At 45.1% G+C, this 144179-nt stretch overlaps 1 long non-coding RNA gene across 1 annotated transcript; it reads right to left on the bottom strand.

Annotated features, from left to right (window-relative positions):
- Positions 1 to 26394: 26394 nt before the first annotated feature.
- LOC144753736 (uncharacterized) lies at positions 26395 to 135411 on the bottom strand. The gene is made up of 3 exons (XR_013594504.1): positions 135326 to 135411; positions 135126 to 135206; positions 26395 to 26598 (listed from the first exon to the last, which is right to left on the bottom strand). It is a non-coding gene; the product is annotated as an uncharacterized LOC144753736 (long non-coding RNA).
- Between the last annotated feature and the right edge of the window lie 8768 nt (positions 135412 to 144179).

The following is a 144179-nucleotide window of genomic DNA, read 5'->3' as shown; positions in this document are numbered from 1 at the left end:
AAAACCTGTGGTTCCCCTACTGCTGCTACACGTGAATCTATTTTAAATTCCCCCATTGGGTACAACTCATTGATTCTACTCAACAACAGACCCATTTTTGGGCCTTCTTGGAGAATAAAGGGCATCATGTGGGTTAACCAATTTTTTGATGGAGTTTCGCCTTGTTCCTTTCCCCAATTTCAACTCTTATTTCATTGTCCACGATCCGTTTTACAGAAATTCACTGCTCTCATGGCAATCATTCTTGATCTTTACTATTCTCTTCCATCCTCCTCGTCACCTATTTCTTATTCTCCTCTTTTTAACATTCTACACACCCTTCCTAAAGCATCTCTTATTTATAAATTGTTCACCTCTCCTAATCCGGATTGTATTAAAACTAAACTGGAACTTTCCTGGGAAGCGAACTTTAATTGCACTTGGTCTGTTGCTCTCTGGGATAAGCTATGGTCCATATCCTTAAAAATTTCTCGTTCTGCTTCTCTTACTCAATCTTTATTTTACCTATATCACTGACTTTATCTTTCTCCTCTTTCTTTGTCACATTTTTCAACCTCTTCTGATTCTAAATGTAGGACATGAAGTACTCCTAATGCTGATCTTCTCCACCTCTTCTTTCTCTTTCCTGTTATATCTAGATTCTGGGACAAACGTTGGTCATATCTTAAACAAATATTTACACTTACTGTTCCTTATTCTATGCCCCTTCTCTTCTTGGATAGTCTTTCTGATTATTTGGCCCTTCCTGCACATCCACATGGCCTTTTTGATTTCATGATTGCTCTTGCATTACAACATATCTCTTCCAATTGGAAATCTTTCACAAACATTTCCATTCAAGGTTCGTGGAACACACTATGTAATTTTCACAGACTGGATGTTGCCTTTGCCTCCTCCTGTAAACCAATCCGTAACGTTGATCTCTTCTGGTTACCTTTTACCTCCTATTTGGATCGTCTGGCCTTAAGGAAATCCCTATGTATCAATTCAGAAAATTTTAAACCCCCTTGAAGAGCTTGACTCTCTTCCTTCTTGTCATCTTTTACAGGCTTCTTTATTACATTATTTTTAGATTGAGTTTTTGTATTCAATGTTTACTTCATTTATACATATGCCGCTATTCCTAGCTTTACTATTTAATGTTTATATATTATTGGATTAATCTCTAAAACCCTCCCTTCCCCTATTCCCCCTTTCCTCATTCTCTCCCCCTTTCCTTTCCCTTTCAAACTCCACAAAATGCTGTTTGTTTCTTAATATTGATATCAGCATTGCTTGTATTTTATATAGTACTTGAACATATTTTCTGTTCCTTCTCGCTGTTATCTACGTTAGTTAACAATTTTCTCAATAAAGCTTTTCAAACTTAAAAAAATAACATTTCCGTGCATTTGTTTGGGGGAAACCTGTAGTCATTCTCACGGATCATCGACCTTTGGTACGTATTTTAACCACTGAAGGAAGTGTGGGAGCCTCTGCTAGGTTAGCCAGAATTTCAATGCGGATGAAGGAATACATTCATAAGATCAGTTATGTACCTGGCTGAGATAATGAAGTTGCTGACTGCTTGTCTAGATTACCGGTTCCATTGGAAGAGTGTGTTGATGACCCTTGGGGTAATTACAGCATAGCCCTTATTTATGATTCAGGTATACCGGCCATCAACAAAACAGAATGGGTGGAAGAGCTAAACAAGGATAATAATTTAAGGCTTGTTTCTGATTTCATCTGTAAAGGGTGGCCTACGAAAGACAACATTTCTGCTGAGTTGAAGTTCTTTTGGGATGTATGTATGGAGTTATCTTGTGACAAGGATTTATTAATGAGAGGTGACCATATCATTCCCCCTAGAAAGTTATGCAAAAGGGTTCTACAGTTATGCCATGAAGGTCATTTTGGTATTGTCAGAATAAAGTTGATTGTCAAAGGCGTCTTTTGGTGGCCCGGTGTTAACAGTAACGTTGAAAACTTTGTCAAGGTGTGTTCTGTGTGCTGCTCGGCTGCCAAGTCTTTAAAAACCTTGATACCTCCAATGTGTGAGGGTTTAATTCCCAGTCTTCCATGGGAGACTGTTGCAACTGACCAGTTGGTGATTTAAAGGAGCATGGGTTGGTTTTAATTGACTTTTTCTCTAAATGGCCCATTGTCAATATTGTAGATAGAGTTGACACCCAAGTTGTTTTAGAATTTTTGGATAGTATTTTTGTGTTGGAAAGACTACCTGTTTGTATCCTTAGTGACAATGGTATGCAGTTTGTGTCAAAGTTGGCTAAAGATTATTTTGACAGGTGTGGTATGAAACACAACACTACATCACAGTACAATCCGAGTGGTAATGGCACCGAGGAGCTCTTCAATAGAGTAATTAAGGGTATGATTCAAGCAGCCATGAATAGACAGTTGGATTGGAAGTTAAAAATACAGAAAGCTATTTGGGCTTATAGGATTACCACTCAAACCACTACTGGATTATCGCCTTTTGTTATGATGAGAGGGAGGAAAACTAGGTGTAAAATTAACCCTAGTTGGCTTTTGAAGGGAAGGTGCAACAATGGTCCCCTGTTGAAGTCAAAAAGGATTTAGAGTCCATTCATGTGAAGAGTCGGGTGTATTATGATTCTCATCATGGTACTAAACTGGTTCCTATTAATGTGGATGACTGGTTTCGCATCAGAAAAAAATTATTAAACCTATTAAACTCTAAAAAGGGAGAGTAGATTTGACACAACGCAGCAAGTCATTGATGTTGTACGCAATTCCATTAGACTTGCTGATGAAAAGGTGTGGAATCTTAAAAATGTTGCCCTGGATGTTCATCATCAAGATGTACAACTTACTCAAGAATCTGTATGTTCATCCAATTCTGATTGGGTAGAGGACTATTTTAGTAATAGTAGTCCACAATCTCATTTGGCTTCAGAAGATTACATTCATGATGAAGTCAATCCTAGACAAGAGAATCTGGATTCTACATGTTCCATGAGTAATGACACTCTGGTCATTGCTTCTGCTGTAACATGAGGGGAAGAGTCTTCTGCTACTTCTGAACTTGTTCACAACTCGCATCATTCAAATGTTGATAATAACAATCTTTGTAAAAGGAGGAGAGTTCTTCCTGCTTGGTTAAAAGAGTATGCAATGTGATTAAATTTCCTCTTCTTTCTTGTAGCCTTCCCTTTTTGTTTCTGGTTCCTTTTGTTCCATTTTTCCTTTTCTCCCCCTTACCTTAATTGTTTTTTTTTTAGTTTTAGAAGGGAGTGAGTGGGATGTGTAGTGTATTATTTACTTCTGTTCTTTCTGCATTTCCCTTTAATGACTCGTGCTTGCGCGAGACATAGAGCTTAGCACTATGTCATCGGACTTAGGTCTTCCTCATTATGGTTCTAGATCAGGGCTTCATTTTGTACTGGCTGTTTAGATGATAAGTCGGGTTCCCTGGCACTCGCTTGTTCCCCTTTTTAGTATGTTACTTATATAATAAACCTTTGAAATACTACCGTCTCCTCGCCTTACTACAAGTACCATACCTGTGGGGATGGAAAATATTGTCAGCCAACAAGGCAATTGCAGAGACCCTCGCTCCACTTAGAGAACATCGATCGATAGGGGCTTCTCTTTGGGGGCGATGACAGAGAAGACTAATTTCAATACTTAAAATTGTGATTCCTGCCATTCCCTACCTCAGGCTTCCGCAAGAATTCATTTGTCCCGCACCAATAAATTGAAGCTGCTTTCATGGGCCCAGTGAAGCTCACCTGTACCCATTCATTTTCTTAGTGACCAGCTCCAACCAATCATTTCAGGGGGTTGGGGCACATCCGTAGAAATTATAGCTAGTTAGAAAAATAATAGGAGCATTGTGTGCAATGGGCAAACACAGCAGCAGCACTGGCAATGCCTGAGCTGCACCAATGGCAGTCGGACTCAGAGTGACCAAAGCAGGACTATAAACAGACTGCAGAAGCAATCATGAGAGACATGGGAGAAATGAGAGAGTGAAAGTGGCCTCTATGAGGTGTGTGGTTCACATGACAGCACTAATGTAACACCGACCCTGTACAGAGCCACAGCTGAATGTTTTTGAAGAGACAATAGGAAAGGAATCCTTTATGCTGGGCCCTCTGTCTCTAAGCTTGGGCTTGAGTCAGCTTTCACAGGCAGCACGTGCAGCACTTTCGTGCGGTGCACCCTACCTTGGACAGATGTAAAAACATGTTTCAGGGGCTGCTCTCTGGGTTCAGCCATTGCAAATATGTACACGGCCTTAACGTGCATGGAAAACAATGTATTGACCAACAAGTTACCACTGTAATAGTATCTCAAAGAGACTATATTATTGACCTGATATTGCAAACATCAACGATCCCAGGGGTGTGATTCCCTGGAGTTAACTCAGGAAATAAATATGGCTCGTGCTGCATAGGAGTCAGGGCACAATCGGCGTGGTAATACCAGTGGATTTGCTGGCACGTGTTAGTTGGTGGTGACTGCTTTCAGAATTCTTTGGTGAGTCAATAGCTGTTCGCAAGACCGGGAAAGGTGGGGTTCATATTATTGGAATATTGTCTGACATTAATGTTGTGTCCTAAATATTGATTACAAAGTATCTGCTCATCTGCGTTAAATATGCGATTAATAGGTTGATATGTTTGAAACAATGTTAAGGATAGATAATATTTTTGTAGCCAAAGATTGAGAGGACGGAGGAGAAAACAACTAACACACTTATGACTGGGTCAAACTCCTACGATGAGTTTTTGCAAACAGGTAAATTCCTTCCAACCTTCTTTTGTAATGTCGTGTTCATACAAATGTACCACCTTGTTGTTTAAAATGCTGAACATTGATAGTTCATTCATATATTATTCAACCTAATCTCATAACCTGTACCTCACCCACACGTCCAAATATTGTCCACAACCCACTAATGTACATCAGAACATCAACCCTGCATCATCCCATATATGTATGTCATTACTGACTAAAAGGTTTTCTGAGCTAATTATTAACAGCTTATTCTCAGGATCAATTAAAATGAATATTTCTGATTAATCATAGCGAGTTCCACAGCAGAAATACGTTACAATGCCGCGATATACCTCACAAGGAATTAAACGTTTTTCATTCGACCATGTGCTCCAGTAGCTGTATTTGCTTTCAGCTCATAAAAGCTGATATTTTTCTCAGCGAAAAAAGCCTATGTAAATAATAAACAATGCCACTATTTTGCTATAAATATATTAGTAGTGTATGGCTGATAGAGTTAAGTTTGTTTATTTTTGTCATTTGTCTAATGCACGCGCACGTGTGCTGACACAACTATGTTTAGGACTGACGGAGACAGAATTAGCTGTCCAGTAAAACCTTTGAAACTCATGTATAATAAAAAAAATGATAAAACACCGAGAGCGTCTTTGAGTCAGCGCCCGTCACACATTGCTATATTTTTTAGTCCCTATTTACTTTTTACGCTCCCATGTGGACTACAAACAGAATGGGCCTGTCTTTTTTTTGTTGCAAAAAATGGCATCAATCAGTTTGCTGTGCTAAAGCCACCATCTTCTCAGTTTTCAGGAACATGCAGAGCTGATTAAACAACACTTTTTTACCACAGTTTTGGAACTTTTATAATGAGGTGCCCACTTGTCTTCATTTTCGTGCTTTGAATCTATTTCCAGATTGTGGTGGAAACTGGTCTGAACCCCATGGGTGATCCCAGATAGCTATAAATTTATGAAAAATAGGCATAATTCTGAATTCAGCAAAGGGTCATTTATAAAACTCTCTCATGGTTTTCCTGAGGAAACTTGAGCGTTGAAATAAAACAATATTGAAAATCAGTAGGTATAAATCTGTAATTTATGACAATTTTTTCAACTGTATCTTCTTGTCACAATGACTGATTTTTAAAAGTAATATATATATAGGATTTGTAGGATTTTAAAAAAACCCTAGGTGCCCAGAAACAAACCTAAGCTGCACCTTATAATGTTTTTTTCATTTGTATACCAGGTATAGAGCAATTCATGTGGTAAAATATAAAGAGAAAAAAAACGGGTATCAAGAAAACCTATGTATTTCTGAAATGGACACCAGATACAGAGGTTGGAATTAGTGGTTATTTGTTAATCAAAAACAAAGGAGGAAGGAGGATTGGGCTAGGTTCACCCTCCTATGTGTTCAAAGTGTAGCAAAAAGGATCTGTGGATGATGGATCAAAAGAACCTAGCCAAGGACATTCAGGTGGTTCACCAATTGGGTGGAAACCAACCTCTGTTAGCCGAAAACAAACATTTATTTTATTGAGTCCCCTTACTCACCCAAGGTTGCCCCTAGGTGACATGCTTCTTCATTGAGGTCATTCCAAGCATCCACTGCTTGGGGCGTGCTGCGACTTACGGAGTTACATAGGAGCACTTATTTTGTGAGGATATGTGAAGTGCAGTGTAGGGGGAGTGGTGTAAGTGATATTTAAAAATGTACCTAACTAGTGAGCCAAAGTTTTATTCCTGCTCCCAGTTGGCAAGGATAAAAAGGGTTAATAAAAGGGAAAAATAACTGTTATGTAATTATAATCCCTAGTATTGTGTCAACATGTTTTGAGGCATCCTCTAAACCTCTTCTTCAGTACAACAAAGGAACCAGCCCCTTGTATACCACTCCGTGCAGGACCTATAGTTAAGTGAAAATAAAGTTAATGAATCCACACCTATTGTGTGAGCATTTCGAAAAAATACATACGTTGATTCTGAACACGTAGTATCTGTCATGGAGAAGAAAAAGCAAAAGGCAAGTTAATATATACTGCCTGCCCATCACTCCTGTGGGCAGGTTATGGTATTCAGCTGCGCGCAAATAAAGGTACTTCATAAAATGATGTAAGTGCCCTTGAAAGTAACAGTAATTAGTGTTTGGTTCCTGTGTGTATTAATATACAACACTTGACATCACTATTGTGAGAAAGCAAGGTTAAAAAATATGTTAAAAACACTTGTGATCATGGACAAAACAAAACGCACACAACATGAAACATTATAACAATTTCTTTTTGCAACGTACTTATTTTATGGCCAAATTGCGCCTCATGGTCTGGCTGAGTAGAGGGGCCTGTAGAACCCTATATTGTAATAAGAAGAATACAAAAATAAGTGCAAGTGTAGGGATTTGTTTCAAGCCATTCCTCTCTTTTAAGCATCCCTTGCACTTATCCTAAAAATTGGTAAGAAATGCAGTGAGAATACGGGAAAAAGAGTTTCTGGATTTCCTGTAGGGAGAAAATGTCTTACTGTTCTCAGCAACCCTCTGTCAATACGACCTACTCGTTCCCAGAGTGGACTGCATCTTAGCGTGTCCGTGCCTCGGTACCAGTAGAACTAGTTTTTCAAAACACCCAAGTCATGTTCTTATGCTGTTAAAGACTAGCGCGTGCCTCGTTTTGCTTGGAAATGGTCCACCATGTTGCTAGTGTTTTTGTGTCTCTTCTTGTCTTACTGCAAAAACGGAGTCGCCTCTGAATGTCTAAATTATTTATTTATGTACAGTAGTCCCTTTTTCGAATTATAGAGCGACGCCAGGTAACATTATGGAAAAATAGGGGGGTTGGTATCGAACCCTGGTCTTAGGGACACTGTGAGGCTCTACAATGACGGCCATATTGGAGTGATCATAACTAGCAAGAGGCTGTTCCTCATACAGCTTCCAGTTTAAAAGAATGTTGTGTACATATCAAAGTTCCTTATTTTTTGATTCTTGTAGAGCGGTTCCCGTTTAACAGACACATGTCTGAGGTATAGGAACATTGCAGGTAGGGTTTTCTTTACGAGAGGAAAACAAATTTGGGTCTCAAATACACTGGCTGCTTTAGGGTGGTTGTACATCAATAGAGAGCCTGGGGATGTTTTCTCACACAGTATATTGGTTATTACAAAACGACCTACTTTCAAAAAAACATCTGTTACTTAGGTCTGTTATTCTTAAGATAGGTGTTATATTGTGCCATAGTCCTATGGTGGTACGCTTGCTGGGTAAAAGTTTTGTTAATTGATGAGGTTTCATCTTAAATTTGAGATTGCCATCTGTCTGAGGTATCGGGGTTCATTTATCTAGTGAATTGGCCCCATGGTATACTCTTGTTCAAGCCAGTGATGTTGGTGAGTAACTTAAAAAACCATCTTTGCTCCTTCTCTAGGAGCATCTGTTACACAGGCTTTAATGTGTTCCAACACTACCCACCGCATGTCATTTTGGGTATCTTGCTTTTTATTGAAATGTGCTGTCATTCTGGTACTTGCCTTATGGCATCGGATGTTAGTCCGATGTTCGCAAATTCATGTGCTCACATTCCTGGTGGTCATACCCACATAGTGTAGGTCACAGCAGCATGTAATCAGATATACAACTCCTATAGTGTTGCAAGTGGTACATCTTCACAACTCCCATGATTTCCCTGTATTGAAAGTGACCCTCTTGGTAGTTGTGGTGAGATGGCATAAACTACAGTTATCATATGGGTGGGGGCCTGTTGGTAAAGTACTGATTACCTGTTGGTTACTTTTGTATTGTGGCTTCTGGCATGTGTGTACCAATATATCCTTCAGATTTTTGCCAAACACCAATGTGAGAACATTGGTGTTTGCATGTTCAAGTTACCACTGGTTAGAATTCGCCAATGTTTTTTTTATCAGCTTGGAGACTTTATCTGACGCTATACTGGAGGTAGTAATACAGATGGGTCTTTGGTCTTCTTCATTCTCTTGTTTATCATACGTTTCCAGAAGGGCATGCCTATGATTATTTTGTGCCCTTTTCCTTGCCTCTGCAATGATTTTGGAAGCGTATTTTCATTTTTTTTGTTTTTCTGCTAGGTCTTTTGCCTGCTTATCATAATCCGATGTTTCTATGCAGTTTCTCCTAAGTCTTTGGAACTCTTTTTCAGCTGTTACTAGCAGGTAGTTCAGATGGCTTTTATAAAAAAAAATCTTCTTTCTTTCACACTGGCTTACATTTGGAAGGCACAAATGCAAAGAAATACAATTGTTAATAACAAATATTTTACTGTTCTGTGTTCCCACATGTCGCCTCATAAAATGATCACTTTACTTGTGTGAGTAGGCCTAGTAACTGTAGCAGGAAAGGATCAAAAACACAACATTAATTCAGCAAATATTCCCACTGAAAACTGAGTGTTACTTTTAATAGGGAAGATGTGAATTTTAGACCCTATCTCAGTGGCCACCCAGGGAAACCTAGCAAACCTACACATTTATTAAAGTATGTGCCTTGGAGAATGAAGCGTGATTTGACTTGAATGACTTTCAGTAGGGTTTCTTACCCAGAAACCTTTGAAATCCTCAAACGTTGACTAAAATCACACAGTTCCTTGACATTTATGTGAGGAATACTTCTAGATTTCCTATCACCAAGCATTCTCCCAGGTCGCCCTGTAAAAATGCTACCTTACTTGTGGGGGTAGGCCTGCTGGATGCAACAGGAAAGGGTCCAGAGTTCAAAATAGATACATCACATATTTTCACTGAAACCTGACCCTCTTTTTGCAATATGGGTAGATGTGGATTTTGGTCTCTATCTCAGCCGGATCCTAGGAAATCCTAGCAAACAAATGGGGGAATTTAGGGTGTGGTGAATGGCGCGGCTCTCACCAAATGTTCCTACCCAGAAGCCTTTGTAATTCTCAAACTTTGACTAAGAACACACATTTTCCTCACACTTTTGTAGGGAATGTCCTACCAATCAGTATCCCCCCTAGTGTCCCAATAAAAATGATACCTCACTTGTGTACGTAGGCCTCGTGCCTGCGACAGGCATAGATTACAATAGGCTCACTGGGTGTACCCTTGTGAGGTCCCCCAGTAACTCTGGTTTAATCCACTCCTGTTGCGGACAGTGTGCCCAGCCATAGACGTTTGGCTGTATTTTTATGAGGACAAGTGAGGGAATGCTGGGTGGTAAGAATTCTGTTGATTCTTGCTGATTTGGGAAGTTTACATCACAGAAATGCAAGGACAAATGTGAAATTGTAGTAAAAGTTAAAAGTTTACTGGGCATTGCATTTAAAAAAAACTGGAATCGACCCACACGTCACACCACTATGGACTTCACTCGGTGTCTACTTTTCAGAAATGTCCAGGTATGTTTTTTTCCCTGGGTGGCTGCTGTGCCTGGGTCCAAAAGCTATGAAAGGCATTGCTCTGTCCCTTTCAAGTTTTTTACATGCACGCCTTTTTAGGGTAACCTTTAATGTTAGAGAGGACTGTGCCACTTGTTACAGTGCCCACTTTGAACAATATCTTAAATAATTGCAAATCTGTGTAGACATTGTCCACTTATAATAGTGACATTTATTAAAATGTCCTCTAGAAAGTTCGTACACAATTTTTTCACTGACTTCAAATTTAAAAGGGCAACCAGGGGTGTAGACTGAAGAACCTTACCACTGTACTCCCTGAAATTATCCACATATCCTGTGACACTTTCACATAGCATATACAATATAATACCATGTTGTGCTCTTTTGCTGGGAATGTATTATCTGAAATCCAGACGGCCCTTGAACAAGACCAGAGCCTCATTCACAAATATATCTTTCTCTGGAACATAGATCTCTGAGAAATGATCTACTAAATAGTCAAGGACAGACAGAATTTAAAGAAGATGGTCACAAACAATTAAGATGGTGTTGTGGTAATGCTGTAGCATTATCTAAAAAATGCAGCATCTATTACAAAGAGCAGTTGTCATCAGGGGACTAGTAGACAAATACAAATACAATATTGACTTCCCTACAAATCCCATTAGCAAGTTTAAACACAGAACTGCTTAATTTCATGGGTATTTGTGGGAATCCACAGGGTAACTTGACAGTGGGTTTTAAGTGAGGCACTTTGGTCCCTCAAAATCTGTTATACGACAGATTAGTCTGTAATACCACAGCTATCCCTTTTGTTGATTTTACCACATTGCGTCTTGGACCTCTTCCTGTCTGTGGGCTCTATACCCATGCAGGGATACCATTTCTATCCTGAGACATGTGGGAATGCTGGAAAATAGGACGTCTGTGAATCCCTACAGATTCAGCACTTTTCCTCACAAAAATATTATGAATACAATTTGTGCTTTCTGCCAATGTTATAGGTTTGCAAGTGCTTCTTGGTAAGAAACCTTTGTGTGATTCACATGAGACATACCACTCCCTTAGCGTCTAGTTTAAAGAAATATCCTGGGGTGGTAGGTTTGTCCTAAAGACAATATAAACCCTGGCAGTGAAAGTCAATATAGAGAAATATTACTGCAACAACATTTACTGCGTAAGTATTCACATTTATTGGTTGGATTTGGCACAAGGGTGAGTGGGAAGTTCAAAATGTAAATTATTTTAATAGAAAATTCCAGGAAAATAAATGAAAACAGAAAACTCTGTAAATAAGATAATTGAAAGTTCAGATTACTAAATGAATGACTCACAGCTCATTAGCTGTGAAGTCATAACAAGGTTTCAACAGCTGTACAGCCCATTCATCAACCTTTCATGTGTCACACACAGAACGATTCATACTGCCAGCCATGGGCTCAACACTCACGTTAACAAATTGTGCCATTAAAGAGCCCATCACTTTCATACTCCCACAGGACTTGCACACCAATTAGACCACCTGGCACCTCTCAGAAAGTGTGGACTGGCGTTAGACTCATTGTGTGTGTTGATTCACATTTTGGCCGGCAGTGTGTGTAGTGACCAGCAGCAAATCACTACACACACACATACACCACCAGCCGGACACCAGCCAGACTCAATGACAGCGAGACGCCAGTCTATACACGCCTTCAGTCAAACAACAGCCACATGCTAGTGCACACACTTGTTCAACCAAACTCCTGTCCACATACTCTCTCAGTCAGACACCAGTCCACACACACTTCCAACCAACCACAACCCACAACACCACAAGGCCAGATATCAGTCTACACACACCACCAACCCGATGCCACTCCACACACACTGCCAGCGAAATACCATTTAACACAGACCCACATCCAATAGTAATTGAGAGGTGTGCCAGGATAAATAAGAGTATTCGCTCAACCATAGCCTAACTCAAAACAGAATGATTAGTTTTGGTCAAACTGGAGATAAGGTTCTGAGTCCAAATCTTGGGAAGATCAATCTTTCCACCCATCTTTTAGACACCCCCTTATTCTCCAACCCCCAACAACCGAGGGTTTACATCTTCATATTCTTAATATTATCATTCGATTATTACTGCAAACAACATTACAAGATGGCGCGTCCCTTTTCCTAGGACGCGCCATGACCCGAAGTCCTAGTGCTTATGGAAGGTTATACTTCCTCCATGAGCCCACTAAGGGGGACATCTTCTCCCTTTTGGCCTCCCGCGCTGACTGAAAACAAGAAACCTGAAAGCAAATGCAGGTAAGGCTTTCCACAAGCGCCGGACACACCAGCTTTCCCATACTGGCAACTGGAGATTTAAATAACTTTATATTCCCCCAGAGCCTTCCCTGGATTCTCAAGTGTGAAGGATGACTGTCTTCATTGTTGAGATTCTACGGGCAGGGAACCCACGTGCCTCCCTACACACGGAATGTAACTCTTTTATTAAATTTGCTATACCAATCAATAAATCATTGGTGCTCTCCCCATACTATTTTCCTTTCCCATAGCCACCTTAAATCAAAAGAAAGTAGTTGAAACATTTAGGGCAGGCTCCCTCACCACCATTTCAGGGTGATGGACCACACCGAATAATACAATATAAACAAAACATTCACCTTGCATGAGCCTTTTCTATACCTAGTAAATTAACATTTCTTTTTGGCCAACGGATCATGCCATAATAGGCAAGACTTTTAAAATGCGGCACACTTTCCAAAGCACTATAATAGGGAACAAGGATTCCATCACGTTAACACACAATTTAAAAGAGGTAGAGCTAGAACCAGTTTTTCACACAAAGGCATGAAATCTCAATACCACACAGGAGTGTTTGTCTCCTTTTTATATTTAAAATGATGGAAGCTATACAGGATATATATATATATATATACTAATGTTTGCACACTTTGGTACAAGCTCTTTTGTCTCCATACATGGAATTATGATCACCGTTCTCACCATTACCGCAACATAAACATATGTATATGTCTACTTATATTTTTCTCTTCCATGATGGGACAACACGTGATATAATCTAATCTAATCCTTTCATTTTCCCTTCCCCTTGCGGAATGACTATTACTGTGAAATGAATGCACTTAATGAATATGATATTAATTCTTTTTCTTTTTACTCTTTTAATTCTCTTATTGTGGTATAACCTTTTGGACCCGGTTTGCATGGTAATCGACTTTTCCTGTTCATTTTACTTTCTCTCTCCCTCGCTCTCTTGCCTGGTAACATATGGTTCTTTTGGGATATTTAACTATCAATTTTTCTTTTTTCATAATCACTTGTTTCCTTTCTTTTCCTTCTCTTTAGCAGGACAAAAAAACTTCTTACTTGTACAAATTGCCCTTGATGTACCATGTACCTGAGTTGTTTCTGTATATATTAATATCTACCTTGGTATTTGAATACATTGATTTGGCAGCCCTGAGTAAGCCCCAGGCTGATAGGTCAATAATAGGGGGTGAAGCACGTGTTGGCCTCAACCACAAACTTTTCTGTACCTGTTCTATTGTGTCCTGAAAGTCAAAGAATCTCCTTTCAAATAAATTCTGTATTCAATACAAGTATTTTTTCTAGTGATTACGAATACTCCTATTTGTCCTGGCACACCTCTCAGTTACTAAATTGCTGGGGACAAGCAGTTTTATAAATATTCTCATTAACACACAGGAGCCCATAATAACTTGACCCAGTCCACCTTCAATCTTCAGTCTTGTTTGGGTGTTGGGGGAATGTATTCAGGTAAGTGGAAACCTTTCAATTTACCCCCATCCCCAACACTACGATTCTAGGAATACTTGCCTGCTCAACTACCACAAGGCTGCTTATTATAGAGTGCTGCAACTGTACAAAAGACACTGTGTGTTCACTGATGTCATCTGATCATTGGGGGAGGGGAAGGGGCAGCAGCGGAAGGATTTCTGCTGCCATCCGTGTTGGGGGCATATGGTAGGGAGTCTGTGGGAGAGCACCTTATTTCCCTCATGGGTAGGTGCTAGGATATGCTGGAGCCTTCCATAGCACACAAACTCTGCTGCTGTGGATGGCTCCAGCATGCTCTCAGCACCAAAGTGGTTAGTTGATTTAGAACTGGAGACACCACAGAACCTTGACGAAGTCTAAATATACTTGTTGATTTCTCAGGTTGTCCTCTTATTTGGGATAGCAAATAGTCTGATTTACTAAGGTAAGGACTATCCGTGGCAATACTACTATGATGAAAAATTACCAAAATATCCTGATTATGCCAAATTGAGTAATTACGGCAGGAGCACAGGAACAATTAACTAGGAGAGAGTTAGAGGCTCCTGGTTACTGTTGTTCACGTCCTGTAGCATATAGTTCTCTTTCCGTAGTGCAAAGTGCATCCTCTGGTGCAATTTAGATACAAAAGTGCATTTTGCACTAAAAATAAAAGCTTAGTGGATTATGCTTTTGAAGTAATTATGAATAATTGCGAGTAATTTTGAAAAGTGTCTGTACCTGTAAAAATTATGAAAAGTCCTACCGGTAAGTAACCAAACACAGCTTTATCCACGATACACCACATTCAGGCCAACCATGAAGGAACTGTCACTCTCAGAACCACAGTATGCCGAACCACCATTGCAAGAAAACACTTGAGTGTATCAGATTCACAGGCTGACATGTCCTAAAATGGGGTAGAAGCTTTTGGGTGAAAGATGACATGCATCTGCTTTTGTAACAGAGAACAAGTCCAAAACATAAAATATTAAGAGAAACCAAAGTCAACTAAACATAATTGAAAACAATTTAAATAAAATTCAAATTATTAACATAACTCTATACGTACAACATGAGATAGCAACATAAAAAACACATAGCCAAGAATGAGTCCAAAGGAATAATCAAGACCTGCAACATTTTAATGTATACTCATCAAAACGGATTAGTTCTTCAGATAGTCAGACCCTCTTCCTAATTTCAACCCTACTATCTCACATTGCTTGCACCACCAACAATATCCTCATACTTCTAATGAGTATGCTTAAAGAATATAGATATGTCAGTTCCACCCACTACTCCTTCCTATCCTCCTTGCTTCTTACTTCTTATTCTTCCTACTTCCATAAAAGACTGTGACTCTGCTGAAAGTTCTGATGTTCCCATCATCAGAATTCATGACGAGCATCACCACTCTCAACAGTCTGGTTTGTTTTTACCAAAGTACCCACCAGCAGCCTTGTCTTAACAAAATCACCCTAAGTTGTAATGGAGTAGTAGCCTTTGTCTAGAAGTTGCCACACAAACCCAACTTCACTTTGGACTATAAGTTTTGGACCTGACATCTGTGATGTGGTTTTTACTCAGACATTTTGCCTTCACTCCTCTTGTTTTGCTGATTTCTTTTTTAGTGGCATAGCACTCTGCACATTCTTGCACTCTCTCCTTTAAACATGGTAACATTAGCTTGTACCCAATCGGCTCATTTAATATACTTATAAGTCCTTACTAAAGTAGTACTAAGTGTATCCAGGGTCTGGAAATTAAAAGCTATTAGTGGGCCTGCAGCATTTAGTGTGCCTAACCCTTAAATTGCCCTTTAAAACTGTCTCAGGCCTGCATTGCAGCACATTTGCATTGTTATAATGACATTTCCACCTGACAACATAAAACTTTTTCCAGGCCTAAACCTTATTTAATAATAAAAGTCGCCCCTAGGTTAGGACCTAAACATTACATAGGCCAGGGTGCTTTCTCCATTTAAAATTTTGAACATGTACTCAGTTTCACATTTCCTGGTAGTGAAAAAGTCTTAAATTCATTGCTTTCTATTGGGTTAACTTTATTTTCTTACATATAATAAGTGATAGCATTTGTTTGGTAACATGTGGAAATCTAATATTTAGGGCCCCATTAGGATGGCGGACGGATCGCCCCGGCCGGGCCGGAGGTAGTCACCGCCGGCAAGCTACATGTTTTTTGGGGGGAATAATGGAGAAAAAGTGCTGCTGAAGAAAGTGTCTGTTTTTTCCCCAAGCAAAAGGTATTAACAAAAGGTTTGTGGTGCTGAAATTACCATCTTCCCGGCTTTCAGGTAAAGGCAGACTTTTGTCAGAAAACCAACATTTTCTACACAGTTTTGGCATTTTACTGGGACATAGCGTATTTTTGCTACTTTTGGTACTTTCAACCTCCTTCCAGTTAGTGGTAGAAATGGGTGTGAAAGCAATTATTGATACTAGAAAGCTATATATTTCTGATAAGTAGACACAATTCAGCAAGAGGTATTTGTGTGGATCCTTCAAAGTTTTCTTTTATAAAAACTAACGGTTGAAAATAAGAAATAATGAATATGAGTTGAAAAAAACAGCCATTTGTGCCAACATGTTCACCTGTAAAGCATTTCAAGTATAACAGGTTTTTTAAAGCAATATACTGTTACATCTGCTGGATCCTTCTGATTGCGGGGATACATAGGACTTGTAGGTTCACCTAGAACCTGAGGAACCCAAGCTGATAACTGAGCTGCATCCTGCAATGGTTTTTCACTGTGTACAGGGTATATAGCAATCCTTTGGTAAAATATAAAGAGTGAACAATAGGTATCAAGGAAACCTATATATTTCTAAAATGGGAACACAATATAGAGTTTAGAAGCAGTGGTTATTTGCACATCTCAGAAATTGCGGCCACCCATCACAGCATGTGAATTAGAGGACATTTTTTAAAATGACTACTTTTTTACACATTGTCTTGCATTATGAAAACAGAAATGCAATGGAAGTGAATAGGAAATAACACTTGTTCTACTATTCTGTGTTTTCCTAAGGCCCCTGAATAAAATGGTACCTCACTTGTGTGGGTAGGCCTAGTGCCTGCAAATCGAAATGGCCCGAAACAGAACATGGACATATCAAATTTTTGTACTGAAAACTGACCCTTTTTCGTAATGTGTACATTTCCGAAAGCTAGACACCCGCAGGAATACAGGATGGGGTGACTAGAGTGGCTCTCTCCATGTTCTGTTACCCAGTATCTCTTGCAAACCTCAATCATTGTAAAGATAAAAACACATTTTCTTCACATTTCTGTGATGGAACGTTCTGGAATCTGCATGGATCCACGAATTGCCATGCACCCCGCATTCCACAAAGTCTCTTGATAAAAATGGTATCTCACTTGTGTGGGTAGGCCTAGAGTCCACGACAGGAAATGTCTCAAAACGCAAGATGGGCATATCACATTTGTCCAGTAAAAACGGACCCTTTTTTTTACAATGTGCCTCGCTTTGGATTTTGAACCCTAGCTCAACTTGCACCTAGGGAAACCTAGCAAACCTATATATCTTAGAACACTAGACACTCAAAGGAAGCCGGGATGGGGTGACCTATGAGGCTCTCACCAGGTTCTGTTACACAGAATCCCTTGTATACCTCAAACGTTGTAAAAAAGCAACAACATTTTCCTGACATTTCTGTGATGGAAAGTTCTGGAATCTGCGTGGATCTATAAATTCTTAAAAACTAGACACCAAGGGAAATCTAGGATGGAGTGACTTATGTGTCTCTCACCAGGTTAGATTACCCAGAATCCCTTGCAAATCTCAAACTTTGTCCAAAACAACACATTTTCCTCAGATTTCTGTGATGGAAACTTCTGGAATCTGAGTGGATCCACAAACTTCCACCCACACTGCCATACCCAAATTCTTCCAATAAAAATGAAACCTCACTTATGTGGTTGAGCTAAGTGGCCGCAGCAGCAAAGCTTATTGTGGAGACATCAAAATTACCTATCACTAAACTACCTGGTTTTGCAAGGGGGTTACTTGGATTTTTGGCCCTGGGCTCGGCGGCCATCTAGGAAAACCTACTAAACCCAGGCATTTATGAAATGTAGACACCCAGGGGAGTCCAGGAAGTTATGGCTATCATGGATCCCCCAATATTTTCCTACCCAGAATCCCCAGCAAACCTCAAATTTAGCTGAAAAAAATCATATTTTCCTCACTTTTCTGTGATGCAAAGTTCTGGAATTTGCATGCATCCACAAACGTGCACCCTCTCAGGGTTTCTCCAGGTCTTTCGATAAATATGGTACCTCGCTGGTGTGGGGGGCCAAGTACCTGCGACACGCAAGGGCCCAAAACTATTGTGGAAACATCAAAATTACCTATCACAAAATGACCTGATTTTGCAAGGGGGGGGACCCGCGGTTTTGGTCCTGGACTTAGTGGCCATCTAGGGAAACCTACCAAACCCAGAAAATTCTGAAAACTAGACACCCGAGGGACTCAATATGCCCGGGGAGAGAAAAGGCAGTTGCCCAGGGGGCTGCTCCCCCCTCCCAAGCAGGGATCCACTAGGGAGGAGTATCATTGGAAAGTGGAGATTTTCCCTTTTCCAATGATACCTTCCCTGTCTGTTGTATGTGCTTGAGGGAATGAGAGAGCCCCACAAGCATGTAGAAAGTGAAACTAAAATAAGCCTATTGGCTCATTTCAGTTCCGGTTTCAGTGAAATGACATCAGCATGACGTGCGCGCTGATCATCATTTCAAGAAAACCAACTAAACAGCCTCAGAGGGATTTCCTGTGCCATAGTGTCAGACACGTGGGAGCCATCCGTCTCACGTGAGCACTTTTGCATCACACGTCTTCTGCTTGTCCGAAGCATGGAAAGGGTTCAATTCTGCCCTATGCTTCGAATATTGGTGTAGCAGTTTCTTATGTTGTGTTTTTACTTTATAACTGTTACTGTGCTGCACAAATACTTTTCACTTTGCATCTAAGTTAAGCTTGATTGCTTTTGTGCCAAGCTACCATCCTTTGCAAACTCAGCAACACATACTGGTGAACACGCTGCTGCCACGCATCACCCAGCACCACGGCAGGACATTTCTCCTGCACCCATTTCATTTTTAACTGGTGCACCTCTGATGCCGACACCACCACCTCCAACCAACTGATGCATGCCACCACCACCCCCGAACCATACCAACTGTCCACCATGCTCTTCAACGTTCATATCCTCGAGAAACACTCCACCCAAATTTGTGACCTCCTCAACAGCAGCACATTTTGTTTCTCTTCCTGACCTAAACATGTCTCAACCTAGCCTACAACCTCGACATCGCTCCAGCCATCCCACCTACCTAAAGAATGAGATGCCAGGACCAAACCCACAAACTAGGCAGAGGACTTGTGAGCATCTACAAAAGCACGATTTACCTCCACGGACTCAGACATTAATCTAATGGAACACCTTCACTACAATATAAGAATGGACTACCACACACCCTTAAGGAAACCCTCAACATCCACCCTGTGGGACTTGGAGTGAAATTATTCAATAACATTGCAAACATCATCGCTCCTTTCTCCATTAGATCAAACAAATACATCCTCCTGAGGGACCTCAATTTCTACCTGGAAGACACCACAGACCCTAACTCCACAGCCCTCCAAGACAGCCCCAGCAACCTTGGACTCCCCCAACTCATCAAAGAACCAACCCACACAGCAGGCCACACCCTCAACATTATTTTCTCTTCCAACAGGATCGCCACCACCCACATGACCCCACTCACATGATCCAATCACTAAATCACACATTTCAAGATACCTACCAACCAAGCGACCCTACCAGAAAATCTCATAGCAATATGAAGAACCGGGCAAAAGTGCTGAAGAAAATTAGACCAACCCCCCTACAGGAATGTTTACCCAAACACTGAAAACCTCAATGTTAACTCCAAGCTCTTCAATAAATGGCTCACCCACTACACCAACTAAAAACAAGACCTTCAAAAACAAATAAAACACCCAGTTGGTGCACGAACAACCTCAGGGAGTCCAGTTGCCACTGCAAATAACTTTGACAGAAAATGGAGACTCTGGAAAAACACCACTGCAAGATCCACATACAAAGCTGCCCTCAACCTCTACCACCAACAACTATGAGACACAGATAAAAATGCCCTAACACTGAGACTCAATGCCATCTCCAACAATGGCAAATAACTCTACACCATCATCAAGGAGTTCTCCAAATCATGCAGCTGCCAGCAACTACATCATCCCATCCCAAGCACCAGGCAATGACCCCTCAAGTTTCTTCAAACTTCTTTAGAGCAGTTCAACTATCTACTTGCCAGATACAGCTCTCTACAGCATGTGCCGAAGGAAGCCAACCCCCCAGCTGACGCACTGATCGAGAGGCTGCATTTCTCTCGGCGAGAATCCAGCTCCAGTGCTTTTAAGCTCCCCTTACGGGGTGTTGGGAAATCGAGTCCCGAAACTGAGATACCAGACCTCCTTCCTTCTAAACTAAAGGTATGGAGCTGATTAGAACCTAGAGAAACCTTGGATAGATTCTTGGCAAATAAAAACTAAACCTATACTACACTACACTTACTCCTTCCCGTGTACTAGGCTTAAGTTAATTACATTGGGGTAGGCGTATTTTAGAAGCACCAGTTGAGTACTTTTAGCCCTTGTTATTTATGTATGTATTTATATATGGTTTAGAAACTTCCAGTATTATTTTATAATATTGTTCTCGCTGTACACATTATACTTTGCAGTCTGTATTACGATTGTAGCAGTTCACTTTATTTGCATGAGAAAGAAGACTGTTCAATAAAACCTTTTATTGAAAACGCCTGTCTCTCTATTTCTCTGCACCTCTGTAGAAACGAAGCATGCACGAGTGACTGAGGGAAATACCTATCTATTGCTTCCATGACTCTAGAGATATGTTTCTTATTATTGGGAAACAAAGTTTTCATGTTTATGCGGTTGTCAGAAACTAATCCCTTCTTGTGTATTCGAGAACGTTTCTAGTGACCTCAGAGCTAGCTGGCATTCACTATTAAGTTTAATATATTCGATAGAGACCTCGTCGACCTCAGTCCTACGTCTAATCTGTAGGACATATTATTCCAATACGCAGAGCCTATTGGGAACATAGGAACCACACTACAGTAAGCTGGATAACTATCAATACAAATGCAGCCCTGTATGTTATGTTATGTTATGTTATTGAGTTTTATATAGCGCACAGCTGCCCCAGTAAAGGGGCGTCCCGGCGCTTGAAGCTAAGAGGAATAACACACACAACAGCCTAGAACCGTAACAGCCGTCTAGCAACCAGAAAGTACACTAAAGGAAAGATAAACGTTTTAATAGCTTTCCTAAAGGAAAACAGGCAGTCTATGCCACCAATCTGTTCAGGCAAAGAGTTCCACAGCCTAGCAGCAAGGTAGCGGAAAGAACGCCCACCTGCATGGCAGAGCTTAACCCGTGGGATGACAACCAGATGTTTCCCCGCCGAACGAAGCCGGCGGGAAGGAACATAAGGTGTGAGCAGGTTGCTCAATAGGTCAGGACTAGCAGATTTCATTGTCTTAAATGATAGACACAATGTCTTAAAATTAATCTGCTTCTCCATTGGAAGCCAATGCAGCCCGTGGATGGTGCCAGCAACGGGGCAAGAACGCGGGAGACCCACCAGGATTCTGGCTGCAACATTTTGAACACGTTGCATCTGAAGGATTTAAGCCTTATTTGCCCCCAAAAGAAGGGAGCTGGCATAATCCAGGCCAGATAGAATGGTGAGCTGAACAATCAGCTGACGTAATGGCGCATCAAAAAACTTCAGAAGGGGCCTAAGACCCCGCAGAAGGCCAAAGCACGTGGCCGCTACTTTCCTTGTATGGGTCTGAAAACTAAGAGATGAATCCATCCAGAACCCGAGATTTTTAGCCACTGCCTTAGGCGTGGGGATATCACCCAGAGCAGTCGGCCACCAATGCTCGCTCCACAGGCTAGCGGTCTTCCCAACCATTTGCATTTAGTTGCAAGCAATTGGTAGCCATCCATTCGGCTACAGCCTTCATCCCTTCTCTGAATCTAGAGGCATTCGGAGAGGACCCTTCATCCAAGGTAACAACAAGCTGCGTGTTGTCCGCATATGAGACCATAGTAAGGTCCCACTCTTTGGCGACAGCAGCCAAAGGCTGAACGTAAAGATTAAACAACGAGGGGCTCAACGCCGAGCCCTGGTGTACCCCCTGGTCGACAGTGATAGAGGGACGTTATGTGGTAGACCATCATGACTGTGGGATGAGTTGCCATTTCACACATTGGCATGTTTACAAAAATTAGACTCAATTATACCTCTAATCTGTATACATGCCCACAAAGATTACATTTGACATGTGAGTAAGTACATACCAATGCATTTAATCATGTGTACTGACATGACATCTTTGGGCATCATTGAGTTAAATGTCACACTCTCATTTCACTTTACAACCAGGTGCAACAATATTGTGTAAATGTATAGTGATCAGTGATGCAATTTGCAAAGTGACAATGCTATAGCACAATAGGTCCTTAGGTGAGGTAGGTGTGCACCGCGACTGTGGTCACAGGCATTGGACACATTTGAAAGATGCCGGACTGCCGTAGAGACCACCTGGCCCCAGCGGTGTGACACCGCCTATGCGAATGTCTTTGCAGCCAATTGGAAAGGCCTTTGTGGTTGTGCAATACATTATTTAAACTTGCGGTAGGCGTGCACTGCCACTGCGGTCACAGGCATTGGACACAATTTAAAGATTCCAATTCTGGTTGAGACCACCTGGCCCCGCGGTGTGACACCACCTAGGCGAATGTGATTGCATCCAATAGGAGCCAACATCGCGGTAGTGGAATACATTTTTTAAACTCGCAGTAGGCGTGCACCGCGACTGCGGTCACAGGCATTGTCCACAATTGAAAGATGCCGTATTGCTGCAGAGACCACAGGGCCCCCGCGGTGTGACACCGCCTATGCGAATGTCATTGCAGATAATAGGAGCTGCCATTGCAGTAGTGCAATACTTTTTTTTAACTTGTGGTTGACGTGCACCGCCACTGCGGACACAGGCATTAGACACAATTGAAAGATTCAAACCAGTCAGACCAATTGCATCAGCAGAGTACCACTGAAGCAACCCTAGGGGCCTATAAATGTCTGTGAGATAGGCGCATTTAGACACTGCTGCCTGCAATTCATCAACACCAACTGCTGCTGTACCTGTAGTCTGGACCCAGTCATGGCTAGTACAGAGAACCTCATGACCCATACCTTCACCACAGAGGAGCTGAAGGTCCTGGTGGATGAAGTTCTTGGCCAGTATGGACGGCTATATAGTGCTCCAGAGGTACTGGTAAGTGTATGAGTAAACGTTTGAGAGTGCTCACAATGCTCACATGGTGCTACTGTACAGTAGTATGTGTCTGTGAGTGCAAGCCAATGTTTATACGTTAATATTTTGCTAACAGCATGGTCCATACATGACCTAGAACTTATTACCCGTAAATATGTGGGGAGGATGGCAACATAGACTCTGGTGCGGCTCATTTGAAGTAAAATAATCACACATGTTGTTCTGAGACTGGGTAATTAAATGTGTCAAACACTGCCTATCATGACGACTTCAGGTCAATGGGATGTATAGCTTTAGTCCCATAGATCCTTGACTGCATGCAATGAAGTAAAGGACATACTGTGGTTTAGCAGTTATACAGTTACACTGCTGATTTGAGACACTCGATCTCTGAAAACACATTCTCTGTGCCATGTAATGTCATATTTCATTAAGTGTTCATATGCTCATTTGTGACATGTCAAATGTAGATTGGCCAGAGGGTAGTGAATAATGTGTGTACGGTTTTCAAATTAACCCTATGGAGATGTGTATGTCCTGCACAGGAGTACAAGGCCTGGATCTATCACTATTTGTGGTTAATCACCTCTGACACATCTGCCAAATGTTCGATGAACATGTCATCCTTCTTTGTGTTCGATAATGTGTAGAGTCTTGCATGTGTATGCACTGGTCCACCATTCTCATTGTACATGCTTGTGATTCCTGTGATGGTCCACGTTTTTCCGCAGTGATAATCCCTCAGGCCTGCCCAGTAAATGTACAATGTTTCAAGGCCCAATCACTAAAATGACATAAAAAACATATGTGTTGTCCACCATCCTCTTTTTGAAGGAGATGTCATAGGCCTGAGGAGTACACAAGACAGGCCTACACTTTGTGACAAGAGTGTGAATGTAAGATCAGTTACCTAATTGTGACCTCCATGACATGTGTAGCTGTGCAATGTTCAAGGACGTTGAGGGGTGTGTACTGTAAGACACAGTGAGTATGACCACTACCCATCATTCGCAGTGTATCGTAGGTCATGCTCACTCACATAGTGCATCACAGATGAGGCCCATTTTCACATTGCTTTCTCTGCTGGCATTCTGCATGTGTATGACATGGTTCATGTAGTGTATCCATCATCATATATGTATACATTGCAATGATATGGCTTGCTCAATGTGTACTATGTGACATGGAGTTTAGGTTCTGCTGTCCATTGATGTTTGTGTGTTATGTGTTTACATGCTCCTGTACTGTCACACATTGGTACACAACACAGTCTTACAGCTATTCCTCTTCTTGTCTCACATGTGTACAGCTCAAGGTTCATCAGCATAAGGCCATATGGCCATATGGTGAGCCATTGCCCACAAGGTGCGGTCCCTGGGTGTCTCAAACCGACGCCATACACACTGTCACAAGAGATGGGATGACATCTGCAGAAATTATGCTGGGGCTGGTCCCTCGAAGTGGCAGGTTGGTGTGCAGGAGCGTGACACCACAAACGGCCCGCATACTGGCATTGACACAGCCAGAGCTGGATCGATATTTAAGGGCCCACCAGCAGCAAGTTGGTGGTGAGTATTGTGCTAAGTGTGACTTTGTGCATGAGTGACTGCCTGAATGCCAGCCCAGAGCAAGTGCAGACCTCTGTTATGTCTGTGGTGTGATGCAATGGCTCCTAAGTCTCCTCAGTGTTGAGTGCAGAGGTTCTGCATGTGTACAACATGTTGTTGCTCATGTGAGAAATCCATGAACAGTGTCATTGCAAGTCAGCTTGATGTTTTCATCCCACATTTTGTGAATGTTGTCTGAAATGATACCTTACTACACATGAAAAGATCTTTGTGTGCAGTGTGTAGCCCACTACACTTGTCAGGCTTATGTGTGATATGTGGCTATGACAATAGTGTGCTCATGTGATGATGTATAAGTGGCTAGATTAATGTACACTTGTGAGCAGTGAGTTGGTAGAGGTCACACCGGTCCCCTGGGTTGTGTTTTTCACAATGATTGAGATGAAAGCATAACTGCAAAAAATATTAGCCACATATCAACAGCAAGGCATCACAAGATGTAATATCCTGCCACAGTGACAGCAAGTGAACACAGGTGCTGATGGGGTAGGTGGTGATGATTGCAGTGATGCATTGGCCGATTTGCATTTGCCAACTGTACACATGGCAACATGACTGGGACGGTTAGACTCTGGACTTTAAATGCAATGTTGTAGAACCAGGCTATTGTGAGACTGTTTAGTTACTATGGCTTAATATTGTTGGATTTGATCAGTGGGTATGCCAAATATTGATGTGACTGAGGTGCTGTACTGTAATTTGATTGATGAACAGAAGCACATGTTACTGAGTGTCAGTCCTCAGTATGTGTGCACTATGGAGGGTGTCCATGTGCATCAGTGCATGGTTACGTTGCGGCTACTGCTTTTAATCAGTGAGTGATTCTTTGGCACATTGGTGTGTCATATGCCAGACCTTAGGTATTGTCACACATTAGCTGTCCTAATGGAGGCCATTTACTACTTCATCTATAGAAGGCACTATCATGACTTGGATCAATGAAGGCCTCTGAGGCAATTGTAAAGATGTTGGTATTTGACATGCCACAACACATGAAGGCCATTCATTACATTGCCATTCGCATGCTATTGTGCATTGTCTATGTGACTACATTGGTACATGGGGCTTATTTGCACTTCATCACCAAAAAGGATGTGTCCATGTGACATATGCTGCAGTTTGAGTGTTAGAGACATCAAATGGCAGTGAACAGCAGTTAGCATCACATTAGTGTGGATTTAGAGATGTGTGCTGTGTACTCCAAAGAACTTGGAATAATAAACAAGGACCCCCTGAGAAGGATACAATTCCTGGGACAGGGTAAAGCAATTTAAAATGAAAATAAAAACCCAGGCAAAATATAATGTCTAGCACAAATACATTAAAGAGAAAAACCACAAAGTACTACGATAGCATGATTGATTTAATTTGAGTCATTAAAAGTTGGCATGAACATATTCATTAACACATTTTCTTAAAATAATAAAAAAAATGTTTAAAAATAGTTTTTCTTTCTGATTGATACATGAAATTCAAAAAATATATTGGAACATCAATTATTCTTAGAGATGTCACGGAAGAGATGGCTTTCGTCTACACGTTTCGACACGTGCTTTGTGTCTTCATCAGGACGATACCAATATTTTTCTAAAAATGAACAGATAATATTTTTTAAAAAATGCCATCCTTGTGTTACATAGTACAATGTGTTTAATACTTCATACTTGTATTAAACTCTTTCGCTAGACGTCTGGTAAACATAACATGATACACCGCCATAGTTCAACATATTATCTAGTTAACCGACAGTTCTTCAGGACATAATATTGACATAATACATTAGAAGTGCAGATACCAATGAATATATAAAAAGGAAGAAGTGACACAACAGAATCAATAGAAAAGAAATAATAATGAATTCAGGTAGTCCTGGTGCTGTATTTCTTAAATTCCTAAATTATGATATACCTATGTTGTAACCAATGTTTTTGTTATGGCCTATTTAGATACTATGAATCAAGGAATTCCTGTATTGTATGTCAGTGCCTAGAATAGAAATTTGTTTCATGAATTTTATTAACTACCTAGGCAATATTATGGTGTAAAAAAACAAACATATCCCAAGTTAGTCCATTACCTATAATGCTATTGCTTAACTCTGACTAGGCAAGGGAGTGTGAGGTTGTTAATCCGGACACGAAGTAAAAGAAGTTCCTATCATTATCCATGGACTAAATAAGGTAACCAGCACCGTTCAAAATTACGGATATGTTTATGTTTGTCTTCAAATTGCTAGCTATAGGTTGGTAGTCTGATATAGTCATTAGTATATAATACAGACCCTCATTCCTCAATATATAGCCTTATAGAATGGAGCTTCATTGTTTATCATTATCAAAATTACCTCATATTAGGCGATAGAAAGGTCTCCCACTGGGGACAAACAACCACGTCAAGGGCTTTCAGAGGATAGACTGTAGTCCTATTCACAAAGAAACTAACAATTAAGACATCCTATGGTTTTTTTTAAACAGAATTTCTGAAACACGCTAAGTAAGGTTTTAGAATGTGTCTGAAGACGAAACTCAATGATACCTACTCGATTACGATTATTTTTCTCAGAACGCCTTTCAGATTAAAAGAAAATGCTGCCTGAAAAGCCTTCAAGATCATTCAGCTTTTCGTCAAGGTTTTCGAAAATGAAAATGGAGAGCTTCCGCAGCTAAATAGTATACATTTGTATAATGTCACGGGATTTACCTGAATCAGAACAGACAAAAGAAACATCCCGCGTGTGGCTGTAGTTTGTCTATAAGGCGTAACTCTAGATTTAAAAACAAATCCGTATTCCCAATTGTCTGAAAAAGATAGTCATAAGGGAATGATATTAATATGCGAATGATAGTCAGAAAGCACTCATTTGCATAATGTCGTAAAGCTTTCCCTAAAAGAGCATCAAACGGAAAGCATTATCAGTACCGATTTATCGTTTGCTTCTGTGGTGGGGCAATAACCTTAAAGGCAACTTGAATGCTCTTGACTTTCTAAGGAACACAATAGTGACCGAGTCTTGCCGCCCAAGATTAAGGCAATGACGTATAAACATTGTGTGTTTATTATTACGAGAATTTACCTGGAAATGTATCAAGCAGGATACGTAACCGACGTATAACTTGTTTTTGTATGTGTAGTATATCGCCAGACACCGAGACCGATATACCATTCCAACTGTGTATGATATTCTAAAAAGAGGGGGCAAGTTAAGGATATGCAGTTAGAAACTGATGTAGTAGGTTCCCTTAATGGAAACGGGCACATAATCTAGCCATCATTCACGTACCTGTTTGAAAGTTCCTGAAAATGGCGGGAATGGTGTCTGGTCGCTCGGCTATCACGAAAAATTTTGAAAGGGCGATTCTGATTTGCTTATATATGCAGTTTGTTGAATGGATGTGAAAATAGGGCACTCCCTCTCTTAAAGGGGAAGATGTTTATTCAACCATCGGATATGTGTGTTCTACCTGACACCTATATCAGTTGGAATCACGGACAATGTGCATTGTCGAATATCAGCAAACTTTTCTATGTATGTAACTAATAATAACAAAAGATCAAACAGAGTTTCTGAGTGATATTGCTGGGCACACGCAGTCATGTGGGGGGAGGAGAGGAGAAAAGAGACAGACTGTTCATGGGCAAAAGGACTTGGTACATCTACACAGTTGCCACCAATGTACAACTGTAGTTGTGCTTCAGTGCCAAACATAGTGGATTTAAAGAGGTAATATCACTTGCAAATGGATATATTTTACTATGTATCTGTGGTGTTCAGTGAAATATACTTCAAATGGGACTGAGGCAACATATTTGGATGTGAAGCTATCATACCTACAGGCAAGTAGGTGTGCCTATAGACAATTGAACGTGATGTTCAAATGTAGGTACATGCGCATCTATTTGGCTGTGTCAACGCAACATGGAACATGGCTATCAACTAAGAATGTTTCCATGCATTAGCTGATGATTGCACAGATTTGGAATATGCTGAAAGTACATTGAGTAGTTAAATGTGAGATTTTCAGTCAAAGTATTCGTGTTTGAATTGCATATAATGTTTATGAGTATGGCACCATGCTAAACCTATGTCTCTGTCTCTTGCAGCATCTACAGAGGGCAGGGAAGTACAGGGGCCCGACAACATTGGGGAAGCTACTTGCATGACTGGTACGCAGGAGTTCAGTGACACTGAGGGGACCAACGCCTCAGAGGAGGACAGGAGTACCCTGGGGAATTCACGCCCGGAAGCACCAACCTCCACATCTTCCCAGTGCATCGGTGACTCCTTGGTGTTGACAGGCACAGGAAGTTCAAGATCTGCATCTTCTTCTACCACATCTTGTCCTGTGTCCACCCTCTCGAATGCTCTCCAAAGTGCTATCCGTGCCTGTAGCCCCAAGAAGAGTAGAGTCTCCTTCCCGCCAGGCACTGCTGCCCCTGTCTCCCCTGCTACCCTCAGTGTGGAGGCCATAGACATTTTGCGTCAGCTGTGTGTGGGTCAGACTGTACTTCTGAATGCCCTGCAGGATCATGGAAACAAGTTGTCACAGGTTGTTGCATTCTTGGAGGGCATTCCTTCGGACATGGTTGGTCTACACCAGACTGTCCAGTGTTTGTCCTCCACAGTGACAGCAGCCATTCAGCAGTCCCAAGCTCCCAGTCCAGCTCCTATGCCTTCTGCCACCACACTCCCAGTGTCCCTACCTGACCAGAGTACACACACACCAGAGCCCTCAGGCACCCAGTCATCTACATGCAGCACACAACAGCAGAACTCTAAGGGAACCAGACACCATCCACCATCACCACAGCACACTAAGAGCACACATGATCGCACCGCAAAAAATCCATCACAGGACACTCAGGGATAAAAGGCCAAAAAAAGGCATCCTTATTGCATTCCTCAGATTCATCACCATACAAGGGCACGCCCATCCCCACACCTGATACCAAAGACACACAAACACTTGCCCTGTCTGCAGTGAACCTGCTGCCTGTCACAGCTACCCCCAAACATATTCAGAAGGCAGTTTCACTCAAAACTTCGACTCCCACCCACACCCCTGTCAAGTGTGGACAAGAGAGCAAAGTGGGGAGTGTAGCTCCACAACAGGGGATGCAGGGGAAAAGGCAATCCCGACCCCAGCATATCACCAGGTACAGCAAATCCACCACCACCTGCTACACCTTTGAGGAAGAGGGAAGCTGTTGGGGCCACCTCACTCTTCACTTGTGGCAAGAAACTTGTGGGACATCGTATACTAAAACAATTGCGACCCAGCCCTCCACATTCACCATCAGCCACTAAGCCCCCACACAGCATGTCTCCACCTCCCTGTGCCACCACTACACCCAGTCCTAGCAGCCCTCAGGCTCCGACATCCATGGATCCCTCTTCCTCAGCCAGTTCTCTCCCTCCCAGGTCCACTCCTCTGACTAACCCAGACAATCAGCCCCCTCCCAGTTCAACTTCTATCAAATTTCAAAGCCAAATCCCTCTCCCACCCCATTCCTCCCTGAGAGGTGCTTGGACTGCCCATTTGAGGCCCCTATTCTGTGGTGATGCCCATGGCAGTGGACTGTGTTACATGTTCGTTGTGCAAGTTTTCATGTACACATGTGCGGACTTGAAATTTGGACTGCCCAATGGCCTTAATGTTTTGCACTTTTGAGGCCGAGAGTTTATATAATAAAGACTGAGATTTATGTTCTGAGCTTTGTTGCTGCCCTTGCTAATGATGCAGTGCAATGTATGTGTATATGTTCATCTGTTACATGCTCTGTAGGCCACATTCACCTTGGCAACGTCTTGATTTTCTTTTCCAGAGGCTGCCAGAGCTTCCAGCCACTTTTGTGCTTCTTGACTCAGAGGCTTGAGGGTGCAATGATGCTTGTCTGTGATGGTCTACTCTTGTCCTAATCATTCTATTGTCGGGTAATGTGGCAGGCTCCATGGGGTGCCTGCCACAGGGTGCAAGGTTTTTACCAACCCCAGCTTTTTCAATGCGAGCCTGTGCTCTTGTTCAGGACAAAGGCTCCTATTGAAGTCAATGCGAGCCTGACCAAAACAATGTTGGGAAGCATTGTAATTGGTTGTCGGGACTCACAGGACCTGATTCATTTGGAAACTAGTCTGGAACCGATTAGTTCGGGACAGTTTCCTAACAACATCATAATCTGGCCCTAAGAGGGCAGTATTTAGTATTCTCACTACACTCCAAACTGAGGGGCTGATTACGATGGTGGTCGTAGGCACCTTCGCAGTATTGGTGGTGGCAGAAATCGTCCATTTAGTTACTCCTGCGGCGGTCCTTGCGACAGCCATATTACAATAGGCAATGGTAGCCCTTTTTCAAACCGTCGGGAAGTTTCCGGATCTGCCAGATATTTAGTTCTGCAACGGTGCCAGAGGGAGCCAATAGAGAAAGACCGCCATGCGGAATGACGTCACAACCGCCGGACAGATCACGATGTGTAAAACAGCGCATCAGAATGTAGCAGAGAAACCACCTATTCGGAGATGGTAGAAGTACAACTGTGGGGATAGAAACCCGAGTCCAAGACACCTCCACCCGTTCCTGGCCGCCATGGATCCTGCTCTACAAGCCCTTCTGCTGCTGTACTCGATCCACTACCAGCAGATAAGATGCAGGCGCTGCATAAGACCCTAGCAAAACAACAACATCACACAACTGTTGCAGTGAAATACGTGTCATGTCAACAACAAACACCCTGGTGGACACAGGAACATATCCCATAGTCCAATTACACATGTCTTGCATGTAACATCTTGTCACATCTGCATCGGCATCACCCATCTCCATAAAAATGTTTGCAACTAGCCCGGTCATGCCTATCATGTCACCACCATGTTTGGATGAGGGGTCCCTTGGGTACCCCCACTGGCTACAGTTGTATGTCTCCGGATAACGGTGATGGATCAAGCCCTGATCTTTGGACTGGGTAAGAGTGGTCTGCTTAATTCAGACACTCTGTTCATCACCACCCCCTTTTCTGTATCGTTTTTGGCCACTATAGGTGTGGCAGGGTATACTCAGACATGAGTCCCTTTCTCACTGCTCCATCAGGATTCAAGCAAGCCGGGCCGAAGAGGCTGAAATGCCAGAAACCGGTCCCCGGTAGCTTGTCTCCTTTCTGGTGAAGAATTGGCTTGGTAGTTTGGTCTGCCCTGTTCCCATGATGCACTGGGCCAGGGACAGACTAATTTGCATATAGCCAGGTTCTGAGCTGGGATGGGGCAGTGAGATAAATAACGGTGATGGATCAAGCCCTGATCTTTGGACTGGGTAAGAGTGGTCTGCTTAATTCAGACACTCTGTTCATCACCACCCCCTTTTCTGTATCGTCCGGATAAAGGAGGGCCTGCAGTGGGCCCCCAAAGACTGATTCCGGGGCTCTTCAGTGTCGGGCAAACTGAATCGGAGCGGCTGTCTGAATCGGTCATTGTAATCGCTCTTTTGTAAACTGTGTCCACAGAGCTGTACAAATCAGCTTTGAGAGACTCGGGCAATCCAGTTGCCTTCTGGATCCGATTCAGACTGCTCAAATGGTTTTCGGGCATTGTAATCGGTTGTTAGGAATCCGTATGATTCGGTCAGAACAAAGGGTTTCGAATCAATCAATCAATCAATCAATCAATCAATCAATCAATCAATCAAAGCATTTATATAGCGCACTACTCACCCGGAGGGTCTCAAGGCGCTGGGGGGTGGGGGGTCCGCTACCGCTCGAACAGCCAGGTCTTGAGCTGCTTCCTGAAGGCGAGGTGGTCTTGGGTCAGGCGGAGGTGGGCCGGGAGGGAATTCCAAGTCTTGGCGGCCAGGTAGGAGAAGGACCTTCCTCCTGTGGTGGCTCTTCGGATGCGGGGGACGGCGGCGAAGGCGTGGCTGGTCGATCGGAGCTGGCGTTTGGGAGCGTAGAAGTTGAGGCGGCTGTTTAGGTATCCTGGGCCTTGGTTGTGTAGGGCTTTGTGTGCGTGGGTGAGGAGCCGGAAGGTGATTCTTTTGTTGACCGGGAGCCAGTGCAGATCTCTCAGGTGTCCGGATATGTGGCTGCGGCGGGGGATGTCCAGGATGAGTCGTGCTGAGGTGTTCTGGATCCGCTGGAGTCTCTTCTGGAGTTTGGCGGTGGTTCCGGCGTAGAGGGAGTTGCCGTAGTCCAGTCGGCTGGTGACGAGGGCCTGGGTGACCGTCTTCCTGGTCTCGGTGGGGATCCACCGGAAGATCTTACGTAGCATGCGCAGGATGTTGAAGCACGACGAGGAGACGGCGTTGACTTGTCTGGTCATGGAGAGGGAGGAGTCCAGGATGAAGCCCAGGTTGCGTGCGTGGTCTGTTGGTTTGAGTGCGCTGCCCAGGGCGGGGGCCACCAGGAGTCGTCCCAGGCGGAGGGTGAGGATCCCAGGATGAGGACTTCCGTCTTGTCCGAGTTCAGTTTCAGGCGGCTGTTCGACATCCATTTGGCTACGTCTGTCATTCCTTCGTGCAGGTTGGCTCTGGCGGTGGCGGGGTCGTTGGTGAGGGAGAGGATCAGCTGGGTGTCGTCGGCGTAGGAGATGATGTTGAGGTTGTGCTGGCGTGCGATGGCTGCGAGGGGGCTCATGTAGACGTTGAAGAGTGTTGGGCTGAGCGAGGAGCCTTGGGGAACGCCGCAGATGACTTCGGTGGCCTCCGATCTGAACGGGGGGAGGCGGACTCTCTGTGTCCTTCCGGCGAGGAAGGAGATGATCCAGTCCCATGCCTTCTCCTGGATGCCGACGTTGCTGAGGCGCTGTACTAGGGTACGGTGGCAGACAGTGTCGAAGGCCGCGGAGAGGTCCAGGAGGATGAGGGCCTCTGTTTCTCCGTTGTCGAGCAGGGCTCGGATGTCATCGGTAGCTGCGATCAGGGCGGTCTCGGTGCTGTGGTTGGCCCGGAAGCTGGACTGCGAGAGGTCGAGGGAACCATTTGTCTCGAGGAAGGCGGCCAGCTGCTTGTTGACGGTCTTCTCGATGACTTTTGCCGGAAACGGGAGCAGCGAGATGGGGCGGTAGTTCTTGAGGTCGGTGGGGTCGGCTGATGGTTTCTTAAGTAGAGCGCTGAGTTCGGCATGCTTCCAGCTCTCCGGGAAGGTAGCGGTGTCGAAGGAGGTGTAGACGATGTCCCGCAGGTGGGGTGCGATGACAGCGTCGGCCTTGTTGAAGACGTGGTGAGGGCAGGGGTCGGTCGGAGATCCGGAGTGGATGGAGTTCATCGTGCGGATGGTGTCTTCGGTGCTGATCGGGGTCCATGCGCGGAGGGTGGTGGTGGGGGGCGATGGTTCGGTCGTGGCGTGCGTCGGTTGAGTGCTGAAGCTGTTGTGTATGTCCACGATCTTGTTGTGGAAGTAGGAGGCGAGGGAGTTGCAGAGGTCTTGTGAAGGGGTGATGTCGTTGTTTCCGGCGTTGGGGTGGGAGAGCTCTTTCACGATGTTGAAGAGTTGCTTGCTGTTGTGTGCGTTGTTGTCCAGTCGTTCCTTGAATGCAGTTTTCTTGGTGGTGCGGATCAGTTGGTGGTGTTTTCGGGTGGCGAGCTTGAGGGCAGTCATGTTGTCCGGTGTTGGGTCTCTGCGCCAGGTTTTCTCGAGTGCTCTGCAGTTCTTCTTGGAGCTCTTGAGTTCGTCGTTAAACCATGGGGCTTTCTTGCTGCCGGGTCTGCTCGGCGGGGTCTTCAGAGGGGCGAGATTGTCTGCGCAGTCGCTGATCCACTTCGTGAGGTTGGTGGCCGCTTGGCTGGGGTTCGTTGAGCTGGCGGGAGGGTTCTTGCTCAGGGAAGTAGCGAGCTGGTCTGCAGTGATCTTGTTCCAGCTTCTGCGGGGAACCTGTTGCTGGTGATGGTGGAGCGTGGTCCTCCTGAAGCTGAAGTGGACGAAGCTGTGGTCCGTCCAGTGGAGTCCCGTGGCGTGACTGAAGGTGATGTCCTTGCTGGAAGAGAAGACCGGGTCGAGTGTGTGTCCGGCGTAGTGGGTGGGGGTGGTCACCAGTTGCTTGAGTCCGAGGTTGGCGAGGTTGTCCAGCAGGGTGGTGGTGTTGCGGTCGTTGTTGTTCTCCAGGTGGAAGTTGAGGTCCCCGAGGAGGATGTAGTCGGCGGAGGGGAGGGCGTGTGGGCTGATGAAGTCGGCGATGTCTTCGCTGAATTGGATGCGTGGTCCCGGGGGTCTGTAGATGAGGGTGCCTCAGAGGGTGGTCTTGGGGTTGACGTGGATCTGGAAGTGCAGGTGTTCGGCGGGTGCGAGGGTGTCGTCGTGTTGGTCGTGATGCGGATGGTGTTCCTGTGGATGATTGCGATGCGTCCTCCGGTCTGGTTGATGCAGTCTCTCCGGATGATCTTGTAGCCATCCGGGGTGGTGATGGCGATGTCGGGCGCTGAGGAGGCGTTCATCCAGGTTTCCGTGAGGAAGGCGACGTCTGGGGCTGTGGTGTCGAGCAGGTTCCAGAGCTCGATGGCGTGTCTGTGGATGGAGCGGGTGTTGAGCAGGATGCACTTCAGGTGGGTGCTGCTGGAGGTCGGCTTGGTGGGTGCTGGTGAGGCGTGAGTCCGGTTGCAGGTGAACTTGCAGGCATTGCAGCAGAAGGGTCCGTGGGTGCGTCTCGGGGTGGCTCGGTAGCATCCCGGGGATCGGCGGGAGTTGAGTGTGTTGAGGGTGGCGGCGTCGTACGTCCGGCGGGTGGGCTGGGGTCTGCGGGGTCTGCGAGGGCCAGGGGTCCTGGCGCTGGGCGCGGTCCAGGCGCTGACGGGCGTAGACGGGCTTACCTTTGGCGCACCTTCGGCGCTCATTCGGTGCTCCCGCTGCGCGCGTCCGCTGCGCGGTCGCTCTGGGGGCGTAATAAGAAGGGGGACGTGAGGGCGGGTCAGCTGGGCGGCGGCGGGAGCGGCTCAGCCAATGGGCCGGTGGTGGGCGGGGCCTGGGCGAGCAGCAGCGGGAACTGGCGAGCGGCCGGCTCTGCAGTGGCTGGGCCGCTCGTGGGACCAGGGGGGCGTCTGTGGCGGCGGGAAGAAAATGCGGGAAAAGATGCGGCAGGTAGGCTGGAGCAGGGGGCGGCAGGAGGAGCAAGGGGGTGACCCAGCCTGGTGAGAGGCGCAGCGGTCACTCCCGAGCACTCCTAGCTGTCCCCTTAAGAAGGGGGACCTGAGGGCGGGTCAGCTGGGTGGCGGCGGGAGCGGCTCGGCCAATGGGCCGGTGGTGGGCGGGGCCTGGGCGAGCAGCGGCGGGAACTGGCGAGCGGCCGGCTCTGCAGTGGCTGGGCCGCTCGTGGGACCAGGGGGGCGTCTGTGGCAGCGGGAAGAAAATGCGGGAAAAGATGCGGCAGGTAGGCTGGAGCAGGGGGCGGCAGGAGGAGCAAGGGGGTGACCCGGCCTGGTGAGAGGCGCAGCGGTCACTCAGAATCAGATTCTGCAATACCGAAACCCATCGGAGCCTTTTCTAACGACATCGTAATTGGGCCCTTAGTGTGTAACACCTCCCATGACTTATTTTGTAGTGGAGGAGGAATAATAAATATCACCACTTTGGTGTCCAAAACCTTCCTTCAATTAGAGCTTATGATAGTGGTGGTCAGGCCTCCAACAGGCCACCAACTGGCCATCAGACAGCCCTTCGGTCCAACTACTGTATTATTATACTGGAGGTTTGACCCACAGCTGTTGGATGCAAGACCTCCACCTCCATCAGGATCATAGATCCTTACAGTGTGGCATACAGAGAAGCATCCAAGAATGGTGGCTTTTCCGAGGCAAGCACCACGCTTTGGATTTCAATATTAAGCCTGTGAGAAGTTCACAGAGTTACTCAGAACTCAACGAAGTGTCAAAAAAACTAACAGAAACTCGCACAGTGCAACAGGTCACTGGTTCTTTTTGTGACTCAACGTGAGCGGTAGCAACCATCCGCAACCTCCCATGTTGAGAAATGTAATTGGGAAGGGGTCTAGAGTTGGATTTTCCTTGCTCGTGCTCCCCATCTTACCATTGGTGAGCAGCAGCCAGGAAAAAACTCCGCTCCGCTAATTAGAGCAGAGTTTTTCGAAACTCCGTAAGCTTGTTTTGAGTGCAAAAAACTTGGAAAACTCCGTGAACGGGACGGAACTCAATACCCAGGCTTACTCAATATCCCTTTCTGACAGATTTTTTAATGGGGAAATTCGCCATGAAATGTTTGTCGGAAAGAAATTGTGGCCCAAAATAGGGCTCCTGGCCAAAGGAACCCAGAGTAAAATGTGTATGGGGGCACATTTGGTGCCCCCTCTTCTTAAACTGGTGTGTATGCACTGTGTGCCATAAATGACATTGTGCATGGCACACAGTGCACAGATATGTTAGAGGCACTGCACAGCAGCGGCATTTGCTGCTTCCCTTTTCTGTGGCTGCAGCATGCCCTTCCATGGTGCCAACAGATGAGGCTGCCTAAAAGGGATATTTAAATCCCGACAGAGGTGCCTGCCTCCGCACCACCACCATTCTAGGTCACTCCTATTACTGCAGTGCCATTGGGATCTATTATCCTGGCAGAGGCAGCACTCTTGTGGCCGACAGCTGTCCATCTGGCCACCAGTATCATATATAATATGGCAGTCAGACCAAAGGTTTGTCAGCGGTCGGACTGCCACTGACAGCCTTTTGGCGGTCCTACCATCACTATTATAATCGGCCCTTAGTTTGGAGTGGAGTGGGAAAAGTAAATGTTACCCCTTTAATGTAACAACTTCCTTGAATTTGGTTCTTAGTGTAGTGGAAATAGTAAATGTCATTCCTTTAGTGTCTACCACTTTCGCTGAGTTTGTTTGGAGTGTATTGGGAATAGTAAATGTTACCCCTTTATTAAGCAGGTAAGTTACTTTTTAGCATTTTTTAAAGTGTTCTAATGTACAGGGATATAGTACAGCTGTGTAAGGATGTGAATGTTTTTATTAACAAGTGTTTTGTGTATTTTATTGCTTTTTAATTTTATTTTGTATTGTGTTGATTTATCATGTTTTTTTAACTTATGTTTAAGATATCATGATGAAAAATTGACGAGTGTCTGACCGCCATCGCCATGAGCAGGTTACCGGTTCACAATGTGTTGCCGGTCCCACCCACCCTATCATGATGAGACCATTGTGTAGGTGTCAGAAACTGCCTTTTACTGCTGCAGCTGCAGCCAGGAAAAGGGCTGCAGCACAAGCCACAGTGGAAATATTCACCTTGTGCTAGGGACCATGTGGTGCCTGGAACACAGTGAATGGATGTGTGGGGAGGGCCCCAAATGTGCCTCCCTGGCCACTTAGCAGAAATCAGTATGTTTAGTAGGAATAAAAATCAATCCTAATTTAAGCACCAAATCTTTGTCTTTCATTAGAACTTTGGGTGAAAAATTCACAATGGATTTTTTTTTTGTTGAGAATTGGCATCCAGTGACAATTTCCCATGACTGATTCTTGTATCATCCTCTGTTTTTTTTTGGCTTCTGGCTCAAAAAGAATTCTGCCTTTGTGTGGTCTGATTAGAATATCCTACCCATGGATCAGATTCTCCGGTAGATTCTGATGATGAAGTTTCAGAAAGAAAGACACCTATTTTTAGATCTCCCTTTGTCGTATCGGGCCTCAGCCAGACCTGCTAGTGCAAGGGGTTCGCCCTTATCTGCACCAAGTCCTCAGACCAATAGAAAGAAGTTGGCACAGAAACTGGAAATAGAAAACGTAACATTTATTACACCTCATGAGGTGGTGCTATGGTTCAAACAGTACCCTTCGGTATTGCAAGAAGTAGCACCACGAGCCAAGAAAGCATGATTGATTTATACCCGCAATGGGGCTCAAAAGAAGGCGGTACAAAGCACAAGAGCATGTTTTATGTACATATACGGTAATATCGAGAGGCACAATTGATCAGTGGGAGGAGCTAACAGTCTTGGGGGCTTGACAAGCACATTCCTATCTGGGACTAATCACTAACAGATGTGAACCCTAACGGACAGTGGTCAAAGTGGGGGATGATAAATATAGCTTGTTGCCGGGGCCGATTCAAGCACCATGAACAGGAAGATAGGACAAAGCACATGGTCGACACGAGGAACACGTAGCAAGCAAAATGGCCGCCATGAATACAAAATGGAGTCCGCTAAATGTCAAGTTAACGGCCAGAACTAAGATGTCTTCCGCTAATGCTCAATCTAATCACTGTTAAATTACAACACCTTGGTATTCAGATAACACTTTCCATGACTTGACACTGGTGCAAAAAATTTCTTTCAAATATGGATAGTCTGTTTTGCTGTTAAATGCTTTCTTAGCCTTTTCAAATTTATTGAGCTTAAAATTGATTGTGTTGCCCTTGAATGTGTTGATTTCTTTATCAACTTTCTCCAGTAGGGCCTTTGCTTCAGTTGCTGTTTGATTATCTTTAGTGGCGTGTTCTAAAACCAGAATTTCCTCTGCTTGCTTTTTGCCAATCCTTTCTACTGTCTCCATCGAATGGACCATCCTGTCTCTACTACATTTTGTACTACATTTTGTACTTATGTAGCTGAAGCCTTTTTTATACTCAGAATCTTCAGTGAAAATAAATAGTGTATTCTTTTCTTGAAGGGGATTGAACCTGCTTTTAAATGTCGCAATAAAAAGTGGCCGTGTAGCTCTATTCGTATATGCTTTTTCCTCAGTCTTGTAAGTTTGTCCATTTCATTCTGTTGCTTAGAAGTTGTGATTATACAAATGGAGGAGCAGAGAGCAGGGTACCTGGAATTTGGGTTGGCGTCTGTCTCCTGACCTATGTAGTCTGCCAATACACATGTCCTCAAAATAGACCATTAGAGGAGAAAGTTTGTCTTCATGTCTTTGATAATGGAGGCTTTCTATTAGGATATTGTGGTGGTTGGGTACTTCTGTGACAGAGAGGTAGGCTAGTGTGACAATTTTTTTAACCTCAGATACAAATTGGCTTTTGGTGGCGTATTCCGTTCTTTGCAGCTGTCAGGAGAATGCCACCAAGCATGTGGCTTCCTGACCTCTGTATTCCGAGTTGACCGCCACCCTGGTGATGTGCTGGCAGCAGTCTTGCTATAACAGCATGCTTCGGCTCACGGAGGAAGCCTGAAGGCAATGCCGCTGAACTGCAGTGCCTGCACTGTTGGGCACGCACTGTTACCATGCATCATGTTGTGCATGGCACACACTGCACAACACAGCAGTGGAGGCATAGGGGGATACAACATGTGCCCCAAAACGCAATGCCAAATTGTTGAAAATGCACAATGACCCTATTTGGGGCCCTCTCCCTGCATTTCAGCCAACCATTTTGAGGTGAGATCCCTGCCCAGAAAAGGCTGTCAGAAACCCAACTCCGTCATTGTGACCAGCATCCTCGTCTACCGCTAGATCCAGGATCCTGGTGGTGGTGGCAGGCTTGTGTCATTATGGTTGTGGTCCAACGCTGCACTTATAATTGGGTGGTCGGACCACCATGGTTGCAGCTGTCGAATTGCCGCCGCGAGCCCGGCGAACTTGGGATCAGCATACTAATTTCAGGCCCTTAGTGCAGATATTTTAATAGGTGACGCCATATACTTTGGTTAAAGTACTGATAGAAGCCTATGTAGCAGTGTGAGGGTGCATGTTTCATATAGAATGAATCATAGCTTGTTCAAAGTCCAATTAATTTTTGGGGGGTAATAGTTGTTTGTTTGTTGTTTTACACGGATCAGTAGTTTATGTAGGTACTGCCTTGTATATTAGGAAGTAGCACATAGTGAAAAAGTATATTGGTGGTCTGAAGTTCACCTCGTATGCTCCATCTTCCAGGTTTGGCATTGGGATAGTTTAATTAAGCTATTTGCAGTGGAGAATATTAGCATTGGTTTCTCATTATTATTATTGTCATATAGGCAGAAGGGTTCCTCTGTGTTATTGTTAGATGTGCTGGTATGTCTATATCTCTGTGGTAGGGGCAGGTGGGTGTTGTAGGTGGCCTTTTTAGTGTGTGTTTTTTGGCATTTTGAGGAGGGTATTGATGGTAATTGGCTGTTATATGTTTTGGGACTTTGGGTAGCCTATCACTTAGTATTTGGGTATTTGGGTTGTGTTCTCAATCTTTTATCTCTCTGATATTTGAGGGTGATTATGCCCCCTTGCGTTAATTGCAATATTATGTTTAGTAGCTGCCCTCCCATGACATGCAATGGAATAAGATTTAGTACATTTCCAGTTAACATTTTCAGTATAAGCATTTCCTTGGCAGTAGGTGTACCCCATATAACTCAATACCTGTTTTCCTATTTGTGTAGTGATGAATTTTACGCCCTCTGTATTATATCTTTAATTACTGTAATAAAATGTATTTAAAATATGGTTATATTTTACCTGTTGCTTATTCATATACAGGTAAACATGCATTTACTCTTTATTTCATTTACCTACCTGTATGTGATTTAGAAAAGTTTGATGTTCTTTGGCGAATTTTCTGCCGGCAACCTTGATCAAAAAACATGTGATTCTTTTCTGTTGGTAGAGAGAAAGTAACTATGTTTATTATATTTGGTATATTTCTTTGTTTGACAAAGTTTAGGGGTTAGAAATATGTTGGCGTTTCTGTTTGGATCAGTTTAAAATGATTACTTAAATATACATACTTTAGTTTGTAATGTTCAGTGAGTTGTTGTAGATGGTATTTCGTAACAGTTTGGATGATCTGAGTAAAACAAGAAAAGTTAAACAGTACGTTGGCTATCGTTTGCTAATTAATTGTTTTTCAGTTTAGCATTAGTTTACATTTTAGTTTAAATACAATTGTTTCTTACTTGGATATGAGGTTTTGGAGTTGTATATTTTGCAGCCCTATCTTTTGGAGGGAAAATGTAGCAGGGTTTTTTTTCTTTGAATGTTTGTCATCTTGTGAGTTATTATTTACGTTAATTAGTGTGTTTTTTATATAGTTTGCTTAATTGTTTCAAAATTTTTATTTTATAAAGTTGTTTATAGTTTAATTTGATTAGTTGCTTTAGTATAATACTATTTTTTTGGAAGGTAGATCTGTATTTGGGTGAACACTAATTTAAGTGGCTCTATATATTTGTATTATATGTCATTGTATTTACTTAAGAATGCAATTATTAGTGTTGATAAAAGTATTGATATTTTTTGTGTATTTAAATGTTTATGGTTTCTAAATTTGTTTTAAATATGTTAAGTGTTTATTTTATAGGAGTACAATTTAGATTGTGTTTATATTTTATTATTGGGTGAAGAGAAATATTTAAATATAGTTATATATTTGCTGTAATTGTAGGATATATTTATTGTTGTTTGTGTAACAAAATAGTTTTTGGTGTGTTTTAAACATATTTACTAGTGGTTTTGACAATCATTTGGTTGTGAATTATATTTATGACATAGTAGATACTTATTTATCAGTCACAATATTTTCATTTTTGATATTTTGGAACTCGATATATGTAAAATTTGATATTTTTGTCAGCGTTATTTATGTGTTCATATAAGTGTGTTTTATAGTTATCTATAAGGACTCAATCTTATTGTCATCAATATTAAATGTTCGATAATTCTATGAGATGAAATTTGTTATCTCAATATTATCAATGTAGAAATAAGAACCCCCTGCTAATAATGGAAGATCCAAGGATACGAAAAATACTATTGTATAGGAAAATTACTAGGCAACCACATATTTACCTAAAAATATATGATGTACATATATTGAGGTCAATATGAACATACTTCATTATCACAATTGGCTTCTTAAACCAATAATATAGGCCAACATGATATTCACAATGTTGTTAAAGACTAAATAAAAACAACATACTGATCAAAGTGATATTAGTGCATGAAGCTTATTTTCCTTAAAGACTATATTGTATTTAGTCTATAACATTATACAAATCAACTATGTCTTATAGGATTATATCAAATAATACACAACAATTATAAGTTTGAAATGGAAAGTTGGTTTTCTTAGATTAGTGATAAGTCTTCATAGGACTCTATATATACGATATAGTCTATTTGTTTGATGTAACATTATCTACAAATATTGAAATTAAGATTTGTATAATGGCCCCAGAGGAGAAAGGAGGGCCCACAGGAGTGGAACCCCCTGCTAGGTCAGGAGCAGGCAGCAACATCTCAATTGCAATCTGTCCCCAGAAGAACTGATGGGCAGGATAAAGAAAGGGAGTTTAGGCTGCGGATTCCCAAATTAAAAATAGTAGAGACAGGATGTCAGTGGGCTTTGGAGGAGGAGAGGAGAATTGCTCCTGAAAAGAGTCTTAAGGAACTGATGTCAACGCAAGACAAACATCACAGTCAGCCAACAATGGTGCCAGTATCCAGTGGGGAGAGAAGGGTCCCCTTTCCAATGGATGCACTGCTTAATTTTGTAATGCTAGATGACATGTATCAGTGGTTTGAGGCCTATGAGGTTGCCTAAGAGATGCTCTTGGTCCCGGAGCAAAACTGGGAGCCTGTCTCTGGAGGCACATACTCAATGAAGGGAGGCATGCACTGTCAGCCCTAAGGAAAGGGGACAGGAAGAAGTATATACTCAAGAAGGACACTCTTACCCGAATATATGGTATTACTCCAGAGAAGTTGCCCCAACAGTTCAGTGTGGATTTATGGATTACTTTTGTAAGGCATTGGATGGTTGGGTAAAGGGCAGTGATGTCAGCAATTACCAAGGGCTGTTAGATTTATTTGCCTGGGAACACATGTTCAGTGATTGTTTTCCAGAGCTGTACCAACACCTAGTGAATAGTAGGCTCACTGACACCAGGGAGCTTGCTAAGGAGGCTGACAGCTGTCTCAACATCATGGTCCACAAGAAGGTATTTAGAGGGGATTCTCAAAAGTGTCCCCAACAAAAGAAAGATGAGGGAGAGGAAGAAGGTGTTCTCTACCGATCCCCAAAGCAGCTCCAAATGGAAACTGATCAGAAGAATACCTGACCAGAAGAAAAAAGGATTCTTCGATAAGAAGACAGGGAGGCTCACCCCCAGTGTGGTGAATGCTACAAGAACATGCATATGAAGTGAAATGCCAAATGCCTCAAGAGGGTACAGCTCCCAGTTGTGGGCGGACACAGGGGTTGCTCTGCGTAGTACTTGGGAGGAAGTGATCTCAATTAGCATGGAGGGACAACAGCAGTTACCTTAGTGTCCCTGGCTGATAAGGAAGTGGCGCCCAAAGCCCACATGCCTTTAAATACTTCTAAGTACAGGCATTGGGCTATCATCAATGTACATATTGTAGAGGCTATAAGTGACAGAGGAGGCAATATGACTGCTGTAAGGTGGCATCTGGTGGCATCAGAACAAGTGATCCCAAATACATCCCATCATATTATAATAGCAGATAACTGTGAGAGTCACTATCCAGTGGCTCTGGTTTATTTTTAGTGTAGGGATCTCATTTTCTTTAAAAGTAGCTGTGAGACCTGCCATGCCTGTGTATTGTCTGTTAGATAATGATCTAGAGCATATTGTCTGTAAAGAAGTGGAGCTCAGTTCACACTTGGAGATGTTAGGGCTCCCTGAGTGGGTATACATAACTACAAAGTCCATGGCTAACAAAGATGGGAGTACAAGAGGCATATAGTCTGGGAAAATGTCCCAGGCCACTGAAAGGAGGCAGGCCAAGAGGCATGGGAGGCCAGCCCTGATTACTCCCAAAATCCAGAAGAAAGTGGAGCCTTAGAGTGCTGCCCTGGAACCTACCAGGAATTACATTGCTGCCCTGGGAATCCCGACTGAGCTTGCTGGATGGCAGGTTGAGGATTGGCAAATCTGGTCAAAGTTGCCGTGCACACCTAATTTCACTTTTTAAACCGTTGTACTCCATTTTTTCATTTGAGGCGTTTTTGCGTGCACCCTGGATATACGTGGTCCACCCGTTAGCCACGTAGAAGTTAAACATTAATCAAGATAGATGGGGCGTGATGGCGCCCCAAATCCAGACGCACTGCTGTAATCATTACATTCCGCACTTATTATGATTTAATCCATTATTCCATTATTTTGCTCCAAAGAATCCAAAATACTCCGTGGATTAGAATGGTATTATTTCCTTTATTTCCGATGTACTGTCAACACATGATTAGCCATGCGGAATGTAATGATTACAGCAGTGCGTCTGGATTTGGGGCGCCATCACGCCCCATCTATCTTGATTAAGGTTGAGGATTGGACCATCAGGGAAGAATTCTATAAAGCACAGAAGAAGGCCCTAGTTCTTGAGGGCTTGAGGAGGCTAGTTGAGGCCCAGGCGGCTGGTTACACCTCTGGGAGTACCTCATATATTGGCAGAATGACCTCCTATATAGTGTGCCTATGGATCCTGAGCCTGGGGAAACTTATGGGTTCATTGTCCCTAACGGCTACAGAGCCTTCCTACTTGGTCTGGCTCTGATATAACCCTGGCTGGACATCTGGGGCAGTGGGATACCTTAGCCAGACTTGTTACTCACTTTTATTTGCCTTGGATGAAGACAGCCTCAGATACATTCTGCAGGTCTTGTTCCAACTGCTAAGCCAATGGAAAACTAGGGAAAAAAGCTCAGGGCTCCCCTGGCACACTTGCCTGTCACTGGCACCATTTGAAAGGGTATGCATTAACATTGTTGGCCCTATGGACCCCAAAACTCCTCTCAGCAACAGGTTTATCCAGGTGTTTGGAGTCCATGCTACTAGATACTCCAAGGATATAACTCATAATTGCACCCGTAGTGTCTAGGGCCTTGCGCCGATGACACCCAGGTCATCCTCTCGCTCACCAAAGACCCACACACCACCAAACCCAACCTCCACGAGGGAATAAAGGCTGTCGCCGACTGGATGAGGAACAGCCGTCTGAAGCTAAACTCAGGCAAGACAGAGGTCCTCATCCTTGGACCCACCCCCTCGGCCTGGAACGACACCCGGTGGCCGACCATGATGGGAACAGCACCAACACCCACCGACCACGCACGCAACCTAGGGTTCGTCCTCGACTCCTCCCTCTCCATGGCAAAGCAGGTCAGCGCCGTCTCCTCCTCCTGCTAAAACACCCTCTGCATGCTCCACAGGATCTACAAATGGATCCCGACCGAAACAAGAAGAACAGTGACACAGGCCCTCGTCAGCAACAGGTTGGACTACGGCAACGCTCTCTACGCAGTAATGACAGCCAAACACCTGCGTCAACTACAACACATCCAAAACGCCTCCGCCCGACTGATCCTCAACATCCTCCGCCGCAGCCACATCACCCCCCACCTAGGAGACCTACACTGGCTCCCCGTAGACAAGAGGATCACCTTCAAGCTCCTCACCCACGCACACAAAGCTCTCCACAACGCTGGGCCAGCCTACCTGAATAGCAGAGTCAACTTCTACACTCCCACCCGCCAGCTCCCCTCCGCCAGACTCGCCACGCCACTGTCCCCCCATCCAACGAAAGACCTTCGCCGGAAGATCCTTCTCCTACCTAACTGCCTAGACCTGAAACACCCTCCCGAACCACCTACGGCAGATCCAGGACCTACTCACCTTTAGAAGGCTCCTCAAGACCTGGCTCTTCGAACAGTAGCAGCTCCCCCCTCCCCTCAGCGCTTTGAGACCCTCACGGGTAAGTAGTGCGCTTTACAAGTACTTTGATTGATTGATTGATTAAAGTGGAATTTTTCCAAGCCTGGGCGGAGTTCACGTAGCGGGGCTTAAACGGAGTTCCACGGAGTTGGCAACAAACTCAGTGGAAATTCGCATAGCTCCGCTACGCCACCCGCCTCCTCCCCCTATTGATATATAACTTAAAAGTACATAAAAGCAAGTTAAAAAGACTTACCTTTTAACAACGGCGACCCCGGACTGCCCTTCTCCTCTTCTTCGCCATTAGAAATACTGATAAGAAAACTACGCATGCATGCACGCCCACGCATTTCTTACGAGAAATGCGCATGCATAGCTCTAATCTTGTGATGCTATCTAGACAAAGCTCATTTATAAGCATCTTTGTCCTGCAAAGTTTTAGTTCTGTGCATTTTTTTCTCTAAGTGTTACAAGCCGATATTTCAGTTTTTAGTCGTATACCAAGGTGCAGAGGTTCGAACTTTACTGATACTCATCTTTCTAAGGGCCGCACTTTTGTCAAAAGCCTCTGTTAGAGCTATGTTGAGGTTTTCTAAGGGAACTATTGATGTCAGTGACCCCTGATGGTAAGACCGGATGAATCAAATGGCTGAAACAGTCTGGAGAGAGTGAGTGCCAGACCCTTCTTAAGGTTTTATCCGTTCTCCTGCTATCCTGCAATTTGGTTAGTAAGGGAAGATGAGTTTGAAAGGGGATTATATAACAGTCAGTCCAAGTTATAGGCAGAGGTACTGTGCAAGTAGCTGTTTCATTGTTAGTGAGCAGCAAATCCAGTGAATGGCCCGCTTGGTGAGTAGGTCTAGTTATTTTGTTGTGGGTGGCCTAAAGTTTCAACATCAACCATAAGCTGCGCTACCTCTGGGTTGACAAGACCTTCTACTAGTTATATGCAGAAAAGCTGAACGTGTATGGACAACTGAATATAGTAGGGAGCATAAGATAGCTTTCAATAGAGTGCTACAATGGTATAAAGAAGCCATTATACTTTCTAAAAAGAGTTATTGCTCAACAAAAATAAAGGAGTCCTACAACTCCGCTAAGGAATTTTTCAAAAACATTCAAGTGTTATCACGACCACGTCAGAACACACTCTTTATCCCTGACTCAACTTTTGCACGAAAATGGCAAATCTCTTTCAAACTAAGATACAACCGATCTATGGGGACCTTCGGATTATTAGGCAGACAAATGACACTGCCCAAACCACTATAATAGAGGTCAAGCTGCAGCATTGTCAATTAAATACGTTTAGCACACTGTCCCCTTCTGAAGTAAATAAACCCCTGCTATCTACTAAATCAGGATCCCCAAGGGATCCCTGTCCACCTATGGTCATGCATGTGGTGTCGGGGACTGTTAGTAGCCACTTAACCCCCATCCTAAATCAAGTGATACAATTGGGAATCTATCCGCTAGTCTGGAAAAAAGCCTGTATTAGACCAATTCTCAAGAAACCCCAGCTTGATATACTGGAGCCCTAGAATTATCGGCCTATTTCTTGTCTGCCGATTGCAGCCAAGATTCTTGAGAGGTCAATAAAGTAGGAGTTGTTGCCCTATCTAGACACCAACATTCTGTTGGATGTAAGTCAGCACGGATTTCAGTCAGGCCATTTGACCGAGACTGTGCTAGTCATGGCAACAGAGGATATTCAGAGAGAACCTCATCCTCCTCGACCTATTGGCGGCATTTGACACCGTGAATCACACGGTGTTAGTGCAACGGATGAAGGCAGTGGGTATTGGGGAGGTGGCTCTCTCCCTCCTATTATCTTTTCTAGAGGACAGGGAACAGACTTTGTACTGGGAAAATCTACAATCTGAAACATTCCTCCTGCCTTGCGGGTCCCACCGGGATCAGCATTGACTCCACCTCTATTCAACATCTATGTCACCCCTCTTGCCAGTCTCATCAGACAGCATGGGTTCTCGTTTGTATCTGACGCAGACGACACACAGATCATCTTCTCTGTATCACATCAGGTGGTGCCTGCAGCTGCGAGTTTCCATGCATGTCTGACTCACATAATGAGCTGAATGAGTAACTATCTGAAAATAAATATGGATAAGACAGAGGTGATGGAGTTTGGTGGCGGGCCGTCCCTGTGGCCAAGTTAGCGAAGTTGGCGATCATAGTCCACAAACAACTGGGCTTTGCAGCCCAGATTAACCGCGTTACTTCCACCTGCTTCTACAACTTGACATTACTCAGGAAGGTGCTTCCTTTTATTCCATTGGAATTAAGGAATTCAGTGGTAGTGATAGTTTTATCTCAACTATACTACTGCAAGGCCCTATTTTTAGCCAAGGCACAGAAGTCTAAATTGCAGTCTATTCAAAATGCTGCGGCGCTGCTACTGTTGAACATCCCCAAAGGTCACCCTACGTCTGATGCCATTAAGTCATTGCATTGGCTTCCAATACAGCAGCGTTTAGAATTTAAGACCCTATGTCAGGCTCATAAGACACTTTATGGCGGAGGGGCTGCGGACCAACGTAAAATCTTCCACTGGTACGCCTCCCCAAGAAGTCTTAGATCTGTTAATTCTGGCCTCATTTGTGCCACGAAAGTCCGTAGAGCCAGATGGGGTAGTAAGCGTTTATCTTATGGTGTGGTTAGGCTGTGGAACCAACTAAATATCACAGTCAGACTTCAACCAAACAGGACAGTGTTGGGGAAGCTAATAAAAACTTGGCTGTTCCCTAGGACTTAAGGTGTCGGTTTTGTGGGCATTGGTTCTCCCTCACTCTCTCTCTCACCCCAGCGCCAAGAAGCTTCGGCATTTATGTGCTCTATAAATGTCAATCCAAGCCAATCCAATCCAATCCATGGTATGTAAGGTCACCCAGAAGAAGAAAAGTATTACTGGCTATGACTAGGGTGGCTTTTTTCCACCAAATGTTGGCTAAAGCCCTTCTCAGAGCCAAGCCGGCGAGATATAGAAGGCACCTGTCCAGCTTGCTGTAGCAGATAGAATTATTTAAAAAATGCCTAATTCCATTGAGTCAGTGATAGAAGTATTGATCGATAAGAATTTGAGTGAGTGCTTAGCTAGTGATCTCACATTACAGAGAAAGATTTGTATACTAGTTTTAGTGTGTTTCATGTGGGAAGCATGTTGTTGAATGGTAGGGGCCACTGTGGGAGGTGGCTGGGCAGAGTAAATTCCATTACACGTTAAATTAGAATTGGGTATTCCCTGATTTGTATCACAGCAAATAACATAGGGGGATTATACACAGACGCTGGTATGGGTCGATAGGTCTGTAAGAAGCTTTTATCTGTTAGAGAGAAGGAATAGAGTAGGAGATTCAGTTAGGTAAAATTAAAATACCTTTTTCCTCCAGTGTACCAGAAGTCCTGGCTCCGGTTGACATCCAGGTGTGGACAGGTGCAAATGGGCTTGCCTTAGGCATGCCTTCGGTGCGCCAGTGGTGCGATGGTTGTGCATGTCCTCTGCGGGTCTTGTCCAGCAACAGCTTTTATATACGGGAGAACTAGAGGGCTGCCTAGGGAGTCATGCAAGATACCGGAAGTGGATCAACCAAAGAAACAAAGCTTTCTCCGCTTCAAAGACCGCAGAAGACCAGAAAGCAATGGAGCAAATAAAAGCATGTTTGGTTAAAAACGCAAGATACACCAGGGCAGATCAAATAACATGAGATGGTTGTGTCACAATTTATATATTAAAAGCTCAGGGCTACATGCACTGTGTAGTGCATCCGGGCCAGCATCAGCTTTTATAGCCAGGAGGGCTAGAGTGCTGCCTAGGGGGGTCTTGCAAGATACCGGGAGTTGGTCAACCAAAGAAACAATGCTTTCTCCATGCCAAACAGTCAAAGACTGTGGAGGACCGGAAAGCTATGGCGCAAATAAAAGTACTTTTGGTAAAAAAGCAAGATGCAGATCAAATAACATGAATTGGTTACCTCACAATTCATTTATTAAATGCTCAGTGCCACCTGCACAGTGTCGGGAGACTGAGGCGGCAACAGCTTTTATTGCCAGGAGAGCTATGTGATGCGGAAGATGATGCTTGTGCACGTGTAATCAGCGCTGCGGCCCCAGTAAACACATGGGACAGCTTCTTTTTATTACAGCGTGGTCCCGACTGCTTGTGCCAGGCCACGCCCCTTTATTTATAGCTGGCATGTGACGACACGCGCCAGTGCTAGCGTAAAACCTTCGATGCGGATAGACTGCACTGCTACCCCGCGTCCGAGAACACTACATTCCTTCCAACCTTTATTAAACAACAAACAAAACATTGATCAAGTAGATCTGTTGCCAGTCACTAGAATTCCAGTCCCAGGTTCATCACACCGTGAAGTCTGCCAGCCGGGAGGATGGAGCAGGGTTTCTTCTCTTGCCATATCTGAAGTGTTCTCCCCGTGATGATGGCAACAACAGGGTCATTTCCTGCAAGACTTCACCCTCAGGGAATCTCACAGGGGAACTTGGCAGTACTCCAATTGGTGTTCCGAGCAGTGAAGGGGTGCCATGGTCGCATTGGTTCACATCTTCAGTGGAGGTCGTCCCTTGGTCACCATAGATTCCTTCCTCCACTGGCGGTTGACGTGGTCTGGCGTCCAGGTTGTCCAATAGCTGCTGGTCTGGAGTTCCGGCGTGTCCCTTTTTGAATGAAGAGATGTTGCGTGTGATTTCCTCAGTTCCTCTTCTTGCTGTTATCATGGTGCCGGTTGGGAGGATAACTGTCCATGGCTGATGTTCGAACGGAAGACGGAACTTGCTCCCAGGATACCTGTCCTTGACATAGACTCTGTGCCTTACTTGTATGACTGAAATCCTGGCTCGTCGGTCGGTGCTTGTTCGTCATTGGAGCTGGTCCTGTTGGCTAGGACCTTTCCAGCAACAATCTGAGACGGGGTCCAGCTTGGGTGATGAGGGATGGTGTCTCGCACTTATCGGCTGATGCTTGCCAGCCCCGGAGCTGCCTCGGTCGTGAGATGGGGCGTCAAATGGTATTCTCTCAGGAAACTGTATATTGCCCTCTCAAGCGGTGATCCATCCGCATGCGCGATGCGTATTACTTTGTTGAGAGTGCGCATGAACCTCTCTACTTCCCCATTTGCTTGGGGCCAGCACGGGGTCACTTTCCAGTGCTGAATTCCCCAGGCCTTGAGATAGTCTGCAAACTCTTGTCCATTGAAGGGTGGGCGGTTGTCTGTCTTCACCACTTCAAATATTCCATGGGTAGCTATGGTTTTCTCGAATTTTGTAACAATTTCCGTGGCTGTCTGACTTTCCATGATCTCTATTTCGTGGTACTTCGTGTAGTCATCGATGATCACCAGGGCATATCATCCATCTGGGAGGTGTCCAAAATCCACACTCACACACTCCCATGGCCGTTGGGGGTGTTCTTCAATGATGACGGTGTGAGGGCGATCCGGTTGGCTCGATGCCTGCCACCATGAGCAAGGTTCTGACTGTTTGTTCAACCAGTGGGTCCATCCCTGGGAACCACACCTTGGCCCTCAGCCGATGCTTTGTCCCCGGTGTGCAAGGTCCACAGCTTGTTGAGCCAGACGTGATGGGATCACCAGTTGCGGGCCTCGGAGCAGACAAACACTGCTGTTGACCAAAAGTTCATCCTTGACCCGCACAATTGACTCCAGGACGGTCTTTGCTTGCAGTGTCCTTCAGGTCATGATGGACTGAATGGGGCACCAATCATTTGATTGGATCGCAATTATGGCCAGTTGCAGGCATTCATCAATCCGGGTGGCTTCTACAATGGTCTCAAGACTCATGGGAAGTGGTTGGGATCTTTCCGATATGAGTTGGACATATTCTTCAGAATCATCGCATCCTCTTCTTCCGGTTTGGTGGCAGCACTGGGATGCCTCGAAAGGTAGTCCGCTGGATTGGATGAGCCTGGTTTGTATTCCACTCAATAGTCATACCCCTGCAGTTGAAGGATCCATTTTTCAAACCTCGGGGGAGGCATGGATGCTCACCTTTGAAACAGGGGGATGAGGGGGTTTGTGATCTGTGGACACTGTGAATGGATGGCCGTACACATAGACGTGGAAATGACGACAGGCCCAGTGGATAGCGATTGCTTCTCATTCTATCTGCGAGTATCTCTGTTCTGTGTCCGTGAGGGAGCAGCTCGCATATGCTATCGGGGCCCACTCTCCACTTCCTTGCAACTGTGTAAGCACGGCTCCTAGGCCATATGGGCTGGCGTCCACAGCGACGTTGGTGGATCGGGCTGGGTCGAAGTAGGACAGTGTTGTGTCTGCCGACAGGGCTGCTTTGGTATCCTTAAAGGCTTGTTCCTGTTCGGGCCCCACTGCCATGTGGTGGTGGATTTCGTCAGTTCCCTGAGGGGCTTTGTGAGGTTCGACAAATCCGGCACAAACCGCCCGCAAAAGTTAACCATCCCTAGGAAACTCCTTTTTTCCAAGATGTTGGAGGGTGCTGGGGCTTCCTGTACATCTCGCACCTTATCAAGGTCCGGGGCCACTCCTTTATCAGAGAACGTGTAGCCAAAGAAGCTGACCCTGTTCTTTAAGAACTGGCACTTTTCTCTGTGTAGGGTCAGTCTGGATTCTTCGATCCTTTGGAGAACCCCGCAAAGTCTAAGGTGGTGATCTTCCATCAATGATGCGTATGTGAGTAGGTCGCCGCTTAAGTTTAAGACCCCTGGTAGCCCGCTGAGGTCTTCACAGATGGTGTTTTGGAACACCTCTGCGGCACTTGAGATCCCGAAATTGAGGCGTCGGTATCTCCAGAGGCTGAATTGCGTAGGGATTATTTTGATGTATCGAGAGTCCGGGTGTAGTGGCAGTTGTTGATAGCCAGACTGGAGGTCCACCTTCGAAAACCACTTTGCGCCGTTCAGTTCTCCCAAGATGTTGTTGATGGTGGGGGTTAAGTGACGTTCTCTTTTCACCGCGGCATTTAGGAAGCACATGTCAACGCTGATGCGGACCTGCCCTGGCTGTTTCGGTTTCCATGCCACTACGATTGGGGACAACCAAGGGGTGGGACCACTGACCTTTTCTATAATCCCTTGCTTCTCCAATGCCTCTAGCTCTTCTTCGACCTTCTTTCGCAAGTGGAATGCAATGCGCCTGTACCTCAGCGCCACCGGTTGGACTGACGGGTCGATGTGGAGGGAGACTTCTTTCCCTTTCAGGCATCCAATGCCTTTGAAGACGTCTTCGAACTCCTCCATGATGGCCTCCAGTTCCTCCTTTAGTACCGCCATGGTGAATTAAATTAGCCTCAGCTCTTCTGCTGTCTGTCCGCTTATCAGCATACCGCTTCCTTCCTTGGTCACGTACACTGTGGTAGGGATCTTGGTGTCTCAGATCAGCCTTGAAACATTCCAGGAGCGGGATGGGTGTCTTCTGTCTGTAGGCAAATACCCTGATCCTTGCTTTGCTTAATGGCGGCCGTGGACTTAGTTGATTATACACATTGACAGCCATTAGTTCGATCGAGGCCCTAGTGCCTATAGTGGCTCTCACATCCTGATGGTAGATCTTGATTCTGCACCTCGGAAGTCGTTGTCTCTTCCGTCGTGGCTGATCTACTGCGAATATATAGTGGACCGGGTAGTCTCCCACGTCATCATCCATGTCCTCACTGTCACGCTCTTCTGCCACTGTCTGTGCTGCTTCTTCTTGTGATTTTGCAGACCGGCATACCGCCGTGAAGTGGTTCCTCCACCCGCAAGCACTGCACTTCTTCCCTCGCGCTGGGCAGTCTTGAATGCAATGGGGTGTGCCACCGCAGTAGCCGCATTCCCTTTTCTTGTCTTGCTGCCTTCTCCCTGTGTTTTGGCGCCCTTTGGGCCTCACCAAGTTCGCCTTTTCCACTGTGTTGACTTGTTCTGTCTTGATGGGTCGGTGGAGGGCAGCCTCCATGTGGGATGCTCTGGCTTGCGACAGTTCTTTTGACTGGCCCAGGGTGAGGATGTCCGCTAAAGACTTGCCATCCTCCTGAAGAATGTTTACTCCGAGTTTGGACAAGTAGTACTCATGTATCATCTGACCTCGGATTTCTTCCTGTTTGTCACGAAATCCGCACGTGCTGGCCAGTTCTTTCAAACGGCCGTAGAATAGGTCTAATGATTCCTCTTCTTCTTTCTGGGCCTGGTGAAAGATGAATCTCTCATAGTCCCTGTTCGCCATCGGCTCGAAGTGCGCATTTAGGGCATTGAGAAGCGTGACATACGTTTTGAGTGTGGACTCCACCAGTGTTTTGTAAATGCAGTGGATGTTTTTGCCTCCGAGGTGAAGGAGTAGGACTCTGCTCCTGTCCTGGGCTATGCCCGCTCCTTCAAAGTAGATCTGGAGACGGTTGGTCCAGTCTCTCCATCGCGGGGTAAAGGATGAGAGGGCGCCGTCCACCACAAGGGGCTCAATGGTAGGGATTAACGCCATCTTTGTGCAGACACAGTTACACCTCACAGCACGTGCACTGCTTACCTCCTGGGTGCAGTAGTAGCCACCTGGCCGAGGGTGGAGAAAACACTGTCTGGGTACTCTCCTGTGGCCTGTGGTTGCTAGGCCTCACTGGAGCTTCCTCCTCTTCCAGGGTGCTGGGGCACACACGTGCGTGGACTCCAACAGGGTGAACTGAGATAGCCCCCCCTTCTTTCCAAGCACCCTCAGGGGCTGCAGGGCCTTCTGTGGATGTAGAAAATTTGCTTGGGGGCACACCACAGGCTTGCACAGGGCAGGCAGCACCTCCATGGACTCAGGGCCTTGATCAAAGGCTCACAATCCTCCAGAGAGTGTAAACCAATTGACTGCTCTGCATGGGCTCGTTTCTGTACCTGGTCGCCAGTGTGATGGGGGAGGGGCCGCTTGCGCGCATGTGACCAGCGCTGAGGCCGCAGTAAACACATGGGACAGCCTATTTTAGTTACTGTGTGGTCCCGACTGCTTGCGCTGGGCCACACCCCTTTATTTATAGCTGGCACGTGACGGCACGCGCCAGCACTAGCGCAAAACCTTCGACGTGGGTAGACTGCACCACTACCCCACGTTGGGGAACACTACAAGCTAGAGCGCTGCTGATAGGGGTCGTGCAAGATACCAGAAGTGGGTTAACCAAAGAAACTTTGCTTTCTCCATTGCAAAAAGTCAAAGACTGCAGAGGATTGGAAAGCAACAGCGCAAATAAAAGTATGTTTGGTTAAAAATGCAAGATGCACCAGGGGAGATCAAATAAAATAAATGGATTGCCTCACAATTAATACATTAACATATCAGGGCTACCTGTGCTGTGTTGCACATGCGGGACAGCATCAGCTTTTATAACCTGGACGGCTAGAGCACTGCCTAGGGAATCGTGCAAGATACTGGAAGTGTGTCAACCAAAGAAACAATACTTTCTCTGTGTCAAACAGTCAAAGACTACAGAGGACTGGAAAGCAGCAGCGCAAATAAAAGTGTGTTTGATTAAACACGCAAGATGCACCAGGGTAGATCAAATAACATAAATGGTTGCCTCACAATTCATATATTAAAATATCAGGGCTACCTGGGCTGTTTTGCGTATCCGTGACAGCATCAGCTTTTTCAGCCAGGAGAGCTAGAGTGCAGCCTAGGGGGCTGTGCAAGATACTGGAATTGGGTCAGCCAAAGAAACAATGCTTTCTCTGTGACAAACAGTCAAAAAGTGTTGTGGACCGTAAAGCAACGGAGCAGATAAAAGTATGTTTGATTAAAATAGCAAGATACACCAATGAAGATCAAACAACATGAATTGGCTACCTCACAATTTACATATTAAAAGCTCAGGACTACCGGTGCTGTGTTGGCCTGAACTTTCGGATTTTACCTGGTGAAGCACAACCACATGTCCCTGGTTGAAGCTCGAAGCTTTTAAGCATATTTTCATGTATTCCTTAAAATTTCATACCTCAGGTTATGCTTATTGGAATGTTGTTGTTTTGGTCATGTTTTGTTAAAGAGAATATATTCTAGTTTTCTAACTTGGAGTGGAGTCTTTTTGTGATTTTGGGCCATATGTATCCTTCTAAATTGCTATTGCAAACGCTGAAATTCACAGAATTTTGGCATTTGCAATCGCAATTGGGCTTAGTGGTATGTATTAAAGAAAAACTGCCTTGCAAAATAAGGAATCGCAAAGTTTGCAATTTTCTATTTTGCAATTGCATTTAAGGAACCGCAATTTCCTTCAATGCACTGTAAGAAGCACAGAAAAAGTGCAATTTGGCCTTAAGGAATCGCAAATTGCCGCCAACTTCAAGTTTGTGGTAATTTGCGATTTATTTTCAAAGTGCCATGTGGTGCGCATACATGCCCTTAGGGCGTGTATGTGCGCCACATTTGCACACATGTACATTTCAGGGGTGCAACAGGGTGTCCTTTTGACACCCTGGCACCCTTGAAATTGCATTCTCAATTTGTGATTCTCTAATTGAGAATCGCAAATTGATAAGTCTTCCCATTCATTCCTATGGGCCTCTTTGCCCATATGAATGAATGGGGAGGTATTCCTTAATTGCGATTCACAATTAAGGAATATGTAGGATTCACAAAATGATTTGCAAATCCTACATACATAGCGTTTTGCGATTCTCAAATAGCGATTCACAAAAAATCGCTATTTGAGAATCGCAAAAGAACATTTTGATACATATGGCCCTTTGTCACTCTGTCACTGTTTGAAGTGTTGCACAAATACTTTACACATTGCCCCTTAAGTTAATTCTGACTTCTCTGTGCCAGGCTACCAGAGGGTGATCACAGGTTAATTTAGGATGTGCATCTGGCTTAAACCGACTAGTATTGTGGTTCCTGCTTGGACAGGGTGCATACCTCGGCCAGCCATAAACCCAATTTATAACATTGATGATCAGCAGTGAGTATAGGACTTGTGTTTGTGTAGTGCCACACAGTGACTTTTTGTACACTCCTATGCCATATCTAGACCAATTACAGCACATTCTCCTTAAATGTCAGTTTTTTAATATTTCCAAAGTTTTTCCTATTCCCATTTTCCTGTTGTTATTGTGACTTCACCTGCCAGGATGGAGTTTGAGCTGGCCAACCTAGAGAGCCGCACTGTGGCCCAGATCAGGGATTCTGCCAAGAGAAGAGATTGTGTACCAAAGGGAGTGCTACTAAAGCAGTGCTCTAAACAGCCTTTAGAGCATGGGCAGAGGCTCAGCAGAAGCACACAGATAATGAGTAGGAAGGATCAGAATCTGAAGAAGAATTAAAACAAGACCTACAGAAGGGTCATTACACACATCCAGTTGGGAAGTGAGGGAATATCCACCCAGGACTAGAAGTCCAGCCATGTGCAGGTTAGCTGTGTGACATCCAGGAACCTGTCCCCAAAGGAGCTGGAGGATAGGAGGGAGGAAAGGAAGCTGAAGCTAGAGCTCTAAAAATTAGACAAAGAAGAGAAGCTTCAGAAGAGAAGAGGCTTGCCATGGAGGCGGAAAGGTGAATGGCGAATGAGCTACAACTTAGAGAGATAGACATTAGAGTCATGCTAGTGAAGTTAAGCAGTAGTAGTGTCAGTGTACCTGCAGTGTCTCTGGAAGAAGGAAGAGTTTGCATAGCAGAGGATTTGGTAATCCGTTTTTTTATGGGGATGACATTGACAAGGGGTTATCTGCATATGAGATGGCTCAAGGTTCCTGAGGAGTTTTGGGTGGTAGCTTGTGGAGATACATGCCCATGGAGGGGAGGGACATACTCTTGACACGAGAGGTAGAGGATCAAACACAGTGTACCCCCATGAAAGCCATAATTGTTAGTAAATCTGTAAGGAGTTTGAGAGAGCACTTGCTAAATATGTGTTTTCCAGAGCTGCGCAAGCACCTGATTGATAGCAAGCTGATTGATCTCATGAAGCTTGATAAGTAGGCAGACATCTGGGTAAGCTCCAGAGTCTCCAAGAAGGCATGTGGGGTGACCACAAGAAGGGTGGTTCAGGTTCCCTCAAACAGTGTGAGGGGAAGGTCAAGGGAGACCCAGACAAGTCTCAAGTTAATGGATAAAGAAAGGGTTCACATGTCCCTTATGACAAGAAGGAGGGAGGTTCTGGTGGGCTGTGACCCAGGGCATTTCATTTCCAACCCTTTTGCTTTGATTGTTCTCAACTAGGACACAAACATGGGTACTCTGTCTGCCCAAAGAAACAACCTACTGGTGGAAACTCTACTGGAGTGGCCAGTGTGGCCTTGAGGTAATTAGTCCCTAGTGGCAAGTCATAGACTATGCTCTGATCGTCCTCATTTGCTAGATAGACTCAGAGGGTGAGCTGATGTTCGAAATGGCCCTTTTTGCAGGGTTATCACTATAATCTTTGCTTTTTCCTCACTTGTTTTGTAGGGTTTAGGACCCCGGGCCCTTTACCACTGCTAATCAGTGCTAAAGTGCATATGCTCTCTGGGTAAACTGTGAACATATTTGGTTATCCATGATTGGTGTACTTGATTTGCTAAGTCCCTAGTACAATCCTCAGTGTCAGGGCCTGTAAATCGAATGCTACTAGTGGGCCTGCAGCACTGATTGTGCCACCTACATGAGAAGCCTTGTAAAGGTATCTAAGACCAGCCACTGCAGTGTCTACATGCAGTTCTTACTGCCCTGGGGACTAGGCAAGTGCCCCCACTTGCCAAACCCTAACCTTCCCTTTTATTTAAAGTAAGGCACCCATCAGGTAGGCCCAAGGTACCACCCTGGGCAGGGTGCCGTGTGTGTGAATGGTAGGGCAATGTCCTGGTGTGTGTGACATGGTCTGATAGTGAAATACTGAGAATTTAGTTTTTCTTTTTTTTTTACAATCTTTATTGAATTTTAACATAGATATTTAATGCATTACCTCAACCCCACCATCCAAGCAAATACAAGACAAAAAACAAGAAGGAAAAAGCTATAATCATAATAACACTCTATAGCAATACAGCCCCATCCTAGGAGCCGAGAGCCCTCGTGGTCATAGAAAAGAGGCAGGCCATCGCTGGCCCTGTGTTGCGTGCCATTTCCTCGGGGAGCCCAAATTTGAAGGACGCTTTTCCAAGCGCAGTTACCTTTGTGTTCATAAACAGCCCTTTCTATATGATAAACTGAGATTAATCGGGCCAACCATTGATTAAATGATGGAGGAGTGGGATTAAGCCAGGCTGTCGCCAGGCACAGTCGGAGTACTGCCATGGTGAGAAACAAGAAGGGTGATTGAGCCGAAAAAAGAGTTTCCTGCTTCCGAACCCCTAGGAGGATTAGTTGGGAGGTAGCCTTGATCCGCAGATTTAATTGTGACTCAAAAATATGGGTCATGTCCCTTCTCAAGTTTACTAAACCAGGGCAATCTGCCAACATATGAGCCAAGTCTGCCCCCCTCCTGGCAGCATGGACAGTTTGAGCCAGAGACTCCACCCCCCCTACTAATTTTAGCCAGAGTAACATATAGGTTAAACCATGTTTTATAGTGTTGTATCTGAAGGTTGGCAGATATAAGCGATGAACAAGCTAGTGCTAATAAGGAGAGGCTATCCTCCTCTGTTGACTGCAATGACCCCAGCCATCAAGTGATATGTTTCCCAATATTGTCCCCATCCTATCATTTAATCATTGATAAATACTTCAAACGAAGATTTGCTCCTAGCTAACAAATTTAAGAGTTCAATCCTACTGTACCCTTCCCCTCCTCCTCTTTTCTTCCCTATGAAATCCCTGATTTGTAAAAATGTTAAACATTTGTTATTTCCTAGAAGGAATTTACTCCTCGTACATTCAAAAGTTGTAAAGCTCTTATCAAGAAAGTAATCCCCAAAAATAAATGGACCAAGATTTTTTCGCCAGCGCCTAATGTAGGAATCATGAAATATATCTGGTAAAAGAGGGTTATCATGGAGGGGAATATAAAAGCTAAATCGGCCAACCCCAAGTTTTTTTCTGACGTAGTCCACACACTAAATGCTTATAAGAGGGTCTTGAACCCAACTTTCTTGAAATAACCAAATTCTAAGTGTTAGAATAGACATCCATGAACCACATCAATTCAAAGCATGATGGAACAGTATTCCATGTGGCCCCTTCATGAGTTGAATCAAACAACTGGGGGTTATACGTTAAAGCGCTGAGGCCCAATAATACAGCCAAAGATTTGGTACTGCCCATCCGCCCCATTCCCTTGGATGGGAAAGGAATTGCAAGACCCTCCGGGGTCTAGCATACGCCCAAAGAAACCTCCTGATCATGCCATCCAAAGCCTTGAACCATGTGTTATTTACCTCAAGAGGTATGGCTCTACAGAAATACAAAATGCTTGGGAGGCACGTCATTATAATTGGATTGCACCTGTCAATCAAGGTGAGTCAAAGATGATTCCATCTAAGCAGCTCAACCAGGGTTTTTATTAATGAATGAGCTCAGCCAAATTACTCTCTACTTCATCTGTATCTGCACTAATATTAATGCCCAGATATACTGTGTTTAAAACCACCCGTGTATCCTCAAACCTAGTATTATCATTATTAAGAATTTGCGTTTTATCCCCATTGAGCCTATAACCCGAGATACGGTCAAAGAGGTCAGCCTCCCCTTCAATTTCTGTAAATGTGCCAATGGGGTCTGGAGTGACAATTGCTAGGTCATCCATTTAAGTCAGTATTTTAGTATCCCAGACGTGAGTTTCTATCAGCAGGATTAGAGCGTTGCCTTTGATTAGGTGATTAGGTGAATTAGAGTGTCGATATAGAGAGCAAAGAGCAGGGGGGAGCATGTACAGCCCTGTCTTCTCCCCCGCTGGAATTTAAGTATCTCAGATTATCCCCCCATTAATGAGATTTTAGCCGTGGGTTTAATATAAAGCATTTTAATACACCCCATAAACTCCAGCCCCAGACACTACTTCTCCAATATTGCCTAGAGATAAGGCCAGGAGACCCTATTGAACGCTTTCTCAGCGTCTAATAATAACAGAGCCATAGGGTCTCTTGGATTTTGGCCTCATCAAATAGAGTAATTACTAGGGGTGGGTGGAATTCGCGCAGTTGCGCTACGCAAAGCTCTGCAAAATAATAAAAAAAACTCTGCGAGCACGCAGAGTTCTGCGAACACGCGGATTTGCTTGTTCCGCCTGTTTGCGATGCTTTTTTCCTGTTCATGAACGCTGTTTGCGCGCTCGGAGGGAAATATCTCGCAAAACCGCATTTTGAAAGTGCGAACAAGCAAAAAAATCGGCAACAACGCAGATTGCGGAATTTTTGGCAATTCTGCGTTCTCCATGGAACGCAAAAGTACCCAAATTCCGCTAGCGGAACGAATTTACCTCCCAGGCTTAGTAATTACCCGCTGAATGTGATCTGTTGTACCCAATCCCGGAATAAAGCCGTATTGTACGGGTGAAACAATTTTCTTTATAACCTTAGATCGCCTTGATGCTAAGATTTTAGCAAAGACCTTACTATCAGAATGATTTAATGTAATAGGTCAATATGACCCTCATTCATTCACTGCTTTTCCCTTTTGGGGGGAAAACCACAATCCTCGCATAAGCCCATGAATCAGGAGGAGAGGTACCCATCTGGACAGCTAAAAATACCTCAAGCATGAATTTATGAAGGGTAGTTGCAAAGGTTTTGTAAAATTCCCCTTGAATAAAGTCTGTCCCCACAGCTTTTCCAGATGCTAAACCCAATACTGTAGCTTTAATTTCTTTTGCCAATATAATTTGATCTAAAAGCTCCCAATCCTCCATACCCAACGTATCCCAGGCCACGTGAACTTAATATAACTTCATCTATCTTGGAGCTACCTTTTCCTCAGAACATATCCCCCCTACATCAGAAATGGGTCCAAGCTCCGGGTCTTGAATTTGCTTGATATCACAATACGTTGTCTGTTGTCTATCGCGAAAAGCTAATATATGCCCCACCTTCTCATTAAATTCATGTTTTGTTTTTCCATACTGTGTATTTTACAGCTGCTTTTTTTTGCAGAGATGTCCCTTATTGCTGTTTTAGCCAATATAACCTGAAGCTGGGCATCCTAAACATCAAGTCCCGCAGAAATAGCCTCTACCAGACCCGCCTCAGCTCGCAATAAGATCTGATAGAGTTCCTGCAGCTGTTGTTTCTCCTTCTTCTGTCTATTCCAACTAAATCTCGCTGTTCCCCACAAATCACTGCTTTAAATGGGGAAACATTGTTTACAACGCGGTGTTTACACAGCACGACCTTCACCACACAGCCATTACAACGCAAGTCATTACTATGACTTGTGCTGGATTGTGCTCTTGGATAAGGAGTAGTGTGATTTTCTATTCCAACACCTTCCCTACTGTTACGTGGGCTGGAGTTGGAATAGAAAATCATATTAATCCTCAATCCAGCACCATTGTAAAAAACGCAATGTAAAGTACCGCGATCAAAATGATTGCGTTGTACTGTCATACATCCCTTTAAATGTATCCCATATTATACCAATGGGGGCAGTACCTACGTTTTCAGCCATAAATATTGTAATACACTTCCTCATATATAGAACATAATCTTTGTCTAACAGCAAAGCTCTTTCAAATGTCCATTCCCCCCTTAGATTGTGAAGTAGTTTGGATGTTTAATTCTAACACTGAGGGATTGTGGCCACACATCACCTGAGAAGCAGACAGCAGCCCACTGAATATAAAACAATAATCTAGGCGATCATGCACCTGGTGAGAGGCAGAATAGTATGTATCTTCTGGATCCAATGGTACCATGTCAGCTCAAACATCGAGTTCATGAGTCTTAACAAGCTGAGCCAATGACTGGAAAACCTTGGGCTAACGCCCCTGAGACATTGCTGCACCTACCGTCAGGGCATCCCTTTTAATATTGATGTTAAAGTCCCCACACACGACTAAGGGAAGAGCCCACTGTGGTATCTTCCACACACTCGCACCCCCGGCAGCTCAGCTGACATTAGAGCGGCTCGCGGTGACGTCATTCCGAATGTCACCGCGACCCGCATTCTAAGTCGAGCGCCTGAGGGATGAAAATTGAGACCCGCCGCGGTTACCACTGTGGCTGGGGTCGCTGGTATACTTGTAATCTTTGATCGGAAATAAATTACCGTTTGGACCACTAACCGGTTGTCTGGTCATTCCATGTAGCATTTTTACACTGGCGACGAGGACCTTCTACCACAGCGACCCCAACACGCCTGGAAGAAAAGGAGTGGCATTGAGTTAATACCGCGAGAATAGTAAGCAGACTGTAGTGCTGCGAGTCGCCAAAGAACGGGCGACAGGAAGTTCACTGAGGCTACGATCACCACCACGTTTATCAACACCAGTGCAGAAGATTGTCGCACCGTGAGTAGGAAAGACTGTGCGAGCTTGGATCAGGCTGTCATTAGTGCCTGAAGGAGTAGAGTGTGTGTCCAGGGGGCGGACCTCGCAGAGACGACTGGGTTAGAAAGGGGAAGGAGCGTTGGTGTCCCGTCTCTTCAGGAAGGCATGAGCGTCGGAAGAATGGCGTAGGGCTTGTGTGCCTGAAGTGCCTGCCGGAACTTTGCTTTGCCAGCATCGTGACTGTTGGGAACGTTGGCTGCGTGAGGTGAGAAGCAGCCTAGGAACCCTTCGGGGGTTAAGTTTTTTTCCCAAGACTTTGTTGGACCCTCTGGTGAGCACATTAACAGTCCTGCACGGGGCACGAACTTTAGCCCTCAGAGTTCATCAGCGTCGCCGAGCATTGCCAGCTGCCCGTGTTCTCGATTCACCCCCATTGAATTTAAAGAAAATCTTAGCGCCAGCAGGAGAACCCTGACCTCTGCACAGCGTTTTACTCACTTTTGTTCCCCTGCATGATCCTCGCCTGTTGCTCCAGGGGGTGAGGAGGTTATCAGTCGGTTATTCTCCTCAGTTAGGAACATCCGGGTTTTTGCACGACGACTGGGGAACATTTTCAAGATCTCCATTACCCAGAGGAGAACTGTCTGTTAAACCACAGTGCCACCTGGTGGTTAATTTTGGGATCTAATGTATAATATGTGCAAAGGCAGCAACCTTATCCTGTTCAGTGAAACAATCTTGTGATTTACTCGCCTATGCTTATGTATGGTAGCTAATCTTATGCAAAGTTTTGTCCCTATTTACAATTTGGAACTGTAAACATGCAGAGTGTGACACCTCCACCTTTCTTTCTGACCAACCCAGGGGAACCCGCCATTCAGTGGAAAAAGTGGAAAAAAGTGTTCTTGAATTATGCCACTGTGTGTGGCCCGAATCTGGGGTTAGAGAGGAAGGTGGCACTATTAGCGTATTACCTGGGGGCAGAGGGGGAAGAGGTCCTTGATCACCTCCCTGACCTAGGGGTGCAAGAAGCAAGGGGGCTAAATGAACTAGAGGTAAGCCTGAAGAAACTAGATCTGCATTATCTCCCGAAAACTAGCACCATTATGGAGCGATATCACTTTGGGAAAAGAGTACAGAAAGAAGGGGAATCTATAGAAGATTTTGTCTCAGACCTTAGGAAACTAGCTGCGACATGCAAATTTGGGGGAGCAAGTGAGGAAAGGATCAGGGATCAGTTCGTATTAGCATGCAGGATGGAACGGGTACGAGAAGAGTTGTGGCTTAAGGATGACCCACCCCTAAGAGAGGTCCTAATAATAGCCAAGCAGGTAGAACACATGTTGCAGTGTGTCAGTGAGATAAAACAGGACAGTGGGGAGAAGAGAAACGAAGACAAACCTAAAGTAAACGAGGTGGTGACTGAGTCAGAGGCGGTGTCTGCGATCAAGGGACAGAAGATGGTGAATAAAGGACAGAATGAAGACAAATCAGGATGGTCATTCAAGGGTGCCTGCTACAGGTGCGGGAAGCAAGGACACATGGCCAATGACAAAGAGTGTCCTGCCCTCAAGTTCACATGCAACAAGTGCGGGAAGAGAGGCCATTTTAGGCAGTATTGCAAAAGTGGACAGGGATTCAGTAGACAGAGTAAGGACAGGACAAACACGGTCTGTGATGAAATTGTGGTGCAAGTGGAGGAAGGCCAGGTCTGCAGCCCCAAAGACACCGTGAAAGTAAAAGGCACCGAGTTGGAAGCACTGTTCGATTCTTGTTCAAGGATAACTATTATTAGTGTGAAAGAGTTTTCATGTGTATCCAAGGGGAAGATAATCTTACGGAAAATGGATGTGAGACCCGGAGGATATGCAGGCCGTCCGATCTCCATGAAAGGGTACTTTTGGGACATAATCGAATACAAAGACAGAACAACTAGATCCAAGGTATACGTATCCACTGTCGGCGACAACATCTTGGGCTGGCAAGCACAGAAGGAGTTGGGGGTATACCTAAACCCCAACAGCAACCCCCAGATTTTGATACAAGAAGTACAAGAACAGGAAGAGAGGCTGGTGACAGAGTTCAAAGAAGTGTTCAAAGAGGAGCTGGGGTGTCTGAAGAACTACTGCCACAAGATCAAATTGAAGGAGAATGCGAAGCCGGTAGTAGCCAAAGTCAGGAAACTACCCATTGCCATCCAAGAAGCAGTGAAGACAGAATTCGAGAAGTTGTGCAAGGCAGGGGTCATAGAACTGGTGGAAGCGACAGAGTGGTTGGCGCCCATAGTGGCCGCACAGAAAAAGGATGGATCAGTTCGGCTGTGTATCGACCTCAGAGCCTTGAACAAGGAGGTTGTAGTCAACCGTTTCCCGCTGCCCAATATCACCCAGATGATGAGCATGCTAGCGGGCGCGAGGGTATTCTCCACGCTTGACCTTACCTCAGGCTACTTTCAAATCAAACTGCATGAAGAGTCGCAAGAACTCACAGCGTTTGTAACACCCATGGGGGCATACAAGTTCAAAAGGATGCCGTTCGGCTTGGTCTCTGCGGCGGCCGTGTTCCAGAGGCTTATGGGAAACATCTTGAAGGAGATCCCAGGGGTTGTATGCTACCAGGACGACGTCTTAGTGTTCGCCAGAGACCATGAGGAGCATGATAAGAGACTGAGACAGGTACTATCAAGATTCCGGTCACAAGGACTTACTGTGAAGAGGGAAAAATGCGTGTTCAGATGTGCGGAACTAGACTTCTTGGGGCACAAAGTAACGGCAGAAGGAATCGGCCCCAAGGCAGAACTCCAGAACACCATTGTGAATCTAGCGGCCCGAAGAGTAAGGAAGAGATCAGGTCTTTCATGGGAATGTTAGAGTTCTATGGAAAATTCATACGGAACCTCGCAGGGAGAACACATGCCATCAGGCTGTTGTTGAAGAAGGAGGCTGTGTTCGATTGGAGTCAAGAGTGTCAAAGGGAGTTCGAGGACGTGAAGAATGCTCTTGCTGAAGCTCCCAGTCTTAAGTCTTACATGCCTAATCGTGAAACAATAGTCACTACAGACGCAAGCGCCAAAGGGCTAGGGGCGGTGCTCACGCAAGCAAGTGAAGACGGAGAAGAAACAATAGCCTTTGCCTCAAGGTCCCTGCAAAAGTCAGAAGACAACTACTCCGTGATCGAAAAAGAAGCCTTAGCAGTATTCTGGGCATTGAGCAAATTCAGAGACTTCCTGTGGGGCACAACATTTGTCCTTCGTACAGACCACAAGCCATTGGTGGAGGTTTTCAGTAAGAAGGGGCTGGATGCAGTCTCTAGTAGGATCAGGCATTGGGTGGTCGGCCTCCAGGAGTACACCTTCAAGGTCGAATACGTCCCAGGTGCCCGGAATCTGGCGGCAGACTGCCTATCAAGGCTGGTGAAAGAAAGTGATGGGAAGGAGACACAAGACAGGACGGAGGAAGATTTGGACGATCACCAAAGGGAAAATGTCTGTACCATCCAGAAAGCTATAGGCGAGGATACATGGAAGCGTGCTCTAAAAGAGGACGGAGTCTTAGATGAGGTTTGCAAGAGAGTAATGGACAGATGGAAACACGAAGATAAACGTGTTGAGGCTCTTCGGCCATACTGGATCATAAAGGATGAGCTGTCTATAGTTGACGATTGTCTGTTCAGAGGAACGAGGTTGGTACCTCCTGTGACGGTGAGAGAGAGCCTTATCGACATGGCTCACGATGGCCACCTGGGCATCACCAAGACTAAACAAAGGCTGAGAGAAGACTATTGGTGGCCGAGCATGGACTTGGCGATTGAAAGGAAAGTGAGAGACTGCATCCCATGCAGCATCAGCGACAAAGTGCTGAAGCAATTGACACCTCCAATGGTGTGCAGACCACCACCATCAGGGCCCTGGGAAGAGTTGGCGTTGGATATCGTTGGTCCGTTGACAGGAGAGGTGTGCACTCCGTACATTCTGGTGCTCATGGATCTGTACTCCAGATGGCCAGAAGTGAAGTTGGTGAGTGAAATCACGACCAAGATCGTCATCGAGTTCCTTCAAGGGCTGTTCGAAAAAGGAAGGACTACCCAGCAGTCTACTCACAGACAACGGAGTGCAACTGTGCTCGAAGGAAATGGAGGATTTCCTTGGGCAGAGAGGAATCACGCACAAGCGTTGTGCCCTGTACCACCCGGAGACGAACGGCATGGTAGAGCGTTTTAACAAGACCCTCAAAGAGAGCATCCAGTTAGCCAAGGCCAGTGGAATGAATTGGAAGGAAGAGGTATGGAGGCGCATAGAAGCATACAGGTTCACCCCGCACCAGACGACGGGGGTCACCCCATTCGAAATGCTAAGAGGAAGGATTCCCAACACTAGACTGTCCACAGGGTGGATGGGGTGGCGGAAGGGTTGGTCAGACCACTCCAAAGAAGCGAAAGGGTTAGTGAGGCAGGAAAAAGCTATGGGGGAGAGGAAAGAAAGATTTGACAGGCTTAACTCTACACGGGAGGCTGGTTTCAAAGTGGGGGATGACATAAAGATCAGGACACCCACCGGCAGGGCAAGTTGGTCAGGATACAGTAGGCCCACCAAGATCACAAAATTGTTCACGAATGCTGTAAAGACCCAGGAGGGAAAGATTTGGAACCTGGGGAGAGTAGTGAAGTTTTGCCCACCCGGTCATGATTCTGATAGAGGCAGTGAGCGGGAGGGCGACTTCGGGGATAACAAGAGCCCCCTTCTCAAAAAACAGTGGTCGAACCTTCAACCTGGTAGAAGGGTTAGCCAGAGAACGACCAGGCCACCCGGACATTTTGAACAGTACATAATGATGTAATTCCCCTTTTTTTTATATGCTTATCTGTCGTGTTATTTTCCTCTCTGTTGGTTCTTTCCGCAGGGGAGGGGGATGTGTGGTATCTTCCACACACTCGCACCCCCGGCAGCTCAGCTGACATTAGAGCGGCTCGCGGTGACGTCATTCCGAATGTCACCGCGACCCGCATTCTAAGTCGAGCGCCTGAGGGATGAAAATTGAGACCCGCCGCGGTTACCACTGTGGCTGGGGTCGCTGGTATACTTGTAATCTTTGATCGGAAATAAATTACCGTTTGGACCACTAACCGGTTGTCTGGTCATTCCATGTAGCATTTTTACACCCACCTAGCCCGTTGAACAAAAATCCAATCCAATAGTGCTGAATCATCAGATGGGCCCATAGATAGAACAAAGTGTAAAAACCCCTCCATCATGAGTACATTCTACAATGGCCCATCTTCCAAACTTATCCGCCCTGGATCAAGTATATCGGATCCTGCCTTTAAGTGCAAATATCGCCACCCGTCATTGTAGGTGCCTTGCAAAATACTGGAAATAACTTGATATCCTGTAAATTCCAATATATATTTTTGGTATCCTTCAACATGTGTTTCCTGCATACAAAGTATATTGGCTTATAAATACTGTAAATCAATATTCAACCCCTGCCTATTCAGAAAGTTATTCAGCCCACAGATACTAATTGAGGCTAATCTTAAGCTAGTCCTTTCTTATTATAATGTAGTATTGCCTGGAGGTCACCTGACTGACCAACCACTAACACAACCCACCACATTGTTTGGTTTCTCCCACCCACACACCATCCCCCCAACCCCCACCTCCCCAATCTACCCCCTCTCCCGACTACCTGACCACTGCCAAGAGCAAAAGGATCACTCCTGACCCTGGTGATGGTGCTTAACCGCGAACCGCCCCTGCTCCCCCCTCCTGCAGCACCAAACCCCCAACCCCCATCAAAGCCTAAAGAAAAAAAATCAGGAAACTAAAAGAAAAGCGCCCTTCTACAGAAGCCTAAATGGCCGTTCCAAGAAATCCAAGAAAATATTCACTCAAGAGGAAAAACCAAGGAAAAAAAGAGATGCAAGCTAGAGAAACGCCACTTTCCATGCCAGGAGAGAAGAGATGCAGCCAAACGTTTTATCAGCCCAGTCCAGTCTCATTAGTGATCTCTTTCAGGTATTCTTGTGTGTTGACCTCCGAAAGAAATGTTTGTGTATTTCCCTGGAAGATAACATTGAGACGAGCTGGATTTAGCAATAATACTTGACATCCTAGCTGCTGAAAATGGGGAATAACTGATGAAGTTGCCACCTCCTCTCGACTGTCACATAGCAGAAACCCAGACGAACAAAAAAAGGTATGCTCGTCATATGATCTGTTTGCTTCTGGTCTTTCCTTATCAAAGATCGCCTGCCATCAGAGAAAGTTACTAAAATAGACAGGATGGCCCTTGGTCTCTCCGGATGTTGAGTACGTTTTTTCTTTGAAGTCAAGGGGAACCGGTGCACCCTTTGTACTTCAGATTCCCAGTTCCATTGGGTGAGCTCGGGGAAGGCACCCTTAAGCAGCTCCAACACGAAGGAAGTTATTTCTGTGTTGCTGGTTCTCAAAATCCTCCAAGTTCCACATCACGTCTAATAACTGGGTCTCTCGCAGGTTTTGCTTTTTCTCGACTGTTGCCACAGCAGCTTCTGATTCCTTTGTGCGCTCCTCAACATAAGATAATCCGCTCTGCCATCCCTTGCACCTTGTATTTTCTTTGTGGCCAGATGAGCTCTTTCATGTGCAACTATAGCCTTGGACTGCATTTGTATGAACATGGAGTAAATTGCATCCATTGTGGATGCAGGATTCATGTCTGATGATGGAGCCCACTGCGTTGTTTCCCAATCTCTCTCCCTCATTATCACTATCTACCTGGCGGGTTGCCAAATCGTCTCACTTCAATTGCCTGGTGATGCTTAACTCCGGTCCAGATTGCTTGTCAATCCTCCTTGATCTCTCACTGCGCCTTTTTGAGAGAGAAAGACGCTTTTGCTTTGATAGTTTCACCTTTCCCCCACTCTGTCTATCCCCCGATGAGCCTGGGACTGAGTCATCATCGTCAACTCCTCACTGAGGCTGGAGAGGTCTGAGTCATCAGTTAGGGAGAAGAACTTCTCTACAGCTTCCAGAGATTCTCCTATCTGTATTCCTGCCCTTGGATCCCGGGACTCTCATGTCTTCCTTACTCAGTTCCCCATCTGAAAATACGGGAGTACTTGGCTCTGGACCCTGAGCCCGACCTCCAACATTTCAATGATTAACTCTCCCTATCATCCATTTTCTCCCATGTCCTTTTCCTGTTCTTTTTGTGCGGTGCTACCCGGAAAGCTTTGATCGGCTCTCTCAGACTCCACTGAGGAGTTAGCTTCTTCCATAGCAGGCGCAGTCAAAGGAGGTACAGAGGCAGAGGTAGGAGAGTTACCCTGGTCTATCAACTGTAGACCCACAAGATTAACAGGAAACATTTCTAGTATAGAGGGTTGTCTCTCTCTGGACGCTTCAGGGTAGGTCAGATTCCCTTGTGCTCTTTGAAGATCCGTTTTTGGCCTTTCTCTGCCACTGAGGGATTTCCCGGCTGCAGTCCCAGTTGTTTCCTTGTTTTTCATGATAGCAGCCTATTGGTGAGTGGTGCGGAGAGGAGCGTGCAGTGGCCAGCCCCAGAAGCGCTGTCCCACTCCTTTGGTTGCTTGGTAGTTTCTGGCTGCATTGTTGGGCTGCGTGGAAGCGGGAACCAAGAGGCTGTGTTGCAGTTTTCGTCTGAGGCAAATGCAGCTCTCCAGGCAGTCCTGCCTGACAACAGCCGCCCAACAGCCTAGCTGAGCTGTCCTCAAAGATGAAAGTCGGCACGATCAAGGAAGAAGGTGAGATCAAAAAGTGGTGCTAGTGGTTGGGGCGGGGGAGACGCTACTGCTTTGATCTAAGCAGCCGCCATCTTGCTCCATCCAGCATTTTGTTTTTCACTTTAGAAAGGCTATCTGTCCCATAGGGTGACATGGGAGCTTATTTGTAACATCTTACAAGTATAAATTTCCACAGGGACAAGATAAAGAAATGGAGTTTAGGTTTTCTAAACTCAGAATTTAATAATACATTATTTAGTAAATATGATTTTTAAATTGTGTGTTTGAAAATGCCACTTTTAGAAGTGAACATTTTCTTGCTTAGCCATCCTATGTGCCTCTGATGGGTTGTGTATTGACTGTCTGAATTTGGAGTGACAAGAGCTTGGGGTGTGCATTCAAAGTAGCCAGCCACTGGGGGGTTTGAGGTGTGTCCTACTTTTCTTGGATGAATCAGAGCTGAGCTGAAAAGGCCTGGGCTGCATTTAGAGTAGTGGGAGGAGTTTTCCCAGCACCGGAATAGGCACTGTCTCGTGTGCACAATGCTGTTTACACATCCTTCCAAGAAGCTGGACCAGCGAGGACAGAACTGGTTTGGCCTGAGTTGTGCAACTTTCTGGCACAAGAGGACACATGAAAATCTGGTATAAATATTGGGGCCCAGACCCTAGCAGTTTGGAATACTTCTGGACTCAAGATGAACCTCTATCGAGGAGAAGAGCTGGTGATGATGAAGGGGGAGTACAGCCTCATTGCTATGTGAATGTTTTCCTAGATTGACCTGTACTGGCTGCTTCTGCCAAAGAGAGGACAAAGGACTGGACTTTGCTGTGTATCCTGCTAGTGAAGGTCTTGTGTGTGCTTGCCTCATGTTAAGAATTCTAAGGGAAAACAAAAGACTTACTGCTACTCTGCTGGTGCTGCTGGACTCTGCCATCTGCGAGTCCTACCTTTGCCTGAGGTGACTCCGCTAGTCAAAGGCTCTCAGAAGTGGATTTTGCAACTGGACTCTGTAAGAACCAGAGCAAAGCAATGTAAAGGGCATGATGATTCGCAAAGCCCCGCCAAGTCCTGCTGCACAGCTGCGCACTCCTGGGAACGAACGCCGGACGAGGTTGAGCCTCCCCAAAACCCCCTGCACATCTGCACACTCCTCGGAAACAATACCAGATGAAGCGAAGCCTCTGCAAGTCCTGCCGTACAGCAGCGTGCTGCTCAGAACCGACGCTGGTTGGCGCAGAGCCCTACAAACCCCACCACGCAGGCCCCGGCACTAACACCGGATGATGCAAAGCCTCACAAAGTGATACCTTACCTCCGGTGAGCAACACATTACACCTGGGCACCATATCTACCACAAACCCGGGCGGCAGTAAGAAACTGACACATCACCTCCCAACACAGTAAGACACTGACACATCACCTCCTTTCTAGTAAGGACCCAATGTATCAACTACCCTGCATGGCAGTAAGGAACTGATGCACCACCTCTGTTAGACCTGGTACTATTGGCGTGAGTCTCCCTTCCATTTTGCACTGATTGCCTCCTCTGTTTTTTTTATGTTTTGCTGGTTTAGATGCTTTGGGCACTGTGCCTCTGCTATTCAGTGCCACAGTGCAAGTGCTCCCTATTGTAAATCCAAGTATTGATTAGTGACTCCATGATTGGCTTATTTGATTTACTTGTCAGACACTAGTACAGTGCACCATGTGTGCCCAGGGCCTGTCAATCAAATGCTGCTGGTGGGCTTGCAGCACTGATTGTGGCACCCACAGAAGCAGCTTGTAAAGTGTTTCTTAGGCATGCCGTTGCAGAGCCTGTGCGCAGTCTGTGACCGCCATGTCGACTTGGCAAATGCACACACTTGCCAGTCCCTAAACCTTCCCTTTTCTACATATCAGACACCCCTAACGTAGGATCTAAGGCAGGGTGCATTGTATGTAAAAAGTAGGTTATGCCCTTATGTGTGTGGCATGACCTGATAGTGAATTACAGTCTATTTTGATTTTCACTATTGCAAGGCTACCTGTACCCATAGGCCAGAATGGCAGTTTGATTATAACATATTATAATCCTAACGGACCTAGGGAACATGGTACAAATTTGAGTTGAGTATGCCTGAACTCAGAATGATGAAATACATATTTTATTGAAGTTGTTTTAACATTCCGTGCTTGAAAACACCACTTTTAGAAAGTAGGTATTTTCTTGCCTAAACCATCCAGCCTGCCTCTGCTAGCTTGTGTATTGTAAGTCTGGTTTTGTCAGTGACAGGGGTAGGGGTGCTCCAGGAGACAAGGTGAGTCAGCACTAGGCTGAATAGACCTATCTGCCTTGGGAGTGGTGGGAGGAGTAGCACCTGGACCCAAATAGGGCTATGCCTGCCTTCCACAATGCTGGCTCCACCTTCTGTGGTTCGTCTGATGACCCTGGCCCACACTGACAGAGGAAGAAGGTGTGCACTGGCAGAATGCACCCAGAACTGGTATGGACTAGGTGCAGGACCCTCTGCCTTCAGAGAACAAAGAGAAATTTTGTATTATTATGGAGTCCCAGACCCCAAGACTTTAGATCACTTCTGGGAAATCAAGACAAACCTTTGCCAAGGAGAAGAACCAAGGAAGTTTGGAAGGCCCATCTGCCAGTGTTGCTAGCTGTTTTGTTGGGTTGGCCTGCAGTGGTTTCTTCACTGCCAAGGAAAGGAGAAGGAATTTTTAAGGAACTTTCATCATCTTGCAGAATATTTCTCCATGGGCTTGAATTGTGCTTGCTTCTTGCTGAAGTCTCAGGACTACAAGACTTCACCACCGGTTCCCCTCTGAATTTCCTTGCTGGGATTTCTGTCTGCAGAAGCCTGCATGTCAATGGGAGCTGGAAGCGTGACTTAATAGAAGAAGTGTGTCGCCTTCGCAGCTGTTGCCATTGCATCGCCGGAGAAGGTGGTCACCACCACAAGGATCGCATTACCAGAGAAACATGTTGCAGGGCCTGTCGCGGCTCAGAAGTTGTTGAGTCACCGTACGGCCGTCGGGCGTGCACGCAGCGCCTTCACGTCATCACATCGCATCAAGGGCGCCATCTTATCACATCGCACCGGATTGTCAAATTGGATTGAGGCACCATTTTGCTGTATCGTAACCGGAACCCAGCATGAGAATCAACGCATCATCTCCTCTCCGGTGAGCAACAGACGCATCCCCTACTCTGCGCAAGCATTGACGGGCAACGCATTGCCTCCCCTGAAGCAAGGAACTGACGCATCGCCCTCCCTGTAAACCGTTTGTTTGTTTTACATTACTCATCCAAGGTACTTTTGTGAGAAACGTGTTGCATTTATCATCAACTTGAACTAAATTAGTTCTACCATCTTTAAGTCTATTTTGAGTACAGTATTGTGGATTTTTGTTGTTTGTGGTCTTGTGTTAAGTCTAGTAAAGATTATTTATGTTTTTAAATTGGTGTGGTGTCCATTTGTAGTGTTTTCATTGTGTTACTGTATGTGTTAATAAATGCTTTACACACTACCTCTCATGTAAGCCTGTCTGCACGTGCCAAGCTACCAAAGGGGTGAGCAGGGGTTATTTTGGAAGTGTACCTCCTTACTCGGACAAAAAGCAAGGGTCACTATTTGGTCAAAGGCACCTACCTCTGCCAACTAAAGACCCCCACTTCTAGCAACCTCCCATGGAGAAAGGAACCAACACATCACCTGCCGTCCACATAATTAGCCGACGCATCACCTTCCCTGTGGCTGTTTTTGCTTGTGATTTTTGATGCATCGAAGGTACTTTGTGTTGAAAGTGACACATCCATAATTTGCTATGTACAGAACCATTTTTTTACTTTTAAAAGTCATATTTTGATAAATTTATGGTAGATTTTTGTTGTTTTGGTCTTGTTTGGGACAGGACATTTCCCATCCAATGGCCCTGGTGCACCTAGAATACGATAGGGAGGTAACCCAGAGGAGGGTCCGAGGTAGTCCCCAGATGACCTTAGATTGCATTCTGGGGAATGAATTGCCCTCAGTGTCATGAATACTGGGAGGGACGGCTGACAAAGTCACCCTGCAAGTTTAATTTTCTGGGGGTAACACTCCACAGTTGAGGGTACAGAGACCCAGGGGAAGGGGGAGAAATGACTCACCCCTAACTCCTGCTCAGCCTAAGGGTACAGACAATGGGTTGAACAACCAGTTTTAGGACACCACCCCTGAGCTGATAGGAGGTGGAGAGGAAAAAGGATGCAAGGCACCCCCCCACTCAGAGAAACCACAGAGGTAAGAGACCCCTGGATAGCCTAGGACCTGGCACTAGAAACTGACAGCTGTCAGTGGCCTCTGATGGTCGTTTGCCATATGGGCAAAGTTTTCCTTGGTTTGGAGACAGAAGTCCGTCATGGTTGTACTGTCTACCTACTGGGGTGCATCTGTGAGCAAGTTAAGGTCAGGTGCTACACAGATAGGGCCTAAAGGCGAGGAGAAGTGTTCCCCATGGGACAGATCAGTAGCCCCAGAGAGTATAGACAGAGGATCCAGCTGGGTTCAGAGAGTCATGGAATTGGCAAGTGCCGCTACAGTAGTGAGTCATTGTCACCCACCAACAGGAACCATGGACTCAACATTGTTTCCTGCACCGATTACACCCAGCTGCTCTTCTCCCACACCAACAAATCCACAGCCACCAGAATCAACTTCCACATCGAGGTGAAGGCTGTTGCAACCTGGATGAAAGATAGTTTCCTCAAACTCAACTCAGACAAGACTGAAGTACTCATCTTGGGTCCCACCCCCTCAGCTTGGAAAGGCTGGTGGCCGGCTGCATTGGAAATACCCCCACCCCATGGACCACGCACGTAACCTCTGCATCATACTGTCTCACAATGAACTGCCAGATCAATGCTGTATCATCATCATGCTTCTACATCCTCCAACTGCTTTGAAAGACATTCTGATGGATCCTCACCAAATCCAGAAAGCCAGTCACCCATGTACTCATCACCATGAGACTCGACTACGGCAATGCACTCTACGCAGGTGTCACCCAGAACCTCCTCAGGAAACTAGAGAATGTTCAAAACGCTGCAGCCAGTCTGGTCCTCAACATCCTCCACCACAGCTACATCACTGAACACCTTCGCAAACTCCACTGGCTCCCAGTCAAGAAAAGAATCCCCTTGAATCTCCTCACACATGCCTACAAAGCTCTCATGACCATGACCAGCATATCTGAACCACTGCCTGTCATTCTCATACTCGCAAGACTTCTTCACTGCATCCAACTGGCCCTGGCAACCATCCCACAGATCCACAAGACCAGAGCTGGAGGAAGATCTTTCTCCCAGCTCGCTGCCAAGACCTGGAACAATCTCCCTCTCCACCTCAGGCAATCCCCATCGCTAACCCAATTCAGGATGGATCTCAATACCTGGCTCTGACTGAACCCCTGTAACCAGCCGAACCAGCAGCCTCCCCATCCCCCCAAAACCTTGAGACCCTTACGTGTGAGTAGCCAAGCTATATAAACCCTTGATTGATTGATTGATTGATTGATTGATTGATTGATTGATCACCCTAAGCAGGGAAGTACATTAAGGTATTTATTAGTCTACCCTGTCTTTAGGCTGGATGGGGATTCTGTTGGAAAGTGGCCCTCTCTGAAGTATCACCCTACACTGGTTGCCTTCCTTCTCTTCTTTTTCTGACCTTCTTTATGTTGACTTTAGGACTCTGAGCACTTTACCACTACCAATCACTGCTAAATGTGCTCTCTCCTCTAAACATGTAAAATTGGCTCATACTCAATTGGCATATTTATTTTACCTATAAGTCCCTAGTAGAATGCACTACATGTGCTTAAGACGTAAATTATAAATGCTACTCATAGCCCTGCAGCATTGCTTGCGCCACCCACATGTCTCGGGCATGCTACTGCAGAGCCTGTGTGTGCCGTTGACACTACCATTTTGACTTATCATGTAATACCCCTTCATAGCCTTAAACTCCCCATTTATTACTTATAAGTCATCCCTAAAGCAGGTCCTAGGTAGTCAATAGGGCAGGGGGCATGGTAAAATAAAAGATCGGACAAGTACTTTTTGGTTTTACAATTTACATGCCCTGGCAGTGAAAAACTCCCAAATTCATGTTTCACTACTTTGAGGTCTACTCCTCAATTAGATTATCATTGGGGATTCTGTATTACATTTATAAAATGTAATTCCTGATTGAGATTGAGTAGCTCTTCACTGGTATAGTTGGATTCATCATTACCCTTTTAAAAATGCCACGTTTAGAAAGATGGCATGTTCCTGCTCTGAACCCTGTGTGCCTATAGTTTGTCTTCAATACATGTCTGGCATGGGTGACAACTGGACTTTGTGCATTCCCTCTAGATAGCCACACACAAAGGAAGCTTATAGGTGGCTGTTTGGCCATCTACATCCTGATGGGTCATCCTCAGCAGGATTAGAGGGAGGAGTTGACACTTACACCTGAATAGTCTGTGTCATGCCCACACTCAAAGGGATGTATGCACCCCTGGAGTGAGCCTGGAAACAGAGCAGGGAGGGAGGACCTCTGTGTACGTCAAAGCCCCCCGTTGAAGCCACCCCCACTTCAAAGGAACAACTGGGTAAAAGTATTGGGTCACTGGCAGGGTATGCTCAGATGCGAGTCCCTTGCTCACTTTGCCACTGGATTCAAGCAAGCCGGACTGAAGCCGGCTGGAATGCCAGAAACCGGTCCTCAGAAGCTTATTTTCGGTCCAGGGAAGGCATGGCTTGGCAGTTCGGGCTGGACTGTTCCCATGAGGCACAGGGTCAGACTGATTTGCATATAGCCATGTCTGAACTGGGGTGGCAGAGTGGGCTAAAGAACCGTGATGGATTAAAGCCAGATCTTTTGACTGGGTGTGAGTGTTTGATTGGTTCAGATGCTCCGTTCATCACCACCCCCTTTTGTACTGACGCCACCAGAGCAGAGGATACTGTACCTGTGAAGAACTTTGCCAGGAGGAAGGACGGCTGTGCTGCTACAAGGGCTGGAAATCTACTGGACTGCTTTTCTGGAAGAACTGCTTTTCTGCTTTTCAGCTGTTCTGCCCTACTGCCTGCCACCCTCTGCCCTGGTGCGGAAGGACTGGACCCATCTCACTAGACTCAGAGTGACTCAAAGTGCACGCTGCCTTGCCCCCTGTCCTAAGTCTCAGGGACATCAAAGACTTCTCATCCATCTGCAACAGCATCTGGAATTTGCTTGAAGCAACGCTTGCCCTGCCAAGTGGTGCCAATCCTGCCCTCTGTCTTTATAGGTGGGTATAAAGTGCTGCCACTGTTCAAAATACGCACAATAGGGGGGCGTGGCTAGCAGCCAACGATGGCGGCCGCAGCTTAGGGAGGCTCCCGAGACGAGGCGGCTTCCCGAGGCAATCCGATATAATTATCCTGTCTTTTCTGAGCTGTAAGGGGTGGATCGGACCCGGAGTCCGTGCGGCAACCAGCGCAGCGACTTTGCGGTCGGTGACAGCCTGACCGTGCCCTGAAAAGCTGGGCGGCAACTGGAGTGGAGAGGGGCCTGCCGTCAGCCTGAAAGCAGCGGAGTTGCGGAAGGACGATAGCCGGCCGGAAGTGGCCTCGGGGCGGCGGTGAGTGGCAGGAAGTGCCGGCCCTCCGACGCATGGTGCAGAAAGTCCGCGAAACTTCCTCCGGCAGCCCGAATCCGTGAGCGGAACCCCACGACACCCCGCGATGCCCTGCACACCCACAGGATCTGGCTGGGGGCGTCTGGAACACCGCTGAACACTGACGCGACGCCGCCATTGCCCACGCCACTTGCGAGTGCCACCCCGGGTCTCAGAACCGGCCATCCGTACCGACGCAGCCCTTCGGGTGAGCTGGTGGTGGGCTGTGGCTCCCCGGGGTTCCCCCTTCGGAGGCATAATCGAGCGCTCACAGGGCACCCCACGGGGAAGACGAAGACGTGAACGGGGGGGGGGCCCTGGCGGCGCGCACACCGGAGGGACGATAAGGCCCGACAAGTCACAGAGACCTGACTCAGCGCTAGCGACGGCCCACGGCATACCGCCAGAACTATCGACGGATGGCACGCAGAGGTGAATGCTTGCCAGACCGCCTAATTAACAACACCACGGAGCGCGGTGCTACGTGGCGCACCAGAAACGTGGGTGACGCCCGACTGGTCCTTCCTGAGGTGCCATCCAGCTGCCAGGAACCCACGGTAGGGCACTGTACTCCCTCACTGTGATCCACTTGCGTAGCCGCCACACAGCCGACTACTGGTACGTGCGGAGTTGGCCCTGCTCGGCCCGCACACTGGCCCATTGTGACCTTTTGTGACGCTGGTCCTACACTGCACCATGACACACAGAGGCCCTAAGCACAGCACTACCCAGGCCAAGCTGGACAAATTTGCATATGACAAACTGACGCCGCCCCCAGAGCAACGCAAGAACGCGGGGAAAGCGGTGGAATCCGAGGGGGCTAAGAAGGCCACACTTGAGGATGTCCTGGCGGCATTGGCCCAGGTGCAGGCGACAGTAGGAGCAACGGCCACTGAAGTCACCTTGATACGGGCGGACCTCCAAGAAATAAACGAAAGAGTCAAGCAGGTCGAAGTCGTCACTAAGTCATTGGTCGAGGATGTATCTGAACTACAGACGGCGATGGAGCAACTACAAACTGACAACAAACTACTCAGGGACAAGCTGGATGACCAAGAAGGTCGCTCCCGGCGCAACAACGTCCGAATTTTAGGTGTGCCGGAATCGGAAGACACAGGGGCACTGGATCTCTACGTGGAGGACCTGGTCAAAAACCGACTCCAGCCTAAGGGACTCTCGAACTTCTTCTCAGTAGAAAGGGCCCACCGAATTCCGGGGGGAAAACCGAGGACAGGAGGCCCACCTCGGCCAATACTGGCAAGACTGTTCAATTTCAGGGACCGCGACGCCATTCTACAGGCCGCAAGAGTGGCGCCGGCCATTCAAATTCAGAACTCGAAACTTGCTTTCTTCCCGGATTACACAGCTGAGGTAGCCAGGAAAAGAAGGACGTTCCTGGAAATTAAAAAAACGTTGAGGGAGAAGGAATTGCCATACTCGATGGTATTCCCGGCTCGGCTGAGAGTAGTGGCGGACAAAAAGGTGTGGTTTTTCGACTCCCCGGACGCTGCCCGGGACTGGCTGGAGGGATGGCATATAGTTGACCGGCGGCGTGGACCTCGCAGAACGGATCACGAACGCGGCGGCGGCAGCAGGAATGGCTCACACACGTCTGATCGAGGGGGGGGAGCGGAGGGCTCCCCCTCCCATGAACTCGCAGGGGCAGATGGAGAGGAATAACCCCTACCCCGGGAGCTGTATCAGTGACAATCACTGACCATTGCCATATCATTTCAACAGCTGCACGAGGACTCTGGCACGGTCACCCCTGAAGCAAGCAGGGATGCCGCCTGCTCGGGGAGACGCTCTCCCCCGCACACGCAAGTACTCTGGTTGTGGGATGGGTTAAGCACTCTGCTCAGTTGGGGGGGCGGGCAGTTGAAAGTCCGTTAGGCAGGGGTGCAGGGAGGGGGGGAAGGGGGAAGGGTTGTTTTTTTGCGAGGAACATTATGATGTGCATGGACGATTTAACGATGATTGGCAATAGGCGAAGAAGGTCTGACTCCTCTCTGGAGACACTATGTGATTTGATAATAGTTTGTACGGGTAGCTTTGGTGCTAGGTCCCAGGTCGGCTATACTACCATCCTCACTCTCGTAAATGGCAGAAGACACACTACCGCCTACAGTAGGGACTGACCCAGATGCACGAGACCTGTCCCTGAAAATACTGACATGGAATGTCCGAGGGCTAGGCGACAAGGTGAAGAGGGGGCTGGTGCTTACCGCGCTGAAAAGGCTGAAACCCGCGATAGCATTATTGCAGGAAACACACCTGACGGGGGGGGGGGCTTCCAAGGCAATGGATAGGAAGGGATATAAAATGATAACACACTCAGAATTCACGTCTGGATCTAGGGGCATAGGTATCCTACTACACAAGTCCGCTCAGTTCCTTCCCCTGCAAACTAGGACGGATGACCAGGGATGCTTCGCTGCGATGCAGGGACAGTGGGAGGGGAAACTCTTTAACCTGGTTTCCGTGTACATCCCCCCCGCACTCCACTCTGTACAACTGCCGAAACTGGCGGTCTTTTTACTGACCCTTCCTGAAGGGGAGGTCATTCTGGGGGGAGACTTTAATGCCGTCATGGACACTCACTTAGACAGATTCCCGGCGATGCCACAGGCAGGGGGCCCCTCACGCTTTCAGCGCTTTTTGACGGCTATGGGACTAATCGATATATGGAGACATACCCACCCTCACGCTAGACACTACACTTTTCACTCTGCAGTGCACGGCAGCATGTCCAGAATTGACCACCTCCTGACGCTGGGAACTGTCATACAACACGTAGACACCATAGATATTCACCCTAGGGGCATCTCAGACCACTCCCCGATCACGCTGACGATATCCACTCAGGAGAAGACACGTAGACGGGTCTACCCCATCCACGCCACATACCTCAAAATTCCCCAAGTCCGCAAAGCACTCAAAAAGATGACTACACTATACTTCACAGAAAACACGGGTTCAGTCAGCTCCTCAGAAGTCATTTGGGAGGCATACAAGACAGTGTTGAGGGGCCAAGCTATGAACTCCATTACAGGTTATAAGCGGGCACAGGCTCAGGAAACGGCCACATTGAATTAAAGCTACAGGAACTGACAACGGCACATGTACTACATCCCACCCCGACCTCCTTACATACACTTAACCTCCAACAACAGCTTTATGCAGATCATCTGCGGGGCCAGGTCAAGGGACATATAGCTGACACCCAGAACAGGACATATGAGGTTGGAGATAAAGCGGGTAAACTGCTGGCATGGCTTGACAAGAGGGGAGGTGGCTCCAGAGGAATCCAACAGATGAGGGATAGCCGGGGGATGCTACACACGAACCCGGAACGAATAGTAGAGACGCTTGCAACTCACTTTGAAGGGGTTTACACCCCTGAACGAGTAATAACACCTGAAACAGCCAGAGCAGCTTTAGTGGATATTGAGGTCCGGGCTCTATCCTCGGAGGCGGTAACAGACTTAGACGCTGACATCACTGAGGATGAGATCCAACGGGCTATAAGTGCCCTGCACCTGGGCAAAGCGCTCGGACCAAACGGTATACCTATAGAGTGGTATCAAGCGGCATCTGAAAGCCTAAGTGCGCATCTGCTAGTGATGTTCAAGGAATGTTTGGAGAAAGGGGTGCTTCCACTAGATCAGAGATTGGCCACAATAGTAGCTATCCCCAAGCCGGGGAAACCACCGGAAGAATGCTCCTCATACCGGCCCATCTCGCTGCTTAATGCAGAAACCAAAATCCTCGCCAAGCTCTTGGCAACCAGACTTCTACCACACCTGCCTGACCTCATACATCCGGATCAATCCGGCTTCATGCCACATAGAAATACAGCGCTGAATCTGCGCAGACTGCATGGGGCGCTGGCTAGGGCGGACTCGCTCTCGACACAGGCGGTGATCCTGAGCCTTGACGCCAGGATGGCCTTTGATCTCGTGGAGTGGAATTATTTGTTTGAGGTCCTATATCGTTTGGGGTTCGGCCCCAAGTTCATTGCTTGGATCAAGTTGCTATATGCATACCCAGAGGCACAGGTGGTGGCGAATGGCCATATCTCACGATCTTTCCCTCTTGGGAGGGGCACTCGACAGGGTTGCCCCCTCTCACCATTACTGTTTGCAATCTCCCTGGAACCTCTGGCCACTTTAATAAGGACCTCTCCGCTACTGACGGGGATACGTTGGGAGGAGGGCTGGGAAGACCGGCTCTCCCTCTATGCAGATGACATGTTAGTGTATTTAACGAACCCCGAGCAAGGGATACCGGCACTCCTGCAGCTCTGTGACGACCATGGTGCGGTATCCAGCTATACCCTAAACTGGAGTAAGTCAGAGATGTATGTCCTGAGGGATCCGCCTCCTGCACTCCCGCTGGAATGCTCCCTAAGGACGGCTGGCTCACCCTTTAAATACCTAGGTATTCATGTTACTAGGGACCCAGCAGAATTTATGGATAAGAATCTGGGACCTCCTTTGGCGCGACTCAAACAAGATGTTCAGTTTTGGGCAGGACTGCCCCTAACGCTACTGGGGAGGGCTGCATTGTACAAAATGATGTCCCTGCCCCGATTTTTGTATATACTAGAAAACACCCCCTACCCGGTGACTCTGAGATTCTTCCAGAAAGTCGCAGCATTGGTTTCAACTCTGCTATGGGGAAACCTCCTGGCACCAATTGCGCAGTCCAAATTACATAGGGGCTGGTATGATGGTGGAATTGCGCTGCCTAATTTGAAATTGTACTATTGGGCGGCGCAACTGAAACCCATCAACCATTGGTTGCATGCCTCACAATCTGAACCAGCGTTTCGTGCTGATAGGGCTCAACTGGGTATGGACAGTCTGCTGGCCCCATTATATGACCGGACCAAACTGCGCAGATTGGTGGGACCCACTAGACTGACGGCGACGCTGTGGCATACGGCGACGACAGCGCTAGGGTGGAAGGATAGGCTGACCAAGCTTACTCCACTGTGGGACTCTCGAGTCCTGGGCAACATGAGAAACAGCAAGGGTTTTTCACGTTGGGATACGATAGGGATATCCACGGTGGGGGACCTCTGGGAAAGGGGAGGTGTGATACCTTTTGATAGGTTGAGAGAGTTATACGACATGGGAGAGAGGGAACTGTACAGGTACATACAGATACGACATGCATTACTCTCAGTTATACCCCCCGACACAGAGTTGCCGGAATCCTCACCGTTAGAGGACCGCCTTCTCACAGAGTTTATGACCGACCGTGCGACTTCACTTACATACCGTAAACTACTTAACAACCTACCAGACCCAATGGCCTTGTTGAAGGGGAAATGGGAGGGGGACACCTGTGAGATGGACGACCAGGAATGGAACGAAGCAATGGCATCGCCCAAAGAAGTAGGCATCTCCGCAAGACTGAGGCTAGTGCAGTTGAAAGTTTTACATAGGACATACTACACTAGGACAATGCTACACCGCATTACTAGAGCACAACACCCTTACTGCCTGCGTGGGTGCGGGGAGGAGGGAACATTTTACCACACTATATGGGACTGCCCTCTCATCCAAGTGTTCTGGAGGCGAATACTGCGAACACTGTCACAGGTTCTGAAGGTCTCACTGTTGCCCGAACCACGAAGATGCCTCTTAAATGTATGGGAACCTACTGACTTGCTCAGGCATGATCGTCTCTGGGTCACGGTGGGCCTGATTATAGCGAAACGCGACATAGCACAGAAGTGGGGGGCGGTGGATGTGCCAACAGTAACGCAATGGTGCCTCAACATGGACAGAGTTATGGTGACGGAAAGAGTGGTCTATTCTGGCAGGGCGTGTCCGGGGAAGTGGAATAAAATCTGGACTAAGTGGAACGAGTATAGGGGGACATTTGTGATCCCCTGTCGGTAGACGACCAGGATCTGTCGGATGAAGAGGGGGAAGAGGTGTAGACTACGTCATGGAATTATGCGACAGGGGATGTACGGGAACTAGATGCACCACCACTGTAGAGTGGGTTGGAGGGTTGGTGACTGGGAGACCGGTTGTAGTGAGACCACGGAAGTCTGGCTTGTCTCACACGCGAGCTCTTCCGGGGGGATGAGGAGACTAGATGCGGGACTCAGGGGAGGGGCCTCTACATTCTAGTTGATACGACCACCATGGACAAAATACTCGACCGTCATGTGATTCCTCGAATTGTTTTTGTTGTTGTTGTTTAAAAAAAAAAAAAACTCAAGAACCTGTACTAACGCATGAATATTGACAGTACTGTACCTTCTCATTGAAACAATTACATTATTATGCATTCACCGTTCTGCTGGATCCGGTCTGATATCACCGCATTTTGATAATATGAACGTGATGGCGGCCGGCCCGATGGGTTGTAGGCCTACAGCTGTGTGAAATTGAAGGTGAAATAAAGGTTTTTGGAAAAAAAAAAAATACGCACAATAACAACTTTGCCCTGATCAGAACCAATGCTTCTTCCCCAACGCCGATGAATCACCTCTCCTACATAGACCAATGACCTTGCATTGCCTTTTTAACCCCTCATCAGCTAGGATAGCTTGACTTCAATGAAGAGTGACATACCATGAAACCCGTCCCAGGATGCCTGTTTCATGTCCAGGGAGGACCTGGCTTGGCAGTTTTGCCTGGACTGTCCCCATGCACCACAGGGTCAAGACTGATTTGCATATAGCTGGGTCCAAACTGGGGTGGTGTAGTGGGAAAAAGAACCATGCATTTTACCCAGATCTCTTGACTGGGGTAGAATGTTTGAATCATTCAGCATTTCGTCCATCATGTGTTGCAGTTACACTGTTTGCCCTAAGTGGGATGGGTATGCTCAGATGTGGGTCCCTTGCTCACTGTGCCTCTGAATTCGAGCTAGACTGGATGATGAAGGGTGATATACCCTGAAACTGGTCCCAGAATGTCTGTTTCTGTTCCAGGGAGGACCTGGCTTTGCAGTGTGGTCTTAACTGTTCCCATGAGGCACAGGGTCAAGACTGATTTGCATAAGGCTGGGTCCAAACTGGGGAGGGTAGTGGGCAAAATAAAGATAAATTTAACCCAGTTCTCTTGACTGAGGGAGTATGTTTGAATCATTCAGCATTCTGTCCATCATTTGTTGCTGTTACACTTTTCACCCTAAGTGGGATGGGTATGCCCAGACAAGGTTCCCTTGCTTACTGTACCACTGGATTCAAGCTCGCCTGGATGATGAAGGATGACATACCATGAAAACAATCCCAGGATGCCTGTTTCCAGTCCAGGGAAGACCTGGCTTTGCAGTTTGGCCAGGACTGTTGCCATGAGGCACAGGGTCAAGACTGATTTGCATATGGTTGGTTTACAAACTGGAGCAGGGTAGTGGGCAAAAGAATGATGGAGTTAACCCACATCTCTTGACTGGGGGAGAATGTTTGAATCATTCAGCATTCCATCCATCATTTGTTGCTCTTTTCTTTTCGCCCTAAGTGGGACGGGTATGCCCAGAAGTGGGTCCCTTGCTCACTCTGCCACTGCATTGACGACGGCGGCCATCTAGTAAAACCTACCAAACCCACACATTTCTGAAAACTAGACACCGAGGGGAGTCCAGCGAGCTTTGGCTTGTGTGGGTCCCCCAACGTTTTCCTACCCATAGTCCCCTGCAAATCTCAAATTTTGCAGAAAAAAATCAGGTCTCCTAATAAAAATGATACCTCACTCACGTGGGTGGATCAATATCTGCCAGAGGCAAGGGCCCAAATCATATTGAGGAGACATCAAAATTACTTATCAAAAGCCATTTGAAAAAGGGGTCACCTGGGTTTTTGGCCCCGTGCTCTGTGGCCATAAACAAAAATTACCAAACCCACATATTTCTGAAAACTAGACACCCGGAGGAGGCCAGCGAGGTATGGTTTGCATGGGTCCCCAAACGTTTTCCTACCCAGAAGGCCCTGGAAAACTCACATTTAGCTGAAAAAAACACATTTTCCACATAATTTTGGGTGGAACCACCATGCCAGCACAAATGTCCTACTCCACAGCGTTTCCCCCAGTCTCCCAAGTAAAATGATACCCCACTTGTGTGGGTGCGGCAACGGCCTGTGACTGGGATTAGCCCAAACCATAGGGAGTAAGGGTGTAGCATTAGAGAATTCTAAGTTCTACATTTTTTTTAAAATACATTTTTAGCCAGTTCTGCATTTGACACCCACACAAATGAGGTATCATTTTATTCGGGACACTAAGGAAAATGCTGTGGGGTGGGAGATTTGTGCCGCCACGGTGATTCCATACAAAAATATGTGGAAAATATGTTTTTTTCAGCTGAATTTGAGGTTTGCAAGGAATTCTGGGTAGGGAAATGTTGGGGGATCCATGCAAGTCATACCTCATTGCACTCCCCCGGGTATCTAGTTTTCAGAAATATATAGGTTTGTAGGTTTCCCTATATGGCGGCAAGCTCGGGTCAAAACCCCAGGTGCCCCTGCCAAAACCAGGTAGTTTTGTTATAGGTAATTTTGAAGTCTCCACAGTACGATTTGGGCCATTTCCTGTTGCAGCCACTATGCCTAACCACACAAGTGAGGTACCATTTTTATCGAGAGACCTGGGGGAACGCTTGGTGGTAGGAAATGTGTGTCAGCCCAGTGAACCTACAACTTTACCATACAGAAATGTGAGAAAGAATTGACTTTTGTCAACAAAATTTGAGGTTTGCAGAGGATTCTGGGTAGGGAATTGTTGGGGAACCCACGCAAGCCATACCTTGCTAGACTCGCCTGGGTTTGCAGTTTTTGGAAATGTATGGGTTTGGTAGGTTTCTGTCGGCGGCCGCAGAGCCTGGGGCTAAACACTCATGGGCCCCCCTTGCAAAACCAGGTTGTTTTGTGATAGGCAATTTTGATGTTGCCTCAATAGGTTTTGGCCCTTGCCTGTCGCTGATACTTGACCCACCCATGCGAGTGAGGTACCATTTTTACAGAGAGACCAAGGAGAATGCTGTGTAGAAGGAAATTTGTGAATCCACGCAGGTTCCAAAACTTTCCCACACCAAAATTTGAGAAAAAAGTGATTTTTTCATATAAATTTGAGGTTTGCGGGGGATTCTCAGTAGGAAAATGTTGGGGGACCCGAGCAAGCTATACCTTACTGGGCTCCCCAAGGAGTCTTGTTTTCAGAAATGTGTGGGTTTGGTAGCTTTCCCTAGATGGCTGCCTAGCCCGGGGCCAAAAACGTATGGGATTCCCCCCTTGCAAAACCAAGTTGTTTTGTGATAGGTAATTTTTATGTTGCCTCAATAGGTTTTGGGCCCTTGCCTGTCACAGGTACTTGACACACAAGTGAGGTACCAATTTTCTCGGAAGACTTTGGGGAATGCGGGGCTTGGTGGAATTTTGTGGACCCAGACAGATTTCAGAACGTTCCACCACAGAAATATGAGAAAAAAATGTGTTTTTTGACAAAGTTGAGGTTTGCAAGGTATTCAGGGTAACATAACCTGGTGAGAGCCAGATAAGTCACCCCATCCTGGATTTCCTTGGCTGTATAGTTTTAAAAAATGTATAGGTTTGCTAGGTTTCCCTAGGTGCCGGCAGAGCTAGGGTTCAAAATCTACAGTTAGGCCCTTTGCAAAAAAAGGGTCAGTTTTCACTATGAAAATGTGGTGTGTCCACATTGCGTTTTAAGCTATTTCCTGTCGTGGGCACTAGGCCTACCAACACAAGTGAGGTACCATTTTTCTCGGAAGAATTTTAATAATGCGGGTGGGTGGAATTTTGTGGATCCACGCAGATCCCAGAACTTTTCATCACAGAATTGTAAGGAATTTTTTTTTTACTAAGTTTGAGGTTTGCAAGGGATTCTGGGTAACAGTACCTGGTGAGAGACACACAAGTAACTGCATACTGGATTCCCCTCAGTGTCTAGTTAAAAAAAGATTTACATGTGTGCTAGGTTTCCCTATGTGCCGGCTACGCTAGGGCCCAAAATCCACAGGTAGGCACATTGCTCAAAACAAGTCTGTGTCTAGTGGGCTTTCTGCCACCCTGGGGGAAAGCGAGGTCGAGGAGGGTTGCCCTGATATGCCCCCAAGGGGAGCAGGATGACTGTGGCTATTTTTTTGGTGGTGGGGGCATTGGTATGTCCATTCTGGCCAGCCCCCACCACCATGCATAAAAGAAGCCAGCATCATCGCTGGCGCCTATGGGGCTTTCTGCCCATCCCTGGGGGCAGATCAGGGGCCACTGCCCTATTGCCCCCGGGGGGGCAGAAAGACTGACATTTTGTTAGAGAGATATGGGCATTGGCATGCCCATTCTGGGCTGACCTTACCACTGAATTTAAAAGTAAATACATCTTGAGGCCTAGTGGGCTTTCTGCCCCCCCCCCAGGGGGCAGATAAGGGGCTATTGCCCCAATTTGCCTCCAGGGAGGGGCATAAAGACTGTGGTAATTGTTTTTGGGATGTGACATTATCATGCCCATTCTGGGAAGACCCCACCTCTACATTTTATTTTTTCTTGTGGACTTTCTGCCCCCCTGGGGGCCAGATTGGGGGCTACTGCCCCCTTCTGCCCTTTGGAGGGCAGAAAGACTGACATTTTTCTGGAGTGGGGGCATTGGCATGCCCTTTTTGGGCAGCCTCAACCCCATTGTCAATAAAACAAAATCCCTGGTTTGTAATGGGCTTTCTGTATTCCGGGGGGGGGGCTGATTGGGGCTACTGCCTCATCTGGCCCCTGGGGGCAGAAAGACTGACATTTCTCTGAGGAATGGGAGCAATGCCATGCCCATTTTGGGCAGCCCCCACCCCAACATCAATAAACCTGGTTTTTATTGGACTTTCTGCCCCCCGGGGGGGGGGCAGAAAGACTGCTTTTCCTAATAGATAATGGGGGAGCAAAGGCCCTTCCCCAAGGGGCCGCTTCCCCCACCCTGCTACTAGTGGGTGGATTCCTGCTTGTGGATCACCCTCCTGAGGGTGAAGGGTACCATTGGAAAGGGGAGATTCTCCCCTTTCCAACTATACTGCTCCCACCTTTTTGAGTACTCTGGGGCCTGAGATAGCCTCACAAGCACCAAAACTGAGAAACTGAAACTAAGTTTCAGTTTAGATTTCATTGTAATGATGATAGCTCACCATGCGTGCAATTGTCATTTCAATGAAATACAAAAACTCTTCCCCACCTCCCCAGGCAAAATAAAAAGCAAAATCCCTCTGCTGTCTGCAGCAGAGGGATTTCCTGAGCATGTGTGACGGAATGGTTGAGTCATGAGCACACTAGAACTTGTGCTTATGAAGAAACCATTCTGTCTTGAGCATAGAAGGTTTTCATTAAAACCACAAAAGCATACTACATAAAAACACAATAAATATAAAAATAACACAAACACCAACAAGACACATCTGAGTCATCATTGTACGGAGGAACAATTCATTATGTAATAGATTAAGATTCTCCCCAATTTATTAAAAGTGTTCTAAATGTTAGCAGTCCTTCTCTTTTTCTTTATTCTGACCACTACAGTAAAAAAGCTAGCCATATTAATAATTTCCCAAACATTCTTTGACATTTGTAAATACATCAAAGCAGGTCTAGCCTGTAAAAAAACCTTGCCCTTTAAAATAGATAAAATGACCTGATTTCGGATGTGAAAAAAATGCTCACACAATGGAGTTCTGGGTGGAAAAATGATCACATGTACAAACACCTAGGTCCTCAGACTTTCCATCCCAAAGGTTCAGCAAGAAGATGATACAATTGATTAAATCTAAACTTCAATAAAAGGAAGCAATGATGCTGATTGGTGACAATATTTAAATAACGTTCAATTGCTTGTGATGTGGATAACAACTGGTGTGCCCGTACCAGAGGCTTACTCAATTACCTAGCCTCTCTATCCATCTGTGACAACTGCAGGTAGGTGCATTTAGGCCAGAGCATATCCGCCTTTAAAAGTTTCTCTGGGGAGTTAAATAACTCCGGTCTTCCCAGATAAGAGGCAGTTCTTTTTACATAGCTCAGCCATGGGATACTACTTTTTGCATAAAAAAATCATGCAATTGCAAAGTGAATTGCACAAGTCTACCTATACTTTGTATTTCCTTATTTCTGAGCTCCATCCACCTTTATTCACCCCATTAATTTCCACAGCTCCCTTTTGTAATTTTATTTTCACATATTGTTACTTTTTTGACAGCCCTACTGCATTTCATTTCCATTTTTCTGTTTCCTGTTTGTCTATTTTTATCTTTCTTACCCTTTTCTTTAGTTTGTCTAGTTCTGGCAGAAGCAGGCAGCTCCACTGTGCCACCCATGACCCGCTGTTGTGGACCGTGGCACGCTGGGATAAGACCCCACCACATTTTTAATTAAGAGGGGGTGGCAGGGTAAATTGATTTAGATACAATGCAACTGCCCCCTAATGCTGACATTAAAAAACAAAATGATGGGTGGGATGCTTTTATTAATTTTAGCCACTGGTGCCTCAACTCAACCCATTGTTTTTCTCCCAACATGCCACCTTACTTTTGACCCAGCAAAATGAAAATCAGCTTTGAATCTGCTCCAATGGCAATAGTTAACTAGAACAACCAGTCAAGGTCCTCCCTGAACCAAATAACAAGAAACATAAGAACATAAGTGTCTCCCTTATTATCATTTCACACTTAGGGCATCGAAGTGATGGGAGGAATACTTGAATTAATCTCACCTTCTGGCTCCATCCAAATCCATCATTTTTTGTGCACCATGACACCTCGTTTGGACACAGCCATATGCAAATCAGCCTTAACCCTGCTCCAATTGTATCAGTCCAGCCCAAACTGCCAAGCCAGGTTTTCTCTGAACCGGAAACCAAACAACACAGGATTGCTATTGCACTTATTATCGACTCATCAGCCATGTGTAGCTTGATTGGTCCAGTGGCACAATAGGCACAGGACCCACTTCTGGCCATAGGGTATACAAAATGCAAAGTGATAGGTGGTAGAGTTAGGCCAGGGAAAAGGCACAGCTTGGCAGAGTGCAAGCTGCAGTGGGGAGAGCAATGTGCAGCATGCTGCACCACACCAGAGTCTACCATAACTAGCTTCAGGTAATGCACCACTGGCCTGAACTAATAGATGAACATGAGGTTCTGCTCGACCTGCTTGGTGTCAAGGTGGTGGGGCTAGGTAAGAGAATTATACATTTTTTTAAATGTTATATTTATTATTGTTCATGAAGCATTATTTACATCACAGGAATGTTACGTGATATATATTTTGAATATATAATATATATAAATATGTTTGTGTGTGTCTTTTTGTGTATGAATTCTATATATAAGTAAACTAACTATACATTACCTACTGGCGGTTGCCCGTAGGTAGTTATAGTGAGATCCTAGTTTCCATAGTAAAAGCATTTTTTGATTTGCTAATAACTTCGGTGTCGTTTGACGAATCTTCGCAAAATTCTCCCCAAAAAAGTCAACCCAGGTCAGCTCCTATCCTGAAAGGGTGATTCGGCAAGCGGGGGCGGAGAAAAATGGGGGGTCCCAAAACGTGTTTTCACCATGTTAATTTCCATAGGAAATTTTGCGACAAGCTACAGCCCGAACTGCTGAACGGAATTACCCCAAATTTGGCAGAAAAGTAGAGCTTTGTTAAGAAAGCAACCTTTTTTTTAAATGGTGTAAATCCTTTCAGTAGTTTTTGAGAAATTAAAAAAATAAGAGTGAGAAAAACAATTTCCTATAGGAAACTTGGTTCAAGGCTTCAGCCGAAACTACTGAACAGAATTATCCCAAATTTGGCAAAAAGGTAGTGATTGGATCAGAAAGCGACCTTTTTTAAAAATGGTGTAAATCCATTCAGTGGTTGCAGAGAAAATAGAAAAATAAAAGTTTCGATATCTGGGTGGAATGCACAAGCTTCACTGTGATTGGCTGGCAATACTCCAAATCAGGAAGTGTTGGCAGCAAATTTGTGACTCAGTAGAAGCGAGTCACCAGAAAACAGAGAAACAAAGGTATAAAACAAGAGAAGGTGGTAGGGTAGAAACATCCTGACTCCATAGGCATGCTTAGGGGGTCTCAGAAGGACCCCCAGGGCCAAAGAAAGCATTTTTATAAAAATATAAAAATCGTCTAAATTCGCGCTTGGGTCGCGGGTTCCTGCGTTTTATTTTAATGAAACCCCGGGTGGGCTAGTTCTTGGGGGATTATTTTTTTAAATAGTGAAGACTCACTGGGGCTGTGGGGGCCCCCAGGGGTCCCCGCAGCCCCGGGGCTCGCTGGGGTCCCTGCAGTCCCAGGGCTTTAATCATGTTGAGAGGGGTGTTGCGTGGCCCTTCTTCTGGAACCCTCTATGTGCTTATAACTTTTCGCGTTTTGTTTTAATGAGACCCTGTGGTGGACTAGGTCTCGGGGGAATTAAAAAAAAAAAATAGCGGGGGCTCGCTGGTGCTGCGGAGGCCGCTGGGGTCCCCACAGTACCGGGGCTTGCTGGGGTCCCCGCAGTGCCGGGGCTTTACTCATGTTAGGAGGTTTGTTGTGTGGCCCCTCTTCTGGAGCCCTCCATGTGCTTTTAACTTTAGCGGCGTTTGACAAATGTTTACGAAATTTTCCAAAACTTTTCTCTTTTTTGATCAGCTCCTATCTCAAAAGTTTAGAGGTGATTTGTGAAGGGGGGGTTGAGAACCTTTATGGTAACTTCCTCTTTCCTTGACCCTCATCAGGCTGGTTTTCGCCCACTACATTCCACAGAGATGGTGATTGCGGCAGTAATGGACACACTTAGAACTGGTGCCGACAATAATATTCCCCAAGCCCTTGTACTGTTAGATCTGTCGGCGGCTTTTGACACGGTCAATCATACCATCTTGATCGACCGTGTCAGCAACGCCGGCATTCGCGGCGTCGCCCTTGATTGGGTTCGATCCTTCTTGCAAGGCCGTTCCCAGGCAGTCCACCTCTCCACCTTCTCTGCCCCTTTTACCCCCCTCACTTGTGGTGTTCCCCAGGGTTCAGCTCTTTCCCCTCTTCTCTTCAACCTATATATGCAACCACTCATGGCATCCCTTCGTCACTCCCCAGCTACTATATATAACTATGCAGACGATCTGCAATTGATTTTCTCTCTTGACACCTCACCTTCTTCTCGTCTTAACATCCAAACTACAATGCTACTCATCTCCGATTGGATGGCTCATAGCCAACTCAAGTTGAATCCGTCCAAAACGGAACTTGTGCTGGTGGGCGGCCCTACCAACCCTTGGGATGACAACTTTTGGCCCCTTTCCCTTGGCTCCCCCCCTCGCCCGGTCAGCACGGTGAAAAGCCTAGAAGTGATCATCTCTGAGGATCTATCTATGAAACCTCAGATCTCAGCAGTAACATCATCCTGCTTTTTCCAGCTGCGCAGGATCCGCAAGATCTGTGGGTTTCTAACCAGAGAGGCACTCATACTAGCTATATTGGCTTTGGTCATCTCCAGGGTTGACTTCGCTAACATTTTGTATGCGGGGATCCCTGCCTACCAGCTTCAAAAACTTCAGTTAATTCAGAACCAGGCTGCCCGCCTGGTGTTTCACCAACCCAAACACCAGCATGTTTCCCCCCTCCTGAGGAGCCTTCATTGGCTCCCGGTGGCTAAACGGTGCTCCTTCAAACTCGGTTGCACCTTATTCAAATCCCTTCACAATCACGCCCCTGAGTTCATCTCCTCTAAACTCAAGCGATACCTCCAATCTCGCAATCTTCGATCCTCTGCTGACAATCTTCTATGCATTCCATTGAACCGCCGCAAGAAACACGGCGGCCTTCGTTTTTCTTTTTTAGGCCCTACCTTCTGGAATTCCCTCCCTTCTTCTTTTCGCCACTGTCCCACCTACGAACTGTTCCGAAAAACCCTGAAAACGTACCTTTTTAAGTCGGCCTTTGAGTAATACTTCCTGCCCCGGTTCGTCATGTCTGTTATGAGCGCCAAGAAACCGTCTCGGTGTACGTGCGCGGTACAAATTTTTTAACATAACAGAATAAAGGGGGGGTCTCAAAACGTGTTTTCTCAATGCATTTACATACAAAACTTTAGACAAGACTACAGGTGAAACTGCTTAACGGAATTATGCCAAATTTGGCAGGGAGAAAGGTCTTGGCCCAGAAAGAGTGATTTTGTAGAAATGAAATAAATCCTTTCAGTAGTGTTTTAAGATATCATAGGAAAAATATATATATATATCTGGTCGGTGCCTAACTGCCGAGCACGAGCTTGCTCCTGATTGGCTGCTAACACTTTAAACCAGGAAGTGTTAGCAGCCATCTTGTGCCTTGCATCGAGTGAAAATATAAAAGAAAGGTTCCGGGGGCAACTTTAACATAGCGGAGCTCTGTGTAATGATGATTTTGGATGCAGTGATGGTTTAAGATTTATTAACAAGAAAGGAGAAACAGGTGTGCGTCAGGCAGCATGACTCCCACTCCTGGATACCAGTAGGAAAATAACCCTTTCACGCTCCATGTGCCCAACATCACCACTTCGCAGCTATGTCTTTAGAGGCAGCTCTCTACCTTTACAAGCTAGTACGTGGCTGTGCCTCTACCTCTGCAAGCTACTACGCTCCTGTTCCTTTGGGCTCGTAGTTATGCCTCTGTGAGTCGAGTGCACAGGCCACAGTTGTCCCTCAGCGAGCCTGGGTGCGAACTGTTCATAAGTCACACTATATGAGCATTGAAAAGCCATTTTTGTGATTCAGTCCATCAGCTGGCATCTGTCCTTGGCATTTCTGAAAACATACTGGAGCTCTTTCTGTGAGAGATACCCCTTTCACGCTGCGTCTCCCCACATTAGCAGGTAACGCACCCTCTTCCCACATTTCCAGCATACCTCCAACAACCTTCTTGGGCCCAGAAATGTCTTTCTTTGAAAGATTAATAAGAAGATTCTTGTGAGGTTAGACAAATAAGAATCTTGGTCATGTATAGAATTACATATAAAACATTTTATTAAAACAAAACAACAACGAATAAAACTATGTACAGTATCGCTGGTCCATTTGTGAATCACAGCCTGCAAGACAAAAAGAAAGATAAGATGGTGTGTCATGCTCCAGCAAAGGAGATAGAGAGAGAGAGATAGAGTGAGAGAGAGGAAGAGAGAGAGAGAGGAAGACAGAGAAAGAGAGAAATAGTGAGAGGGAGAGGAAAACAGAGAAAGAGAGAAATAGTAAGATACAAGGATGAGAGAAAGAGAGAAACAGTGTGGGAGAGAGGAAGACAGAGAGATAAAGTTTGAGAGAGAGGAAGAGAGAGAGAGAGAAATAGTGAGAGAGGAAGAGAGAAAGAGTGAGATACATGGAAGAGAGAAACAGTGTGAGAGAGAGGAAGACAGAGAAAGAGAGAAAGAGTGAGAGACAAGGAAGAGAGAAAGAGAGAATCAGTGTGAAAGAGAGGATGAGAGAGAGAAAGAGTGAGTGAGAGGAAGAGAGAGAAAGAGTGAGAGAGAGGAAGACAGACAAAGAGAGAAAGAGTGAGACAGAGAGGAAGACAACGAGAGAAAGAGTGTGAGAGAGAGGAAGAGAGAGAGATAAAGAGAGAAACAGTGTGAGAGAGATGGAGAGAGAGAGATAAAGAGTGAGAGAGAGGAAGAGAGAGAGAGAAAGTGGGAGAGAGGGAGAAAGAATGAGTGAGAGAGAGGAAGAGACTAGAGAAAGAAAGAATGAGAGAGAGGAAGAGGCAGAGAAAGAGAGAAAGTGTGAGAGAGAGGAAGGAAGAGATGGAGAGGGAGTGTTGACACTGGAGAAAATCTTCGCAGCTCACCTTTGTGCCACCAGTGTGTCTCCAACCATGTGCCGGGACATAGCACACCCTCAAGTTTAGTGATCTGAAAGATAGTATAGATTTATTTATTGCAGAGATCATACAACTGCACACATGTAATTCTCTGTTTCAAGGAAGAGAGTAAGAGAGAAACAGTGTGAGAGAGAGGAAGAGAGAGAAGAAGTGTGAGAGTGAGGAAGAGAGAGAAAGAAAAAGAGTGAGAGAGGAAGAGAGAAAGAGTGAGCAAGAGGAATACGGACAAAGAGAGAAGGAGTGAGTCAGAGAGAAAGAGAAAGAGTGAGAGAAAAAGAGTAAGATACAAGGAAGATAGAAAGAGATAAACAGTATGAGAGAGAGGAAGACAGAGAGATAAAGAATGAGAGAGAGAGAGAGAGAAAGGGTGAGGGCGAAGAAGAGAGAATGAAAGAATGAGAGAGAGGAAGAGACATAGAAAGAGAGAAAGTGTAAGAGAGAGAGAAAGGAAGAGATGGAGAGGGAGTGTTGACACTGGAGAAAATCTTCACAGCTCACCTTTGTGCCACCAGTGTGTCTCCAACCACGTGCCAGGACATAGTGCAGCCCTCAAGTTTAGTGATCTGAAAGATTGTATAGAATTAGTTATTGCAGAGTATATACAACTGCACACGTGTAATTGTTTGTTTTGCCAATACGCAATGAGAATGCTGCACCCCATGCACACCCACTGCTCGGAGGTGTCTGTGCGCTCTTGTGCGCCCAGACTGCTGCACACTATCCACTCCCACAACCCAGAGGTGACTGCCCACTGCTGCAGAAAGAAGTCTCTCTGCTCACCTTCTGTCACCGGCGTGTGTATAAGAGGGTCCACCACGTGCCGAAGGAACTTTCTCATGTGTTGAGGATGGCCACGCATCATCGCAGATTTTCTGCACATTCAGCTCTGGTGGTGTTGTGTGGGTGAATGTTTATTCGTGATTCACAGCCTGTTAGATAAAAAGCAAGATACGATTGTCTATCATGTGGCCATCAAAGGAGAGAGGAAGAGTGAGATAAAGAAAGAGTGGGCAGAAGACAGAGTGAAAGAGAGAAATAGTGAGAGGAAGAGAGAGAGAAAGAAAGAAAGTGAGAGGAAAACAGAGAAAAAGAGTGAGAAAGATTCGGAGAGAGAGAGAGAAACAGTGAGAGAGAGGAAGAGAGAGAGAAAGAGGGAAAGAGTGTGAGAAAGAGGAACAGAGAAACATAGGAAGAGTGAGAGAGAGAGAAACAGAGAAAGAGGAAGAGAGAGTGGGAGAAAGAAACAAACAGTGTAAGAGGAAGAAGAGGTAGGAAGGAAGGAAGAGATGAGGAGAGACACTGAGTGCCCACAATGTATACAAAACCGTCACAGCTTACCTTAATGCCACCGCTCTGTCTCCAACCACGTGCCGGGACCTAGTGGAACTCCCAAGCTCCCACATCTGAAAGATAGTACAGAATTAGTAATGGCAGAACAGGGCTGGATTAGGATTCAAAATTGGCCCGGGCATGCTAAAAAAAATTGCCCACATTTGCATATTGCCTTTTCTCAAAACACTGCTTCAGCAAAATTTTATTTAAAAAAGAGTGGTGGGGGGATACAGAAAAATGCACGGATTCGTCTACATTGGTAACTTAAAAACAAGTGAGGCACTTCTGCTCAGGCCCCCTGCCCTACTAGGTATGCATACATTAATGGGCCGGCCATGCGAGAGAAAGAAAATGACACCTCTGCCTGTTGCTAAACGTGATGTAATGACACCCATCTGCCTCCAGAAAGGGCATTCAGACACCCACTGGGCCGCGCGCTATATCCAAACAACAGCGACACCGCCCAAATCTGTCCCCAAGACTGCTCCAAAAGCAGACCACAGTTGGAACTCGGAACCGGCCCCTCGGGCATTGCCCCAGTGCCCAAGTTATCAATCCGACTCTGTGGAAGAGAAATATACGAGTCCATATGCCTAAATCACTCTGCCGTCTTATTGCATTTAGGCTGCTGTTCCCCATCCACTCCCGCCGCCCAGAGGTATCTTCCAGAAGCTGCGCACCAAGGCCTCACTTACCTTTTTGCGGTCAGGGCACCCTCCACATCATGCAGCTCCGTTCCGCAAGCTAACAGGTCTCACATTTGGTACTGAGTCTTGATATCGCCATGCCAGAGAACATACTAGTGCACCTATCATCATCATCGCAGGTTGTACACCCGCTCAGTGCTTGTGGTGCTACTAACTCAGTGAGAAGTGAGGCCACGCTGTTAGGCTCTGGTCTACACTGTAGTTGCAGCAGAGCACACAAAACATGTCGGGACTACCGAGACAGGCTATCACCGTGGCGGTGTAACTGTGCCGGCCACAACCAATCAATTACCCATATAGACCCTCATGTAGCTACTCACCAAAAAATGCAGCAGCTTACACAGCAAATGATACAGACATTCACATAGTTTAAAAACCTGTTGCGAAAACCAAGCTTTGAAATCAGACCCAGGAAATTGATTGCTAATCTCTCCCAGGGACATTTGGGAAAAGCATTGCAGCTGTCTCACAACCTTAGTCTAGTCACTGTTCACACTTGCCTAACACTCTTTGACTGCTCCTTCAATGGCACTGTCCATTGACGGCCACCAGAATGATTGTCGGATCCTCCTCTTTGTCATCTTCCTTCCCAGGTGACCCTTATGAGCAATGTCAATAATTCTCCTTCTAATTCCCACTGGTGGCACAAATTGATTCCTCCTTAACAACCTTCCATTACATACACTCCACTTCCCATGCACATGATGATAACCTTTAAAACAGACATCATTCTCATGATCACCCCAACCTTTGGATACACATTTTATGACCTGTTGCAGAATACTTTCCTCAGACATGGCAAATGCCCATTCTGCTTTACTGGGAGTCAATTCCATATTCCCACTTCCTACAGCATCAATCTATTCATCCACTACATCTTAACCCAGCACCGATTCCACTGCCTCAAGAGGCACCCTGGACAGACAGTTCACAACTACATTTTTTAAACCTTTAACATATTCTACTTCAAAATTTGTACTCCAAAACTGATAACATCCATCTAGAAATCCTGGGGGTTACACTACCCTCTAAACCCCTTCCCCTTTTAAACTAATGAATAAGGGGGTTGTGGTCAGTACGAACTTTAAAAGGTAGACTCCAAACAAAATACCTAAAATGATTTATGCCTCAACAACATGCAAGGGCCTCTTTCTCAATAACAGAGTAAGATGTTTCTGCGTTACAAAGTCTACGAGACGCAAAACCAAAGACTCTCTCCTGTCCCTCATGAATTTGAGTCAACACGGCCCCAACTCCAACCGCACTTGCATCAGTGGTAATAAACGTTTTAGAATTCACATGGAAATTACCAAGAGTCGGAGCTCGAGCATTACAACTCTTCATTTTATCAAACACCTCATCGCAAGCTTCATTCCACTCAAATTTAACTCCCTGTTTTATTAGTTGCCTCAAGGGTTCCACAATCTCGGTAAAACCTTCCACAAACTTAGAGCAATATTCTGGTAAACCAAGAAAAGATCTCAATTGATCCTTGGTAAGAGGAGTAGGAGCATACTTCACGGAAGAGACAATACTTTTCTTTGCTTTAATTCCATTTTTAGATATATTATGTCCCAAATAAGTCACACATCTTTTCCTTAATTGACATTTTTCCTTCTTAATCGTCAATCCATTTTCTTCCATCCTTCTCAATACTTCATCCAAGACATCATCATGATGCGCGCCATTTTTTCCTATAATTAGCACATCATCTTGAAAGCAAATAACAATAATCAGCCCTTCAGAAATTTGTTGCATAACCCTCTGGAACATCGCTGAGGCAGATGCCAGTCCAAAAGGCATTCTAGAGTATAAACATTTTTATTTTATTTATTTATAGAGTTTTGTATAGTGCGTACGTGACCCTTGGGTATCAGAGCACCTCACAGTTACATGGGTTACATTTGGAATATAGCGGGAATAGCTATATACAGTTATATACAATATACAGTGCATAATGGGTACATTTGGAATATAGCGGGTATAGCAGTATTACTATATATATTAATCCGGTACATAATTCTCCTAGCAGTTTCGGCAAAAAAACTTCTTAAGGAACAAGGTGTAACAATATTTCTATACATATTGTTCTGATATGCTTTCCGCTGGTTCAGCATTATACACAGCTCACAATCTACGTTTAGGTATTAAACACGATACTTAATCACGTTGCTGATGAAGAACAGCCTAGCCTAAGGAATGAATTTGCTCATTAGGAAGAGCTTTGCTTCCTTCGTGAATGTTGCTGTGTTTGGAATGTTTCTAATGTTTGGAGATAGTGAGTTCTAGGTTCTGGGGGCTACTCCGGAGAAGGCTCTGTCATATGTTTTCTTTTTCCGAAAGATGGGAGGTTTTAGCAACAGCTCTCTGGCACTCCTGGCTGGTCTGCTTCCTCCTGATAGTTCTATTTTCTTAGTTAAGTACATTGGTGTTTTGTAGTGGAGCACTTTGTGGGTAGTACATGCAAGTTTTAGTTGAATTCTGGCTTCATAAGGTAACCAGTTTAATGCTTTCAGATGAGGGGAGATATGGTAGTATTTTATAGATCCCGTAATGAGTCTTGCGGCTGCATTAAGAAATGTTTTTAGTGGCGCTGTGGAAATCTTTGATAGACCTGCTAGAGTAGTACATCCATATTCAATCCTTTAAATACCTAAGGACTAGACTGCGATTTTTTTGGTCTGTCGTAGAAATGAGTGGTTTCACTTTTGTAATATAGTTCAGGTGAAACCGGGCACTTTTTGCCAATAATTTGATGTGGGGTTTCATGTCTAGGTTATTGTCAAGCGTGATTCTCAGTGATTTTGTAGATTCAACTAGAGAAGGGGTGCAGTTTAGCGCTGTGATTAGTTTGGTCCATTCCTTCACTTCTTTGGGGTTCTTTGGTGGGGAACTTAATAGGAATACAGGGGCATATTACCAACAACTAGCGATAATTATCGCTATGTTGGCTTAGCGGCTATAATTTTATCGCCTTGTTGCGACGATTTTTATCGCTTAGGAGCCTTGATATTATCAAGGTTTATCTCCTAAGCGATAAAAATCGGCCGAAATGCATGAATATCGCTGAAAAGTCAGCGATATTCATGCATTACCGAGCAAATGCTCTTAGCCATGTTATCCACCTCCCATTGGATAACATGGCTAAGAACTGCTCAGGGCAGGTGTTAGCTTTTGGAGATATTCACGCTTAGCGTGAATATCTCCAAAAGTTGGTAATAGGAGATAGCGATGTTAGCGACTGTTTCCAGTCGCTAACATCTTGGCACGCCCACTTTGCATGTCATTAGTGATAAATATCTCTGACACGTAAAGCGGGGCCCAAGATGGTCGCTATCTCCTACTAGCTGTCGCTAACTGGTGTTTGCGACAGATAGGTAATAGTGAGACAATTTTACCCCGCTTTCTTGGCTTTTAAAGCCAAAAAAGTGGAGATAAATCCCTTGATAATATGCCCCTCAGTTTTTTATGCATTTAGTTTCAGGTGGTTGTTAGTTAACCAGTATAATGACACTTTTAAGGCCTCATTCATTATCTTGATGTCTTCCATTGATGCGATCTTGATGTAGATCTGAGTGTCATCCGCGTACATGTGATAAGGTATGTGAGAATTTCTGTGAGGGTTTCGACAAAAAGATTGAAAAGTGATGGTGATAGTGTCGATCCTTGAGGGACTCCAATTGAATTTGGGCATGATGTTGATAACATCTGGTTGACCAGGAATCTTTGTGTTCTGTTTTGAAAGAAGGATCCAAACCATTTCAGAACAATTCCAGTTAGTCCCATCCTGTCTTGAAGCCTGGCTAGGAATTTTTCGTGATTTACCGTGTCACACACAGACGATAGGTCAAGCAGGAAAAGTAGGCAAGTTTCATTGTGATCTAGGGCCTTTAGTGCATCATCCACTATTTGTAAGATTGCTGTTTCCGTACTTTGGTCTGGCCTGAATCCGGATTGGCTGTCGTCCAGCATCTTGATATTGGCGATGTGATCACGCAGCTGATTTTGTACTGATTTCTCAATTAGTTTGGCAAGTAATGGAATATTGGTTACTGGGCGAAAGTTATTTGGCTCTGCTGGGTCCGCTGTAGGTTTTTTGATGATGGGAAGTACTTGACCTGTTTTTAGGCACTCTGGTAGGATCCATTGAGATAGTGAGGCATTTAGTATTTCTGTCCATATTGGGACGACAATATGAATAATTATTTTTAGGTATTTAGAGGGGAGGGGGTCATTTTAATGATTATTAGGTTTTATATCCGATAGTGTTTTGTCAATGGTGTTCTGATCATATAGCTTGAAGGTTGCCCATTGTGCATTGTTTTTCAATCTACCGTGATCGTTTGTCATGGTATTTATGTCCAGTGGAGGTGGTTGGCTGGCAAGGTTATCGGCTTCCATCCTGAGCTCTTTTTTCTAACGAGTTAGTCTTGTCAGTAAAGAATGTAAAGAATTATTCGCAACTCTGTTGGGTTTTAGTCATTTCTTGGGCAGATTTGGCCAACCTATTTGATTTTTGCTTTAACATCTCGATTAGTTTCCGAGGTCTGTTTTTAGTGTTGTCCATTTGCGATCTAAAAAATTATTTTCTGGAGTTGAGTACCCTTTTGTTGTACTGGTTTCTGATTTTTCTGAAGGTTTTAAGCTGGGGGGATGATGGGTGCTGTCTCCATCTTCTTTCTGCAGTCTCAGTTTCCTCCTATCTTCATTCAGTGTTTCACTGAACCAAGGATTTTTTATCTTTCTCTGATATTCTTTTCAGTTTTAGTGGCATGGTGGCGATGACTATATTCGTTATTGGCTTATTGTAGTGCTCAGTGAGTTCGTTAACGTTCAGCAAGTTGTCAGGTGGATGTAGTTCCTTCTCACATTTTTCTACTAGTAGCTGAACTTTAGGGTCCTTGGTGTGCCGACTCCACTTTTTAGGTTTGACTGGCTGCATGGTCTTGCTCTTCTTTATGGTTGGAATCTGGAAGGTTATGGCATGGTGATCTGACCAGTCACAAGGAACGATTGAGAGGATAGTAATATATTCACTCCTCGAAATTACCCAATCTAAGGTTGCCCCTTTTGAGTGTGTTGGCTGTGTGCAGGCTTGAGTAAGGTTTAGGCCCCAGCGGTGTTACAAAAGATGTGAGATGTCTAGATCCTTTGTGTAAATCTATCTGGTGATAAGCAGCTGACATATCAATCACGCTAAAAACATCTCCTCCACCCAAATATTTTTATTCAGATCGCGTAAGTCCACACATAGGCAGATCCTCCCTGCTTCCTTAGGTGCCACAACAATGGGTGTCAACAATTCAGAGGCCTCAATGGGCTCTATTATCCCTTGCGCTAGAGGTTTTTTTTAGTTCCTCATGAAGGGGCTCACTCACGAGATGAGGTACACTCCTCACTTTGTGAACCACAGGCTTAGAATTATTTTTCAAAATAATTTTATGAGAAAAGAATTTAAGCTTACCCAACTGATCAGAAAACACCTTGGGAGGCTCCACCATCACACTCATTCCATATGTATCAATATCATGAACAACTCAAGTAGTAACAGGTTTGGTAGCATTAGGATTCAAAATTCTGTTGAGATCATTTTGATGACGCTACCCCAAAACGTCAGATCCCTGCTTAGTCAAATAAACACGTCCAAAAACTTTGTTACCATTAAAAGAAATTACCATCCATCTCATCACCACAATTTCAATGATTTTTCCGCCGTATCCAGCTGCTTTAATGTCAGTCATGTTCCACTCCAGCTATTCTCCTCTCTACTTTCCAGAAAACATCTCTCTTGAGAGTAAAGTATATAAACTCCCCGAATCTACTAGCATTTCAATCCCACATTTGTCTAAGTCTATAACACAATGAGGTTTCACTAACTTGTCTCTGCTTTCTTCAGGAACATCATTAATCAATAAATGTGGTTCAAAATTTGAATGTTTGGATTTTTCATAAACTTCCACGCTCAACATTAGTTCATGCACACTTTCAAAAGTGTCTTGTACTTCTTGTACTCAAGAAAATTGAGTTTCAGTTCTACAAACCTTAGCCAGATGACCTTTTCTGCCACAAGCTCAGCAGGTAGCATTCCTCCCCTTACACATGGTACTAGAAGCAATATGCCCAGGAGCTCCGCACGATAACACCTAACTACTCTGGAATCAAACCCAGGAGTAAAAGATGGAGTTGCCTTCCTAGTTCTTAGATTCATTAAGTTTGTTAGAAGGGAGGAAATTCATGACAGGACTCTGCATTATCTTTTCATCAACAACAGCATGTACTTCAGGTACTTTTGAAACATTTTACTTACAACAAAATTGAGCTATTGCATTTATCCATTTCTTTGATACACAAATCTGTGTGCTCTAACACCTCAGGAATTTGAATATCCTCTTCAAGCAACGGATCTTTGGTCAAAAGTTTCTCTCTAACCCTTTTGTTGTTAGTACACGTTACAATTTGGTCACGAATAAGAGAATCAGCTAATCCTCCAAATTTGCTTGTTAATGAAAGTCCCCTGAGAGCAGTAACATATGTTGCAATATCCTCATCAACCATCTGAATACGACAGAAACATTTATGGCTTTCCACAACAGTATTAATCTTTGTTTTGAAATTAATTTCAAGCATTTGTAATGTCATTTCATTTACATTATTTGGTTGACCATCCCCCATACCTAAAGATATTTCTGGAAGGTCCTCATATAAACGTCTCCCCTCAACTCCTAAATAATGGAGTAAAATGGCTTGTCTATGCACAGGACCGTACTTCTCAGCTCCTGTTGCTAATACGTAAGTAAGAAGCAATTTCTTCCATTCCTTTCCTGGAACAGGAGGCTCACCAGGAGTAGCAAGAAAAGTAGGTGGTGCAGACAAATTTTGGTCAGCCATAATTACAAAGTACAATAATAATTATGTACAAACAATGTCTTAACGCAAATACACCCTACTTTGACCAATGAACACGGTACCTGTTAGAAAATGTTATAAAGAAAAACAACTAACTAAAATAATGAATTAAAATAACAACAAAAATAGTAAACAGATGATGAGCTGTACTCTTCTTTTCCTTTTCTTTCTTTCTTTATGATATATACATGTCCCAGCATTGTTGAGGAAGAAATACAAATCTGCTTGAAGTCATGCAAAACACTTGAAAATCAATATAGTCGAATCCACTCCAAGATGGCCACTACAGTAGACAGTCATGTAATAGTAGCCCAAAGAGTTAAGATAGCCGCCGCAAAATTGTAAAATACATGTATTTTCTATGGGAAGTTGGAGCTCTGGTAGGCTGCAGCTTTGACTTGGCAGTACGCGTGGGTTGGAGCTCGTGAAGAATGCGAAGAATGCAGCAAGTGTTTTTTAAGCATTGTGGCGGGCGGTGCTGAGAGCACCGCCCGCCACAATGCTTTACATGCAGGATGTGCCCGCCACTGTGGCGGGCACATCCTAATACCACCCCGGGACCCCCGCCCTTATGGCGGGCGGTCCCGCATACCGGCAGGATTGCGGGCGGACTAAGTCCGCCTGTCCTCCTAATGACCACCAAAGTGTTTCCCTTCAATGTCTTAGTAAGTGAAAATCTCACTGTCTCATAAACATCTACAGCTCACACTCTGAAAATGGTTAATTTTCGCCAACCCTTCATGCCGAAGAGCAAGTCTCAGTACCACAGAAAACAACAGTTGTACTCACGCACTACCTGATAAGAGTCAATAGTATCCACGCCTTTTTGATGGAAAGCAGACAAAATGATAGCGGTCACATAAAAAATAATTTCCCAGGTTTTAGGGTTCTGTGTGGCCCTAATCACAGCGGTCTTTCACACATTCAGCGCTAGCAAAAAAGTAGCTCAGATAAAAATAATAGTTCATCCGTTTACACTTCACAGTGCCAGTAAAGTTGCTTGGAAGGCTCCACATGCTCAAAACTTCAGTAAGTTTTATAGGAACACTCACAGTTATTGTCAAAATTAAACGCAGGGGTGTAACTGATTGTAGACTGCCCCCTGCACAGTACGGGTTCTTCAAATCATCGCCAATGTAAAGATGAGATCAAGGAATTTAGTTTAGTTCCAGTATGTTCTTTATTTGGTAAAGATGAACACTTCCAGCTCACACTTCAGCTATACAGTTTTACCCACCCTTTACTTTCAAAGCATAACATTCCACCATGCAGAAAGTTCCATGTTCCATGACATCATGAAGCCATGAAGACATCTCTGCAATTTGCCTCTGAAATTAAAGTAACAAATTCTTAGTGGGATTGTGGACGAGAAAAGCTCTATGAGGCCAGATAGCCATTGAGTTAAGTTCCAGTCAGCCATTTACTTTTGTTTGGAATGCTCTGAGTTGGAGGAATTAAAAATTGGTTCCCTAGGACAGTCAGTTACCAGCTAAATACTTTTGGCTATTTCTGCATTCATACTTGGTCAGTTGTTTTGAGCTTGAATTCCTCTAGTAGTGAAAGAATCAAAACTTTATCTGAACAGGGCTCCACGAGACCTGTTAGCTTCTCCAGGACATCATGTTGAAATGGATGTGTAGCTGCAGAAAAGCAGAGAGAAGGCGCAACTTACATTTTTGGCTAGTGGTTACACATCTTTGTTGGATTGACTCCTCCGAAGTTCTTTGGAGTCTAAAAGTTTCTAAGTCTTAGGTTTTTCAGAACGTTATGAGGAGTGCACTTTCCCGCAGTCAGTAGTTGCAGGACCTGAGGAACAACACATGGTGATCAAGACTCACTTCAACATAGGCCACCAGAGAGGTCCAGAGTAAATCAGTTGGAACTGATCAGTGGGTTCTTCAATAAAATGGTTTCTGGCAGCTTCTTATGTTGTTGTAATTAAACAGGAAGTAGGTCCACTGATCCTTGAAGTCCTCTTATTTGTCCTGGGTATGGATAAGTGCAGGTCCAGCCTTTCAGGTCTCCTCTTAGGTAAAAACAACCGGTGCAGTACTTCTTCTGTCATTCAAAGGTACAGTAGTTTTCTGAAGTGGGAGCCCAGGGATGCGACATTTATGCCTGGCACTAGCCTTTGGGTGGAGGGTGAAACTTTGCTCCTCTCTATCCAACAGGGAAAACGTTTCCTGGAGATAACCCTACCCGATTTTGCAGCAGTTCCTGTGTGTCCGTCTGCAAACTCAGTGCTTGCCCTAAAACCCAAGGAGCAAAACTTGTCTTCCCTTTTGCAAAGCTTTTGTGCCCACCCTAAGGATGTGGCAATGGAAATTCCCACATCTCGTCTGTGGTCACTTAAAGCTGGTTCAGGGGGCAGCTCCTCTCTCACTGGGTTTGGTGCCTGGCTAGCAGGTGTGGCAAAGGAGAGAGCAGACCCAAGTGTTAGCTACATCTGCCTGTGACAGGGTAGGCCTCCTGAAGTTAAGTTCTTAGTCACAGTCCACTTGGGCATCCTGTCAGAGGAGCATAACAACTCCCTGCACCTATGGCCTTTGTCTTAGCTCCTGGGTGACAATCAGATGCTCATACAAATGGGCCTCTAGAATGTTTAAACAAGTAAAAGGTGACTTTTTAAAAGTACCTTTTGTAAAGTATTTAATACAAATCCAACTCTATGGAGGAGTCAGGTTTAGGCTATTACCAAGATGGCTGTCTTTTGAAAATCTTCCAAGACTGGTCACATTATTTTCATAATTCTAGACATATGACCACAATATTTTGCACCTATTGGCAGAGACGCGCAGCAATAATAGGTGAACTGTACAAATGCAAAAATTGAACTATTGACATGCAGTCTGAATGACAGAAGGCTGGTTGAAGATTGGTAACTTGTGAGCCCCCTAACCAAAGGAGACACAATATAGAGGAAGAAGAGAACAGCCAATTAGATCCATTCACCACTATAAGCGGGGAGGTCTCTCAACAGCACAAAGAGGTGCTGGTGCTGCCACGATTGAAAACTTTAAGTGCCTGGTAATTGAGCATGATGGGACATGCCGGGTGCTCACAAGCACTTGCAAGATTTTATTGTACTCCAATACCTGGGTGCAGGTCAAAATTGGCGACGGTAGACATACTCACTATCAATAAATGGCTGTCCCTAAAATGATACACCATGAATGGTTTTCAAATCACAGCCCAAAAGGGTCAATGTCTTTGCGACCTCACTTTGCAGAGACCAATTAAATGAATTGGTCATTTGGCTGTAGTGTATCCGATTTCTAAAAAAAAGAAGAGAAATAAACTACCATACACAGACCTTTCATCCACAGAAAAAAGTGTGAGAAGGAAAGAAGGCACCTCACGGTAGCAACATCAAAGGGGAAAACTGACTGGTACTCGCCAGAAACCCACTTATCATCATCGGTTACCTTCTTTCCAGCAAGGAAATGTGCGTGTGTGTTAAGACAAAGCCTCAGCCCAATGAAAACAAAAGGAAGAAGCCTAAATGTGAGTGTACTTCCTATATGTGTAAGAATCATCCATGTGTTCAAGGATCCCGTGAGAACAAAAACATAATCCTCATCAATAAAAATTGGTAAAGCTTACTTGCTACTGATACTCTTTATTCCTTGCTGTAAGCTTTTCCACGTTAAAAATTACTCCTATCAAGTCATGATCAAATAACAACTAGCCAACATGTTTCGTTGCTGTTATCAATTTTAGGCAACTTCGTCAGGGCTAGGGATCCAAATAGACGTTTTCATGTGGGATTTGCATCAAACCATCCGGTTGCGTCACTGCAGCATACGGCAACCTCAATAAGACGAGGGACATCTAAAACATTTCCCATTATAGCTATTGCCCCACTTTGCCATTTTTGCAGGAGTATGGTAAAGATTAAATAGCGTTTTATAGTGTTGTGAGCGTAAATTCGCCGATAGAATGATGTCAGCCGCGATATTAATAGAATCTTGTAAGGGTACAGAGCTAGTAGCTAGTTTTATCGACCATTTGGACTCCTGCAGCACAAGGTCATCCTCATGTAGTTCCAGTAGATAGTTATATATAACACCAATCTGTAGAGGTTTATTAAATACTGCCAATAACCCATTAGGCAGGATAGATATTGAATTTAAATGTTTAAAAATAAAATCTCGTAACTGTAAATACTTAAAAAAGTCGTTCTGTTGAATTGCATAAGTATCTTTAAGCTCTTGAAAGGATGACATTACACCGTCTTTAAACAACGAACCAACCAGTTTTAATCCTTTTTCACCCCAAAGATGCATTCTATAGTCCCAAAATGTAGATGGTAGCAGTTCCGGGGAATCACAGGGAGTGTGATAATTAATGCGGCGCAAATGCATAATTTTACTAATCATACGCCAGCCCTTGAAAGCAGTGAACACCAACTTAAATTTGGTTCTCTTGTAGTAGCTAGGTTCGTAAAAACGAAGAAGCATCTGTCGTGCTTGTGGGCCAAGTAGTAAATAAAAAATATCAGGGTCCTCAAATTGAGGTGGGTCAATCCCATTTACAGCAAACTTAATATTCTGTAGCAAACAGGCCAAATAATATAATACAAAGTTTGGAACGGCCCAACCTCCCCTCAACATAGGAAGTGTCATGAATTTAGATGCCCGACGTGGGGATTTCCATCCCCATAAAAATCTTTCAACCGTTGTTTGAAGTTTCCGCACTTCTAGTGGTGGTACCTCAAGTGGTACAGACCTAAAGAAATATAGTACTTTAGGGAGTATGGACATTTTAAGCACATTACGTCGTCCCACCATAGATAAATGTAAACATTCGAGTTTCTCAAGTTGTTGTTTTATTGATCGTGTAATATCGGTCCAGTTGACCATAACCAGATCATGAAGGGATAGTCTGATTTTAATACCGAGGTACTTGGCTTCTGAAGTCACTCGGGTATCATTAGGGCATAGTCCTGACGTGCATACAATTTGTGTTTTTGAGATGTTGAGTTTATACCCTGCTACCCGACCAAACTCTTTAGTTATAGCTTCAATCTTGGGAACTGCTGCTTCCGGGTCTGATGTTACAACTGCAATGTCATCTGCATACGCTAGCACACGCACGCTGCCCCCCGGAAGCACCATAGATGGTATATGCGGTGAAGTAGTTAACGCCTGTAGCAGTGGATCAATGTATATAGCGAATAAGAGTGGCGAACAGGGACAGCCCTGACGTGTACCCCGACTAATATTTACATACCCTGAAAGTTGCCCTGACGTAGAGATCTGTGCCCTTGGATGCCTATACATAACCTGAATGGCCTGCATATATCGAGGTCCAAACCCCACTTTAGTCATGACAGCCCATAGATACGGCCATGAGACGCGATCGAACGCCTTTTCTGCGTCTAAAAATACTAAACCCATATTCTTATGCATCGTCTCGGCGTAGTCCATAGCTGTAATGACTCGACGAATATGATTAGTTGTATCCCGCCCAGGTAGGAATCCATGCTGTTGATTAGAAACCACTCCAGGAACCACACAGATCAACCTATTCGCAAGAATTTTCGAATAGACTTTAACATCGACATTAATAAGTGATATAGGCCGATATGAACCAGGCAGATATGAGGGCTTATCTTTTTTCTTAAAGACCGCTATAGTAGCATCGTCCCATGATGGTGGTGGATGTCCTGACTGGGCCGCAATAAATGTCTCTAACATATCCTTTTTAATAATTGGGAACAGTTTGAGATATAACTCTAATGGCAATTTGTCAGGGCCAGAAGCTTTGCCCAAAGCTAAACTTTTGATAGCTGTCTCGAGTTCTAGCATCGTGATTGGAGCTTCCAGATCCTCTCTTTGAATATCCTCCAAAGAATGTCCCTTATAGCAACTATTAACAAACTGCTCTATTAGCTCTGGGGGAGCATTGTCTTGAGTATAAAGCTCGGTATAGAATTCTTGAAAAACTCTCATAATGCCTTCAGGTGTCTCTATCCTCAAACCATGTCTATTTTCAATAGAAGATATATATTGCATCGTCTGTCGTTGTCGCATTGTTTGAGCGAGACACCTCCCCACCGTCTCACCATACTCATATCTTTCGGCCTTATACAATTTATATTGAAATGCAATTTTCTGACTCCAGACCCCCGTAATTTTCGCTTTGCATTTCGCCACCTTATCTTGAGTATTACAGCAGTCCTGTCCTCTCCTTATATCATCTATCAAATCACATTCTACTTTGGCCAGGTCTTGCAATAGCTGTTTCATTTCTTCCTTTTCCTTACGGTGCATTGCCCAGCCATAGCTGCATGTCTCACCACGCAGCCCAGCTTTAAAGCAGTCCCATACCATCGCACTAGTTGAGGATCCTCTATTAATATCGAAAAACTGTTGGGACCATTCTAACATTTGAGATACATACAGCGTTTCTAGCAAAAGTTTCTTATTAAATGTGAAAGGTCTTTGCATGCGAGGTATGCTAGATATTAACATATTCAACACTACGGGTGCGTGGTCTGAAGTAATACGTGGCATTAAGGACATCCGAGCACCTACTATCAAGTCTCGTGTAGAAAAAATATAATCAAGCCGGACAAATTTTTTATGTGGGAAAGAAAAATAAGTAAAACCAGAATCTAGTGGATTTGAAAGTGGCCAACAGTCTACCAAACCATGTTGCAACAATAGCTGTTTTAACCCCCTAAATACCTTCGGTTTTCGACCCCTATAGTCTTGAAATGTTGGATCCCAGGTATTTATATCCCCATGGATATTGAAATCTCCCATTACTAACACGGGGGTGCGCCAAAGTGCTAATTCAACATTCAAAAAATCAAGTATAGCGGCGTCGTCACTGTTTGAGCCGTATACAGTACATATTGTCACAAGGATATTCCCTATCACACATTCACAAATTGCCCAGCGGCCAATATTGTCAGCTTTAACTCTTGTAGTTGCAATAATTGATTGGCGCCCCAAAATAGCAACACCCCGATTCATAGTGGACTGTTGTGATACGACTAGAACAGTATATCCCAAGATTTAAATACGGCTCCACTATGGGACCAAAAACTGCACGTGGTGGAAAAACTAGAGCGACTGGAGCGACTGGAGAGATGCAGATTGGTACACGTGCAGCACTGGCAGCTAAAGGCAAGCAGGACCCTAGTAATGCTACAGAGGCTGATGGATTCCAAGCCGGTACTCCAAAGATTACACAAATGTTTCAACTCAGGGGCAAAACGACAACATCAAAAACAACGACCGTAGCATCGGCCTCTGCAATTTCTGCTGCTGAATCAATAGCCCATCCTGAGAACGATACTTTTGTAAATTCAGAGACAAAAGATGCCATATTGGATATAGTCAGTAAGACTAAGTCTCAAAAGGAGAACATCGAAGGCATGGAATCCAAAGAGAACAGTGAGAATACTGAGAATATCGAGAATGTGGTAGATACCACCCTGACTGAGGCACTATCGGACTTGGTGGTCTCCCCTAGATCCATAAAACCTGCTCCCACTCATACTACCATTTTAATATCTACCCCTACACTGACTTCTACCACAGTAAATATAGCCGACTCTGGAGAGGGGGATCTTATTGGTAGCAAGGATAGTGAATATTATTCACTATCTGAACATTCAGAGCACTCCGACGCCTCAGAGGATATAGAAGAGGAGGCAGAGGAGGAAGAGGAGGAAGAGGAAGGAGACCTGGAGGATGATGGTGAAAATACAGGGAAACTATCTCTCGATCTTACTGCTGTCGAGCAAGGGAATGCAAATTGGGCAGACTCGACCGCTGGCAACAAGATTAACGATAATGGTGGTCAGCCAGGATCTACGGAGATTCCCGAATGGGCATTAATCGAGAACAACCCTAATGCTGATCAACCTGGCGGGGCGGTGTACAATATGGGCGCAACGGCACAGGAGGCACTGGATGTAGTATTGAAGGCCATTGCTGATCAACGTATAGAGGCCAAAGCGGATCATCAAAAAACTCATAATGCCTGTAAAAAGCTACAGAATACTGTCCGTCGATTAGCAAAATCCTGTAATGACTTTACGGACAGAATGATTGAAGCAGAAGGGCGTATTTCTGTACTCGAAGATCAAATGGTTCAAAACCAAAGCGATATTAAGGAAATCAAGGCTCAAAAGCTCGATGTTAATTCAAAATTGACCGATTTAGAAAACAGGCTACGGCGTAATAATTTACGCATTCTGGGTGTGCCCGAGGGCCGTGAAGGCCAAGATGTGCGCCAGTTCGTTATAGATTTATTCAATGATGCATTTCCCGAAGTTAAGGAGTGGCAATGGGCGCAAGAAATCCAACGGGCTCATCGTTTCCCATTTCGGTCACAACCAGTACGAGCGAACCAAGGCGCTCGATATCCGCGGGCTATTCTAATTTCCCTTAACAACTTCTTGGCTAGACAGCTACTGTACGATCTTGCACGACCAGATAAAAAGAGGTCAGGTTTGGGGGTGGAATTTTTCGTCCGCCCCGATTACTGTCATGCTACTGTTGAGAACCGGTGGCGACATCGTCAACTAATTCCTGCATTACAGGCAAAAGAGGTGCAAGTGTTCCTTTTGCAACCTGCTACGATTTACAAAGGGCAAAATCGATTCTTTACAACGGAAGATTCAGCCAAAGAATACCTGAACTCATTACCCTGAGATGACATAGATCTGACTATTATTTGACTATTCTATTCTATATTTTGGAATCTCAGGGTTTTCTATTCTATTTTTGATAAGGATCTCCACAGCCAATGGAGGTACTCTCACACACATCCAGGGGCAATAGGCCCTAATGCCTTACTGTTGGGGGAGGGTCACTGGGGTGGGGGAGGGGGTGCTCTGGGGACTGTTGGGCGGGGGGAGGGTGCACGGAGGAGGGGGTTTGAAAAGGGGGAAAACTCAGTTCAAGACCGACAAGATGTGAGAGATATCGAGATGAAAGGCTCTGGTCTCAAGGGATGGTTATCATTTATTGCTTTAAGTAAAAAAAAATAAAAAAAAATGGCTGGTACAAATTTTAGAATATGTTCCTTTAATGTTTGTGGGTTGAATAATGTGGTAAAACGTAGGAAAGTGATGCACGAAATACGTTTGATACAACCAGACATTTTTTGTCTCCAGGAGACACATATATCATGGGGAAATCGTAAAAGGGTCATTTTTCACTGCGAAATTGAGGTGGTGTGACCACGTTCCAGTTTGTGCCGTTTCCTGTCGTGGGCACTAAGCCAACCCACACAAGTGAGGTACCATTTTTCTCGGAAGACTTTGGGGAATGGGGGGGTGGGTGAAAATTTGTAGATCCACGCAGGTTCCAGAACTTTAGACCACAGAAATATGGGTAAAATTAGTTTTTTTAGACAATTGTTTAGGTTTGCAACGGATTCTGGGTAACAGAACCTGGTGGGAGGCATTCAAGTCACCCCATCCTGGATTACCCTGGGTGTCTAGTTTCAAGAAATGTATATTTTTTCTAGGTTTCCCTAGGTGCTGGCAGAGCTATGGTTCAAAAATTACAGCTAGGCACTTTGCCAAAACAGGGTCTTTTTTCACAGCGAAATTAAGGTGTGACCACTTTGCGTATTGCGCCGTTTCCTGTCGCAGGCATCAGGCCAACCCACACAAGTGAGGTAAAAATTTTCTTGTAGGACTTTAGGGAACATGGGGTGCGTGGAAATTTGTGGATCCATGCAGATTCCAAGACTTTCCACCACAGAAATGTGGGGAAAATGTCTTTTTTTTGACAATTATTTAGGTTTGCAAGGGATTCTGGGTAACAGAACCTGGTGGGAGGCAGTCAAGTCACCCCGTACTGGATTCCCCTGGGTGTCTAGTTTTCCAAAATGCATAGGTTTGCTAGGTTTCCCTAGGTGCCAGCAGAGCTAGTGTCCAAAAACTACAGCTAAACACTTCGCAATAAAAGGGTATATTTTCATTGTGAAAATGTGGTGTGTTCACGTTGGGTTTTGAGCCATTTCCTATCGTGGGCACTATGCCTACTCACACACGTGGGGTACCATTTTTATCGGGAGACTCAGGGTAATTCATATTTGTAAAGCAGCTTCTATTACCTATTGATTTTTGATGCATTTCTGCCTTCCAAATGAAAGACATTGTGTAAAAAAGAAGTCCTTTAGAAAAATGACCGATAATTCTCATGGTAGTAAGAGTATTCCCAATTTCGAAAATTTGCAAATATGTACTGTTTGTAAACTCTATAATTTGTTTCCATTTCAGAAATACATAGGTGTCTTTCGTATCGATTTTTTCATGTATTCATTTTCTCACAATAATTGCTATATACTCGGTACCTAATAAAAAGCCAAAATGCCCCCTGAGGGGCACATGGGGGTATTAGCCCCCAATCTTCCCCGCCAGGTGGAGCAAAAATCCCACTAGACGTCAGGGATTTTTTTGGGGCAAATTTGGATTAGGGTGGGGTCTCCCAAAACGGGCATGCCCATGTCCCCACCCCCTCCCCCTGCAAAAATAAAAGCCTTCCTGCCCCCCTTGGGGGGCAGATGGGGCAGTAGCCCCTAATCTGACCCCCCGTGGGGGGGGGGGGCAAAAAGGCCACTAGACGCCAGGGATTTTTTTGCGGCAAATTTGATTTAGGGTGGGGGATCCCAAAACGGGCATGCCCATGCCCCCACCCACTCCACCACAGAAAACAAAAGCCTTCCTGCCCCCCCTGGATGGCAGATGGGGCAGTATTCCCCAATCAGCCCCCCCGGGGAGCAAAAAGGTCACTAGAGGCCAGGGATTATTTGGGGAAAATTTTAATGAGGGTGGGGTCATTGGAATGCCCATTTTGGGCATCCCCACCCTAATTAAAATGTGCCCAAAAAACTCCCTGGCGTCTAGTGGACTTTCTGCCCCCCTGGGGGACAGATGGGGGCATTAGCCCTCAATCTGCCCCGCCGGGGGGAGCAAAAACCCCACTAGACCCCAAGGACTTTTTGGGAGCAAATTTGAATTAGGGTGGCGGCTCTCAAAACGGGCATGCCCATGCCCCCACCTCCTCCCCCTGCAAAAATAAAAGCCTTCTTGCCCCCCACATGGGGGCAGATGGGGCAGTAGCCCCTAATCTGCCACCCTGGTGGGCAAAAAGCCGAGTAGACACCAGTGATTTTATGGGGCACATTTTAATTAGGGTGGGGGCATTGGCATGCCCATTTTGGGCAGCCCCCACCCTAATTAAATTTGCCCAAAAAACTCCCTGGCGTCTAGTGGATGTTCTGCCCCCCTGGGGGGCAGATGGGGCATTAGCCCCTGATCTGCTCCAGTGGGGGGGGCAAAAAGCCCACTAGATGCCAGGGATTTTTGGGGGGCAAATTTGAATTAGGGTGGGGGCTAAAAGGCCACTAGACGCCAGGGATTTGTTTGGGTACATTTTAATTAGGGTGGGGGCATTGGCATGCCCATTTTGGGCAGCCCCACCCCAATTACAATTTTCCCAAAAATCAACCTGGCTTCTAGTGGACTTTCTGCCCCCCCTGGGGGGCATATGGGGGCATTATCCCACAATGTGCCCCGCCGAGGGGGCAAAAAGCCCATTAGATGCCAGGGATTTTTTGGTATAAGAAGAGAGGGGTCCCAGACACAACACAACAAATTCCACAATTCGAAATAAAGTACATGGGAATATTTCACAAAAAGGTCAAGTCAAGGTGCAACGTGTTTTAATTTTCACAGCACCGTTGCTAAATATTCATTAGCTAATGAATATTTAGCAACGGTGCTGTGAAAATTAAAACACGTTGCACCTTGACTTGACCTTTTTGTGAAATATTCCCATGTACTTTATTTCGAATTGTGGAATTTGTTGTGTTGTGTCTGGGACCCCTCTCTTCTTATACCGAATAAATACCCAGGTCCCGTTGACTATATGGGTTCAACCCCAATATTTACTAAATAGGGATTTTTTGGGGCATATTTGAATTATGGCGGGGGCTCCAAAAATGGGCTTGCCCATGCCCCACCCCCTTCCCCACAAAAATAAGATTTCCTGCTCCCCCTGTGGGGCAAATGGGGCAGTAGCCCCCAATTTGCCCCCCGGGGGGTAAAAAGCCCACTAGACGTCAAGGAGTTTAGGGCAAATTTTAATTAGGGTGGGGGCATTGGCATGCCCTTTTGGACAGCCCCCACCCTAATTAAAATTTGCCCCAAAAAATCCCTGGTGTCTAGTGGGATTTCTGCCCCCCTGGGGGACAGATGGGGGCATTAGCCCCCAATCCCCTCCCCCACAAAAATAACAGCCTTCCTGCCCCTCCTGGAGGGCAGATGGGGCAGTAGCCTCCAATCTGCCCCCCGGGGGGGCTAAAAACCCACTAGATGCCTAGGATTTTTATGGGCACATTTTTATTAGGGTGGAGGCCGCCCAAAACCCCCCACCTGCAACAATTACAGCATTTCTGCACCCCCTGGTGAAGATGGGGCAGTAGCCCCCAATCTGCCCCCCGGAGGGCAAAAAGCCCACTAGGCGCCAACAATTACGCTTGCTGTTTTATGTGTAGAGGTGGGGCCTGCCCAGAATGGGCATACCAATGCCCCCACCCCCCAAAAAAATAGCCAAAGTGTTTTTGCCCCCCTTCGGGCATATCGGTCAAACCCACCCCCAAAATCCCCACCCCGGGCAGCAGAAAGCCGACTAGGCATGGATTTGTTTTTAGCAATATGCTTACCTGTCGATTTTGGGCCCTAGCGTAGCAGACACATAGGAAAACCTAGCAAACCTGTACATTTTTGCAAACTAGAAACCCAGGGGAATCCAGGATGGGGTAACTTGACTGGCTCTCACCAGGTTCTGTTACCCAGAATCCCTTCCACACCTTAAAAAGTGTTTCCTAAAATACATATTTTCCTCACATTTCTGTGGGGGAAAGTTCTGGAATCTGCGAGGATCCACAAAATTCCACCCACCCCGCGTTCTCCAAAGTCTTCCAAGAAAAATGGTACCTCACTTGCGTGGGAAGGCCTAGTGCCCGCGACGGGAAAAATGCCCAGGAAGGCAATGTGGACACACCACATTTTCACAGTGAAAACTGACCCTTTTTTGGCAAAGTGCCTAGCTGTAGTTTTTTAACCCTAGCTCTGCCGGCACCTAGGGAAATCTAGCAAAACTACTGGAAGGAGGTTGAAAGCACATAAAAAAGCTAAAATTGGCTATGTCCCAGAAAAATGCCAAAACTCTGTAAAAAATGTTGGTTTTCTGACAAATGTCTGTCATTTCCTAAAAGCTGGAAAAATGGTGACTTCAGCCCCACAAAACCTTTTTTGATAACATTTGCAGGGAAAAACCCAGACGCTTTCATTTGTGGCCCGTTTTTCCCATTTTTCCCAAAAAAAAGAAAAAATGTTGCTGTAATTTGGCAAATTTCTGGGACCCCTCCAAGGGAATCCACAAACCCTGGGTACCCTTAGAATCCCCATGATGTTGGAAGAAAAGGACGCAAAATTGGCGTGGATACCTTATGTGGTGAAAAAGTTACAGGGGCCTAAGCACTCACTACCTTAAATAGCAGAAAAAAAGGCTTAGCACAGGGGGGGAAAAGGCCTAGCAGCGAAGGGGTTAAGTACCAAAAAAGACTTTGAATGACTTTTGTTGCTAGTTACTGTCAAACATTACTGATTACATTTTATAATCAGGATTTTGACAGTTCTAGGAATCATCATTCAACTACAGCCCTCACAGTGAAAATAGCTTTTCGGGTCTAATCACAGCTAGATCATGCCTATTATACTTTAGCACACGCTACACTTTTAAATATTGGGCACGCTTTTTTTATGACAACATGGTGTTCTAAGGGTGAAATATTAATATTTATATTACAAACAAACAAGGGAATCTAAGGGAGCATGGGTATGAGCTATTTTAAAGGAGCCCTGGTCCCTGCGAAGAGCATACTTTATTTAGAATACACTCAATTGTTATCAACACAAATATAACACCAGGGTGCGATCAGTCCGGAGCCTTGAATAGCGTGCTACTCTGGTGGTAATACTCGAGGCACTGGGCTGATCGCACTCTGGTGTTTGGACTCTTCCATAAGCAGACACTGCCATTAAAAGCCTAATTTGACATGCTCCACACACGCTTTTTATGCGTATGTTCAGATATCTAAGAAGAAAGATATGTGCTGTGCCCGGCGGTGGATATGTGTTAAGGCACTGTTTGGTTCTTTTAATTCAGGCTATGGTCTTGCTCAGCAGACACATGTTCTTGATTCCCTTAGTCTAGTTGGATTGGGATTGGCCAGCATTAAGGGCTCCCCATGTTGATTATACAGAGGCAGAGGATTGCCACATGCCTTGTGACAGCTTTAATGATTATTGGCAGTTGTTTATCAGGCATTTAATAGCAATGCCCTTATGATGATCCTTGTAATGTTATATGATCGAAATGGCATTGTCATATAGATAGGCTTTGCCTTCACACTGTGTTAAGTTAGCATGAGCTTAATAGAAGTTTAAACGCCATTTTACTTTTCTGCTGCTTCTGCACATGGCACATATTGTTATTAGAGCTTTGAGCCTAGTAGAATATTTTGCTTCACACTAGAAAAATATGTTTTGCTATTGTATCAGCTTTGCTTGGTAAGCTATGTCTAAACAGTGAGTGCCGAGGCCTTCAAGGTTATTTCAACACAGTGGTTGTTGTGAGGTCTGATCTGCGCACGTTCTAGACATAACACATATGCAGCTGCGGCCAACTCTGGCTTTAGGCGCGTTTAATACTGCACTGCGCAGAGCATGCACACACACTTTGACGAATATTCGCATGCAGAGAGTTTGTGCAGAAGAGATGTGATCCATTTCTACTAAGACCAGAGATATGGGCCCGCCTTTCTAAACCCAAAGAGACCTTCTGTAGATATAATATAATATACTAGCAAGGGAGGGTAAACTGAGGTGCTTTTCAGACCTTTTCCCTTTAGCAATTAAACATGCTTTCACCCTTTGTATTTTATGGACTAGTAGCTATGCTGATAACTTTGTTTCTTATAATATGTTTGCTTGTAACAGCTAAGATACTGCGCTTAAGAACACTGCATTAGAAATAAACATTTCAAACCTGCACGTGTCTTCATTCACTCCTCGTTTTGGACTGGTATGATAGTATAACGAAAGATTGTCCATGTGTTCCACGTTACCTGAGGTGTACTAAGTCCATGTTCTGGGTTGTCTAAATCATTGGGAGTTTGTAAGAGCCAATGAGACACTGATTGCTAGTCTGGTAGGGGATTTTGGGTACTAAGGTGAGTTTTGGCACACCCTAATTCACTGAGGTTCCAAGTCTCTATGCACAGTTCTGTGTGAGAGCAGGATCCCTGCGACATGGCGCCCATGGTCTTATTACATGACACTTGAGTAGTACTTCATTCAGTCCTTAACCCCTTCGCTATTGTTTCCGGTTGACAGTGGTGTCAGACAAACCTACCTATAGTAATATAGGTCTATTCAAGCTTGATTCTTTCTAAACGGTTTCCTTGAATTACTACCCAGTTGTGCTACATAGTTTTTTCTTGTACCACTTTCTTACTGTGTCACTATGGCTAATGCCGTTGAAATTCTGCAGCATAGTCGGATTGCGGTTCGCAATCATTTGCAGACTTATAATGTTCCAGTGGATGGCATGGCTGTGATCATGGTGGTGAGTGCGGAAGTAGCTTACCCATACAACATTTTTTACTCGTGGGTGACCTTCCCGGCTGTGAATGCAAATACTAATGTGTTCGACACGTACACTCCTACTGCCATGCCACAGGAATATGTTCCCTATAGGACACAGGAAGTTCCTATTAATGCTTGGCAGCACCGAGTTTGGTTTAGTGGCGCTCTACCCCACTCTTTGTTAACTCCGAGGTTAGGTCCTTTGTCCATTCCAGGCGCAACTTGGCCTGTTTTGGCTGGATTTACAGCGCATACTCAACAGGGGCGTGTCCCCTTGCAGATTTAAGACGACTACATCTATTCGCAATTAGCGTGATTAGGTCGTTAGTGCAGTACATTACCCGCAATCTCCCGGGCAGGGCCCCAGGTGTTGCAGCGCTTCCAGCCAGTTAGGGCGGAAAGAAGCTCAGTCCTGTGATGGTGAACACAGTAATGGGCAAGCTCCCCCAGAATAAGGATGATTTTTCTTTCTGGCTTGCCGAGAAGTTTGACCAGCTGGAAGCAGTATTTCCTAACACGACTCCTGGTGAAAAACACAGGATTCTGACAATTAGCATGCCAAAAGACTTGATCCCCGAAGCTGGTGACTGTGAGTCTTGGGGTAAGATCTTTGCGGCCATCTATACGAGGTGCTTCGGCACACCATCAATGACTGTCCTTCCAACAGTCAATAAGCGTGTTCAAGATGAGCACGGACCTGAGGCAGCGGTTGAATTGGGTATGCGCCTAAGCGGCACTTTTGACGTAGTTTCAGATCTCTTACTTGCGAATTTCAAGGGAGATGCAGTGAGCTTTCAGGTGTCTAATGCTTTGCTGGCTGTACCCGATGCGGACAAACCCCGGCAGTTACCAAGAATTATTGTGGCGGCCTCTAAAACCGTAGGCCGTAATAGTTTGAGAATCAAGCCTTTCTCAACAAAAGAGAAAAAACAACGCCAAAGGCAGAAGTCAGAGAGTGACGAACAGCCCAAGGCTAAGAAGCAAAATTAGCCGAAAAAACAACAAAAATAGGGTAAGCAACAACAGCAGAAACAGGAGTCTCGTCCTGCATCTCCGGTGCCTGCACCTACAGAACGTATTTATGACTTGCGCGATTGCGCAACGATAAAATCACCTGATTGTTTTCAGGTTTCTGAACAACGCAATCCTCGTTCTTTTCAGGAATCATCGGCCTCCTTGACTGGTGGTGGAGGAGGCGGCAGAGGTCGGGGTGGCCAGCAGGGACGCGACCAGCCCCGCCCGAAAGACAGTAAAGGCAAGCAGGACGATTCAACACCGAAAATACCCGTTTCAGAAAAAGAAAGTTGCCGCTTTAACAGCGAGATATGCCACAGATGGTGAGAACGCAGCTTCGGAATCAGACATGGGCTCTGACCTTGCTGGACAGTGCGGCAGAGATTACCATAGTGCGAGAGGCCCTGAGTCCACTACAGAAGGTGACAGCGACTGACCGATAAGTTGTTGTGGAGCCAGCTGACGCTAGAGTAGCTCTTCCTGATAGAATATATGAAATAGTCCGTTTAATTGAAGGTGACATACAACGTACCATAAAAGGGGTATTTTGGGAAAATCTTACGACTACATATGACATTTTGTTAGCGGAGGCTGATTGGCCCCCACCTTTTGTTCTCGCAGCTCCGATAGGGGAGGAGGTAATCCTCCTTAGTTTCGCGCACACTGTCTCGAAGAAGCATGTGCTGAATTTTGCAGAAGAGTGGGCTAAAGCCCTTGCGCTGGCTCTCTACCGTACACCCTGTGGTTGGGATACATTTTCCCCACACCACGAGATACCCTTACATTCTATGCCCCAGCCTCAACCTCAATATCCCATCCGAAGCGAAGCTAAGGCTTCCGTTGCGGAAATCCTTGAACAATTGGAATATCAAGGTGTAATTGAAACTTGTGTGTCACCGATGAATAACCCTCTTTTTACTGTGACCAAGCCAGACGGCTCGTTCTGTTTGGTTTTGGATTACCGGCATCTTTTCTCGAATTGCCGTACCTGTGCAGTACAGAATACCCACGGCTCTGCTTTAGTGGATAGTCTTGTGCGTAAAAGGTTTAAAACCACAGTTGACATTTCCAATGGTTTTTTGCCCACAATTTAGATGGTCTAAGTTCCCAATGGACCAGTTTTACAAGTGGCGGCAAACAGCGCCAATACAATCGTTTACCAATGGGCTACAAGAATAGTCCAGGCGTGTTTGCTGCCCGTATTGTCTCTCTCTTAGAGAGAGTGGACACGGATGGGTGTTCATATGTGGATGACATATATCTCACAGATGACGAGCTTTGGGTGCATCTGTGTCACGTTGACCGCATAATTTGTAACTTTGCGGACTTCGGTCACAAATTCAACTTTGCAAAGTCTCACATTGCAGAGTACACAGTGTTGTTCCTGGGCTATAAGCTCAACAATGAAGGTCGAGGATTGGCTCCTCACTTCTTGGAGATATGCGCACAACTCTGAAAAAATTACAGTCCTTGCTGGGATTTTTGAATTTCGGGCTTACATCCATTCCTGAATATGTCCAGCGTATCAAGCCTTTGTATGCTTTGATACAACCTACTTTTACCAAATCGTGCTGGCTGCCAGAACACTCAGCCATGCTGCGATCTTTGCAGGCTGATCTTTTAGAATCTAAATTCTTACTGACTCATGATAACCACACCAACCTGGTGATAAGAATCATCCCTGGCGTGGTGGGTTTCACTTAACTTACTTTTAACTAAGGAGACACAGTACCTATTGCTTACAAGTCACACTTGTACACTTCGGCTGAAATGCGATTTTCCTCTGTGGATAAAGTTTTGACAGCAGTGCAGATGGCGATTCTTAAGGAACGCGCACTGTCGCAGGGAAAACGCATGTTGGTTGCTACCCCGTATCCTGCACTAGAGGCAGTGACGAAAGCCAGTGTGCCAAATTCTAAGTCTTTGCACCCTTGTTGGATACAATGGGCATCATCATTGACATCTCTGGATGTCATGTTTATTTTTGATGCCTCCTTACAGTCGCAGGAGTTTTTGCAATATGAATTTGCTCATCCTGCACCTTTGGCTATGCGGCCTTTGGAGGATTTGCATTGCATTATATAAACTGATGGTTCAGCACAAGTTGCGCATGGGTCTAAACTCGCATACATTTCCGATTGCACCATTGTGGTAGGTGCCATGGTGAATGATGAGTTCAAGTCCAGAGTCGTGCACACGCAGACTCTAGGGGACTGCACCACACAATTGGCAGAGCTTCATGCTCTGATGCTTGCATTGGAGTACGCTGATCCTAGTGTGACGACTCTTATTGTGAGTGATTCTTACTACTGTGTCCAGTCTTACAATGAGAACCTCTTCTTTTGGATTCCGAATGATTTTCGTGACTCCAAGGGTAGCACAATAAAACATAAAATGATCTGGGTCCGAGTGGTTGAGCTTAAAGAGCAGTTGTCACTCATGCTTGTAATTCACACTTTAGGTCATCAGCGCGTAGGAGTCCACGCTGTTGGCAATTCGTTGGCAGATGAGCCAGCGAAATCAGCAGTATCGTCATATTTGGTTGCAGCAGTTACACGTTCCAAAAGTAAGATTGATGATGATATCTTGGCAGCTGTTGCTGCGACTGAGAAGGGAAGTAAATATCCAAAGGGATTCCCTTCGAAGTATTCATACCACTTAAGTCCTGAAAAAGTTCCTTATGTGAAAATACCTGACGTTTGTGAGAGGTTGATTCCCAACGCGGATCGCAGACATTCATTGCTCCTTTCTGCTGCTGCTTCTGCACACGGCACATATTGTTATTAGAGCTTTGAGCCTAGTAGAATATTTTGCTTCACAAGAGAATAATATGTTTTGCTATTGTATCAGCTTTGCTTGGTAAGCTATGTCTGAACAGTGAGTGCCGAGGCCTTCAAGGTTATTTCAACACAGTGGTTGTTGTGAGGTCTGATCTGCGCACGTTCTAGACATAACACATATGCAGCTGCGGCCAACTCTGGCTTTAGGCGCATTTAATACTGCACTGCACAGAGCATGCACACACACTTTGACGAATATTTGCATGCAGAGAGTTAGTGCAGAAGAGATGTGATCCATTTCTACTAAGACCAGAGGTATGGGCCCGCCCTTCTAAACCCAAAAAGACCTTCTGTAGATATAATATAATGTACTAGCAAGGGAGTGTAAACTGAGGTGCTTTTTAGACCTTTTCTCTTTAGCATTTAAACATGCTTTCACCCTTTGTATTTTATTGAATAGTAACTATGCTGATAGCCTTGTTTCCTTTAATATATTTGCTTGTAACAGCTAAGATACTGCGCTTGAGAACACTGCATTAGAAATAAACATTTCAAACCTGCACGTGTCTTTATTCACTCCTCGTTTTGGACTGGTATGATAGTATAACGAAAGAGTGTTCATGTGTTCCACGTTCCCTGAGGTATACTAAGTCCATGTTCTTGGTTTCTAAATCATTGTGAGTTTGTAAGAACCAATGAGACACTGATTGCTAGTCTGGTAGGGGATTTTGGGTACTAAGGTGAGTTTTGGCACATCCTAATTTACTGGGGTTTCAAGTCTCTATGCACAGTTCTGTGTGAGAGCAGGATCCCTGCGACAGCGTCGACTGCACATACTAACTCTATAATATCTATATAATCAGATAGGACTGTCTTGTGATTGTATGTAATCTGACATGGATTGATACTCGTGCTTTTCTGTCCCATGATACTTATTCCTGAGGTTCTTGGCATGACCCACTATATTTTGGGAATGTGTATTAAATATTATTTTCTAAATATGATACTGTGATTGTGACGTGTGTTCATGACAATTCTGTGTATTCTTAATTCTGACTGTTTTTGTAGGGACCAGTGTTCCTTTAAAATAGCGTAAATGTTCAAAATCATGCTTTTCTGCTCGTCAAAAGGGTCATATCAACGGAATTGAGAACAGATGTCTATTTTAGGCTACTCCAGTTGCCATACACATGGAAGGCCTGAAGCCATTTTTCTTAGGCTCACTCTGTGGATTGCACAATAGGTGCTGCAGTCCACAGATGACATTTAACTTCCTGACCCTGGCTATCTATTCTATATCATACTCTAGAGACAAGTTAAATACGTTTCTTAGGGTTAAGCCAATTTAGCCATGTTTTAAGTTGGAGTAGAGGCACTTTACTCATATTTAACAGAGGAAAATTGACGACCTGAGTGAAATTTTGTGGATTTTTGAATTTTTTTTTATTGTGCTTGCTATGCGAAGTTCCCAAAATCTAGCCATTACACTACATCATGTAGTTATATGCCATGCCTGGGAAACATTTACCACAAACACATAGATACAACAGAATGCAGGAGCTATTGTTCACATTTGGGCCATACGTAGGTAGCTTAATACTGGCCGGTAACGGCCGAAAATCGGTAAATTTGTCGTTACCGACCGGTATTTAGCTTTTTCTAGAGTAGGTGGCTTGATTTTAGGGTTCAGTAATTTACCGATTCGGTAATTTAAGGATTCGGTAAATTACAGATTCCTTAAAATACTGAATCGGTAAATTATCGAATCCTAAAATCCTATGTAGGGAGCACTCAAGTGAGTGCATTTTTGATTTAAGGATTCGTTATTTACCTCCAACTACAAGTTGGTGGTAAATATCAAAAACCTTTAAAAAAGCAATTTTGTGCCATGTGGCAGACATACATGCCCTTAGGGCATGTATGTGTACCACATGTGCACACATGTACGATTCAGGGGTGCAACAAGGTGTCAATTTTTATTTATTTTTTTATTTTGGAAGTTTTCTATAGCGCTGGCCAGACCCGAGGGCATTGGAGCGCTTTACAACAAGATGAGGAGGAGGCAAAAATAAATGATAAGGCAAGGAGAGAGACAGGAAAGGTTCAAATGGAATCATTACAGAGTTCAGCTGAATGTCAGAGGGAGGCTGGTTGAGGGAGAAAAAGTTCAAAAACAGACTTTACAGTTCTCTTGGGTCTTCACGGTGAGCCGATTGAGGTAGAAGGGACGATGTAGCCTCAGGTGAGCCATAGAGGCGGAGGGGTCAGGAGGTGGTATTAAGGTCCAAGGAAGGCACGACTGGAGGTGGAGAAGTTTGTTTTGTGGTGTCAGCCGGGGGGCTAAGAATGGAATAGGTAGGAAGTGGCTGTGCGATGCCACGTGGCTACCCGTTGAGGGAGCGCTGATGGGAGCCAGCCAGGAGGAGGCAAGAGCATCACGTAATTGCGTTCCGGAAGGCACGGTTGAGGTAGAGAGTTTTAAGGAGACTTTTGAATTTTGGAAAGGAAAGGGTGGTTCTGACGTTGATTGGGATGGCGTTCCAGATTTTTGGGGTGTTTCCAGCAAAAGAGCGGGCAGCAGTCGTTTGTTTACGCATTTTTAAGGGAATGAGGAGGAGAGAGTTGGAGCTCCTGCCACCCTTGAATATGTTCCCCCTATTACTGATTCGGTATTTACCGAATCGGTAATGGTGAATGGCTTCCCATTCATTCCTATGGGCCTCCAGCCCGATTCTTAAATACCGAATCGGTAAAATTCGGTATTTAAGAATCGGTACATAGAGATTACCTACATATGGCCCTTTGTCTTGAAAATTTATTTAAGGAAGCATTTTGGGCTAAAATACAGCACAAAATGATGGGTTTGCATTTTGCGTAACTATGCATAGTTTTGGTGAATTTTCCGCAAAGCTAATTCTTTTTCATTTGTAGTGCGATTTCAAGCACTACAAAAAGTACAACAAAGTGCATTTTGTGAATATGGCCCTCTATATGGGACCGATGCAAAGATATTCTGGTCCTGATATTAAAAAGACATATGCTTTTTCTCTCTCGGCTATTGCCTGGTCCTTACTGGAATTAAATGCATTCTAATCAGGGCCGAACTGGGAACTGAAACCGGCCCTGGGAAACTTCACCACCAGCCCCCCTGGAAGGGGGAAGGTGGTGTTTGCTACGGTCAGTTTCAGCCAATTTTGTTACAGGGGGCGGAATTGCCGGGCCCCGGTAACAGAAACAGCTCCCCAGGGCCTAAAACCACCCCCACCCTGGTGGCCTACAGGTCCACTACAGTCAGTCCAGCCCTGATTCTAACTAACTTCAAATAGCTGTCTTTACAGTGGATGTCACAATTTGTATGAGCCTTAGAATGTTTAATCAGACACATTTGTTTCACCCTCTTCCCAAAGATTTTCATAACTTTCCAGATTATAATCTAAAGTAAGAAAACCTGTCGATGACGCTGAGAAATGACTTTGAACTCTGAATGTGATTCAGAGAACGTCACTGCGCTCCAATGGCTGAGGTGGCCTTAAGGAGTATGAAATGGTTTGTGGAGAATGAGCAGATTTAGTTCAAAAGAAGCTGTCTTGCCTTTAAAGACATGAATGATTGCCCTTTACTTAATTAGTGAATACACTCACATAGTTTGTTGTTGATTCAATTCCACTCAAAACGCTAATTCCATCAACAAATGTCATATCTCCAACCAATCGAGCTCTGCTGACAGACATAACTTCTACACTTTAGAATCGGTTCCACCTTTCAGTACACTCCAGCTGGCTACGTCAGTGCAATCCTTGCCCTTGCAGATAACTCATGGTGAAGGAAGTTCTATTAGTGGATAAGTGCGTGGTTTGGTGAGAGCGTTCTGCTGACATTGATAGGGTTGCTGTTAGTCAGGGTGACAGTGGAGATGCTACGTATGAAGGCATCAGTTGTGGTGCATCTGGTGCGACTACTACCCTTCATGCAGGGGCAGGTGGGCATATATTAATGGTGGTTACAGTTCATTCGCTAGTGGCTAGGCCTGGAAGATACAGAGGCAGTAAACAACAAATTTAAGTTGCAGACTTTGATTTTCTGCACCTCTTATGTACATCATGCTGTTGTTTGTTGGATTTTTTCCAGCTTTTGGATGGTGGCAGTTGAGCAGGTTGTCATTGCAGTGGCAAGCCAGCTTCTGTAGCCAAACATCTTTTTATAAGGTGCCGCTATTTTCTGTCTGTATTTGTTCTGTTTCAAATAGGATCAGTAGCCAAAAAGGAGCACAAATGCTGATGTCCAATCAGGCATGACTATGTCAAACAACAAAAGAGTGTAGTCAGAAGAGAATATAGTTAAGCACAGTTTTTGAGAAAGATGAAATCAACCTAAAAGTTCACAGTGGAGGTCATTTTGGGATTTCTCTAGAAGCCCTCACTCACCACCCTGGGTGGTGACATGCTTCATCATCGGGCCCACCAGGAGAAGCCGAATGCTTCCCTGGTGTGCTACAACGCCAGGTTACAGCGGAGCTGGGTTTTCGTGACAATAGTGTGAAAACATAAGTGAATTAAAAAATGCCAACGAGCTGTACCATACAAAAAACTTTATTCTGTGGTCAGCCAGGCATTAGTTAAAATATATGTGTCGGGAAATTTACCAACTAATGTGTTGGGTATTTCCACTTAGAGTGGGGTCGACATGTTTCTGCCCATATATGTGTAGATTTTACTGGGCTTTCATCAGGACCGTGTAGCAGTGTATCTTGGTGGTGTAGGCGCGCTAAGGCCCACCCTTACCAGAGGACATGAAAGTTAAAATTCTGTGTAGAAATAGGTGCAAAAAGAACAAACCAGAAAAAGTGGGTGTTCCTTCAGAATTTGAGGAACCTGTGGTCTGAAAGAAAATGACAAACACACATTGAAGACAACAACATGACATTAATATTGTAGGACTGGAACGAATTTTGCAATAACTGATCTCAGTGCACTGTGCTTGGGCTAGTCAATATGCGTGCGTGCCCGTGGTGCCATATAATGCTACATTAATGCCTGAAACGCTGTCCTGGGGTACAGGCAGTCTCGGGGCATGCATTGAGGCAAAAGAACACGATCGCCGACTGTCAGGATAGTTGAATTAACATCACTCGTGGTTCAGCGATCAATGTGCCAGAATGCGGGACGGGTGGTAATAAAGGTTAGCACTAATCAAAAGGTTTAAAATAGGTAGAGAAGTTCTCACTTGTTATTTAAAAGATCCACACCCCATGGGTCTCGGGAGGGGGGTGGTGGCGACAATGGCACACCCTGGGAAAGGATATAGAGGTTAGATCTTTCTCAAAAACTGTGCTTAACTATATTCTCTTCTGACGACACTCTTTTGTTGTTTGACATAATTATTTGGGGGACTGAGAGTGTCCTGTCTCTTCCCTCCCTCTCTAGTTGTTTTATTTATTTATTAATTTTTTTATTTTTTTTTATTTATTTTTTTTCCATCAGACATGACCTCAGATAGAATGACATGAATAATAAAAAGAATAATTAGCAGTAGAACGAAAATCTTAGGGAAAAATGCAGAAAACCCACCCAAACAAATGTTTAAACATACACATAGCATTTGCATAGCACAATATAGTGCTCCGATTGAAGTGCCTCCATTTATGGGTGGGACTTCAGTGCATTTTCATTCATGTGAATCTTCTACTTCAGTAACTTTGTAATTACACAGCCCAATTCCCGCCAACCTCAGCATAGTAGAGACTTTTATTTGTTTCTCTAGAATAGTCCCCCTCAATAAAGACACCCGTCTTTTGCTTATCCAGCATCGTGTTTGCTGGGGTAAGAACTATGTTGTACATAAATATGACACAAAGGCAGGTAACATTATCAGTTGGTAGTTCCTCACAATCACATAGCGTAGCAGCGTCCCTTGTGCCTCAGTCGCAAGGAATACCACATCACAGTGAAACACTTGTACAGTGAGAGTCTACAGAGGCATACGGCCTCAAACACAAGTTAAATCATAACACACCCTCCTTCCTTCTACACACAGTTAGAACCGAACAATAATGAACTGTAAGCACAAATGAAGAAAAAAGAAGCAGTGGGAACAATTGCAGATGAGAAAGAAAGATACAAAAGAAATACATAAGTATGCAAAGGAGAGGTAAGAACCATCAGCATTAAACATGGTAAAACAAGAAGGTAGAAAAGCAACAACACACCCTACAGGAGGATGAAGCATTGCAAAAGTTGCTAGTACTAAGACCCGGAAGGAAATGCAGAGAGCAATGGGGGAAGGACTATCCCACCAGGAAATCCTGCAAGTGGTGAGGAGGCCCCCTGACCCATAAGGGTCCCTGACACCGTTAAGCAACTTGAGAAAGGTGTCAATCTTGACTCTAATCACTGAGAGTCTGGTGAACACCCAAGTTGTCACCACCAGGACAAGTCGCTCTCATCTCTGTACACGCACGAGAACTGTTCAATAATTGGAGATCAGGCACCAACATATAACCTGAGCAAGCATCTCTACCTACAATAGTCCTGGGTGGTTTGTCTCATGAGCAGTACTTGGCCACTCTGTGTAAATTCTACTTCTTCCATTAGTCAACGCAACGTGCCACTTGTGAATCTCCTGAACCTGAAAAGGACCACAGAACTTACTCAGACCCTGAATACAATGACCAGATCTGACTTTGACCCAATCTCCTACTTAAATATTGGTGGAGGACTTCAACTGGGAATGAACAAGAGTGGGTGCAGAAGTGGGTGTAGATTCATCACTAACACACACACACACACACACACACACTTCCCTTCCAAAAACTTTCAGACTCAAGAGGGTACTAACCTAGATGAGGGTTTCCTTCCATGCATGGCAACAAGAGGAACTACACCTGTAGTAGAATTTTCTGTGGTGCGGAAAGCCCAGACTAATTTGTTCAAGGTTTCGTCAACATCCAGGTTGTTGGCAAGAGCAAGACCTATTGCTTCCTTAATCATACAGTTAGATCTCTCCACGATACCATTGGATCGGGGATTATAAATTGCAGTGAGAGAATGTTTAATCCCACAATTACGTAAACATTCACACATTTCACCAGAAGTCAACTGTGTGCCATTGTCTGTTATAAGGACAGTGGGATAACATTCTTCTTTAAACATACTGTGCAACAATTTTATGGTGACTCTAGTAGTAATTTCGGGAAGAAGGTTACTTGATCAACCATCTAGAGTGAACATCCATGACAACATGCCAAATCTCTTGTTGGGATGAACACCTGGCATAGGTCTAATTAAATGAAGGCAAACGCCTTGCCAAACCACACAAGGATCCTGGATGGAACTCGGGACAGACTGTGGCCTGACCTTCAACCTCTTCCATACACACTGCATACACTGCACCTTTCAACCCAAACAACCATCTTACCATCCATTCTGGGCCACCAGAATTTGCATCTTAAACTTTTTTAGTAATAGTCTGTCCCAGGGGTCCTTCATGGTCTATGTCAAATAACCTCTTACGAATGCCAAACGAAGGAACAATCTTATCACCCCGCATAACAATCTGGTCTGCAACAATGGATAATTCATAAATAACAGCATTAAAACGTCTCACATTACAAGGCAAAGTGCTCACTCTTAATCCACCTTTGAGTATGAGGTTAAAAACACACTTCAGAACCTCATCTTGCAGCATGGCATCCACCCACTCTTCTTTGCTAACCACACCACAACTCCACTGAACCGCATCTTCCACACTAGCAATGGCTCCTTCCCTTGCACTCTTGGTCACACCAATTGTTTCCACTTTTTCCCACTCCAAAGGCAAACGCGACAAGCAACCTGCCTTAACTTTGCGTGAACCAGAAATCAGCTCAACCTGGAAGTTGTACTCCTGCAACCTGGAAGCCAGGCGAGCTAGTCTGGCTGACCCTTTCCCTGCCCCACCTGGTGGCAACATTTTCAACAGAGGCTTGTGGTCAGTCTAGAGAAGAATCATTCGCCCCACAAACATACGTTCTGAATTATTCCACACCCCAGGTGGCAGCTAAAGTCTCTTTCTCAGTTACGGACTAATGACGTTCAATAGCTGTCAAGGTGCGTGAAGCAAATGCCACAGTTTTTTCTGAAGTACCATCATTCTGAGACAAGACAGCTCCAATACCAGTGTCACTGGCATCAACTACGACAATGGTTCAAAAGGCAAAAGAATTCCTGCATCACAAATCTCATGCTTGATGTTTTCAAAACAAGTCTTCTGACCTGGTTCCCATGCAAAGTTTACCCCCTTCCTCATAAGTACCTTCAAAGGTTCTGTTTTACTTGCAAAGTTCCTCACAAACTTGGAGTAATACTCAATTAACCCAAGGAAGAAATGCAATTGATCCCTTTTGCTTGGAATGGGAGCCAACCTTATAGAAGCAAGCACATCTTTTTTGAGTTTTACACCTTCAGAAGAAAGGGAGTGTCCCAAGTACTCCAAGTACTCCACCTTTATGACAAGGAAAGCACATTTTTCCCTACGTAGCGTTTTGCTAACTCGGGATAAATTATTTTTCTCTTATTTCTTATTCTCTTTTTTTCTCTTACAAAACAAGAAGTGTTTAGCCAACGCTTAATCCATCATACAACACTATATACATATCTATATACACACCTATGTACAACAGAAATCAACACAAACAATTTTGACAAAAAATGAAAAACAAAACAAAAAACTAAATAGTTTTTCACCCTCAAAGAACAAATGTAGCAACAGCTAAGTGCCCTCCTATTAACTCTAGGGGGTGCACTCGGAGGTAGTCTGACACCACTGGTTCAGTGCACAGATTTGCAGAACCTAAATCCAAAAGTGTGTCACAAGGCATTAATCTCCGGTCGCGTTTCGGCCTTCCAATAAGTCTGGCCTCTTCAGGACAGGGCGATAAACAACCTAAAAATACATATAATACAATATAAAGGTCTAGATTTGGAGATCCGATCATACACTCTGTGCCTTCAAGCCCACCAAAACCGATCCGTCTCCTGCACCCATTGTGCTCAGAAAATAAAACAAAAAGCGTGGTGTGTCCAGAACGAAACAAAAACACAGCAGATCAAGAAAAGAGAGAATGTGACATTCAGAGGTTCCACCCTATGTCAAGACCGGCTCTTACAGTAAAGCAAAAATAAAGTAACCAGGTAACCCAATCACCAGTTCTACATGCTTGTAGAACGACACAGAAGGTGAAAGGAAACAGCCAAAGCTGAATAAAGCAATTTATTGCTACATCAATGGCATGCAGAATCATATATACCCTTGTTGTCCGGGTCCTGTTACTTACAAGCAAGCTCAATCCGGCAGCGGCAGGAGAACAATCATTTAGGGTACAATCACTATTTCTGAGGGACAAAGTAAACACGCTCGTAAGTACTAGCACAGACACCTAATAGTCCTTATCTAACCCCCCCTTTTTTGCCTAGAGTTTCCATATGCATACACATGAACCCTGCTCGAAGTCTCCTACCTTATGACTCCCTGGCAGGGGTGCGTCTTCATTCACATCCAAATTAGTCTTTTCTACAAGCTGTCAACTTTCCAAGGGTCACTACAAACAAATAGTATAAAAACGCACCATAAGTGCCAGTCTCGTATGGCCACCGTGGGAAATCAAGGTTACACCACATCTAGGCTGGAAAATAAAGCGTATCACCGCGCTTACTTTACCTTCGCTGTATGTGATGTTCCTTTACTCTACAACACACAGGGCCGCCATCGTGGTCAGGAAAAACTGGACACACACACACACCCGAACTTTCTCTATAGCGAGCTGACTACGTCGTGTCCCATGTGACCGCAGCGTTAAACCAAAAACATAGAGAGCGGACAAAAGCACCAAACTGCTAGTAGTGCTCAAAACGGAATGCAGGCAACCAATGTACCGACTCTCTCTCAGGTGCCTATGTCTGGATCCAAGGTAGGGGGTTGCAACACTAACCTAAGCTAAAGTGTAGCGTCTCTACTTATTTGTGCATACATTATCAACTAAAAAAACGAAAAAAATGATATATCACAAGTTACTTTCCAAAAGAATTCCTGAACTGTGAGCACACGAAAACACATGATCCCAGTACTATATTCTTCAGTGTTAGTGCCTAAATGCTTTCTACATGCTTCAAAATTCCACAAACAAGGTTTACAAAAGGTTCCCATGAAGGGAACAAGGGTAAAAAACGGAGGCGGATCGGGAGGCAGAGACCTATCGGGCACAGAGACGGACAGTAAATCCACACAATTCACAGACATGTATAAAACATACAGTAAATGGTACCACAATCATATTGTGTGTCCGATAACATATTCATCAGCAATGTACATACTACACCATTATCTCATAAGGCATATACAATATATATTCAAATAGTCACCTACTTAATACACAAGAAGTGATTACAATTTCAGCAAATAATTACAAATAACAAACAAATACATAAAAGCAGAACAATGGTTCAGCAATGTCACAAGGAATCTCATCACAGTCTAATCAAGGATTTATTAATGCCCATATCTCATCACGGTCATTCTAATTTCTAATTTAAAAAATTTATAAAGCGCAGCGTGCACCGTACGGTTTCTTGGCGCTAGTGGATAGTTCGACACCTGAGGAAAAATTAAACCTGTCGTGGGCAAGAGGGGGAATTACACAGGGAAGGCTTGTTTGAAAAGAAACGTTTTTAAATCTTTACGAAAAGAAAGATAGTGAGTTGCAGAGCGGAGGTGGTCAGGAAGGGAGTTCCAAAACGTGGGGGCAAGGGTAGCGAAGTTAGTTCCACCCCACTTTTTACGTTTGAAACGTGGGATTTGAAGGAAGGATTTGGAGGAGGAGCGAAGCTCTCTGGTAGGGACGTACTCCTTTATTAACGAGGAAATGAAAGCAGGGGCAGTGCCTTGACGGGCCTGGAACACCATACAGCCGGTCTTGAACAGGGAACGTTCCCTAACAGGGAGCCAGTGAAGGTCTCTGAAGAGGGGTGTGGAGTGGTGATAACGCGGGAGACCATAGACCAGCCGGGCCGCCTGGTTCTGAACCATCTGGAGTCTCCGCAGGCTATATGCTGGAATGCCGTTGTAGATGGCATTGGCATAGTCTAACCTCGAAATCACCAGTGCGGCCATGATCAACTTAAGTGCCTGTGGGGTGAAGAAGCGGGAAACAGTGTGAATAGTTCGGAGGGTGAGGAAACAGGAGGAGACCACAGTGCTAATTTGTGAGTGGAGGGTGAGCTGGTTGTTGATTTTAACCCCCAGTGTCTTAACTGCGGTTGAGGGGGTGGGGGAGGGACCAAGAGAGGAGGGCCAGAATCGGGAATTCCAGGGACTGGACGAACCACCGGTGAGAACCAACTCGGTTTTGTCCGGGTTCAATTTAAGATGGTTGTGGTTCATCCAGTCCCTGATGAAAGTCATGGTAGACTGAAAGTTAGAGACAGAAAGAGGAGAGGAAGACAGGTCAAAGATGAGCTGGAGGTCGTCGGCATAATTGTACACGGTGACTTCCAGCTGCTGAAGAGCGAAAATGAGGGGAGAGATATAGAGGTTAAATAATAAAGGAGAAAGAGAAGATCCCTGGCGGACACCACAAGTGACAGGAAGTGGAGTGGTCGTAAAGTCTCCTAGTCGGACCGCCTGAGTGCGGTCCCTCAGGAAGGAGGACAGCCAAATCAGGGCTGAACCCTCAATTCCAGCCGCCTTGACACGGGACAATAAGATGGTATGGTCAACCGTGTCAAAGGCGGCAGAGAGATCGAGAAGTACCAGCGCCTGATGATTGTTATTGTCCATACCCTTCCTGAGGGTATCCAAGACCGAAACCACAACTGATTCGGTCGAGTGCCTGGGGCGAAAGCCAGCCTGGCGGGAGGCCAATCCCCCATTAGCCTCTACGTGGGCGCTGAAAACCGCGGTGGCATGGCGTTCCAGCACCTTGCCCAGGTAGGGCAGCAGGGAAATTGGGCGGTAGTTGGCTGAGATGGACGGGTCAGCGCCGGGCTTTTTTAGGATGGGCACTATAGTGGCTGTTTTGAGCGCCGGGGTCACTACTCCCTGCGCAAGGGAGTTGTTGAGGAAGGTGATGGGGGCTTCAGGACAGGAGGAGTAGATATGTTGCAGGATTCGAGCCGGACAGATGTCTGCCGGGGAACCCGACTTTACTTTGGGGAGTATCTCGCGGAATCTGGCCTCAGTAAGGGGAGGGATAGAGGTAAGATGACCACGGATAGTGGGAAAGGAGGGATCCACAAAGACAGGTGAGGGGAGGGGGATGTTAGCCTTAATGATAGCGATTTTCTCTAAGAAGTAAGTGTTGAGTTGGTCGCATAGTGACTGGGATGGAGGGATTTGGAGTGAAGCTCTATCGGAGTAGGCCAGGTCGTTCACTATACTGAATATTTCTCTAGATTTGTTTTCGGCTGCCATTATTTTTGTGGAGAAATAGGTGGTTTTGGCGGAGAGAATTGCAGTTTTGTAGTCAGCAAGTGATTTAAGATAAAGGGTTTTTGATGAGGGGCAATAGTTTCTTCTCCACTGTCTCTCCGCCTGTCGAGCGGTCAGTTTTAGTTCTTTTAGGCGGTCATTGAACCATCTGTTGGAATCCTTTGGTCGTCGGATGGAAATGCGACGCAAGGGAGCCACTGAGTCACAGCCTCCAATCAGCCAGGTGTTAATGGCGTTGGCTTGAGAGTGGGAGGAGAGGCCGGAGAGAATCGGGGTGGAGTTCCGAAGCAGGGAGGACAAGGAAGGGAGGTCGACTCTGTTCCAATTCCGCGCCCAGGTATTTCTGGCGTGAGGGACTTTGGATACACGGTTGTGAGAAATGGAAAAGCAAATGAGGGCATGGTCGGACCAACAGCAGGGGGATACAGTCACCGAGGATATTTGGAGATTGAGGGACCAAACCTGGTCAAGTACATGACCGTGGGAGTGAGTGGGGACAGTTATATGCGGAACAAAGTTCAGAGAAGAAAGAGATTCTGTGAACTCTTTCGAAGCAGTGCACTCTGAGGGGTCCGCAGGCCAGTAATTAAAATCCCCTAGCACCAAGACCGAAGCGTAGTTGACCACCAAATTGGCCAGCAGGTCTTGAAATGCCGGTAGGAATAGTGAAGAAGACTGGGGTGGGCGGTACATTAGGAGACAAGTAATAGGGGGAGAGAAGGATAGGGAGCGGACCACAAGAAACTCAGTGAGGGCGATGGGAGGAAAAGGAAGGGTTTGAAAGTTTAATTCTGACCGAGCGATTAACGCCACACCGCCACCAGCCCTGCCCGCCGGACGATCGGCCCGAAGGGCAACATAGGAAGGGGGGAGGGTAGCCAGAAGTACAGAAAGGGAAGAATCACAGAACCAGGTTTCGGTCAAGAGCAGCAGGTCAGGCTTCTCAGTATCAAGCAGGACAAACAGCTCGTGGTGGTGCTTGACCGCTGACCTGGTATTAAGTAGAAAAGCAGATAACGGCGGAGGAGAGGGGAGAGGGTCAGGCAAGGGGGAGTCCTGAGGTGGGGGGATGAGTCGGGCGGGGGGCAATGTAGGAGTGGAAGAGGGGACAAGACCTAATGAGGCAATGTGTCTTTGGACGGTTTCTGAGAGAGGCCAGTCGCCTTGGAGGGTGGTAAGCTCCTCAGAAGAGTATGAGATACATTTGGCATTGGGTCGTGCCCCTGGCCCCGTCCGGCCGCGGACGGGCGCAGACGGGCTTGCCTTAGGCGCGCCTTCGGCGCGCAAACGGCGCGCCCGCTGCGCACGTCCGCTGCGCGTTCTGGGATTGCACATTGATAAAGGAGATCTTGAGGCGGGAAGGGGGCGTGGCCTCTAGGTGGGCGTGGCCGAGCGTGTGACAAGCCGGAGGGAGGGGGTCACGTGAGCGCTGGATCCGCTGCACGGCGCCCTCGAAGTGAAAATTAGCAATGGAATCGAGGTAGGTTGAAAGTACAAGTTTAAAAACACAAGTATCACAATAAATGTCTAAAAAGCAACACTCCCGGCTATTTTGCCTCAGGAGACTCACAATCGCCCCAGCGCTAGCGTCTCAGCGCTTATAAAGGGCGGGAAGGGGGCGTGGCCTCTGGGTGGGCGTGGCCGAGCGTGTGACAAGCCGGAGGGAGGGGGTCACGTGAGCGCTGGATCCGCTGCACGGCGCCCTCGAAGTGAAAATTAGCAATGGGAATCGAGGTAGGTTGAAAGTACAAGTTTAAAAACACAAGTATCACAATAAATGTCTAAAAAGCAACACTCCCGGCTATTTTGCCTCAGGAGACTCACAATCGCCCCAGCGCTAGCGTCTCAGCGCTTATAAAGGGCGGGAAGGGGGCGTGGCCTCTAGGTGGCCGTGGCCGAGCATGTGACAAGCCGGAGGGAGGGGGTCACGTGAGCGCTGGATCTGCTGCACGGCGCCCTCGAAGTGAAAATTAGCAATGGGAATCGAGGTAGGTTGAAAGTACAAGTTTAAAAACACAAGTATCACAATAAATGTCTAAAAAGCAACACTCCCGGCTATTTTGCCTCAGGAGACTCACAATCATTCAGACCTCCTCTTGCAGTCTCATATTTTTCAATCATTCTGGCTTCCAATCTATTAAGGGTTGCCTGCACTATCGCAGTACTCTCCGCTCTTACTACCATTAAGACGGACCAACTGATCTCATTTTCGTTGTGTCCCTCCTCAATCTATTGCTGCACCAATGGGGCTCCCAAATTGCGGCATCTCATTCTGGACTGATGCTGGACTACTCTCATTTTTACGGTCTGAGTAGTTTGCCCTATGTACGTTTTTCCACACGGGCACGAGATGCAGTAGACCACATTTTTGGTGTTGCAATTCGAGAAACTCAATTGTGTATGCTTTCTGCCATTGATCATCACATATTTGGTATTACTAGTGAATGGACAAACCACACAACCATTGCATCTATGGTGTCCAACTACCGGGGGTAGATTTAACATACTTCTTAGGTTTCCCTTTTCCGGTATAGTTCTGACTGCCTTAACCAGATATTGTTGAATATTTTTACCCTTGCGAAAAGCAAACAATGGTGTAGGGATGTTAAACTGTTGTATTAATCGCCAATTTCTGAGGATAATTTGTTTAATCTTGTTGGCCTTAGGACTATAGGTCAGGACACAAGTCATCTTTTCAGTATTCTGTTTTTCTTTTGGCGTCAACAGTGTCTCACGAGGTGTGAACCAAGCCCTCTTGAGCGCTGTTTTCACCAATTTCTTGGGATATCCTCTGTTCACCAGTTTAGATTGTAATTTTTCTGCGTTTTCAAGGTAGTCACATTTATTTTTGCAATTTCGGCGGATCCTCAAAAATTGCCCATAGGGCAAGTTCTCCTTCAGAGTCCTAGGGTGTCCACTATTAAAGTGGAGGAGAGTGTCCTGATCCGTTGGTTTGGAGTACAAGCTAACCTCTAGTTTCCCATCCTTGTGAATCACATTCAAACCCAGAACATTAATTTGGGATTGACTGTGGGACATAGTGAATTTCAAGTCTGCAGATCTATTATTCAGCCAATCGTGAAAAAAACCTAGTTGTTCCACACTCCCTGAACAAATCATAAAAATATCGTCAATAAAACGACTCCATTTTATAATATGTGATCTAAAGGGTGTTGTCTCCTGGAAAATGTAGTTACTTTCAAACATGTCCATAACTAGATTAACATTTTCCGGTGCAAAGCAACAGCCCATGGCTACTCCTTTGATTTGTAAAAATAAATCCTTTTTAAATGCAAAAAAACTATTTTTCATACAGATTTTAGCCAAAGATGAGATAAAGCTTGTTGGTACTGCATGTGGTCTTATCCTTTTCTCTAATACTAGGTCCAGAGTGAGTAAGGCTTCCTCCTGAGGAATGTTGGTATATAGGCTTTCGATATCGAAAGTGACCAACACCTGCTGATCACTCTCGAATATCGAACCATCTATTTTGGAAATAAAATCCATAGAGTCTCTAATGTAAGCCTTTGTCTGCGGTACAAACGGTTTTAAAAAGACATCAATGTACTTCGCAAGTGGCTCCAACAAGGAACCACATGCGGCAATAATGGGACGACCAGGCGGGTGATTTTGGCCCTTATGAACTTTAGGAAGGACATATATGTTTGGGATCTTAGGTGTATTCGAGTTAAGAAATGTATGTTCCTTTTTACATATATAACCTTCATCTAAAGCTTCTGAAGTAATCTGTAAGATTTGTGCTTTCAATCTTTCTGTAGGGTCCTCCTTAAGAGGGCGATAGTGGTGTATATTGTGCAATTGCCTCAAGATCTCACTGTCATATTCATTGACATCCCAGAGGACAATCCCTCCCCCTTTATCCGCAGGTTTAATCACGGTAAGGTGGTTGTTGGAAAAGTCTTTGAGTGCTACCATTTTTTGTTTAGAAAAATTCGGTGTGAAGTGTACTTTTTTGCAGTAAAACTCATCCACTTCTTTCAGAATTTGTTCTTCAAATATTCGAATCTCATCTGGCATTGTCGCACTCTTTGGACAAAACAACGACTTCTTATAGAGCCCACTATTGTTTGTTTCTGTGGACTCATCTTTATCGGAAAAGAATATTTTCAGTCTGACTTTACGAAGAAATTGTAAAACTTCAGTCTTAATATTCACAGGGTCCTGCAGGGTCAAGGGGACAAAAGATAAGCCCTTATGGAGCACTCTTTCCTCCATTTCTGTTAGAGTATGTTTTGAGAGATTATAAATTGAGATTAGTTTGTTACTACTCCCAACCATTTCATTCGGTGAGCCGCTTATCTGTTGTATGTGCGGTGCCTTGTTCTGAATATTCCCTGATCGGGAGGTGGCGGTGGTGGTGTTTGTCTCCATCCTCCCCTGAATCCCCTCCCCCCGTCCTCTGCCTAAAAAAGGAACGGTTCTAGGGTATTGAAAGTGTGTGGGATACGGCTGATAATGTTGATATTGGCCAGAGGGCCCTTGATCCGAGTCAGATGAGGACTCAGAGAAATTAATAAAGTTCCTTCTTGATCTCCCTCTGTACTGTAAGTTCAATGTGCTGGGGTTATTATTCTTAAAGAAGTCGTCCTTTAAGTAAGGGTACACGGTTTCGAAATTGAAATTCTTAATATCCCTGGTCACCTTAGTCGTTTTCAAATTCACCGTGTGAGTTTTAAAATCACAAATGGTTTTTTCAATTTTATTTAACAAAGCCTTGTCATCAGTTATATTCGTATCTGCCTCAATCTCTTTCTCTAATTTCTTTATTTCCTTAAGCTCTTCCTCACTAATCCTTAGTGCTGTTTGGATGGACAATACTATCCAATCACGGGAACATTTAGTCCCTACCCCACTAAAATCCAATAGATAAGGCTTATCATTAACAAAAATGACTGGAATATTTTTTACCTGTAATCCTACAGGAATCGTATTACTCTTAAGATGGTCTAACAATACTTGTGCATGGAGTTGCGTCCGGGTATTCTTTTTACGCAACTGGACAAGGCGTTCACTTTTATCTGAACTATAAGTACCAGATACTCCCTGTTCACCCCCTAACAAAGACGGGATTTGTAACAATCGATTGATGTCTTCTTCCGAATACTGTACCATATGGGGTTCATTCATATCTCGACAGTGATAGACAATGCTGAACACGCTACTCTCACCAATCTACGAACACACCTCACATAAACTGCACCACTCATTCATACCCCCCGAAATCAGTGATGGATAACTTCACTAGCTTTTATGTCGTACATCCAATACTGTTAACCACAAAGTATATACACACAACCCTCACACTTGACAAAGTGTAAAACAATTATGTAAGCCAAAAAAGCACGAAAGGGGTTAACCCAAATTACCCTCCTTTACCTGGGTAAGTACAAATGCAAAAAACAAGAACAATGGAGAGAGGAGGAACAAATAATAGGCTCTTTAAAAATAGGAGACTACTAATTCACCCATTTTATGCCAAATGTGCATTATGAAATTAATCGAACATTCTGTACTTCATCACACATACACGGGGACATGATTACACATTTTTATTTTTTGTAATCAGCATACATAATTTTTCTCTTATTTCTTATTCTCTTTTTTTGCTCTTACAAAACAAGAAGTGTTTAGCCAACGCTTAATACATCATACAACACTATATACATATCTATATACACACCTATGTACAACAGAAAGCAACACAAACTATTTTGACAAAAAATGAAAAACAAAACAAAAAACCAAATAGTTTTTCACCCTCAAAGAACAAATGTAGCAACAGCTAAGTGCCCTCCTATTAACTCTAGGGGGTGCACTAGGAGGTAGTCTGACACCACTGGTTCAGTGCACAGATTTGCAGAACCTAAATCCAAAAGTGTGTCACAAGGCATTAATCTCCAAAATTGATTTTCATATAAAGACTCCTCCATATGGAAACTGTCGACGCGGTCACGTTTCGGCCTTCCAATAAGTCTGGCCTCTTCAGGACAGGGCGATAAACAACATATAATACAATGTAAAGGTCTAGATTTGGAGATCCGATCATACACTCTGTGCCTTCAAGCCC

This window comes from Lissotriton helveticus, chromosome 5_1, assembly GCF_964261635.1.
Source record: "Lissotriton helveticus chromosome 5_1, aLisHel1.1, whole genome shotgun sequence".
NCBI lineage: Eukaryota > Metazoa > Chordata > Amphibia > Caudata > Salamandridae > Lissotriton > Lissotriton helveticus.
This window is presented reverse-complemented; position numbering and strand designations above follow the sequence as displayed.